Here is a 107,137-nt window from a genome sequence, read left to right as displayed (position 1 = left end):
GTAAATAATTTTCTTAAAAACAATTATTTTTTTATACTAATTGATTATCGAAAACTAAATATTTGACGAGATATTTAACTTTTTATATCAAAATATGTGTCAGATTAAAATATAAAATAACTCAAAAAGTACTTCATAAAAATATAATATATATAATTTATTATAATGTTTTGGAAAACTCTCGAGGTAAGCTACACGAATAAGTAATGAAAAATATGGGGTTTCACTTAAAAAATTCAAAGTGATTTTTATATGACCTTGACGGTGCTCTCTCTCTCTCTCTCTATTCAAAGTTACTAATATTATTATATAATGTACCGCTTAGAGCTTTACAACTTTTGCGTGAAACATTTTTCACGAAAATGCGTTGTTTCCTCAAAAAACTGCTGACACGGGTGCTCTATTACACCCTGTATAATTATAGATACATAGTTGTTCGATTGTATATGCATATACAGTTATTTTGTTGTATATATTTAATGCACACACATATATATATATATATATAAGTGCAAATTTATTAGGCTACTTTTAAGCAATAAAAAAAATTTATCAAAAAATGACTAAAACACATTTTCAAGATTCAGATTATTTATTTATTAATACTTGAATTTTAATTTCGTTAATATGATAAAATTAAAAAAAATTAACGTGTATACATACATGTGTGATATAAACTTTCAATAAATAGAAGAATGTAATAGAATTTATAATTCATCTCTGATAAATGTTCTAAAGTCTGGTACTCGCACGGTTCCAACAAATATTATCTCTCCGTGTATTTCAATTGTATAATGAAATGGACGATCTACGACCAATTCTTGCAGTGGACTTACCAATCTTCTTACTTCGCTTCTGTCAACTGCAATAAAAATTTTTTTATTGTAATGCTTACACATAGTATTCGCTTAAAGTTTTCTATTATTCAAATGATACATATATAGGTTACCATTCGGAACTTCCGAACTTTCTTCGTTAATTGTTACGGAGATAGTTTGTACGATATTGTTCACTTTTAGAGGAATTTTTGAGAGATGTGTAAAATCCGCATTATCTTCGAACATTGTAGTTATGCCCATCTACAAGCAGTTATCACTTTTAATTTCTAGAAATTATCAAAAATTTCTCTCGTATATCAGTTATACATAAATTTTGCCGATTACACAATACTTACCTGATGAAAATATAATGACATATTTTGACGACATTGACTCGTAAACTTAGGTATATATAATTCCATATCTTGCTCAAATTTGTTTGTGTATGCATTTCTAATTGACTTAAATTCTGCAAAGTTAAGCTTTTTATCCAGGTACTCCAAATTCCCAGGTTCCATATTTTTATTTGGCAAAAATATAATCATTGTAATGTTGTTATTCTGTAAAATTATATTTTGATTCAATACTCAATTGATATTCTTCAATTGAGCTTGATATTCTGTAAGATTATTTTATGTTTCATTATCTTATTTTCGAAAATTCTCTTATAAATAATAATTATTTACCAAAAATGGAATTTCTATGAACTTGGCATTCCAATGTGGTATTTCACCCTGAATAAATGTCGATTTATCAAATTTCATTGTTGGAACAAAATACTTTTTTGATGGAGAAACATGAAATATGCGTTCCTCTGTTTCTTTTTTATAAGTTAAATCTAGCCATCTACTATTTAGGTAAACAATATTTACCAATATAATTTTTGTACCTTCGTTGATATTAACTATTCATATAAAGTATTCAATTGTTAAAAATGTGCTTTGTAAAAACTATAATTTATTTATATTTAATTATTAGTCAAACATTTATATAATATACCTGAAGAAATTACATCATATAATATCTTGTAACTTGTTGTTTTTCGCACCCATGAATTTATAGTTTCTGCAACATTTATATTATTTCTGAAATCTACTTTTGAAATCGAACAATTAAATTTATTTACGCATATTGATAAAAAATCTGCCGTTAGCTCAACTGAATTTTGAACATATACTGCGGTTTTGAGATGCAATTCGATGTTTTCGATATCCTAAAAATACATATAAACATATCATTGTTCAGAAAAATTTTTTATTATAATATATTTTTTCATTCTTTATCTTACATTTAAATTAGTAAGCATAGCTAGGAATCCATGTAAATGTGTATTATCAGTAATTTTCAAAAAAGACATCAATTCATTCTTTGTCGATCCTTCTTTAGCGCCGTTTAAAAGTAAGGACGCTATCATAATTATATTGATAGGACTAAATGCTGTGTTTTCTCTGTTTAACAATTGTTTCTGTGGCAAAACATAAATTAAAAATTGAGCGACTCAGAACTTATATAAGATACAAATACCATACATCAATTACATACTATATACGATGGTTCTTTTAGATTAGATATATCCTTTAATTCTACATATGTTATAATCGCTGTAGATAGATTAGCAAATATAGTTTTAGTTTTGCCGCTAAATAACATTGATGCATCGTTGGCACACACAATGTTAGCGATGATGATCGCAAATAACGCTATGAGGGAAAATAATTTGTTATAAAATCAGGAAGAAGCGGCTATTTCTGAGTATATTAATAATTTATGGTTCAGGTACTGAAATTTATATATTATTATATATATAGAACCAGGGTTGGGAAGTAACGCGTTACTTGTAACGCCGTTACCGTTACAGTTACTTTTTTTCGGTAACTATAACGGTAATGGCGTTACAAATTTTATTTGTAACGGAAAAAGTAACTTCGTTACATTTTTCGGTAACGAGTAACGAATTTAACAGTTACTTTTATCATTACTTTTTTCAAATTTTTTGATTTATTTAAAATATTATTCTTGCTATTGTGCGTGATAAAATTTTTATCTTAACCGTAAAGCCGTAAGCAAATCGACCAATTAGCATTCTTATTATGTTGTAGAAATGCTTGAATGTGATTGATCAACTTATGGCTCTTGCAGACCAGTGCGATGACGCGACGCGCGATATCCAATGAGAGCTTTATCCTTTCGGAAAAGCAGAGCTCTCATTTACTACCAGTTCTAAGTAGCTTGCAACGAAAATTAGAAAATCTCAATAAATCTGACCTTATAGATTGTCATTCATTAGTTGAAGCTATTCAGCAAGGTTTAAATAAAAGGTAACTTATTAATTTGATTAATACATATGTTATTTAATTTTAAATAAGGATTTAATTGAAAAATATTATTTTATTTTAAACTATTGATTCAAAAGTATTAATTTCAATTAAACAAACAATGTCGCTTAATTTACTATATTTGATTTTAGATTTCTTACAATATTTGAAACAAAAGAATTAATAATAGCAGCATGTTTACATCCAAAATTTAAGTTAAACTGATTAACCGGAGAAAAAAGAAAACGTGCTGAAAATTACTTGGAGGATTTATTGGGAATCCGATCGACTGAAAATTCTTCAAAAGCTGGAAAATCTGACGATCACGATGATTTTTTCATTTTTGAGCAAAAAACGGTGCAAAATGAATCTGAACAAGAAGAATTGCAACGGTTTTTAAAATCAAATAATTGTAATATAGAAATGTTAAACGACTATTCAAAACTTAAAAAACTTTTTATTAAATATAATACAGCTTTACCAAGCAGTGCATCTGTAGAAAGAATGTTTAGCATCGGTGGCTCTGTATTAACACCACAAAGAGGGCATTTAAATGATGATACTTTGGAGCAACAAATTTTATTAAAAATTAATAAAGAATTTCGATAATATTTAATCATTTATTTTGTAATAAACCTTGAATGAAATCTTGCTTACAATTTTTTAAAAGTTTTTCTTATACAAAATAATTTATTAGTTTGTATTGTAAAAAAGTAACGGAAATTGTAACGACTCGTTACTTTTTAGTAACTGTAACGGTAACGAGTTACTTTTTAAAATTGGTAACGAGTAACGGTAACGAGTTACTTTTTAGAAAAAATAACGGTAACGGTAACGAATTACTTTTATAAAGTAACTTTCCCAACCCTGTATAGAACTATAAATATGTATATTATTATTATTATGAGAAACATTTTTTAATAGCGATGTATTATTACCTGTACGCATTGTAACACAAGATTCCAATTCTATGATATATGTATATATGTATAAAAAATATATACATATATCGAGTAAATTGAAGGATAAATTATTAAATTTAATATACGTGTTTCATTTATGTATATAACTTCTTCTGTCCTTTTCTTAATTTTTTTGATGTGCTAAGGCTCAACCGTTATTTTAAATGACTAACTAAGATTCTTCAATAAAGCTTCCAAATTCAGAAATTTGGAACAGACAAATCATTCGGTTCAATTTTAATCGAAAATTCTCTTTTTTTAACATTGGTTGGATACTAGCTGCGTTATATTTGCGCCAACTGTTAAAAAAACGATCAAGAATAACTGCAGAGAAAGAACACATTATTTCGCAATAAAATCCAAATTAGTCTCACGTGATTTTATAGATGGTCCCAATTTACTTCAACAACGTCGATTTCCAATTTTAGGAAAAAATTTCGTACGAGATCTTCATGGCACTTCTGTTGCAATAATTAAGAATAATTGATACCACCGATGATGGTTCACGACTGCTTGATACGGATCTAACTAAGTCTCTGTAACGGTCGTTACAGCAGTATTGTCGTTTGCGGTGTCATGTAGAGGTGATTGAAATTGAAAAGAGAGAAATAGATTTGATAATCTTTCTTTTTGTTATTCTTTTCGTAACTCACGCTTTACCAGATGCGTATATCTTATTATATAATAGCCCTCTCAATTTAAATTTTATTTTTAACTTTTTAATTTAATTTAAATTTTATTTTTAGAAGAGTCTTATCAGTTCTTTACTTGAATGATAAAAGTTTATAAAAGTTTTTGTAATCTACAAATTACACATATAAATGCTGTAAAATATTTTTTTGGTTGCTGCATATTTATATTTTTTTAAGATAAGAAAACTTTTTTTCATATAAAATTATAAATTATTATATTTGTTTACAATGCTAGAAAATAACTAAAGAGGGTTTGTAATAAACAATTTCATATGAAATATATGATTGTAATATCACGATATAGTTTATTATATATTTATAGTCATAACGTATTTAAAATGTAAAAGATAAAAAAAGTTAAAGAGAAAAATACTGCGTATTCGTCTGATTGATGCCATACGTCTTTGACATTGGATTAAAAATAAAATTTATAAATATTATTAATTATAGCGCAATAATAAATTTCGAAGCGCGTATTTCGCGTAATTTATTCATTTAATCAAGTAAGAAATGTAGTAAGAAATCTAAAATATAATAGATTATCGTTTTGTTGTTATATCTTTTTATGAGTAATAATTATTTCTTTAACATTTTATTCATTTAAAGTTAACATATTATTCATTTAAAGTTAACATATTATTCATTTAAAGTTAAATATATTTTGTCTGGTGCTTTATCGTTGAACTTTTTGGCAACAGTCGTACATCCAAATTTTGAGTAAAAGATCAGAAAAGAAAAGAAAAAATTTTAGGAAATTTAAAAAAATGTATATTTTGTTTAAACATTCAAGTAAAAAAATTAAAAATGTAAAAAAATAAAAATAATAAGAATATAAAACAGAGTGCTAATATAATATGGAATAAACATTATTTCTAAAACTACTATAGCAATCTACCAATAATTATATTAATCAGAACCATTAAGTTTCGTTTCGGTTACTAAAGTGCTAGCGTCAACATCACGTGGTTTACGGTTGTAAGAAAGTAAAAACAAACATTGTGATCTGTCAAAATCATCAAAATTTCTTGCAAAGTAAAATTGAAAAATGTCTTTCTTATCTTTATTAACGAATCCAATATTAAGATTAAATTTGAAAACAGCAGAATTTTAATTATTATAGTTAAAATTATTTTTCTTACGTTTCATATTTTTCTTACAGGTTTCTTATTGGATTATTTGGAAAATGACGTCAGTAATTAATTTTATTTTATCGACTAGATAATATCCAATGGACTCAGTAAAGTATCTTCTACATTATTTTTTAGAGCTATAATATTTTCGAGACAAAGTTTGAAGTTCGGTCTATCATTCGCTGGACACCAGCAATGCGTACAAAGTCGGTGAACAATTGAAAGGCATCGGCAACCTGCCTCCAGCGCGTACATAATCTATCACTTCCTGATTAATCTTGCCAGTATAAGAATGCTCATCCAACGATGTAATTTCCCACATTAGAACCCTGAATGATCAAACGTCGCTCTGGGAAGTAAATATTCCCAGCACCAAAGATTCCGGTGCCATCCAGCAAACAGGAAGAAGACCATGTCAAGTTTCTAAACCAAGTGATTTTAACGAAGTTAATCGTCTGGTTTATGTTATCCATTTTAGGGGCATTTGTATTAGAACAAAAAACGTTTATTTATCTTTTACTTTATATAAATAGAAATAATCTATCTTCTTTAAGTTCTATTCAAAGTAAAAATGTACTATATTATTACAATAAAAAAAGAACAGACAAACATTTCTAAAAAATTTCATCTTTTCACAATAATTATATTTACCGTGCGATAATAATCATCCTTATAAACATCTCTAGCTAGTTCAAAATCGTCAATTTTAATGACACGGTTCTCGCGATCTCTCGCGGATACTAAGTAATTTCGACATGCGAGTACAAGTAACAGACGCAGATTACAGTAACTATAACGACAAGGCTTAAAGTGATTGATAGGTAATATTGTATAATCAATATCTCAGAATTCCTCGAAATATCACCTTTATTACACAAAAATATATTCTTAATTTTTTCATTTTATTTAAAAACTTATTTCTACTTTTAACTTTATTATTAAAAATTACTAAGTTCTTAAATTTTGTAAGTATTTTTATATCCAAAATAAGCATATAATATTATAATATCTTCATTTGCTTACTTGTTAATGTTGAAAAAGTAAATCTTCCATCAGATGGCCATGTAAAGTTTTTCTCGTATTTGCGGTATCTCAGTATCAAACGAAACTCGTATAGAGTTTCTGGTAATAAGTTTTTTATATAGTATTGTATATTATTTTTCCCTCATTATTCAGCTCAAAAATATTTGCAACTTGCCACTCCTACATCTCAACATTTTTGTATTCCAATTCGTAATGAATTGTCAAATTAACGCTAGGAATCCATGAGACATTTATACCATTTATGCTAACAACGTTCAAAGTTATATTGTTTGGTTCCGAATACATGTACAAAATTTTGCTCAAACTGTCAGTATAAAGATCGATGTAGTTGCCTGGATAAATGCGTACATATACTCTATATTTCTGTGTATGGTAGGTATCAACGGTTCAATTGTGAAAAATTTGCTATCTATCTTATGCTCGATTTTATTGATAAGTAAGAACTCGCGTACTGTTGGTAATTAACGTCCAATATATTTTATAGATCACGGGCGCACAGTTTAATTTCTTGAGTGGCATCCAATAAACTGCCGCTATAGTAGGCGTCAGAGCCTGAACTGTCACATTTTTCGGTGCATCAAGCTTCCTCGGTTTAGTTGTTAGCATCATTTCTGAGCCGACGGGTTCATTGCTAACTGATCGGAGTAAAAATTGCTTATTCGTAGTTGTAATTTGTATTCTGTAAGCGGTGTTAAATTCTGAATCTCATAATACCGCTCATATGTCTGTATGGTGAAATTATCGAACTTGTTAAGCTCATTGTTCAAACAATAGCTGATATTAATGGTATATACCTAAAGTGGTAGGTAAATTGTACTTTTTGGATCCATTCTTAGGAACCGGCTCTGGAAGATTCACGATGATGCTGTTTGTCGTTACCGTGTATGTCGATTCTTTGTTGTAAACTTTTTTGTCAGGTGTCAGACATTTCATCGGAGGATACGATTGCAAAGATTTACCGAATGAATTTTATCAATCCAGGAAAACGATTTTATCTTTTGGCTGTATTTGAATGCGTCTACACTGTCAAGAAGTGCATACTTTTTTTTCAAAACATATATATTATGATGATCGTCTGTAATAATATAAATATTTATCTTGTTAACTGTTAAATAGTTGAAGCATTCTGTACAGCCATTGCTTCAGTTTGTAAAATCGAATTGCACTCAGAAACGTTAACGTTTGTCACAATCAAGAGATTATACGATAGCCAATAAATTTGCGTATTCTTAGAATTCATGTCGTCAATTTTCATGTCAACAAAATCTGACATATCGAATGAGCTAATAAATAAATTATACTGAATGGTTTGAGCGTTATTTCCATCAAGATCTGATTGTATTATCTGAGGTTTAAGATCCTTAGTATTATTTGGCGAATATAATCTTCTAAAAAATATATATACATTATTTTACTTATTATAGAACATTATTATAACAACAGCAAAAAAAACATTTATATATAATGAATATTTAAAATTCTTATAATTAAAGTTGTGTTAATTTATTATGTTTTTATAACTTTTGATCTTAATTACAAAGCTATATGAAATTATTGAAAAATTACAAATCAGTACAAATATCCCAGACAGCACACAACATCCTCAGGATCATCCTGAATATGTTCAGGACGGTTCAGGACATTTGTAGGATGTTTTAAGATATTATTATTATAAATATATTTATAAAAATTTAATATGCATACATAATTATTTTTAGTTGTGTCGGCTATTTAATATAATTTAGAAATCTTAAGTATATTATAATAAGTATTAATGTCCTATAAATGTCCACTGGATAACCCCTGGATGTCTGTAGGATATATCTGCCCTGTCTATTATATTGGATGTCTTTTGGATTTCCAAAGGACATATACATGTGCAATTAATTGTTAACATTAATTTCGTTTAATATTAATAATTGAATTTGATGCGCACATTTTCATATATCCAAAATTATTATTTATTTAATATTTCATGAGAAATGTTACTGTTCGCAACATTCCAAAAACTTTACAAACAATAGTATTCAACCGCTAGTTCGTTTGTTTACCGCTATGCGACACGCGAACTCGTATTTGAGATTTGATCATGAGAATTATATAAAGCTTGCAAAGATCAACTGACAGGAAATTACAAATGTAATTATTTTCTATCAGTTCAATTTCTGATGCAATCCCAATATAGGGAATTCAGATATTGGATTGTTTAGAAAATATTACACAACTCAAACCCGGGAGCCAAACCTAAAATATTCATGTACAGCACGAAAGCCTCAAATATTAAAGAACGGTGAACTATTTTTAATATTAGATTTTTAATATTGGCAGTAAATAACAAAACATAATTTTAATTCATATTTAAATTTTTAAATTTGCTCCTTGAAACATACGAAAAATATCCCTAACATATCCTATAAAAAACCTTAGGATGTTCCACAGGATCTCCCTGGATTCTCCAGAGGTTAATATACGGCTATCATTTACTCTTCCTCAAGACATCCAGAGGAGATCTGAGGATTACAATGGGATATCCTGAGGATATCCTACATGTATGTCCTGGATGCCCTTTGGACATCCTAAGGACATCCTTGTGCTGTCTGGGGCATAACATATCTCTTATCTAAATATATGTAAAACATTTTTTTAAAGCATTTACTTTTTTCTTATACTTTCTTCCCTATTTTTTTTTCTCTTCTCTATTAATAAATTCGTATATTTTGCTACTTTTGGTAAAAAATATTGAGAAAAAGTTTAATTTCTCTCATAAAATTTTAAGATTTAAAAGACATTTTATTCCTCTCTTCTTGCGTGTCCCTTGCATCAATTCGACAAACTGGAGTATACAAATAAAAAAAAATGAAAAACACGCATTACTCATATATATTTTAAAAGTCTTGTTAATATTTTAATATGCGCATGGTGACTATTCGTAAATATTACTTATGTAACATATTGTGTTTCATGAATAATATTAATAAAAGAGTAATAGAAACAATAAATTTTAATAAATAACTATTACACAATATACGATAGTATTGCATTTGCATGCTAATAATATTTATACAGCACGATCAACTTTAAACATTTCGATATAAAATGCAGAGAAGGAAAATTGTTAAAAATAATATGCAATTACAACAAAAAATTATTTTTTCAACGATCTTATAGAGCGTTTTACACACACTTAGAAATCTCATGCGTAGCTCAATTTTGTAATTTTCGAAAGTGGGATACTTGTCTTTCTTGGCACAGAGTAAGATCTGTTCGGCGTCTATTTCCGATATGTAAGTCGTGTATGTTTCTGGCAAACATTCGCGCTTAAAGACGCGAGAAAGGAAGATGTGAACAAGGAAATTTGTCAAGAGGTTTTTTTGTGTCATATAAAGATACGTTTTTATCCTATATTGCGACAAGCAATAGTATTCTTTATAAATATTCATATACTCAGATATTTATCGTAAAATCGATGAATCCTATCATTTTAACTAAGATGGCATTTTTGTCATCTTAGGTGACACTAGATGCCTAATAAAATTATTTTATTTCATTCTAATCGATTTTTCTAATTTATTACATCATAAACGCGGATCATGCTTTATCGATATCGTTGATTATAGAAAATTGCGCACCGCATAAGATAGGAATATATTTTATAAATTGCTGTTATATTTTATTAATTGCTGTTTTTTTTAATTAAACTTTTGATACCAATCACTATCGTATATTTAAAAGAATTCGAAAAATTAAGCTAGACAAATTAGGGAACAGGGGTTCTCTATGAATGAAAAACATATTTTAGCTTTGCATAATAAAGGGTAAATTTTTACATTGAATTATAGTACTATATATAAATAATTGCGCGATAATTATACGACGATAATACGATAATCTTATACGTGTAGTAAAAAATGTTTTCTACATTACAATACATTAATTTCTGAGGTACTTAATCATACTATTTACAATGTATTTAATTCAAGGACACTTGTTTCGCTTATCACTATACGATTCATTCTCTCTCTTTCTCTCTCTTCTCGCTCATATATATATATATATATATATACTTTACACCTCTTCGTCAAATAACTATTCGAAATAAAAAGAAAGAAAATTTAGAAATTACACCCATGCATGAAGCGCGATGATCGATGCGTTCGGACGCGATTGGCCTGCCAATTACTATTTTTAATCAAAAATATTGTAATCTACACAAAGTGTCAAATAAACATTCAAAACTTTTTACAAGTCACAAAGTTGACTCGAGATTAACGCTCGAGTTTTTGTAGGATAATTCAAGTTGATCGGCGGAATAGTAATATAAATTATATTCTCATTTTGAAAAATTACAATTGTGTAAAGACAACGCAAAATTTTATGCCAAATATTTTGTATGGAAATTAATATATGTAAAAATTCTATTTTTCACGATTCATATTACTATTCCGTTTTTTATATATATAATAGCTTATAATAATAATATTAATATTATAAATAGATGATTTCGGATAATATGCAATGTGAATGGCATCTGCAAAAGCACTTTTTGTTGTTTAGGATACGTTACAAGAGAGTGTAAAGTACCATGTCACTGGTTTGAAATAAAAAGTAGCAGTCAGCGCAGTCAAATCTTAATAATGTTTAACACAAGTCGTTTAGGAGACATTAGGAGACATTATAAAGTATCATCAAAGACCTCGATAAATCAAGAGAAAAACATGTGACTAATTTATCTCTTTTAAATCATGCATATATATGCAAAATACATTTTATCATGTAATACAAATTTTATTCGTACTTTAACATACTCAAGGCACTAACCATATTTATCATGACATGAAAACATAATCGGTTGAAGAAAGTTGTATTGGTGTTTGTATAATATGGACTCTTACAAGAGCAGTATCACCGAAATCATTTCACATTTTCTCTACAATCTTTTACACTTTTCTTTAATCAATCAATACATACAATGGTCCAAAAATATATCAAGATATTATATTGATATTATATTGTACGATTTTCTTTATCATATTTATAATAAGGCTTATGAAATATTAACGGCCACTCATATAAAGTTATAAAATATTACATTCCTTCAGTGACTTATCAAATTAATTTAGAAAAACTGTCATCATTTTAATGGGATAAATGGGAGATAAAATATATTGATTGAGTAAAAGTAATGTCAGACTGCAGAAAAATAGAAATCATTTTATGTCTATAAGATTTTCCACTAACAATATAAGTGCACTTATAATAGTCAGTTATTCTACAGCTAAACTAAATATTTATATCTTTCTTTCTGCTAATGGCTCAAAAATAAACTTTAGTTGGTCTTCGAATAACGGACTATCAAAAAAATGCTAATGTATAAAATATGCAAGAAACATAAGAATATATAACCAAGGCAAAATAAAGGCGTTTAAGAATATTCGATATTACAATACGATAACGAATATGTATACGGGAATTCGTAAAACAATCGATCTTATGCATACATTATTTGTATTAAAGTTTATGAACAAAATATATATAATAGCAAAAGATAGCAGTATTAGACAATGCAAGTTCTGCGATGGTAATAATTAATGTTGCATAAAATCGATTCCTAACGAAATAATATCAAAAGAACAATTCAGAAATGAAATATTAGTTTATAGTGCTGTGAAAGTTTTAAGGATTACAGTATATAATGTATGTCTGTAATCGTTGAATTAATTTTTATCATATAATGAATTTGTATTAAAAAGGAACTTATCAATCGTGATAATTTTGGCTATGATATATCTATTACACATATCATAATCATCCTTCATATGAATAATAATTTTATCCGCAATATATTTCTTAATTACTTGATTAGCTGAATTAATTGATAATCAATAACATTTTTAAAACTGGCATGTGCAATTAGATGAATTTCACAAGCCAAGCATCAGAATGAATTAAATCTATAAAGAAAGTATGTTATCGGCAGTATAACATCAATCTTATGTGTGTATAAATTACATAAGAACTTATGCAAAATTTTGATAAATAGAAGAATAGAATAGAAAGTTTTTATCAAAAACGGTTGAATTATAATTAAAGTAAATGATTATTTAGAATACACAGCGAACTAAAGCACATAAACATATTTTGTATATTATTTAAAAATTATTAGTTATGTAATTAATTTATATTATCCTTTTTGCATTATGTTGTTTATATCATGTTATTATGTAATTAATTATCCAAAAAGATGTATTCCTTTTGTTTTTAAAAATCCTTAATTTCAATAATATTTTTAATATTAGCAATTATTTATTTCCTCAATATAAAACGTGAATGATGTAGCATCATATAAAAATATAAAACTATATAAATATTTAAGAGATAATATGAATTTCACGAATCTATTCTCGTTTTCATGTTATTAAATTATCGAATTTTAAGTTTTGCTGTGCTCTTGAGATTTTATATAAACTTTATAAATTCCAAAAATTCAAATCGCACAAGTCATATTGAATACAATATTATCTGAGCAAGCTTATTAATTCATAACAGTTGACGATATACACTTTTATTATTAAATATATATGACTATATTGGCACATAATGGAGTTTGTTATTGGACTATTAAGAGTAATGTTTTCATTACCAAACTTTTGAATATTTTATATATATACACCAAACTTGCATTTTAAATTTTGTTTGAAAAATCTAGATAAGATTGAGATGTTTCATAAAAAAAGTCTACATTATCGTTGTATTCGCGTTGATAAACAATCGATGTAAAATGAAGTCGCGCATTAAATTTTTATAGCTCAATCATCAGATCTTCTCTGTATGACTCCCGTTGAACAAATTCTAATGAATAGAAAAACAGAAATAAAAGAAGTGAGTGAAAACTGCACAAGATTTTTTCATGCCCAAAACACATAAAAGAGAAGCAAAAATTATTTTTCTTATTAGTTAGATGCCAAAATTTTATTTCATGCTGTGATTAGATGTTAGTATATTTGTCTAATCCATTATTAAACAAACGAATACTTTCAAATATTTTACATTAAAACTGCGCAGTACAACGGGATATATCAATTAATGACGCGATTATATAATGCTCTTTTTTTATGAATTATTGTTATTTTTATTATGAAGTTGTTGCATATCTATTGTTTGCAGTCCAATGATTAGTTTGGCTCTATTTGTCATTAGAATAATGAAATTCGTTAGAAAACTCGAAAATTATTTTAAACAAATATCCCCGAATCAGTGTAATTTGATGATATATCTCTTAGAAAATTAAACTGGCTCGGCGAAAAGTGAACTACATTTGTATAAAAAAGTGATAGTCCGTTATCTTATCGGCAAGTGAGTGCGGAAGAAAAGAGGCATATACAATAATTACAAAATACATAAAATAAATAAAGATATTAATTATAGTAATATAACAATAATAATTAGGCATTATTGGCACTAATAACAGTAATATCATTTTTGCATTAATGATGTATTCGGGGATAAAGCATTATTCATGAAATCGTACTAAACTTTGCTGCTGTAGAAAGGAAATAATTATTTTGTAAACGAAACACTGCGTAGAACATACAAATGTTACGGTATTACGGTTCTTAGGCTTTTTTTGTTAGCTATAAATGTCTTAATATCAATACAGATGATCTATATTAGTTTAACATACCACAGTGGTTTGTTAAAAATGCATGTCTCTTTGTTCAGTATATTAAAAGTATACTGTAGCAAAAGAAAGTACGACTTCTTGTGCATACTAATTACAACCTTCGCAACGAAGCCATACTGAGAGCTTTTCGAGTCGGTTGATCCGACATTGGCGCTACTAGAACATCATCTTTATTTGGAGAGCTTGAACCACCATTATCCAACTCCTGAAAATATATAAAACTTAAAATTTAATTTTTTCATTCATCCAGTCTTCCATTTCCTTTAAACTGAAATGGAATTGTTATAGATAAAAAGAAAAAAAAAAAAAAAAAAAAAAATAGAAAAAGTAAAAATCGGCCCCATAATAGAATATAACTGCAATATATTTATTATTACATATGTTTCTTAGTTTCATATTTTCCATAAAAGTAAACATATAATTTTATTTTAATTTACAAGTTTCTTCCTCCAAGTCTTATCATCTTGCAGGATTAAATAAATATTTTAAGTTTGATAATAACTTTTTAATAAGTAGATAAAAAAAATTAATGATCAAAAATTATTAAACAAAATAATTTTTAATTACCTATTGAGAAATAAATATATAAAACTGATTTCGTTTTTTATCCAATATATTAATTTTACAATGTACTTACATGATTCCTATTATAGTTCATCCATCTGATTTTGGGTTAGAGCATGAAAGTTTATTATAATTATTAATATACTTTTTCTTTTCCATGAAAATAATGTAGTAATAAAAATAAATATATTGCATATATAAGTATTGGAAATAGAAAATAGCAGTGTAAGATACAAAATACAAAATTTCAATACAGCTTACAAATGATATATAAAATATTACCCCGATAGAATAAATGAAAAATAAATTAATATGTAGAGAACATTGTATCAATATATAATATTCGCATACAGCTATAGAAATATTATGCAAATGGCATAAAAATTTAAAGTATTTAATGTAAATATAATTTTTTATAAACGAAATTAGTCTTCCTAAATTTTAACAGAGAAGTTAGTTTAATGATAGAAAGCAAATATAGAAGAAAAAATCTTGTAAAATAAATTACATATATAAGCTAAATTTAACTTTTTTTCACAGCCTGTTTAATATGTGAAATACGTTAGTATAAAAAAATAATTAGTAGAAAAAATAACAACTTTCCGCCATAAAACGAAGGTAAGCAAGCAGGAAAAAAGAAAAAGAAATAAGCGCAAGAAAAAAAAATACATGCCAAAAAATTATCAACTAACGCTGATATTGTTGCAGCTACCTAGCCGCATCTGAGCTATTTGTTGATTTGTCGGAGGAAGACTCTGTGTTGATCCAAATGGCGACATAATTGTAGACATCGCTCTATTTAATTTGCTTGGCGTTTTATTAAAACTAAACGCTCGGCCGACTCGCGCTCTTGTACGAGATGCAAACCTGGAGGAAAATACGCTTTGAAATTTTTTAAATGTATCTATATAATATCTAAATGCAACATTAAAAAATTTTCCTTCCCCCTTTCCAATTAATAATTTTTTATATGATCTTTTTTTTTGTATATGCATAAAATTGCATTTTTTAATTATACTATATTTATTATAATATATGTAATCAGAATTATTTTTTATTAGGAAGAAAAAAAATTTTATAAATGAACAGAGAGGAACGTTAACAATATCACAATATCACAAAAACGTTATAATATCCAAAAAACCAGCTCGAGCAGTTAGAATATCTTCTACTGTGTGTATAGAGAATGTGAAATAAACATGCAAAATTTTATAACAATATAATGAAACACATCTAATCACACATACAGTAGTTAGAAATAACAAAAACTACACCATGGCTGCACATTAAAAGAAATAACATATTGATTAATAAAAGAGATTATTTATATATATATATATCAGAAAAGCTCTATTTTCCCTCTCCTCTCCTTTATAATAAAATAGAATCTTTTTGTACATGCTATGTTATAGACAGAAAATAAAATCAATCAATCAATCAACTTATAAAAATTAAGTCAATGCAGAATGGTGTTTATCTATGTCAATTATGAGAAATTAGAATAATATAAGTTAAAGAGAATTGCATATGTATAATACAACAAATTTTATATATATATATATATATGTGTGTGTGTGTGTGTGTGTGTATATGTATGCATATATGTATAAATATGAATATTATTATACATATTTTTTTCCAACTTAGTTCTCATTTAGTTACTAAAAAAAGAGATATAATAAAAAGCTTTATATTATATTATGCTTGAACTGATCGAAGCTAGCTGGAATTATTACTGAATAATTATATCTATTTACAACAATTTTAAAAACAAAGGTTTTCAAGGGCGTAACTAGAAATCTTTTATATAAAATGATAGAAAAACCAGTCTTTTCCATTTACAAAATCAGAAATAAAAAAATGTATACACTTTTTAAATTTCTTTAAAACTTTACTTTTTAAATTCTCTTTAAATTTGTTAATATTGCGGGCTCTTAAAAGCGCTTAATCCCTCATTGCACCTGTATTGACATATGATATCAAAAGCGAAATATTTATGTATAATTTTTTTTCTTGCATTATATATCGGAATAAATTATTTTTTCGTTTCATTCGCATTCGATAACATATATAAGATATAAATCTTCTGATATCACATGTGATTTAATACAGCTGTAGGAGACCAGGAGCCTTAATTATCGTTTGTTCGCCCTTAATAATAATTACGCCACTGAGTAATGGTAAGTGTAAAAGGATAAAAAGCAAGTAAAATAATATAATCAGCCTGGTGCGAAAACTGACGGTAGTGGGACATGTAACGTGGTTTCACACATGCTATTGAGTAGGAACACATACGGGTCCATATACTCCAGGTAAAAATTATGAAATAGACTCCTGCAACCAAACGGGTTAACCCTATTATTTTTTTATATCATGCAATGTAGTAGAATATGTACAATAGTAAATCTTTCGACTATGGCTCAGTAGAAATATATATGCCAGTGCCATTTACAAGTCGTTCAAATATAAAAAAGACACTTATAAATTTTACGCTTAACAAATTGCGACTGCAATGTTAGCTTAAATTGTTTAAATATAGTATATTTGCAGTTGCAGATTAAATCTGTTTCAATCAAAAACACTGTAATTTTCATTGAGCAACACTTGGATCCTGTTATAAAATGTATTAACTCAACAAGAGTGACAAAAAAATGTGTCAATAATGCTACTTGTTGCTTACTTAGGTTTGTTATTGATTTTAATTGCCATTAAAAATTCTAATTTGCCACTATATTAAGTAAAAATAAATATAATAACCTATCATAATAATCTTTTCATCCAAAGTATTCCTTGAGCGGAAGATTTAAAAGTTTATGTTTGAAAAGTAATATTTTATAGATGTCTATAGACACAAACTCTTCTCTATCTATGTAGTCTAATAAATCATCTAATTATAAATTGTAGAGGAGAAAGATATCAATCTTCACACCTTTTATGATATTTGACAAATATTTTTCATAAAAAACAAAATACTATGTAATACAGAATAAATCTTTGCTAATTCGATATTTACAGATGTAGATTTTAGCACACACGAGCGAATTTTTTTCCCACGCAATTGTTTGACCACATTGATTTTGTTTTAAGTAAATGTCTTCTTGTTTAATTATATATTTTCCTTTATTCCACGTTTTAAATAAATGTTTTCCTAGATAATCTTTGCAGGTAACTTCTGATACTTTTCTTCAAACTAAACATAATTCCAAGAACAAGTACTGTTAAACTGTCATGCAGATATATATATATAATAAAATATAATTTTGTAATATGTTCCAACTTTGACAAGAAAACAAATTATTTACTACACATATTTATCATTACATTTTATTATATTTATTTAGAATAAACAATTAAATATTATTATATTTCAAATAAAATATATTCTTAGCAGAATTAAAATATTGAGATTAATAATTTAAAAAAAAAATTAAGTGTCATGGAAGCAAGATAAACTGTTATGCACCATTATAGTATACATGCTATAAAGTAGCATGCAATATATTTCATAAGTTTTTTCTTAAGTTTATTCTTTTTATAGTGATTATTTTTCATATTATATAAATCATTCTTTAACTATTTTTTAAACAAAAAGTGATCAATTGTTTAACATAATATTTTAATTCTCTATTTTAAGTGTTATTTATTTATATGTTTATATATACATTTGATTTCTGATCAATTTTTAGTAGTACAATTCTTCTCAATTCCTATAGCTCTGAAACGCGCGCGCAGTTTACCGCTCGTGTGCGCCTTACGTATGCTTGATATGCTTGCGCAGCTATCGCGCCGTTGAGAAAATAGATTATATATTTTTTTTTAATGTTATAATATAATCGTTTCTATATATATTTTCATATAAATCCATATGCTTTGTCGATTTGATAACTTTTATGTCATTACAACAAAATAACCGCGCGCTGCCGAATCATTTGTGCATATTAGGCATAAGAAATATTACTTACAAATAATATTATACAATATCAAAATACAGATATACTTACTTAATTGTTTTTTTTAAAGTTCCTGATGCTACATCACCAGTACCGACTTCAAGTTGATGCGAATCATATCTGATAAGTAACGTATCCTGAAAAATAAAAAACTCTTTGAAAAATAAAGAACAAAACGACAAATAGAATAAACAAACAGAGATTATATACTATATAATATTTTCTCTTATATTATTTATATTAAATTTTAATTATTCTAGTGATTAAATTTGATATACGTACAGCATCAGCTACACGAACGGCAAGAGCCATCTGTCTACACAAAGTCTGTAAATAATTTGTTTTATTTATTTCTTCGTCAGTAATTATAAATGAAAAGAACTTTTCCTTTAATTCCTGAGTACCACGTACTACAAGTGCAAATAGTTTGTGATATCCTGGAAAAGTCACAAATAGTTACAACTTTTCATAATAGTTATAATCTTTTATATGCATATATATAATATTTATTACCTTCAGTTTCTCGTATATCCACAACTTTTCGTATAGCACTGAGTGATAACATTTTGATATGTTTATATGGCTTTCCTTGATTTAATTTATTTGATTGCAAACCATTTATAGTATTAGGACTCTTTAACGAATTAAAAGCTTTTGATCTTTTCTTACATATTTCGAGAGTATCAGTAAATAGAAACAGTACCAAATGATCACCCCGTCCACTAAGACCTTCTGTAACTTCCATTACGTCACATTTACTAATAAATGATCTATGTGAAGAAACTAAATGTGGTGGACAATTATCAATTTCATTAAAAATATCAAACATTGCTAACTGGCGTTCTGTTTTTCTTTTATCTTCGTTTATGTATGTCATAACTTTCTTAATACAGCTAATGGAAGCTTCCAGAGCACTATAGTCCGGATTACTCTTGTCGGTACGCTTAAGAATATCTGTAAAAAATATCATTTTGAGATCTGAGGAATTTTGTTTAAATTATAAGAAAAATAAAAAATCAACATTATTTAAAAATAATTTTACCGCTTAATAATAAATTAATACTGGGTAATCTTTGTATTGGTTTAATTAACAGCTCTTTTAAGCTTTGTCTACCACATTCTGGTATTGTCTGACAATTTTTCAAAAAGGCATGAAATCGTGGTTTGTTTTGATCACATTCTTCCAACATTTGTTTTGTGTTTTCAAAGAAGTTTACATATGGAGGATATGCTTTAACCAAATCTGGTTCATATTTTAGAAATATTTTTCCAATACTAATATCTTCTGTCCAATTAGCAGCGCTGCAACGTAGTGCTTCCAATAATTGCTTATGAACGTCGTAGATGGGTGGAAAATTACCAAATATGATCTTTACTTCTGTGCTATTTAACAATTCTTTTCCACTTTTCCCTATAAGACTTTCCAATGGTAATTTGAATAGCTGTAAAGTACATAAATATAGATCGTTAAAAATTTTTCATTGAAAAAGTTTTTCAAGTAGACGAATCAACTTGTTTGTCTATAATTTGATACATAACAAGTATTTACCATCATAATTGTGTTGAGAATACCAACATAATTGGCTTCAGTCTCCACTAACTCAAGAAATACTTGATGGCGCTTTGACAAGTTTTCTCTAACTTTTTGTAAATTTTCTGTATCAACAGTTTCTACCTCTGGAATACCTAACAATTAATAATGAATAATAATCTATATAATTCTCCCTCTTATATATTTCGCTTTATGAGTTTAATAATTATATCAAGTATATATTTTTTTATGCTAAATAATAATTTTAACAATCTGACATTTAAATTTTTGATTATGAAATTTTTTGATTATGTTATGGTAAAAGATATTTAATCAAAAAGTTAATATATATTAAACTATTAAAATATACATCTAGATACATACCATCCAACTGTTTATCTGGACTTGCTGTGCAGTCGAGAAAACTTCCACTAACACTAGCTGGTGAGTCTGCTCCGTTTTGTAATATATTAGATAATGGACCACCCAACCAATAAGGATGCTTCGGTAGTGTTACATTTGATGCCACAATCTGTTGACTGTTTCGTCTACTAGATGTGGCAGGAGACAAAACTGTTTCTAGGTACTAAACAATAATAAGATTAGAATAAAAATTATTATTATTATTATTACCAACTTACATGTTCAAATAAATATTCTTTCTCATCTGCTGCTGCCTCATTTTGTACAGATGTCCAAAACCATCCAGTTTTAACTATGAAAGCTGATACTGAGACCAGATTTGGTAATACATTTACATTAGATTCATCTACGACCTGTAATAAAAAGCAACTTTAATTATTTTATTATTATTATTTTATTATATCGTATTTATTAAATTATTATTACAATATTCATTACAGAAATAAACAATAGACAGAGTTAATCATTACATTGGCTTAATTTATAATAATATACAATAACAAATTTTTAAGAGAACATCAGCTGAACATCACATTATTTTCCACAAATATCTAATACTCTGATATATTCGCAAATATTAACATACACAAGTAATTTCTAGATAACAAAACAGAATATTCTACAAACTAAAACTGAACAAAAACAAGAATCATTTATATATATTACCAAAATTAAAAATTTTTTCTAATTTTGACAAGATCAATTTTTCAACTTATGTTAAATATTTTTTACCCATTTTTTTAATGAAAACTACATGTTAAGCCCTGAAATTTTTTTTCAATATTCTATATAACCTTTTTATTATATAACATATTGTTACATTTTATTTAAACAAAATAAAAAATAAATTGGACTACTACACTTTATAATACTTCAACAAACAAAAGACAAAAAAAAAAGCTGAAATCAAAATACCACGAATGCTTTATCCTTCTGAGTCTTCAAATCTGTGCATTTGGTTTTTATGTCGTGTAATGCAGACTGTACACCGCAACTTTTTCCATTAAAGTTAAAAATGTTTCTTGAGTTATGTTTAGTGTTTGAAATCTTTGTAGGTATTGGAAAAGACTTGGATAAGGATGTATATTTCTTTTTAAAGAGGTTTTTTTCAGGAGGAGAATAATATGAATTGGCAAAAGTGTCTTGCTCATTATCAAAAAATGTTGGGCAGAAATTAAAATGACTAATTTTTGAGAAAATTGATGTATGTGATTTAGACAAATGCTCATTTTTTTCATCTAATGTATTATATAAAAACATATCATTATACTGCTCTTGACTATGTTTCGATATGTTTGGATAGGAGTGTGTTTTCATAAATTTATATTTTTCATATGTCGCCATTTTATGAACAGATGTGCAAGATTTAGTTTTTTTCCATTTTATATATCGTTTAGGAGTTATTTTATTTTGGGAGTTAGCTCTTGAAGTATTATTCCGTATGTAATGAATATTCTTATGATATTTCAAAGATAATGCATTATTACTTATTGGTGATGTACAAACTATGTGTTCATTATTCTTTTCATAAGGTGTAGATAATTTTAAATCATTTGGTTTTGCTGGAAGATTTGACACGTTTTCATATAGAAAATGTTCATCGTTAAGTAAAGAATCTTCAGAAATATTGAATTTAACATTTTTATTGCTCATCATTGTTGATGTTGCTGGAATGGAACATTTAGTCGATATAGAAAATGTAGCAGATAAATTAGATGATTTTGTTACGTCTACACCAGAATCATTTAGCTCAAAGGGATGAAATATATTGCCAGATTTAATATTTGAGTTTTGTAAATCAGAACAATGATCACTTATACTAATAGCAGAACCTCGACTGACATTATCAGAAATGAGAGCATTCCATATATTATGTTCTGCATCATGTGCATCAGATGAAATATTTTTTGATGAAGAACAGTTATCCTGAGTTTTTACAAAATTTGTATTGTCAATATTGATTGATATATTACTGTAATTATAATTATTAGTTTCTATTGTATTACAAACCGCGTTTAAATTAGGATTATAAAGAGAAGAGGAAATTGGTTTAAAGTATTTTAAGGAGGGTGGATTATGATTGGATGAATTTTTAAGATATAACTTTGCATTGGTAGATTTCTGATAGAAAGAGCCAGGTACATCGACGACCTAGAGTATGTATCATTTGCATAATGAATAAATATTTATTAATGTAGTCAATTAATCATATATATAAGAATTTGAAATAATATTAAAATTATCAACTCACGACATGAGTACATTTCGGATCATTAATCTCGGTAGGTTCGCCACCCTGCTGCTCCAGAACTTCACACATATGTTTCTTTTCTTCTTCAGGAAAACCAGAGAAACATACTTTTGCCCCATAAAATGGTTTTAGCTTATAAGTTGCAATCTGTATTCAAAAACAAATGCATTTTTAATAAAAAAAAATCTTGAATCATAAATTATTCCAACAAAGCTCTCTATTTCAAACATGAATCAATAATTATAAATATTACTGCAGATTAATATTATAAAAGTGTGATATTTTTTATTCAATGTAATGAAATTTTTCTACGCAGTATTGAATATATAAAGCCATATTTTGTGATATTACTTGCTAACATTTAAAAAATGCACTCACTAATTCCTCATTGTCCGCATAACTGGAGACATCATCTTTGGCATTCCACAATGCTATTATCCATTCTACTGACATAATAGGCAATCCAAATGTGTCAGCGTATCTATACTTTTCTCCGCTGCAATGATTTGCAATAAGATGCGTTACTTTAATGCCCATCTCTTTTCGAATGCTACCTCCCATAATTAGGACCATATTAGCTAATTTGCGCTGTTAAAAAATATTACGTTATAAAAATATGAAATACACATATTGTCAATCAAGATTAATAATGTCATAAAATTTATTGAGTATGAATAGTGCACTGACCAGTTCATCTTCTCTGGCTCGAAAGCCGCTAAACACCACTACTGTACCTATCATAGCTTGTGTGAACATTGGTCTTTTAATACTAGGCAGAGATTCTTTTTTCTCTGCTAATTGCAACAAAGCTGTCGATCCCAACATTCTAAAAAAAAAAAAAAAAAAAAAATGAAACAGATAACCTCAAATTTTTCTATTATAAATTATAAATATATTATGTTTGAAATATCTTATCATAAGAATATAATATATTATTATATTTACTAACCTATGAGGAGTTTTGCATAAAATATGATATTCAGACCCTTCGAATTGTTTGAATACGAAGTAAGTATAGTAGGTTGTATCTTCGACATATTCTGTTCCAGTTTCAGACTTAAGTACAGAGACTTTAAACTGCTGAGCAGCAGCATTAAGCGCAGGATCATTGCAAGCTGCACCAACTAAACATATTCTCTTCTTACGTGGTATTACATAGTCTGGTAAACATAAATTTCCTTATCATTAATCTCTTTTTCATATCATTATATTACAATAATAAATTCAATTATTGTAACATTAATATTTAATTATAGAGCACTTATGATAGAACAAAAGATTTAGATTTTTCTATAATTTTATTTTTTAAGTATATAGGATATATAAAAAAACATAAAAGTATCATAAAAATAGTTTATTAGGCACATATTATGTAAGCAAGATTGGCAAACAATGATAACAAATTTTCAAGAAGCACTTAAATCAGTCTTTGTCAGATTTTTATCATAAAACTCTAGTAACATAGATTTCTATTTGGCTTCAATTGAAATCCTTTCTTGTTTTTATTGAGAGACAAACTATTTTAAATAAGTAAACTATCAAAAAAATAAGCCTTCTTTATTTTCTTCATCTTATCTTCATCTTGATCCAATATTTATTTCAATATAAATTAAACTTATGCGTATAAATATTAGTTTTTTAAAATATTGATTATAGAAAGTGTGCCGGGTATAATTATATTATTATTTCGGGAAAAATAAAAGAGAAAAAAAATAATTAACATTTTCTAATAAAACGCAAATTCACTCCTTAACATGTACATAATTAATATTACATGTAATATAAAAAATTTCGATAAATGTTATATATTGATATATTATAATAGATATAATAATAATAATAATTGTATAATAATTATGAGATGAAGAAAGTAAATTTTCTCTTCTTAATAGAAAGATTTGTCAATAATATGTGCTATTTTTAACCATTTCAACGTTGCTATGTAAAATTTAAACGTTGATACACAAAGTAGGCTCTATCTCTCATCGACTCTATCATAGACAACGGGAAGTCGCGTGTATGTATATGTACACATCTGGTATACGCGATTCACGTGCTCGGCGTAAGATAATTAATTTGCGAAAAGCATGAAAAGGAAAGAGAGGAAACATAGAAAGGAGAAAGAGGAAAGGAAAGCAAACAGAGTCATAAACGAACATTGCAAGCGATTATGAGTGAATTACTGCGAAAACATTGTCATTTTTAAGAAATTTTCTACGAGTATTTGCCGCGAAGAGACGGTTTGTTTTTCACGCCGTTTGGAGAAAATCAAGGCCGAGTTTACAAGTCGACAACCGAGACGAAGATACATTTTTCTTTTCTTTTTTTTTTCGCTTTTTGGCTAATCGTTTCCGATGCCTGATAAAAAAAAAGAAAAAAAAAATAGATCGAATCGTCACGTTGAATAGGTAGTGTAGCGAGTGAAGTTTCGAAAAGATCGAGGAGAAACCTTGAAACCTTGAGAATTAAGACGATTTCTTTGTATAGAAAAGAATTGAAGAGAAATTGACAAGGGTCTTTAACCCCCTCAGTAGATATGTACCTACAAGTATTTTCGCCGTAAATATGCAACGGTCCTTAGTATAAATTCAAAACAATATAAGGGCAAGCGCAGGCGAGTCCTCATCGTCGCGTAGCGACCTAACGAGAGATCGCGTAGCGACGTCATTCTATGTCCGAAGGATGAAATGGAGAATAATTTAATATTGACAGATTCGCACTTACTTTTGGTTGTCTCCGCACTATTTATATCGCCGATACTGCCGTGAATGCTTGGCTCTTCCATTTTGGCACGTACGTTACAACATTGGTCCGTCCCCCTTCCACCCCTTTCTACTCTTCCCGAGCGTGTTCCGTCTTCGACGCGTAACGACGCTCCCGTCTGTGTCCGATGTCTGTCTCGTCGTCGCGGAGGCACAGTATAGTATATACAGTAGCCCGACTCTTTTGATTTTATGTTGGCCAAAATGGAGCTGCGCATGCGCGAGAAATAGATAAGTTACTCAGTAACGCCATCTAAGCTTTCCTCTCACTTCCTTTCTCTTTCTTCGTTCTTTTTCAGTAACATTTAAATGGCTACCTATATTTGGTGGCAATCGGCTTTTGCATATAAATTGTGCTGAAGAAGAATGAGAAAAGGGAGAAAAGTGAAAAAAAGTTCTGGGTATCGATTCTGTAATTCAAGTAAGGATGAAAATTATAAAAATGAACGAATTTACTAGAAAATACCCAAACAGCACAAGGATGTCCTTAGGACGTCCAAAGGGCATCCAGGACATACATGTAGGATATCCTCAGGATATCCCATTGTAATCCTCAGATCTCCTCTGGATGTCCTGAGGAAGAGTAAATGATAGCCGTATATTAACCTCTGGAGAATCCAGGGAGATCCTGTGGAACATCCTAAGGATTTTTATAGGATATGTTAGGGATATTTTTCGTATGTTTCAAGGAGTAAATTATAAAATTTCGATATAAATTAAAATTATGTTTTGTTATTTACTGCCAATATTAAAAATCTAATATTAAAAATAGTTGACCGTTCTTTAATATTTGAGGCTTTCGTGCTGTACATGAATATTTTAAGTTTGGCTCCCGGGTTTGAGTTGTGTAATATTTTCTAAACAATCCAATATCTGAATTCCCTATATTGGGATTGCATCAGAAATTGAACTGATAGAAAATAATTACATTTGTAATTTCCTGTCAGTTGCTCTTTGCAAGCTTTATATAATTCTCATGACCAAATCTCAAATACGAGTTCGCGTGTCGCATAGCGGTAAACAAACGAACTAGCGATTGAATACTATTGTTTGTAAAGTTTTTGGAATGTTGCGAACGGTAACATTTCTCATAAAATATTAAATAAATAATAATTTTGGATATATGAAAATGTGCGCATCAAATTCAATTATTAATATTAAACGAAATTAATGTTAACAATTAATTGCACATGTATATATGTCCTCTGGAAATCCAAAAGACATCCAATATAATAGACAGGGCAGATATATCCTACAGACATTCAGGGGTTATCCAGTGGACATTTATAGGACATTAATACTTATTATAATACTTAAGATTTCTAAATTATATTAAATAGCCGACACAACTAAAAATAATTATGTATGCATATTAAATTTTTATAAATATATTTATAATAATATATCTTAAAACATCCTACAAATGTCCTGAACCGTCCTGGACATATTCAGGATGATCCTGAGGATGTTTTGTGCTGTCTGGGTATATAATTTTATTGGTCCAAACCTAATAAATTCGCTCATTTTTGTAATTCTCACTCTCACTTGAATTACAAAAAATTAATATTCTATGAACATTATTGTCCTTATGAATATATGAATGGGACCATTCAGTAGAGAAACCGCTCAGTAGCAATCGAAGGTGATTGGCTCATATACTTTTAGAACCAACAAATCAACGTCGAGTGTTGATAAGACGATAACTGAGCGCTTTCTCTGCCGAACGCGACCAATGATAATCACATCTTCATACTTTAGCAAACTAGGGACTTTTAAACTTTACGTGTGCATGCCTCCATACCTAAAGCAACCATATATTTTCAATGCGTAACTATTGGCTGACAAAATTCAAAACTATTTTCTTCTATCTACGTTATTATGAACTATTTTACATTTGTTGTAAAAATGAAATTTACACTGAATCCTGAATCTCTCAGAGACTTACATCGTGAGTACGGGCTTAGCAATTCCAAGATATCCGACCTATTAACTATTAATAATTTAATAAACAGCCTTCAAGAAATTTATGAAATTAATAAAAAAGGAGCACATATATAGCCATATCAAGGAGAATTTACAAAAATGTGCTTAATAATGTATATATGAAGATGGAAGAGCAAACTATTCAGATAACATCTAAAAATCTTGTATAAAAATATCTAAAGGAAGTGTAATTCATCAAGTGTAAATAATAAGTATATATATACTAATTAAAGTTTCCTTGAACATTTAAAATCAAAGATGTATTAAAAGGAGTATAAATAGGTGAAAAGATGGAAATGAGAACAATTTCAGGCACATTGTAATTTCAAAAATTCCAACTTTATTTATTAGATATATTTGCTTTCAACTATACATGATGAGTAAGACTGTATGTGACTTTTAATACACACAAAATTATTATTAAATATACTTTCAAAACTACAAAATTAATTTTGTACATACGAGAAGCTATCTATTTCATAATTTATGTATCTAAAAAGTATAAGAATGTATATATGATTATAAAATGTATATTATATACCATATTCTTTTTTTTAAATAAGAAAAAAAAAATATTTATTTTATTCAAAAAATATTTTGGAGATTAGAAATGAGATCGCACATCAATAAATATTAAATGCAAGCTACATATATCAAACTACGGCAGCATTGGTATATTATGAAAAATTATTGTAGGCATGAATTTGTTTCATATATATAAGTGTAGCATTCATTTATTTTAGCTCATTAATCTAATCTTATTTTGCTAATATATGTTAACGTTAGAACTGTACTTCCTCTAAAGGCAGAGTATATTTTATAGTGATATAATTAATAATTTCAATTTTGATTTGCTTGATTTTTAATCACAAAATATTATATCTTATTCTTTGATTAATTACGTTTACAATGCAATCAAGGATTTTTTTAAATACTTATATAAAAAACAAAATAATAATATATAATTACAGAAAATAGAATGATTTGTTCCATAAATTTTTATTAAATGTCTAATATATTAAAACAAATTCTTTCTCTTTATAAGTATCTGACTCTAAATGTTTGTGTTTATTTCTTATTCACAATATGGAATATGACAAAATTTTGTAATCTAGAAGTTTGAAAGTATTCATATCTCTCTCTTGTTATTTATAAACATTATATATCAATTTGTGCTATTTAAAATAAAGATTAATTCAAAATATATTATAACTGTTTTCTTAAAACAAAATTAGAATTTACATGCATAAATATGAAAAAGATTATTTGTGCAATTAATTAAGACTATTTTATAAAAGTTTTTGAACACAAAGAATTTATTATGAAATAAACTATAGCACCTTAATTAATAATCAATATTTTATGATATAAATACAGTTATATTATCAATATTTACTCTTAAAAATATGGATATACAATGATCTTTGATTATAAGCACATTATTGGGATCACCACAAGATTGTATCTTGGAGCACACAGATTTATGTATCTTATTTATCCAACAAACTGTTCTTACAGATATAGATCTTTTGAAAAATTTATTGAAAACAAAGCTTAAATATTCTGAAATATTAACTTTAGATATTAAATAAAATTTTAAATCAATTTGCTCGACTAGGAGAATGACTTGTGTGCTTACAATAAGATCAAAAATTATGCTTATAACTATACTAGGAGTCATTGTATGTCACAATCAAGGTTTATAATCATAATAAAGTATAAAGTATAAAATTAAAGGTATAAATAACAATTGCATTTGCATTAAAGAATATAGGAACTGAGTGCAAAAGTGTCTCTGAAATAACAATAAAAAAACATTGAATATTACATTATTTTAAACAGTCTACATGTATCATCTAAGCCATCATGTATATATTATGATGTAAATAATAAAATTTGCAAGATCACATTAAACTTTCACATCACAATAGGCAATACGTTTAATACATAATATCAGTTCATATTATACAAAATTCATCAAGCATAGCATTACACTCTGTATCAGCAATTCATGCAATTGTATGAAAATACATCTAAATTTTCAAGGTAATAAATAAAAATTGCACGATAGTTTGGTCAAAAAGAATATATGCTTTTTTAATGATTATCATTTAGAGTGTAAATTTTCCTCTTCATCATCGCTGTAATCATCGCTTAAATAATGATTGTTTTGATGTGAAAACTCATAGCGTCCTGTCTTGTTTGGTGGTGGACTATATAATATAAGATGTATAAAATAGTTTAGTATCATAGAGATATATATGAGTTTTCTAATATATATATTCAAAAATGTACCTTGTCTGATCTTCATCATTGTGACTGCTGGTACTGCTATTTGGACTGCCATCCCTTTTTGGGCTTGCTGGTGGAGACAATGCTTGCATCAAACGGCCTTTACTTTCGTTCCAAATTGTTGACTACAAATGAAAACTTTTAATATATCTATACAATATACATATTTGTATATTATGTGTACAGATATATCTATATGTATATATACCAATCTGCCTTCTCTTCCAAATAGCAAAAGAAACGTATCGATAAACTCCCGAGATTTCTCTTCCCATTTACTTATCATATCCATTCGTTTCTCACCAATATTTTCCATTACTCTTTTTCCTTTATCTTTCAGGTCATCAAATTTATTTTGTAGGCGAAACTTTTTCTCCTGTAATGTTTTTTTTATTAGAACTATATTTGATTTGTTATAATAACTCTTTCGTGATTATATTTTTCTTTTTCAATTTATATGATTGCGATATCTCTTTGCATCTAACAATTTGACATATAGATATCATTATGCAACAATTAAGAAACTTACATTGAGGAAAGAAACATTAAGTTCCTTTGCACTATAACCTCGTGCAAGATTTCTTCTAACATATATATCATAATCTTTGACTATTCTTGCAACTATATCCGAAGTGGAAACGCCTTCCGTTCTCTGTGTAGCTACGAACATGCCTTTAGCTTTTAGATTAGCATAAACATCTGATACATCGTCTGTCATGTATGGTATATCATCATGAGCAACAAAATCAATCTGTAATATAATATTCATTCAACATTAAATTTTTTTATAATATAATTGTGTAAAATGTGTAGCATTTTACTAAATAGATTTTGAAATATAAAAACATGAATTATTCTTTAATGACTGTACCTTGTGCTTTTTAAGAAACTCATCATCGAGTTCCCAGGGTGCATCTCGGACAACTTCATCTACATATCTACAATGTCTAACAGCATCATATCTTTCCAGATCTGTCATTACAGTTCTCCCTTTTTTGCTATGTGTCAATTCATCATTACACACTATAATAAATAATTATGTTTGATATACTATAAATATTTGTAGAATTATCATAATTTAGAAATATAAGTAAAGTAATAAATTATAATATAATTACAATAAATGATTTATAACATGTAAATAGTGGAAAAATCAATTTTTTTAAGTAGTTTTGCATAATTACCTCCAACAATGAGATAAACATTTGGAAAAATATTCTTTGCTTGTAAAAGTTGCCGTGCATGTCCTTGATGGAAAAGATCATAAATACCGTCGGCATAAACTCTAATTTTTCTAGGAACTGAAAAAGAAGTTAAACAATATATAGAAATAAAAAAAAATAGTCCATGATATTTAATATTATTAAGGACATCTTTGAAATATACCTTTACCACTCCTTGCTTGTTTTAAGGTAATTCTTGTGTTGTAATCACATGCATTCCTCTCTATAATAGCCTCTAACTCATCGTTGAAAGGTGCTTCTTTACAAATAGACTAGAATAAATGAGAAATTAAATTGTTGATGTTTTGCACATAAATATAAAGTTAAGGGGAAAAAATTCTCTCTTGAGTTTGTGTATTTAATTATAGATTGTGTTTAACATTATTTCATTTCAATTTACTAAATTGTATAATGATATATCATATATTCTTATTTTAATATATTATATAAAAAAGGGATAAAGAAAGTAAAACTTACTTGAAATTTTTCATAATATATGGAAACTTGATTACAATTTTTTATAAACAATAAATTTGCACTGTTATTTTCAGTATAATTCTGTTTAGATCCCCAAGTCATTGCTTTTATTAACGATTTTTTACAATTTGACGATTTGATTAATTGATATTTATAATAAAAATAAAACTTATATCTTACATTAGCTCTCAATGTTAAATATTATAATTAATTTTTATATTAAAAACACATAAAATACTTGATGTTTAATTAAAAACAGTAATTATACAATTGCATTTAGCTTTTTAGATAAAATTGTAGAAGGTAAGTTTTTAAATAAATGTTAAATTGTATTCAATATGTCACCATGACTTCACTTTTAGATACCGAACAAAATTGTCGGAGCGCTAAAGTATTTCCAAGCTTTTATCATATTAGATATGCCAATCTGGCATCACGCCAGGTTATTATCATTTAAAGAGCAATATTATGTTATCTTTAAAGTAGACGATTTTAGACAATTGTATCTCTTATGAATAACATTGATGATATCAGTAGATTTAATATGAACAATTTATAAATATGAATATAAAATATAATTCATTTTGTAATTTTACAATGGTATGTTTTTAGATCAAATGTAACAATACTTGTTCATTTGCTTTGTGCTAATGATATAAATTAATACTTACAGCATGAACAGGAGACTCTTCCCTCGAGCAGGACGCACTTTCTCCATTAATATTGTTCTGATGGGATACAGTAGTCAGCATAATTTCTTCTCTGGGACGCTTCCTGGACATTTTCTTACTTTTGCAATGCTGTTGCCATACAGCTTTCGTTTAACTGTAAATGTATGGATGTCACCATCAAATTATGCAGTATAATTCTGACAATGAGATGAAAGAAGGATCTATGTCTTGTGAATATCAATATGTTACAAGTAAATGACAAGTATATTATGATTGAATAATATGATTGAATAATCGCTACTAGTATTCTGAGTTAGTGGTGTCACATATTTGCGTTTACAGAAACAAAATTATACTGATAAGTATATATTAACATCCATATATTTGGGGAGAAAAACGAATTGTAACCGTAATTACACTATCGCGGATAGAGAGGAAACGTATAATCCACGACGGCATAATCCTTTTGCCTTGGGAGATAAGCTTTAAAGATCGAAATTCCTCGTCTACCGGTCGACGTCACACGACGCCGCGTCCGCGAGTCGCGTGCCACGCACGTCCGGTGACGTGCCGTGTGCCGTCAGTGTTTCGTCCAAGGAGATTTCACACCGTAAAAATCGTGTGACAAACGAAATTCGCCGCTCGTCGATACGCGAGAATCGTTGTTGATGGAATTTTTTTAGCACTTACGGTTACGGGCGATCGAATCTGTTGATCGCGATCCGCGACCTTCCTCCTCGTGCGAGAAAAGCGACGAGAAACAGCTGGGCCGAAACCGGGTACGATTTTTCGAAGCGTTGAATTTTTCCTCAGTCCCTAATACTGAATACAGCGCACGGTCGTTTCGTAGAGTTAGACGAACAAGGATCAAAATCGTAACGGATCTTGTAACGTGACTTCGAAAAAAAACTGGGCGTTAAATGCAACGTGACGCAACATGCGAGGGAGTTTTACTTCGACAGCATCTATGGCCAGATGGCCACACATACCACGCTATGCGAACAGCTGACCTAGCAGACGCCCGCCACGATAGGTCAATTCTTTGTTAACTGCACCTTCCGTATTACAATAATTCATTTATCCTTTTTTCTCTCTCTCTCTCTAACCTTTACTTAATTATAGATCTATTTTAATTTGAGTGCAGGGAGTGTAATCCTTACAGTGCACAACAAAGAATAGATTTAAAACCTGTTCGAATGTTAAGTTTAACGTACGAGAAGCTGACCAATCACGTTTTTAATACGAAAAATGTCACGTTGTTACATTTTATATATTAAATGCGTGATTGGTCGATTTCTCTTTGTCTAAATTTGAAATGTTTATTTACACGTGTATATTTAGACCAAACATATGTATACATATATATATCCCAGTCAGCCAGGTCTGTTCTAACAGATATTGCCAAGTGCTTGCTACAAATTATTGTCAGCAAAAAGGCTACAAATTTGGTACAAGAGTTGTTATTACCGATTAAGCTGGCAGATTGCCGGCAAGAATCAAGCAAAGCTTGCTAACATAACTACACAGCAAATTGGCGGCAGAAACCGAGCAAAGCTTGCTGACATGACTGACATCAGATTGTCGGCAAAAACTGAGCAGGATCTGGAGTGCGCAATCTGATGGCAAATTGGCAGCAAAAACCGAACAAAATCTGCAGCTTATTACAAAGTATTATAAAATAGTTCAGTCGCTTATCGCTATGCGGCGCGTTATTCATTATCTATACCCGTATTCAAATTCTTGTCATGAGTGTATATAAAGCCTACAAAATGCTAATAATATTATAATATATATATTTCTATCAGTTCAATTTTTGACACAATTCTTATACAGGAAATTCAGATATTGAATTGATTTTTTGCAAATCGGACAGATAATTGTTTGATTTTCACTTATTCAAACAATTTTTGTCCAAAAAGATCTTTAATTTTATAAATTAAGTTATTTGAATTTACCTATATGTTTTAACATATTAATATATGATTTTATATAATGTCTAATTATCTAATGGTCATTTTATGACCAAAACTTATCATCATTTTGTTACTTAGGGTTAAGGCTTTAAATCTATTTAAATATATACTTTTATATGAATGGCCAAAAGCTGCAGAATTTGTTCGGTTTTTGCTGACAATCTGCTATCAGATTGTCTTGCGCAGATCTTGCTCGATTTTTGCCATCAATTTGACGTCAAATCATGTCAAGCTTTGCTCGGTTTTTGCCGTCAATTTGCTGTCAGGTTATGTCAACAAGCTTTGTCAACAAAACACAAGCTTAATGCGGACACAGATGGCACTGGATTTGTTACCAAGTTTTGAGCGAATTTGATGCCAATTTGGCAACAATTTGTTATCAAATTGCTTACTGGATATATATATATATATATATCTTGGCAAAAGTGAAAGAGAAATATACATACATAAAAGAGAGTGAATCTCTCTGTTAGAAAGATATTAGGCTATCTCTGTCACGGAAAAACTTTTTTTCTCTCGTTAGGTCAAATTCTCGATATTTTAAGAATTTTGAAAATTCGAGAAAAAAAAAGAAATTTTTTTGCAATATAAAAAATTTAGCCCATCTTTTGCATGGAATTCGTGTAACGAGATTACTCTCCCTGTAAAAAATGAAATCTCTCGAAACATATGTTTTTCAAAAATTTGTGAAATTTCTCCGAGAAAATGGTGCAACGCTCGATTTTATGCGTCACATGACTTTTACGATCGCTCGACCATGTAAGATCAACGTACTGGCGTTCTTCCTTCCGCTTTTTTCTCCGTTTTCTCATTCACAATGCATTTATATATACCGTTACGAATGTATGGTACGTCAAGGTTCGATCGCTGCTGACGATGACGATTCGAATATATAATGTTTCGTTTTAATTAACATCGAGTCATTGGGACTACTTCCCGGACAAAAAGTTAATTTCGGCGAATCTTCGCGAAACGCGATAATTCGTGTTCCATATGTGATGTCTATACCTATACAGCACCGAAAGATTGCAAAAACGTTGCATATAGATCTTACATTGAAACATTGTAATATTGCATAGAAGTTGCGAAATGTTTCTGCAATGTTACTGCAAGCCTGCGGCAACGTTGAAATGTCCGCCCTCGGAAATATTTCAATGTAAGACTACAGTAATGTTACGGTGCAATGTATTTGTAATATTTAAATACATTGCTACAAATATGCAAAACGCTTCAAATTTAATACATAAACTTTGAGAACATATAAAAACATCCAAGAGAGATAAGAAAAAAGATTGTGAATTTACGCAATTACAACGAGATTTTTTCTCGTCTCTCGTGGATGTCTTTATATATTCTCCAAGTTTATCTATTAAATTTGAAGCATTTTGCATATTAAAAAATTATTATCAAATTTTTGCTTTTATATAAAAATGGGAACTATTAAACAATTTTCTGTTATCTAATTAACATCGCTATTTTATAAATTATTTACAAGTTTAAGAAATTGATAATGATTAAATAATTTAATTCATAAAAATTAAAATTTTATTTATATAAATTTTAAACTTCATATCTTAAGTAGACAATAATCGGATAATTTTAACTTTTTTCCGATAATTATTTGTCCGATTTCTGAACACTCAATTCAATATCTGAATTTCCTGTGTTGGGATTGTATCGGACAAATTAATCTGATAAAAATAGTTATTATACCTTTAATATTACTAACTGCTTTTTGCAAGCTTTATATAACCATCGTGATTAAAACTTAAATATACGGGATAGATAACGCAACGCGCGCCGCATAGTGGTAAACGAACGAAGTAGCGCTTATCAAAAACTGTCTTTTCTAATGTTTTTGAAATGTTGCTGTAACATTCTCATAAAATATTACAATTCCATATTCCAATAATGTCTCAACAATATTTCATTGCAACTTGCAAGATTGTAACATTGCTGCAATATAATTGCAATGTTCTATGCTGTATGGGTATGTGCTAAAATATTATACTAACAAGTGATAATATATATATACGTACTGTATAAATTCACAAATTCTTTCCACGATAATAGGTTCTCTATATTCGATATTTGAGTCAAACTGTCAAATGGAATTCGGAGTAAAACGTAACTGTGAATTCTTACCGTATCGACAGCCACGCACGCGTGCATACGCAAACACAGGTCACTCTTCGAAATTTGCCGGGCGTCGCAACGTGTTTTAGCGGCGGAGTGCGTCGATATAATTTCAAGACTCGCGAAAGGATTGAAAATAACACGTGCTGATAACACGGTATTCCCGACTCTCGCGTTGGATCAATAAATCCCAATGCATCGATCGAATCAAATGCACAATTTTTCGATATACAGCTACGTTTGACGTTCGTGTCCACGCGACACAATGTACTGACATACGCGTCCTTAATGCGCGGTCGCGAGCGCTTCATCGCGACAGGGTGACGATGACGTAATATCGGATGATCGCCGGCGTCATATGTGCCGGCTGCGTTCCGCATACGGGACGTATATCTGTTCATATGTGTACATACATGTATATAGAGACGCGTATGTATAGGGTAGCCTGCAAAAAAAGATGACAATACAAAGAAATATTTGCGAAGGAATTCTTTCCATTGTTTTTCACACTCGATTACTTGTCGCTAATTTGCGATTTCTGACCTAGCACAGTCCGATATAATCATGGATGTTTATGTGATAATAAAACATAAACACGATAATTTTATGCAAATTGCGCACATATGTCGACATCTCACATTGCAGTTGGAAATGCTTTTTTTTTATATTCGAATGTTAAAGATCGTTCTATTTGTGATATATCTGTTAATAATAATCCACATTTCTTTTTACTTTAAACTGCGCGCTATAATAAAATTAAAAATTTATAAAAATAAGTTATAGCGAGAGGTATAGACGATGTAAGAATAGTATTTTGCTTTATATATATGCAAAATCTATAATATCGTTAGGTAAACGACGCTCTTCAATTAGGTTTGCTCCATTACTTTGTAGCATGTTTTCATTTTACAACAGGTTGCCGTTGAATATATCACAATTACATCACAATATATTAGGCATATATATATATATATATATATATATATATATATATATATATATATATATATAAAACGATTTTATACTTTTTAAAAGACATATTTATACCCATACAGCACCGAAAGATTGCAAAAACGTTGCATAGACCTTGCATTGAAACATTGTAATATTGCATGGAAATTGCGAAATGTTTCTGCAATGTTACTGCAAGTCTGCGGCAACCTTGAGATGTCCGCCCTTAGAAATATTACAGTAATGTTACGGTGCAATGTATTTGTAATATTGAAATGCGTTGCTACAAATATGCAGAACGCTTTAAATTTGATAGATAAACTTTGAAAATATATAAAGACATGCAAGAGAAATAAGAAAAAAAGATTGTGAATTTACGCAATTACGAGTTTTTTCTCTCTTGGATGTCTTTATATATTCTCGAAGTTTATTTATTAAAATCTGAAATATCGTGCATATTAAAAAATTATTATTAAATTTTTGGTTTTATATAGGAATGGAAACTACTTAACAATTTCCTGTTATCTAGTTAACATCGCTATTTTATAAATAATTTACAAGTTTAAGAAAATAGTAATGATTAAATAATTTCATTCATAAAAGTTAAAAGTTTACTTATATAGATATTAAACTCTATTTTACATCTTAAGTAGACAATTAACGAATAATTTTAACTTATTTGGATATTTATGTATCCGATTACTGAACAATCAGTTCAATATCTGAATTCCCTGTGTTGGGATTGTGTCGGATAAATTAAACTGATAAAAATAGTTATATCTTTAATCTTACTAGCTGTTCTTTGCAAGCTTTATGTAATCATCGTGACTGAAACTTAAATGCGGGATAGATAACGCGCGCCGCGTAGCGGTAAACAAACAAACTAGCGATTACCGAAAACTGTTTTTTGTAATGTTTTTGAAATGTTGCTGTAACATTCACATAAAATATTACAATATGTTCCAATAATGTCTCAACAATATTACATTGCAACTTGCAAGATTGTAATATTACTGCAATGTAATTGCAATGTTCTGTGCTGTATGGGTTGTAGAAGTCAAAATCATGACAAGGAAATTAACTTATGACTATTTATGACTTAATAACTTTTGCGAAAATTTGGTTGAATATACATTTTAGAAATATATGATTATTGTAATATACAGTAGGGGGATTATATATAATTTATTAAAATTGTATTAATATGTAGGTGCGAAGAGCAAAACAATGAATTACAAAGCTGAAATTTATTTTAATTAATAATAATTTTAAAATAATCTCTATATAATTGTAAGGTTTATAATTTTTTCTTTCATACTGATTTTTATACTTCTCTCTCACAGATACGTATCGCGTAAATAGTCCAATATTGATTTTATATTTGCTATCATATGCAATAAGTATGTGTGCATCTTACAAGATTGTGGTGTTGATTTTTCGTGAAATAATTGTCGAGGCAGTGTCTGCCATATATCAAGGATACTTACAATCGAGTAATTCAATTTTTTATACTTGTTCAATATTTATATACTTTGATATTGTATGTACAAATAAATGTTTATTCTTCATTTTTACTCCTCTAAACACCATAGTAAAAAAAAGTCTATTTGGAGCTTTTATATTGAAAGTAGCCACAAAAAGCTTCACTATAATTAATTTTTCCATCAGTGAAATTTTAATATAATTGCAAGTGTATCAGAGTACACATAAATAAATAGCAATAACGGGTTGTTTAAACAAATCATTTCACTCAGTTCTTTTCATTTAACATTAATATTCTTGATTCTCATTGTAATATATCAATTGAAGGAAACGTAATGTATAGAAACGGTCGATTTTATATGAATTTGATCAACTATGCATAATGTTTCATTATTTTTTTTTATTCTCAAATAACATTAGATACATGACAAACATATTGTAAAATTACAGCTAAATATAACTCAATAAAAATTAGCTGTAAAATTACAAGAAAAATAATTTACAGCGTTTAAATATATACATTTTTTATGTAACTCTATAAAAGAGATGTATCTATTATATGTCATAAATTTATAATGAATCTAAAAGTATATCTAAAATTTCTAAAAGTTTCATTACGTTTCATTCAAAAGGCATTCATATACATAGACCTCAACATTGCAATATTAGCGATATTATTAAATAACAGTTACTGCATCTAAATTTAATAATAAAAATATCTAAATCCCAATGTCACGCATTTGCTTCATGGCTACAATGAGGTTCCATTTTAAGTTCTATTTTATAGCTTTGCCAAAACAAAAGATAAATTGAGACTGTAGATATAATGTGAAAGATCACAGTGACAAAATTATAATTTTTTAACGTTATGCTCACATAACAAAGCTATGTGTACACTGCACTATGCAATTTTTTACAAAGCCATTTTTTCCGTTTTTTAATTTAACATCATTCGGCTCTCAATGGCGGAGAACATTATCGCTTGAAAGTTCAGCTAAGTCGACGTCATCATTCATAAATTTTTTAATAATGTACTTTCAATAATGAAAAAAAAAAAAAAGGAAAAAGAAAAAGGTTAAATGTATATACATTATGTAAACAAATATTAAGTTTAAAACCTTTTAGGAATATATAAACTACATTTCTCCAAATTCTGTCAATGTGAATTCATTCAGAGTTAATAAAATTTCTTTTGACTTATTTTCATTTACAATAGCACCATAAATGAAACAATATTAAACACAAATTTTACTTTAAATGTTTTGCAACAATCCTTGACAATAGAAAACTCATAATATTGAATCTGATAATAAATTCAAAATTATATGTTCAACAAGTTACATATGGATAATAATATATGAAATACTTAAATATATTTGCATGTATGTATAGCTAGGCTGGAGCGAATGGTTTATAGGTATAATCTAATTACCTAAAATCTCTGATTTTTTCCCCGGGAGATTAATTAACGCGGGCATTTAATATTATTTTTTTACTTTGTTACGATGTTAAAAATTCAACTTAATGTGCTAAGTGCCTCGTGAAGTGCTTGTTGCTGATCTGTTGTTAATTGCATTATGGTCGCCTGGAATATCGTCTCGTTGTTCTAGAAGAAAATAAAATAATTTCATTTTTGAAGACTATAACAATAAATATAAACATAAGAAATATTTCGTATGTGCTCACCTGTATTTCTCTAACAATGCTAAGAATTCTTGACATAACAGGATGATCAGTAGGCACAGCTTCTCTGAACAATGCTTCAGCAAAGAAACTTATAAGTCGAGGCAAATGCGCATTATTTGTTCCTAAAACTACTGTATGATTTGCTTCGATCAAATCACACAAGTATCCATAAACATGAGGTGCTTCATCTTCATCTTCAACAACTGGCAGCCAAGTTAGCCTACCATAGAAAGAAGCGTTTAGTAAAGTTTAATTGCATTTATTAAATACAACGAATTGTGCTTTAAATATGAAAACTCACCAATGTGGAAGAATTTCATCAACGTTGATTGCTTTATTATTATATTTAAGAATTTTAGTTACTGCCGAAATAGCATTTTCAGTAGGATTTACATTCTCCGGCGATCTAGATTCAGGATCGCTGATAACTTCCATTAGTTTTGGTAAAGCTTCTGCACATGCTTGTGCAAATCCTTCTCCACCAAATTGACCTAAAACTCCACAACCGTAAGCTGCTGCTTGCCTAACTTCTGCAGATTTATCAGAAATGTATTGAATCATAGGTCGCAAAAAGATATCTTGATATTTTGCACACTCGGGTCCTCCGAATTCTATTACATCGTCAAAGACACACAAGGCCCATTGATGATCCGACCATGATCTTTCAGGGCTCAATAATTTTACAAAATGTCCGCATATTTGATCAAAGTATGGGAAAAATGAAGACTTATAAGTTGTAAATAAGGCATGTAAAATATCAGCGATTTTGCTGAGGGTATATATGTCCTCATTATCTTCATCAGCAAGTTGTTCTTCAACGACCTAATATAAACAGAATATTAATATATAGAAACATTCCTAAAATGTTCTATATATATTTGAGTTTTGTTAATACCTCGTCATAATCTTCGTCTTTTCGTTTTTCTAATCTAGCAACTGCTCTTTCAAAGTGTTCATTAAGTAATTTATCTATAAGCCGTAAAAGTTCAGTCATATGCGGTGCGCTTAAACAACCTGCGCCCAGTGTTTCGATACATTTTGCTAAGGAGGACAATAGTTCCAACAATACTTCAGATTCCGGTTCTGTATCGATAGATTTCAACAAATCTGGACAGATATATGCCCACATGCCTTCTAAATATTGTGGACCTGTGTAAAAACGTTAACATATATATTATTATTATTTTATATATATATATATATATAATTAATGTAAATAACTATTTTTTTAGTAGAAATATTATCTAACCTTTTATTTTAGCACAATCAAGGAGATACGGCAAACTTGCCGCAGCTGCAGTTCTGACACCATCATGGAAATAAAATTTCAACATCGGTACCATTAATCGTACTACTTCCTCGGCATAATCCGCGAAACCTTCTTTCAATTCTCGCGCATAACAAACCAACATTTCGCATGCTGAAGCCTTATCTTCCAAACCAGCTGTTTTAATACCAAAATTTTGTTGCTCTCCTAATTGAACAAATTGCCAATCAAGATCGCTCTCAATGCCTTCCATGTCTTCATTGTCCAACAATGCAACCTCAGGTTTCATAGCGGCTGTTCGTAATACAGGTCCCATTACCAATGGTAGGTACTGTTCGAATTGTTTTCCTGAAAAAATATAAGCGGTTTTAAGAAATTGTAATTATATCGTAATTAGTAATTGTAAAAATCAATTACCAAAAGTTCTTGTAGTATATAAACAGAACTTGTTATATATTTAGAATTATATGTATATCTTACCAAGAATTTTACAAATTCTGGCCCAAGCAGATATAAGATAACTGGTTTGCGGATCATCGTCTGGAAGATCACCTTCTGAATGCGTTTTTAGTAACATATCCATAACTTCACTAGCGTCCGCAATAAACTGTTGAGATTCGATAATATAATTGACGAGCTTTTTTTTTTATAAAATTAAACAAAAAATTAAAACAATTACCTTTTCCGGACCAACAGCTAGACCTATAAGGCTAACACATTCAATGGTCTTGCCCCGTAACATTTTATGTTCCTGTTGATTGGCATTTTGGATGATATATTTCAAACAAGGCATTAGCCTGTCATAATATGTTACAAACTGTTCTTCGCAAGTATCAGCAACAGAAGCAATTGTTGTGACGACCTATACATGAAAAAATGGCAAAAATTTATAGATTTGCAAAAAAATTCTACTTTATAAAATTATTATAAATATTATTTATATTATATTTTATGATTTATCCAACTTACTTGTTCGAGCACAAGTTTAGTTCCCTTTTCAACTAATTCCTGAAACTTAGCAGTCAATATTGATTCGAGTTTAGCCATTATAGCATCCAGATAGGGTGTTAGAATATTTTTTGGACAATCTTCACTGAAGTTTACTAAAGCTGCACCAGCATGAGCTTGAACTCTGGGGTTTGCATTATCATCTAATACCATCAATAATCCAGGAATGACTTTATCATGAAATTTCTTTTCAAATATAGGCGAAAAATCTGTGGACATTTGACCTACTGCGTTGCAGGCAGCATATCTTACACGAGGATGCTAGAAAGTAATATTGCTCTGTATTTCCAAAGATTCTTGCATTTATATAAAAAAATTTTGAATAGAAATTGTGTATGTTCCAAAACTATGACTGCTTAATAGTAAACAATCAACTCTCAGGAACTACAAAAGATCCATCTTGGGATCTATATTACCAAAACGATAATACAGCAAGAATTTGTCTCCTTTGTTTAATTTGCCACAAATGTAACGCCATCATATTCAAACAAAGAATATGACTGCTGACTCGATTTATGGCTTATTCTAATGAATTATATAAATGGGATATAATGCAAAAACAGATAATTTCAAATTAGCAGTTTGTGAATATTATCAGGTAGAATTGTGAAATACATTTGTTATACTTACTGGATCCTGCAGATATTGTATAACACCTTCCATTATTTGTGGTAAAAGACATTCCATTTGTTTATGGCACCCTTCACCAATAGCTGAAATAGCCATAAGTGCTGCATGCCTAAATAATAAAAAAAAATACAAATTTTCTTATTTTCTTTAAATTTTATGATTTATATATGTGCAATAAAACTCAAAAAATAAAATTTGATTTAACAAATATTAAAAGAATTGTATGTTTCAAAACTATAGCAATCATAGACATACACACATATAACTGCCAACTCTTTTTTTTTGAACATCTACGAGTATCTCAAATACTAACTACCAAAACGGCAGTTAGAAAAAAGAACCATCTCGTTGATTATTCTATCACAGATGTAACGCAATTACTTATATAAATATATGCAATTGCTGACTTTTCTGTGACATTTTATATATTTATTTACATATTCCATACACAATATTAGATGTTGGATATAATATAATTATAGTAATTAAATGAAATAATAAAGATTTTCTATAATATTCACCTGTACTTCCAATCACTATTATTTAACATGGTAGGGATGTTTTGCACAATTTGTGGTAGCATCGTTTTTCCTCCCAAACCACATGCCAATCTATCTAATGCACTTTCAGCAACTACATTATTACTATCGTTATCTTCTTCGATGATTTCATCGGAAAAACTCCACTTTTCATCTTCATCTAAATCAGTCATCATCTCCAATACCAATGGTACTAAAGATGCGATATATTTTCCACCAACTTTCCGTACCATAGCTGGTGCAGTTTCTGCCAAAGTTACCAAAACTTCTAGTGCCAATTGCCTCCAATTGTCAGGCATGTCTTCATTGGAGAAAACATTCATACACATTTGCATAATATTATCCAATTGCCCCCTGAGGAATTTTGGCGTGGTTTCAGCAAGATCTATCAATACTTTTAAAAGAGCATCATCATCTTGCTTTTCTATAGATTGAGCGGTTACTTGTACTAATGCTGGAACTAGTTCTGAGAAATGTTTGTGTATATTATTTTCTTTGTCATGTAATGTTATAAATGCTCCAATTGCTCTTACTGCTTGAAATCTGACCTGTGGATAAAATCACCAAAAAAAATTGCAACTATTATAATTACTTTTCTTAATTATAAAAAAACTATCTGATAATTTTAAGATCTTTTTTATTTTTCTTTAGATCAATATATATATATATATATATATAAATTTCTATTTCATAAGAAGTGTATGCCCCGTATCTGTCTATAAATTAATACTTCACAAATTACAGTCATCAGAAAGCATTTTTCACCATGTTTTTTTTTTTTGGAAGGATTAAGTGACGAGTAATCTTATCTTGTAAAAACTCGTGTATCTATTCTTCCGATAGAACAAATAAAACATATGTAAATTGCATGTTACCTCATAATTTGTCGCATCTAGAATAGACTGCTGTAGCATTTGTTTTATAAGATCAAGATAATTTGCTTGTTGGTTTCCAAATACACCTGGGACGGATCTATATATACAATATAATTTTTATTTTTACTTTCTTAATAAATATACCATTTATTTTGTAAAATGGATTTAAAGGAAACTTACGTAAACATGCGAAGTGCACTTTCTTTTAACGCTGGCAATGGACTGTTTGCGCATTGAAATAGGAACTGAAGAAATTCTGGCCATTGATTATTGCCATCTTCATCTATTAAACTCCTGGCAATTTCGGCCGCAACTTCACAGACTTTACGCCGTATAGCGTCTGTCTGTTCATTTTGAACTGATAATAAAATTTGTTCCTTCAACTGAACTTGCGCCTCTGGTGGAATCTGAAATAATTATATATCAATTAATAATTCAAAATTTAAAAAATGTATCTTAACAAAAGAATATTTTAATAACTAAACATTAGAAAGAGATAAAGTAATAATATCTACCTTAGGATAGAAATCCATGAATTCTGAGGCAAATAGTCGACGCAACAATACTGCAGCCATAGACCGCATTTCTTCAGCAAGTGTGCCATTGCAAATAGTAGTTAAAAGAAATGTCACCTTGCTTTCCACTGGAAGATTACCGTACGCCTCCTAAATAATAATTTTTCATTTAAAAATATTGATAACTCTGAAACTCTCTTGTATAAGCGAAGGATCAGAACGTGTAGTAATAAATGGTTTTTTATTCAAACAATATCTTTTTCTTTAAAAATTGTTTCGAAAAACATATAGTATTTATTTCTTGATGAATTAAAAACATTACAAAATTTTTATACATTTTGTTTTTTCAAATTTTAATTTTGAATCAAATTTTACAGAAGTATATCATAAGAAATTTTAAAATAGTATCGCACTTATAACAATATCAAAAACAGGTGTCTCTGTCCTGTTATTTCATATATATTACATTTTACATATACATATCAAAATAAAGATCATATATGTAATGTATGATGTGTGCGAATATATTTGTAGACACTAAAATGAAAGCTCGCACCAAAATTAAATTTACCAAGCTGAATCTGACTCATTTTACGCCAAGTGCATACTATATCAGTGCGCATATATGAATATTCGGTGAATGCTTGACACGTGATCGAGCCGTGAGTCAAGGTAAAACGTATATAGAAGATATCTCGCGAGTAACGATCAATCAGAATCAAGCGAATCAAAGCTACGACTCCTCGATCGTCCGTGTCAGATGGATCGCAACGAATAAGTGCTAGGACTTGGGCTACCTCGCGGAAACGATCGCCGGAAATCGCGGGAATCCCGCGTAGGCGGGAAAGCGAGATGAAACACGCGTAATCGCGTGCGACTCGCTAGTGAATCGCGCGAGATGCGCGCACGTGTAAGGCAATATTTTTAACGTACGAATTGTCACGAAGATGCTCCGCGTAATCGAACTCGCTGAACATATCCGCGACATCCATTGTCAACACGCTTGCCGGGGAACACGCGCGACCGATGACGGATAGCACGCGCGCGCGCGCGCGCGCGTGCTACTCGCATACCAGACACCATTTTGGATTTCTCGGCCGATCGCGCGCGGATATACTTGTTAGCGCGTCGAAATCCTTCAGGTTGTTTCGCGATGAATTTTCCTCGGATCGACGCGACGCAGTTGACAGACGAATCGATCGAAGGGTCGCGTATCACGCTACCCGTCCCGTTACAGCACCCACATGCGAGTTCTGACAACACGTCGGCAACGTGCTCGCCACTGAATGTGCCGCAACCGCATGCTGCGAGTATACTCGCGTTCCTGGCGACGCGATCGATATCTGTTGTTCACGGCCACGAGACACGCCAATGTTTTACATACCTCCGCCTGCGTCCGGGCATCGTTATCTGTGCTGAGGAGTGTATTTAAAAGCTGTTGAAACTGATCGAGGTCTGCCGCCATTGTCGCCGAACGAATGAAGTCAAGCGCACACTTGTCCGAGTCGAGATCGTCATTTGGTGTTGCCAACATTGACGCGAGACGCGGAAATGTTTCTATTGATCGCAATGTTGCCAACATTGCTGACTCTTTATCGTTTGGAAATTAGACTTTATGGAAAATTCACTAGATGCGCAGTATCAAGATTGAGTTCGACAATTGATTCGTCGGTAGAGTAGCGTTTGATCAAATCAGGACAAAGAAATTTTTTCGTCCTTTCACGTCGAGATCGTCGCTCTCAGATTTCTCTTCAGTAAGTTTGTATAGAGTTTGTATATCAAAATGTGCGGTTAGATACATTTCGGGATTGATATAATTTCAAGTTTCACTTAACTTTCTCATTAACTTTAATTAATGTAAGATATATAATTTTTTTTACTTTTCATTCGATAGACTTTATTTTTGATTTAAATATATATCTCTATATATATTATTTTTAAATCTATATTTTTAATTTATATTTGAATTTATAAAATGACATTTATGTATACAATATAAATCAATTTAATAAAATGTATAGGTATACAGGGTGATTCAAAACAACCTTCTGTCCTTACAATGTCATATACTTGACACTATTCTAAGACAATTTTTCCTTTGCCAAAATTTTTTCCCAAGTTTAGTTTTTAAATTATAACCCAGACAGCACAAAACATCCTCAGGATTATCCTGAATATGTCCAGGACGGTTCAGGACATTTGTAGGATGTTTTAAGATATTATTATAAATATATTTATAAAAATTTAATATGCATACATAATTATTTTTAGTTGTGTCGGCTATTTAATATAATTTAGAAATCTTAAGTATTATAGTAAGTATTAATGTCCTATAAATGTCCACTAGATAATCCCTGGATGTCTGTAGGATATATCTGCCCTGTCTATTATATTGGATGTCTTTTGGATTTCCAAAGGACATATATATGTGCAATTAATTGTTAACATTAATTTCGTTTAATATTAATAATTGAATTTGATGTGCACATTTTCATATATCCAAAATTATTATTTATTTAATATTTCATGAGAAATGTTACTGTTCGCAACATTCCAAAAATTTTACAAACAATAGTATTCAACCGCTAGTTCGTTGGTTTACCGCTATGCGACGCGCGAACTCGTATTTGAGATTTGGTCATGAGAATTATATAAAGCTTGCAAAGAGCAACTGACAGGAAATTACAAATGTAATTATTTCTATCAGTTCAATTTTTGATGCAATCCCAACATAGAAAATTCAGATATTGGATTGTTTAGAAAATATTACACTACTCAAACCCGGGAGCCAAACTTAAAATATTCATGTACAGCACGAAAGCCTCAAATATTAAAGAGCGGTGAACTATTTTTAATATTAGATTTTTAATATTGGCAGTAAATAACAAAACATAATTTTAATTTATATTTAAATTTTTTAATTTGCTCCTTGAAACATACGAAAAATATCCCTAACATATCCTATAAAAATCCTTAGGATGTTCCACAGGATCTCCCTGGATTCTCCAGAGGTTAATATACGGCTATCATTTACTCTTCCTCAGGACATCCAGAGGAGATCTGAGGATTACAATGGGATATCCTGAGGATATTCTACATGTATGTCCTGGATGCCCTTTGGACATCCTTGTGCTGTCTGGGAAGCCAAAATAGTTAAAGAATTACGGACCGCGTACGCGAGGCAGGCAGGGGTGGCGCAACTCACCGTCCGATGCTGGTGATTACGTGAGGCGCTCGCTGCGATCAACTGTTTGCTCTCTTTCTCTCTCCTCTGTCTTTCTCTTTTACATCCATCGCGTATAGCAAACAGCTGATCGCACACACGCACTCTCTTTCTCTATCTCTCTGTCTTTCTCTTTTACACCTATCGCGTATAGCAAACAGTTGATCGCACACATGCACTCTCTCTCTCTCTCTCTCTCTTTTATGTAGTAATTCGTTGTCCTCATACGACTCAATAAGTAATACTTCCGTATGATAGAACGAGTAACTAGCAAACTTTTTTCACTTATAAATTGTACCACTTATCGAACTTTTACGAATTAATCTACGCACTTTATCGATAAATTGAATTTATTAACGATTATAACGGTTAATCACAATCTACCGATTACTACCGATTAATTATTAAAATATCTCGAAGAAAGAAACGCGTTATTCGATGCGGAAACTGCGCGACGACAACAAGCAAGTTATATCGGTACTAGCGTTGCCGGCTGCCGGCTGCCGAACAACTGAATGTATCACATTACGCGTGATCGACGCGGACGCTATCATGTGTCCCGTGATCGGCTAAAGCCTCCGACATTGTAAATTCGATAGTTTCGAAAACATAAAACTATAAAATATGAAAATATAATGACGTATAATAACATCGTTTTTTTTTTAATAAATTCAGTTTATCGATAAAGTGCGTGGATTAATACGTAAAAGTTCGATAAGTGGTACAATTGTGAGTGAAAAAAAAAAGTTTGCTAGTTACTCGTTGTATCACATGGAAATATATTACTTATTGAGTCGTATGAGGGCAACGAATCTCTACATACAAGGTAAGAGTCAGTGAGTGAGAGAGAGAAAGAGAGAATGTGTATTTTTGTGTATACGTTCTCTCTCACACATACATCCCATCGCATGTAGCAAACAGTTAATCGCAGCGAGCGCATCACGTAATCATCAGTATGGGACGGTGAGTTGCCCCGCTCTTGCCTGCCTTGTGTACGCGGCCCGTAATTCGTTAACTATTTTGGTTTATAATTTAAAAACTAAGCCTCGGAAAAAATTTTGGCAAAGGAAAAATCGTCTTAGAATATGACGTGTCAAGTATATGACATTGTAAGGACAGAAGGTTGTTTTGAATCACCCTGTATATTAATAAACTAGTAAAAGCAAAATATAAGTTTTGCACTTCGAGTCTATGTCAAACTCCATATTAAGTTTTTCACTTGCCGTCTGACAGACCTCAAGTACATATATTTTATTACTAAAAATATTTTCAAGTTTCTATTATTTTTTATATTATTTAGTCTGATATAAAGGTAGGTGTGAAATATTTTCATATTTGTAAAATTTCAATTTTATATATTATAATTATAACTATAACAAATATACTTTATGTTTTCGATATGTCAAAGATAATTCAACATTTTATGTATATTATATCACCGCATTGAATTTAATAATAATTTCGCTCATAAATTACAATCAAAATTATGCGTTCGATGTAAATTATGTCTAATGTACGAATTGGATATCGTAAGATTGATATTTAAATCTGTACTTATAGTCTTTTATTATAAATATTACATAATTGATGTATATTTTTTTGCAAAATTATTCTCTCTCTCTTTATTTCTTTCCTTAATTTACTAGCTGTTTTCGTTGACATCGGGGATGATATTAGGGTGGAAAAAAAACGCGCGAGTTTACGCTAGCGCGTTTCGTGATTACAGTGATTTTCCACAATTAAAGTCTGTTTAATCGTGGACCAACACGTGGACCGCGTTTGCGAAATGCAATCTGACTATGTAACTCGACGCATTGCGCTTTATTTGCAACGATCTGCTCATTGTGTGTCTACGTATTACGAAGTATGATTATAATGAAAATAATTTTAGAGACACGCCAATTGAGGAGCATTAGAAGAGCGAAACTCACATTCTCTGAGATTTATGTGGTAAATTCTGAGAAAAACTTCTTTTTTCTTACGTAAAGATTTTGATGAAATATCTAGATATTTTTTTTTTATTTCAAAATTGAATTATAGATATTAAAAAGTGTCTATTTCATAAACTACTTTTATCACAGAAAACTGTACATTGATGAAGAATAAGATGTCATTTTTTTTATTTAATATTAAAAAAAAATTAATATCATGCAGTTCTGATTTTTTATCAGGCTAGATACTTTATTGGGTACTTGAATTCAAAAGCTACTTTATAAGTAGGTTAAGATAAAAACAAAAGATAGATAAATATGATAAGATATAAAATTATATAATGTAATTAAAAATTGGAAACGTACATTATTACGTTTCAAAATAAAAAAAATAAACGAAATTATTTTCTATTTGTGTTTCGCGATATCTTTGATATCAAATTGTATTTGCAAGCTATAGTATGATCTAGTGAGTATTAATTTATCATTGTATTATTTGCATGAAGAAACGATTTTTTTTTAAATTGTAAAGTTATATTGATGCGCTAATAATGGACGTCTAGCATGAAATAAGCATTTGAATTAAAATTTTTGTATACATATTTGGCAATTAGTTGGATTAATTTCGCGTTAATAGAGTGGGGAAGACATCTCTTCATTTAAGATCACTTATATGATGATAATTGTATGCATATATAATATACATAATATCTTTCCGACTATATCTAATCTGCGATAACGTGGAATTGCGAGCAGACAAATTTACATCGATGTGTATCTCGCGTGCAGAGTCACAAAACAAAGAAGCGCTCGTTGTAACATCTGTTGTTACGACAATTCAATAGTTTTACGCATGTGCGACATCCACTGTTACTGATTTATCACGAAAGATATTATAAAATATACTTCTGAACACATTTCCATATTGAGTACGAGTGCATTTTTATCTCGTGCGTATCGTAAAAATAAAAGATAACACGTGGGAACTATAAAACTATCACGATTGTGCATACACGATTATCATATCTTTCTTTATGTAATAATTTCGAGGGTATTGATCAATTTAAATTAGATAATATTCGGTTTTATTTTGCAACAGTCAGTTTTTTATTTTATATATTATTTCTTAAACAAAACTGCTATCTTTTAAAAAATATATTTATTATTACATATGTATGGTGGCAGGCGCAATCATCTCGATCTTTTCTAATTAGTGATGTTTTGCATGAATATAAATGTGTTGGAAACTCGTTGCTGAGTAATAGAGTAAGGTTATTATTAGACAAAAGAAGAATTAGTAGAAGGAGCAAAAAATTGTAGAGAAATGACGAAATACGAACAAGGAACAGGTTATTGTAATTGAGTAAGTGAAATTCAATCTATTCAAGTAATATAATTTGATGAAAATTTAACAGCCGAATATATAAGCGCAGTATACTGAAATTTATTATTTTATTTATTATTTTATTATTTTATTATTTTATTATTTTATTATTTATTATTTTATTATTTTATTTATTAATTTATTATTTTATTTCTACTATTGAAGCAAATATGCGACGTGAAATTTTTATTGGATACGAAAGAAAGAATTTAACGAAAGAATCCACAAAAAGCAATGATATGATATTTTACGTACGAGAGCAACTTTGAGTAACCACAATAGACACCAGGGATGCTTCAAAGGATGCCATAGAATATTCAACTCCTGTGATGAAATTTCAGTATTTGAGTTTGAATAAAAACTATATGCATACACATAGCTTGCGCGACAAATATAACGGTGTTTATAAACAAACTCGTTAAAAAGAATATGAACAAATATAATTATTGCGAAATAAGTTTAAATATTGTGATAAAATTAAGTGATCTATTGATTTTTGTGGCGATATTTCGAAAATTGATTACGATACGTTAATTATTATTTATTTCTCTTGGCGTTTAAGGTCGATGTGTTTCGTCAACTTAGTAAAAAGCGAAGCGTTGTTTTTCTTCTTGAATATTTAATTGTAATCTAATTATAGGACTTTTCTCTCTCTCTCTCTCTCGCTCTCATAGAGATCAAAATTGGAAGTTAAAGGCCGAGAGGTATAAAAAGGATAGATATGGTTGCAGGAATGTTGGAGGACTATCCGCAATTATTTGCAACATGCTACATTGCACTCTGGCAGTCTAGGGGAAAGATAGATGAGCAGAGTAACTATGCCGCAGAGCGAGCTTCAGCTTTTTGCTGAAATAATCTCAGATGAGAATTTTCAACGTGATGCCGTAGTCATAGAGTATGCGATAATGGCTCGACGTGCGCACGTGATTAAAATGCATTATTACGCGCTTCACCGACACCGCACTTCGTCCTTATCGTCGTCATGCCGCTGTTGTCATTGTCCTGTTTGGCTTTAACTACTCGTCGCCCTAAAAGCGCTGAAGATTAAGTAGCTGCGCGCTTTCAGGAGGTTTTGTCAGTCGCTCTTAAAATAATTCTTTGGTGCTTGCTAAGAGAATACGAGTTATCTATATGAATTTTAGAAGAACTGTCGTTTACGACAATTTACGTAAAACCTTTACCATCAAGTAAAGGAGTAAATAAAGTATACAAAGGTATTCAAAGCATGACAAGTTATCAGAGCGTTAATAAAACTGTACTTGCACATCCTTTAATCTAACACGTTACAATGTATATTTGTATATTTTTATTCTGAGGTACAAGTAAATTCACGATCAAACTTGTTTTTTTTTTTTATTAATTATCATAATTTTATGATGTAAATTAGATAATAATGCGGATAAAATTCAATAAATTATATGTGCAAAATTCAGTAGACATTATCATGTATCTATCAATTTAAGGATTTAACTTTATTTTTGTCCTTCTATATGTCGTAGATTTTCTTCGACGGATTGTAATCCAGGATTCTTGGAGAAAGCACAGTCGAATCGATTGATTGTACGTGAATTTCTTTTCGGATAGTTATATTTCTTTAGATCATCATTTAATGTGCTTTCAAAATTATTTCTTGAGCTCTTCTCCGATGCTATCAACACTGCGGTGTGCTCATTTATTTCTCTCAATGTATCTCGCAGACGACCTTCTAATCCTACATTTGTCTCCTTTAACTTTTCGTTAACATTTAGTAAGCCGTTCACTTTGAGTCTAAGATCGAAGTTCGACTTTCTTGAAGCAGCGAGCTCATCTTTTAAAGCCATCTTCTCGGATTTTAATGCGTTTAATTCTTTCTTAAACATCTCGAGCCGTGACCTCAACGCTGCTTTCTCATCCCTTAGATTCATCAGCTCGAGTTTCAAAGCCTGGATCTCCTCCGTAGCTCTACTAAAGTCAGTCTTCGTTTTCTCGCCGTTCATCAGGCTGAAGTTGAGACTATCATGTAGAATATCTACTTTCATCTTCAGCGCTCTATTCTCGATTTCGAGCTGATCGATAGTAGACCTTTCTTCATCGTCGAACATCTTTGGATCGTCGAAATAACGGAAATAATTGCTTATCTTTTTTCTATACCAGATATTTATGATGTCAAATTTCCTCAAAATAGAATCGATAATTTCTTCATCGTTAGATCCTTTCGGCCACGCTAGCGGACTCTCATATTCGTCTTTTGTACGAGCCAGTTCCATCGTAATCTCGGAGTTTTCGGATCTCAAATTTGTCCGCTCCAATTTCAAAGCCTTATTCTCGGTTCTCAGTCTCTTTAGTTCATCATTAGGCTTGTCTTTGATCGTTACTTTGTCATCATGGCCCGTGTATGTATCAGATTTTACTTTGAGTTCTGTTTCGCTGTGCCTCCGTTCGCCAATTTCGATCTTTATGCTTGTACTATGCGTTGCATCCGAGGGATCCTGTCTGTATTTAATCTTGTTATGAGCGTCCACGAATCCCCGTTCGTAGTTCATTGCAAACGGATGTAGTATATCGATCTCATTTAAGTGACCCTTGCGATCGTTATTTTCGTGATATAACGCAGCTGCGGCAAATCGCAGTGCCTCGTACTTTGTTTGCTGGATTTTCAATTGATTACCGAGTATTCTGTACTCGTTATCAATTTTATTAAGCCTCTCCCTCGCGTCATTCCTTTCTATCGTCAGTTCGTCGTTATCCTTCTCCCTCTCGTCGCAGGTTACTTGCAGAAGAACATTTCTCGCTTTCGTTTTATCATTTTCGATTCTTGATTTATTCAATTCCACGGAAAAATATTCATTCTCCGCTTTCGCTTTATTCAAGCGTTCTCGCAGGGCGACATTCTCATCATCGAGCTCGTTAATACGCGTCGCCAGCTCGTTCTTTTCTGTCAACAGCACTCGTACGCGGTCCTCGGTCTCGATAGTTCGGACAGACAGTGCATCCAAATCGCCGACGATCCTCGAATTCTCCGATCGCAGTTGCGCAGTTTTAACAGCCGTGTCTTCAAGATTCTCTCGTGCCTTTTTCAACTCGAACTTTAAATTCTCCACGGCAGTTTCGTGCTCGCTTATCTTCTCCCGCAGGCCGTTACGCTCAGACTTAAATTTGTTAACTTGATCCTGCAACGCGGCGCACTTGTTATTGGCATCGGCCATCAATTTATCTAGTAATCCTTTTTCAAATCTTAACTTCGACAACTTTGCCTCAAGTTGTTCTTTCTCGTTCTGAAGCTGTTTGACTTTACTCCCTAACGCTTTGTTCTCCGCTATCGCTTTATCGAATTCTCCCAATGTTTCCTTGTCGACGCTTGTCCGGACGTTCAATCGATACGTCAACGATTGCTCATTAGACTTTAAATCAGAAATTTCATCCTCCAGTTTGGCTTTGTCGTCGACTGCTTTATCCAGCGAGCATTTCAGATAGCCGATTCGCTCGTTCGCCCCGTTCAGGCTTATTTCAGTCTCGTTTGACTCGGCTTTCAAGCGCTCTAATTCATCCCTGAGGTTTTGCGCACGCTCTCGCGAATATTCGCTATTGTCTTGGTTCTCGCCGTCGCTCTCCTCTACTACGGAACTTCTCAATTTGTCCAGTCGTTCGCGTTCCTCCCGTTTCCCAAGTCCCTCAATTATACTTCTCAATTTTACATTTTCGTCGGAAGCGATCCCAAGTTTCATCTTCAGGTCTTCCACCTCGGCCCCGAGGACCCCTTTCAACGCATTCCGTTGAATAATAATATCCTCAATTTCCTTGTCTCTTTCTCGGAGAATATTACGCATCTCTTCTGTTTCCCCTAATAGCGCCTCTTTGTCATCGCGAAGGTCTTGCAATTTTTTTCTTACCTCGTCAATTTCAATCTTCATCAGCTGCATTTCCGCGACGCGCTGCTCGGAATGTTCGCGTTTACGTGAAAATTCTAATATTTCTTGTTTCTTAATCTTTATATCTTCTCGAAGACTTTTGTTTTCGTCGCGTATGTCATTGATGATCCTCTCGTATTTCTTACAATTTCTCTCTAATGATAATTTAACGCTTACATATTCATCGTTCAGCGCATTTATACGCTCGCTTCTCTCCACCAGTTCCAATTTCAAATCCGTGATTAAAGTTTCAAGATGTACGATTCTTTCGCATAAACTCGCGCGATCATCGAGAACTTCGAGATCTTTTATTTTGCAGCACAGTCGATCAATCAAGTCTTTCAGTTCCTCCATTATTTTTCCATTAGTGTTTACAATTTCTAACGGGCTCTGTTTTATAATCGCGGTTAACGCAGTCGATCTTTTAACAAAATTTTCAAGTTCTACGACTTTTGTCATATATTGCGAGCCGCTAATGCCACCGATTCTGCAATGTTTATCCATCGGATTTATTGTTAATTTTCTAATCTCGATATCTATTTCTTCTAAGAAATCATTTAATGATGAAGCTGTTTCTAAATACTTCTTATACCGAACATTTTCGCACGATCGTTTATGTATCGGCACATTCGATCGTCTAAGTTCTACGGACAACACTTTCAGGTTTACTTTTAGATTAACCACTTTTTTCATGTATTTCAAACAATCTGGATCGCCAGCGGCGATGATCGCCTCGCGATCGCTCCTCAGATTGTTCCTCAAGTCGTTCATCAAACGTTCCACGTGTCTAACAACGCCTAGAATATCCGTGGCGTCCGAACTTTCGCCGCAGTTCGCGTTCTCGCGAATAACTTTCAATCGGCCAATTTCTCCCATCAATTGTTCCGCAAGATTATTCAATTCGCCGATTCTCTTGCAATATTCCGCATTGCCACCGCATCTCAATCTTAGCATAGCTTTCAATTTGTCCAGCTTGATATGCAAGTTTCTATTTTTTATCTTAAAACGATACAGATTCCCGCTGACGTTCACGAGCTCCTCCGAGAGACCGACGACCGTCTCGACGATCTTGCTAATCGCGTTCGCGAACACCGCTTCTATCGTTCGATCGCCTCTCTCGAACTCGTTCAGCTTCTCCCTGAGTCGCTTTAGCACGACGCTCGTTTCGCCATTTTCGGCTTCCTTTAGTTGCTTCCTCAGGCGCAGAATTTCGTCGTTCAGACATTCCTTTTCGTTCGAGAACGCGTCTTCGATCCTAGCGATCTTATCGCTTATCTCGCAGACGGCGACACGCGCGATATCCTCTTCAGCTTTCATCAGGGCGTCTTTCAGACTCGTTACCTCGTTCTCTAGAGTGTCGTTCGCTTGCTCCAACCGGATAATCTCTGCCCTCTGATGTACGATCAAAGGATCGATCTGCTGATTATCGTTCTCATTCTTGTTATCCTCGCGCAAAGCCATTTTCATTCGCCAGATGTTACTCTTCAATTTTGCGCTATCGTCTCGCCAATCCTTCATCTGCCGCATCATGTTGTGGAGTTTATGCAAAGTTGCAACAGCCATCTTGGCGATTCTTGTCTTCTCTTCGATGGCGATGTCAATCGCGATCACTGGCAAGTAATCGTCGAAATATGCGTCACTCATTGTCGCTTCTTAAATTTTTCCGGGATTATGTAACATGTAACATAATAAGCGTATAATTTTGCTGAACATTAATGCCGGATGAAAAAGTTTTCAAAACTTAAAATTTTTGAAATATATGTTTACTAAATTTAGGCAATTACCTTTATATATTAGTTTTTATTGGAATAATATTAATTAATTTTGTTGAGGTTAACATTATTAGTATCGTCTATAAATTTAATATAAGCATCGTGATTGTCGTTGGTATAAATATAGATAAATATTTTTCATTATAACGTGTGTTTGCAAACTTTATTACAGAAACTTTAAAATCTTATATAAACGTTTTGTCAATATTTGAAATACTAATACTTGAAAATTTTTGTATGTAAGTATATTGAAATACCGTGAGAGAAGGAACGAATCAGAGCGAATGCATCCGAAGGTAAGAAATCGATTTTTACATAGGTATGATGACAGAAAAATACAAATAGAGATATCTTCAATCTGTTTCGAAATTTATCAGAATGTGCCAATATGTCACGTGGCAGCATGTCATTTGTACAATATATTTATATTCATAATACATCTTGTAACAGCTCCGATTCGTTGTTTCGTTACGCCAATTCGATTAATGAAATGATAATTTTGCACGAGCAACGGTAAGCAAAAAGGGGCGCAAAGTTTCGTAAAGTTCGAAACCCCGTACACTGCCGTGTTTTCCCCTTTTCTTTGCAATTACCGCGCAGATTTAATTGATAACGGGATCTCTCGATAAGTTCTTGAACAGAACCGAACCGTGGTTCAAGCGCTCTCGAAACTCTCGAAACTTAAGAAGCGTTCAGTATCGCTGCGTCGGTACCCCTCTCAATATCGGAACACCTAATAAGACTGTTCTAACGAGGACTCGCCGGGCATACTGTGCGCGTAATTTAATTATAGCGACCGCTTAATTATGTGGGTCGTGCATAACCGGTACTTCCGGTTTCTCGGTGTGAAAACTTTGCGAGAGGAAACTTGGTGAATAATGCGCCTGTCCTAATGTCTCCATCCGAAAGCTGCCCATAAGCCACAACGATGGAATTTCACGCGTGATTTTCGACATATGAATCGAAATTCTTGATGTATTCTTAGACATTGCGACATGGAACGTGGAAAAAATAAATTATTTGACGTGATTTAGCGTCATGTTAATTTAGCGTGTCAAATTAAGTGTTATTTTATATTATTATTAAATCGCTCCAAGTTCAATTCGCGATATTATTAAGTCGAGTTATATCGACCTCGTCAATGTTGAACTCGCCGAGAATAAAATTTCGACCTATTCCAAAAATATGACCGACGTCTCAGGAATTTTCTTAACCGTCGTAACTTTTAAGCATAAAGAATCAACAAAGTTGTTTTGGAAACAATGTTAGATCACTCGACAACCGTGAATCAATCCGAGCTAAATAAATTCATTTTCTGATAATATTGGAAGAAGTATAATACAAAATTGGAATTGGATGCTAACAATAGGTAACCTTTAAATTTTTTTTGTACGATACGTTTTACGAACATCGTAATGATTGCAGGGACACAGACATTTTAAGAATAAATCCACGTTTTGTTACGTTACGCGCTGAGAGGTTAAACGTGGTCTTTAAAATTACAACAGAGGTCATGGAGGATCGATATGCACCGCCGTTTTGTTCATGTGGATGTCATGCACCGCGGCCGCTGAAATCGATCGAACCACCGCACGAGCCGTGCTGTTGCTGCGATTACAATCCTTTCAGCGACAATTCAAAAGAATCAGAGATCTATGATTTGCCGTTTGCCTTGCGAAAGCTGACGGTAATGAAGTGCCAGATGAAGAAATGGCGCATGGAGCGGTTGCAACTGGAGAGCGAAAATAGGTCTCTGAAACAAGCCCTACAATCATTCGGTATCGATGTTCCATTCCATGTATATACACGGAAAAAAAATTAGCTGCCATAGCTAAAAACTACGTGTGGTAACTAGATTTCAGTCGTAATATATGGACAGCGAACATCTTAGCTGTGATACTTATTTATTAGGTGCAACAGCAAATCGTTTTGCTGCAGTTTAGAAATTTATTTTGCAAACCATGATTAGCTATGATAGCGACAATTTTTTTTTCCATGTAGCCAAACTTTTCTCTCTTTTGCTTTTAATATGTTATTACGTTCCTCATATACCATTTGAATCACAAGAATATTAAATCGGTCATATTTCGCTTATGAAATAGTTCTATTGTAATATAACAACTTTTGTAATAAAAGACTTGTTCTATATCAGTCAGTTTTGTATACCTTGGTCAAGATAAAATAATTTTTCAATTTAAATATATAATTTGATGTGTATGTGTGTTCCACTATTATATGCTATAAATCCCATTCTTGTTCTTCGCTTTTAATTCTGCGGAATCGGTATGTATAGCGTACCGCGAGAGAGAATCTGCTCCTTTAACCCGCATAAAAGAGGATTACGAGCGGTCAAATAATTTTCATGTAGGTGCGAAGCTCGACGGAATACTTGGTCCCGATCCCTTGCTCGTGCATTATCGCGAGGAAAACGAAAGGCTGCAGAATGCAAATGAGCAACTGGCAGAAAAAGTTCGCAACCTCGAGGAAAGCCTCGCCGAACGAGATTGCTGCGACGATCCCTGCGAGAAAGTTAAATATATGAGGGAGAAAATAGCAGCCCTGAGAGATCGTTTCACTGCCGAAAAGAAACAGTACTACTGCTAATTGAATATGAGATTTCGCCAAGGCAGCAATGCGTCTCTCTTTTCGCATATCTCTTCTTTTAATAGGCAAAAGAGTGTTTACCCAATAAGTAGAAAAAAGACCGCACTCCATAAATTTATTATTAACTTCATAGTTTAGAAATTAATGGTTAAAAAGCTCTTTTTATTTCATATTTTGCAAAGTTATATAGCTTTGAAAGAAGATTAATCACAGTTTACTTGCTCGCTTCATATTTTCTTAAAAACTATCAATCTTCATTAAACGTAGGACTAATATAATTAGATTAATATAATTACGTGTAAACTGTTAATGTTTCAACAGAATGCGAGATACGATATCACATTTTAAGCTGAAACTGGCGGAAGCCGAGGAGGATACTTCCTGCGCGGCACTAAACCGTTTGAGGGCAAAGCTTCGCGAGTTAATGAAAGATGGTCAAAAAGCTGATCAACAGGTGTCCGTGGTTGTCGAGAGATCAATGCAGACGGTGGATCTCTCAGAGAGCTACGAAAATCTACGAATAGAGAATGAGCGTCTGCAAGCCGAGTTAATGCAAGTTCGTCGTTCAATCAAGGACGTTGCTGTACCGATTTTAAAAGACAGTGTCGCTCCTCCGTCTGTAGATGAGGAAGAGATAGATACGTCGATGTTACGGAGCCGTCTTCAGAATTGCGAAGTGCTTCTGGCTGAATTGAAAACGCATTTAGACGAGAAAACGGCTTATGCGGAGTCTCTAAAGAGCGAACTTGAAGAGCAGAAAGCTTCTGCCGCATTGGCGTTAGATATGGATCAAGTGACCGTTAGCCGTAAAGACACGGAGGACGAGATGGTTGAGATAAAAAAAGAGCTTTTTGATGAATTAAAGAAAACATTAAAAATTAAAGAGAACATTGTGTCAGAGAAAAATGATCAAATAATTAAACTGAACAACGAAAGCAAATCCTTGAGAAAGCATATTGAAACAATGAAATCCGTGTGTGATGAATTAAGTACTAAAAATGCGTCATTACATAAAGAAGTACGAGAAACACAAGAGGAACTGGAGAGAATGAAAGATGAAAATAACGAATTGAGAAACGAGATTGATAAGTTGAATGTTAATCTGCGTCTCCAAGAAGAAAAATTTCAAGTGGCGCAAGAGGAGCTGGGGGGTGTGAGAGACAATTTGCATAGTCTCGGGACTGAGAATGAATTCTTGAAGAAGGCATTGGAAAATGCTCAATTGGAGACTAATGAACTTAAAGAAGAAAATGTTGTCTTGAAAAACAATCTTGATAATATGATTAAGGAATTGGAATCTGCGAAAGACGAAAATAATAATATTAAAGCGAAGGTTGATCAATTATTATCTGAAAATAAGTATCTACGGAACGAATTAGAGAAGCGAGTGGTGGAGACGGATCAGTTAAAATCCGAAAGATCTGCATTAAAGGACGGTCTCGATAAATTACTGAAAGAAATGGATAGATTAAAGATTGAGAACGACAAACTAAAGGATGAAAATGTTATTGTTAAAGCCGAAAGAGATAATTTAAAATCTGAAAATATTCTTCTTAAAGATGATTTGTTTAAGACAGATTCAACATTAGATGACACAGAGAAACAATTGGACGAGTTCAAAATCAAGAATGGAGTTCTTACGGAAGAATTGGAAAAGGCTAATGTAAATAATAATAAGTTATTCTCAGATTTTAATGCCGTGCAAAGCGAAATAGCAAAGTTAAAGTTGGAAAACAGAAAATTATTACAAGAGGTGGATGATGGGAAGGAAGAATTAACAAAATTATTATCCAAAATAGAAAATCTGAGGAAGGAGATAGATGATTCAGGTAAGGAATTAAGAAGAGTAAATAACGAAGTTGTAGATTTGCGGAAGGAAACAGTTGGGTTAAATAATGAATTAAAGGAGGCGAAAGATATAAATGAACAATTAAGAACAGACGTTCACCGAATGGCAGTAGACAACAAAGCTATTAAAACGGAATCGAATAACTACAAAGATGAAAATGATAAGCTAAAGACAAAGGTAAGCGAAATGAAGGAACAAGTAAATTTATCGACGGATGAAGTAAATAAATTAAGAAAACAACTTGAGAACGCTGAGAATCGGGTTAAGTTGCTCGAGCCTCAGATCGCTAGTTTACAGACTGATAAGGACGAGGTACAAAATGATATCAACGTTTTGCAAAACGAGATCAGCAAACTAAAATTAGATCTTAGTGCAGAAACTGCTGCTAAACGAGACATTCAGGAAGAGTTAATAGCATTGAAGAATGAAATGAAAAATTTGATCTTAAAAATCGATGAATTGAAAGTGCAAAATCATGTCCTAAAAGAAGAGAGAGATGCCCTCAAGAAAGAATTGTTGAGTATGGGCGAGAAATTGTCGAATTTAAAAGTTACAAATGCTGAGATGACGAGCGAGGTTAATAATTTAAGATCGACTATATCTAAACTTCAATCGCAGATATCTAAGTCGGAAGAAGATATGGAATATTGGAAAATAGAAAATTGCAAGCTCAAGATAGATGTAGATAAGTTATCCATCGAGAATGAAAAGACAAAGGAAGATTTAAACGTCTGTAAGGTAGAGATAATTAATTCGTATTCCTCGCGTTTGATTTCTTATTTTTGATAATAATTATCTTGAAATTCATAGGTTGAGCGACAATCATTAGAGAAGGAGATAATTAGTCTTAGGAATGAAAAGATTAAGCTTGAAGGAGAAATTACAGAGCTTAAAAATCAACTGGAAAGACTAAACCTAACTTCATTTGCCGAAAAATCTACTAAAGAGAAGGCTGTAGGAGAATTGGCGAAAGTCAGCGACGAGATCATTGCACTGAGAGAAGAACTTGAAGCATTGAAAGCTGAATTGACTAAATTAAGGACGGAGAATGATAAGATGAGAGGCAGAGAAGATAATCTGTCGCGTCAAGTATCAATGTTAAAAATAGAACTTGAAAATACAAAAAATGAGATATTAGCTTTGAGAGCTGATAATGACGCATTAAAGTCGAGAACAAATACATTAATAATTGAGAACAACGAATTCAGAAATGAATCAACGAAACTAATATCCGAAGTTGATAATTTGAAATTAAAGAATATAAGTTTGAGAAAAGAGCGACAAAAATTTGAAGAGGAGTATAGTAAACAAAAAAGCGAGGATGATAAACAGAAAGCTGAAATTAGAACTTTGACATCAAATCTGATAGCTGAGCAAGTGTTATCGAAACAAATTAGGTCAGATTTATCTATTAGTCAATCGGAAAACGATAGATTGAGAGCGGATTTAGAAAAGCTGCAGAAAAATATGGATGCATCTAAACTAACATATGAAAAGTTGAACGATGAAATAAAAAATTTAAGGGAAGCATCGATCGATGCGCAAGACAAGCTGAACAAGTTACAATATCATGTGGATGCATTACTAGAAGAGAAAAAAGCGCTTCTGAGCGAACTGGACGGTTTACGAATGGAAGTGAATAGATTAGGTAAAGAAGTTATATCGAATAAAACTGCTAAGGAAGCTGCTGAAAAGGAGATGATCGTTCTAGGCGGCGAATTATCAGCGCTGAAGGCAGAATTGGCGAAAAGGCGCGCGGAAAACGAGAGCTTAAAGAAGGAGTTGAATGATATAAATAAACGATATGCTGGATTGGAGGCCGAAAATGTCATTCTGAGAACCGAAAATACTAAAATAGCGACAGAACTCGATTCCTTTAAGTACAATTTAACAATAGCGAAGAACGATCTCGATAAATCTGAGAATCAGAATGGCATGTTAAAGAAAGAGATCAATGAGTTGAATAAAATACTCGGCGATGCCGAAACAAAGATTAAATTTCTAGAAGGACAACTTATTGACTTATCGAATGAAAAGGAGAAAGAGAGAAAGAGGCTCGAAAAGGAGGCGAACGACGCGAAAGCTCAGACTGCGATTTTAAAGGCTCATGCTGATGATGCGCGAGCACAAATCGAAGTCTTAGTTAAGGATCTGAATGCAGAGAAAACAGGCAGAAGCACTGCCTTGAAGGAATTGGATACGTTAAAAGACACTTTGGCTCATTTGCGGGATGATTTAAATATATGCCGAGAGGACAACGAGCGACTAACGATCAGATCAGCCACTTTGGAAGATCAAGTATTGGTGTTACGGACGGATTTGAGAAAATTTGAGATTGAAAACGACAAATTGATGAAGGAATGTAACAGATTACAGGATGAAAACAAGAACACGAGTGCCGAGTTGAATAACGCTCGGATCGAGTTGGATAAAGTGAAAGATGACCTAGAAAGATCATTGATAAAACATGATAAAGTGCAGCAAGATTTAACAAAATTTACGATAGAAAAAGAGGAATTGCAAGATGATCTGATAAGAGCGCACAGCGATAAATTAAGAGAAGATATGGAGAAATCGAGAGACGACTTTGCAAAAGATATGGACGATATCGATAGGCTAAGAGACGAATTAGAGAAATTGACAATTGAAAACGGTATCCTAAAAACCAAAAATACGAACCTGAAATCCGAATTGGATCGTTGTCAAGCAGAGAATAAGCATTTGAACAAACAGCTTGATAATTTGCAGAATGAAAACATTAGATTACTAAAATCTTCTATTTCTCCTATCGAAGGTTTGTAAGATTTTTTTTCAATATACTAATCTAAAATATTATATTTATATAGCATGTTTATAGATACTTAAATATTCATCATTTTTATCGCGTAGCTATTTATTAAATCAATGGGCATAATTTAGTCGTGTAATGCGTTTTATTCATTTGCGGTTTTCGACGAGCCTTTTTCTCGCCATTGAATTCGTTGGCCGTACTCGCATTTAAAAAGAAGACATCTTTATAATTTCAGAGGCTGGCGTGATTAAACCGGATGAATGCGGCGACTTCGTTAAGGCGAATGAATTACTAAAGAAGCAGATTGAAAAGCAATATGACGGTGAAACTTGCATAAAAACTTTCCAACTGTTTTGCCATCTCGACAGTTTTTATCGCATTGCATATTTGCTTATTCATAACTTTTAATTAGAGAGTCGGACTAATATCTTAATAAACTTAATATTTCCATAAACTTGTAATGTTTGAAAGTAACATTTTGCAATATTAAATCATTATATCTCTTTTATTAATTATACGATGTTAATTTTACATTGTATAGTTATCCAACGGCACATTCAAATACATTTTGTATGAGATGAGAAGCGTGAAACGATGACGAAATCTTGTTACACAATTTCTACCAGATGATTCGTATTTCTTTTAATAGCCGTACAACGTGTACGTGATTACATGCGTTATGTAGACGGCAAAATTCCTATGAAACCCGCAATGGCGACGACGCTGGACGATGACTTCGAGGTCCTGCGTTGGACGGTGCCATCCATCGTAGAAGTGTTAAAAGAATCTCAGAAACTGTCCGAGAATATTTATCTGGCGGAAATTGAAGTGCAAAACATTGATAAACTATTGGAATTGCTTAACCAATGCGAGAGAGATAATGAGAATTATATGAAACAACTATCGGTGAGAATAATAAAAGCATCAGTTTAATACGCGGTTCTATTTGACGAGTTATCAAGAGGGTAATTCGAAATTTCCGACTTGCGCGTATTAACGCGGGAAATGAATCGTTTCTAGGAGCTTGGTATAGAAGTTACCAAGGTTGCAGATGTGGATAATGGCGATGAGCTTGCAGCTTTTGACCCTGAATCTTGGTTGAAGGTACGTGCGTATAGTGATAAGAGTTCATTTTGCTAATCTCGCAGCATTCCCTTCTTTATACATCTATTAAATTTCATGATTCTTTTCTCTATGTATACAAACATTGTATATACAACAATCTTAACAGATATATGAGAAGATTCTTAGGATATAATTTTCTGAAACGCGAACGATTTGTTTCGCATCTTTCAGTCTTTGACGCTGACGCAATTGGCTGAGCTGCACGACAAGATTTGTTTATTGACTTCAAACATGGTGCAACAAGACAGCGGTCCCGCGGCCTACGATCGATCGGCGATTAATTGGGACTACGGTGGCGATCCGCTGCAAGCGGATTACGACGCTTTAAACCGGCGGATCGCTGCCTTGCAGAAGCAAATAGCCGAGAAGCAGATCGAAGCGGGATGGAAGCTGCAGGAATTAAGACGAGCTCTCCGTCTCGAGCAGGCTAACCTGATTCAAATCTCCGATCGGATGAATCTCGAAAGAAGACGCAATTTGGCTCTCCATCTTACCATGAATGATTGGACGTGAAGCTCTCTAGACTCGATTATATACAATTACGCTTGCATCGAGCAAATTATCATGCAACAACGAGGCGAAATATATATCATATTTATTTTTGCTGCATCGATTCCTGTGTATGTAATGAAAGACAATACAAGATTCGATTTTAAAAATATTCAAAGGACTGTATGTGATTCAGAATAATTCAGTAATTTTTAAAATGTTCGATCTCTTTGACACGTTGTAATTTCGTAATTAAAGCAATGCGTGCCGGGAAAAACGAACCCATACAGCATCGAAAGATTGCAAAAACGTTGCATAGATCTTACATTGAAACATTGTAATATTGCATAGAAGTTGCGAAATGTTTCTGCAATGTTACTGCAAGCCTGCGGCAACGTTGAAATGTCCGCCCTCAGAAATATTTCAATGTAAGACTACAGTAATGTTACGTTGCAATGTATTTGTAATATTTAAATACATTGCTACAAATGTGCAAAACGCTTCAAATTTAATACATAAATTTTGAGAACATATAAAACATCAAAGAGAGATAAGAAAAAAGATTGTGAATTTACGCAATTACAACGAGTTTTTTCTCGTCTCTCTTGGATGTCCTTATATATTCTCCAAGTTTATCTATTAAATTTGAAGCATTTTGCATATTAAAAAATTATTATCAAATTTTTGCTTTTATATAAAAATGGGAACTATTAAACAATTTTCTGTTATCTAATTAACATCGCTATTTTATAAATTATTTACAAGTTTAAGAAATTGATAATGATTAAATAATTTAATTCATAAAATTTAAAATTTTATATAAATATTAAACTCCACATCTTAAGTAGACAATAAACGAATAATTTTAACTTTTTTCGGATAATTATTTGTCCGATTTCTGAACACTCAATTCAATATCTGAATTTCCTGTGTTGGGATTGTATCAGACAAATTAATCTGATAAAAATAGTTATTATACCTTTAATATTACTAACCGCTTTTTGTAAGCTTGATATAACCATCGTGATTAAAACTTAAATATACGGGATAGATAACGCAACGCGCGCCGCATAGTGGTAAACGAACGAAGTAGCGATTATCAAAAACTGTCATTTGTTATGTTTTTGAAATGTTGCTGTAACATTCTCATAAAATATTACAATTCCATATTCCAAAATAATGTCTCAACAATATTTCATTGCAACTTGAAAGATTGTAACATTGCTGCAATGTAATTGCAATGTTCTGTGCTGTATGGGAAAGGGGTCAGATAAAATGACGCTTTCAACTAACCTCATTTGTTCCCGTGCTCTCCTATTGCACGATCCGAATGATTACGATGATTTTGTAGGCAATATAATTGCGATAACGCCCCATATTCAGCAACAACGGTTTTGTTGCTAATCACGATCGAACAATAACAACTAATGAGAGCCGCTTGTTTCGCGGCACACGCTTGTGCGCACTGCCACGTGCGATAACGTGATTTCCTGTTTCATTTCGGAGGTCGCGTTGTTCGATCGAGATTAATTCAATTGTATTGCGTACCGCATCCGTTCCCACGACTTTACCAGGTTCGTCGAATGTGCGCGCGGGGTTCAATAGGAAGGCGAATGCTGTCGACAAAGAGTAAACATATAATTGAAATGCGCGGCTAGATCAAACGGTAAATGAATTTTCGAAATCCATTTAATATGTGTATCTACCGCACAGAATTGAAATAAACTCGTAAAATGCCGATAGAGAGATACGTCGCGGAAGAGAAAGAAGAAAGAGAGAGGGAGAAAAAACGGGCGAACATTTTTTATTAACGCAGCATGGACGCATCGACGATCTCGCAGAAGACATTGTAATATATATTTTTTTTCCAAAATGAATAAATAAATTATTCACATTCGATTTATGAATTATGCGTATATATATGTTTCGTTATTTCAAAATTTTCCATCTTGACCTATGTTTTGCGTTTTATAGAGTGTTATACTATAATATTGTTGATACAGTCACGGAATTGATTGATCGCGGTAAGATATTGCATAATCTTTTCACGTTATATAATAAAGAAATATGATTTTATAAAGCAATATTTTTATTTCAGTCGCTGACATTCGCGTAAGGATAAGCGATAATTGGAAAATTATAAAAAGACAAACTTTTATTTTGCGATTAGTAGAATATTGTAATAAATAGACGGATAATATTTAATTAATTACAATTAAAAAATATTGCTGTTTTTCATAAAGCGCTGTGTCAAGATATATATTCACAGTACATTTATTTTGAAATAACTTTTATTTATGGAAATTATTTAATAACAAAGCATTAAAAATAAAATAAAATCAAGTAAAATGTAATGAAATTCCATAAAAATATAGCTCAGATTTATTATTAAAAATAATTATTTTTAATTTGCTTTCTTCTTTATGCTAGAACGTACTAATCATAATAATTGTATCTTAAAAAATTAAAAAGGGGAAATGTCTCTCTCTCTCTCTCTCTCTCTCTCTCTCTGCCTATCTTTACTTATCTCTCCTTCTTCTTCTCTAACATGAAGTTGGATTGGCGTATAAGTTTCCGGACAGGCGTTGATCACACGGAAACTTTGAGAAGAAACTTTCTAACGTAATTCTCGTTTTCTGATACACTAATGCATAATTTATAGGGCGAAGCCCTGTCCATTGCACCTCTTCAAGATTGACTCTGTTAGATGGCGACCATTAAGAACGCGGTTCTCGCCCATCTTCACGTCCGGGAAGTTGAAGGACATGTTTCACTTGTTGCTGAACTGTTCCGAGCACTTCGGGAGGTATCCGAACGAGATAGTGCTCAAAGACGGGATCGTCGAGTATCGAGATCTGGCGTTTAAATTTACCATCAACGTGATCTAATTGTGCGCTTCCGCCACATTGAGATGAAAAGAGGAGAACAATTTTATAAATTAGATCGTAAGCTCTTCCATTTTGATTTGAAAACTATGATTAGAAACATAATCGGAGAGATACCGCGGTTCTTCATGCATTTCGGACATTTGATAATGATCATGATATTATATTCATGATCTAATTTAAAAAAAAAAAAAACGGTATTAAGTTAATGAATCTGATGCACTATCTGCTATTCGGAGATAGCTTAAGAAATTGCATTAATAAATATATCGCAAAATTCTCTGTTTCGTCTCAAGATATTTTTCGTTCGAAACAATTATGCATTTCATTTTTATATACATATATAAGTTAGAGGAGACTCTCTTTCGAGACTTTCAAGAAATTTAATATTTGTATATCGCAAGTATAAAGAGAGTATGAATATATGAAAGCTATACAAATATAACATCATAACGTTTAAATAGTAGCGTTGTCATAACGCTCAGTATTCAAAGAATAAAATGGTTTTAAATGTTTGTTTTGAAACATACAAGGCTAAGATTGGATATCGTGTGAATATTAAAAAATTAGAAAATAGAGATATGCAAGAAAATTGATTATAAACACGCGAACCGGATCATTTCTAGATGATATGCCCCGCTCTATAACAGCACATATCTGGAATTTACAAAAATCAGTCAAGATTGATCAATAATACAGAAATATATCTATTAGATAACATTTTATAAATTTAATTTATAATACTAATTTTGAACCGCTTTTAATCGTGCATATTTTATCGAAAGTTATATACGTGTATGAGATAAATGTCAATTTTTTATTGTAATATTAAGATGACATTCTGGTATTTCTCATTCGAGTAAGTGTAATATCTCTTCGAATATCATCTCTCTACAATGTGATCCTCTAGAAACTTGTTGCGGAAGCATTAAACTTTCGTCTAATGTAACTTATTGCGCACCTGCGCTTTTAGTAAATACATCATAATTGTAATAAATACGATGCTAGCGCGTTTATTCGATAGGTATCTCGTATAAGTAATGTACGAGATTGATTATATAAATAATAATGTGCCGAGTTGCAAAATTACATAGGATTATTATCGGAAAAGATACATCTTGAGAAATTTCACTGCAAAGCCTTTCTTAAAAGTTTCTTTCTTAAAAGTTGAAACATTTTAGAATTGTCTTCCATGTAATATCTATTTTGTGAAATTTTTAAATAAAGCTGAAAGAGAGACAGCTGACGGGAAGTTAACATTTTATATTTTTCCAGTTATATTCTCGAATTTGAAATGTCCATGTCGATGGAATGCGTTTCTAGCGTGTATACATGTGTGATTTTTTTTTTTTTTTGGTTACCCAACGTACACGTAAATCACTTTCACTGCCCGTGGGGTGCGCGAATTAAATCCGGCTTGTTCTGTAATTCAATTTTTAGCTTTTAATAATCGCGCCTTTATGCATTGGCAGTTGTCATTTTTCTTGAATTGTTGTATTTCGTTGCAACACAAAGCGCATGTAAAAAGCTATGCGTGGTATGTCGGGATGCGTGGATATGAAGGATTAATTGTTAGGAAAATTGAAAAACAAGAATGTATATATATATATATATAAAATATGTATGTTTTATGTTATATCATATATACTTTGATTTTTTAATTAATTAATTGCCATAGGAATTTGTGAGTATAGCAAATGTAGAATTGTATGGGTAAACGCATTTCTTTTTAGTATTTTCTTTTAATATTTTTTTCTTTGAAATTTGTGTCGTATAGTTTTAGTTGATCGAAGAAGAAAGAGAAAAAGAGAAAGGGAGACAGAAAGAAAAAGCAAGGAGAGACGTGACGGAAATAGAGACGATGAGCCGCAAAGTAGTTATGGATATGTTTGATCAGACATAAGAGAACTGCGTCATTTTGATGGTACTAACAATTCATGCTATTTCATATGAAACACAAGAAACTTCACAAAATGCTTTTAAAATGGCTTTTGCATTTCATACAATATATATAAATATCTACATGTGTCTCGCAAGAACTTTTCCTTTAACGTGAAGTAGCAAAAAAAAAAAAAAAAAAAATTGTTCACATACTCTCCTTGCAGTCAGAAATTAATCATATATCACATTTTAGAGACGACATTGATTTACAACTCTGGATATTGATAGAAAAAAGAAGAAAGAAACACATCCAAGTTATATCAAGAAAAATTAATATTACTGTCTTTTTTTTACATAATCATATATTATATAGATCTTCATTTACTGATCGCGCTAGCAGACGAGAAGTCGGGAATAATTTTTTCTTTTTCTCACGTGGTCGAGCTACGCAAGCTAAAACGCCTCGCGTTTCTTTGTTCTGTATTGTTCGCGGTCTCAGCGTTTTCAGCGACAGAACGGTCGTTTTCTAACGTTCGCCGATTCCGCTGAGCGCCGGGGGTGCGGGCGATGTAGTAGTATAGAGTAGGACATAGCCGGGCGCGGGAATGACGGGGACGAAAAGTGATCGGCGGGCGCTTTAAGCGGCCGCCGCGCCGGAGGGTGACGGACTCGCACGAGTCGCGCCGAGGCAAGCCGAAAGCACGATCGGCCCCGTCAGTAGGCCTGCCGCAACGCAGCAGTGAACGCGCTTTCCACCTCTGGCAGGGGTTCGCGTATCTTGAAAGATCGGTTGGACATCATTACCGAGAGCCATCACTCTGATCGGATCCGATCGTTGGTCCCCTAACGATCCCCGGACGATCGACTACATCGGGATCTGCAAGTGACAAGTGTATTCGTGTGAGTGAGTCTCTCGACAGCGACGAGACGTACCATCCCCATGCTATACGCATTCCGAAAGAAACTTGGCACGAGTTTCACACTGTCGGCTACTGATCAAAGTGTGATCTGGTAACGCGGAATGACGCGGCAAAAAGAAGCACTTTCTCAAAGAAACAAGATATATTTTCGTGACTGACGGCGATAAATGATTCCGTCTCTGGGACGATCGATAATCTTCATTTGTACCTGAAATCTCGGATTAATAAATCTACCCGATCGGGACGAATAATTAGAGAGGCGAACGCTTTGACGTTTTCTATGAAAATTTTTTTATTATCAGAATACCCTCGCGCGTCCTTATAATATTTAAAAACTGTGTGAATTTTCCGGGGGATGAAAGATGCATGACAGAAAAAATTAAGCGATAACACCTAACGGCATCTTTTAACACTCGATGTTATCGCGCGATAGAGTAAACGAAGTCTATCTAACACTTATCGATTTTTCCGTCCCACGTTTCTCGAAAACATCATTACGTCATCATTGTGGGACGATGACGAAGGAGGAGAACGGGTCGTTCGCGCGTGTGAGACTTAACGATGTACGAAGTGAACGCCAATAGACTGTGTACGTATGCGGAGTATGTACAATTATTCGATCGAGTAACCCCATTAGAGACGACGTTGAAGTCTTCGTACATAAATAACGCGCGTAATCGCGCGGAGCCTTTAAGGAGTTTTACGCGACTTACTTATATAATCCTCAGTTTTACGTCGAGAGTCTAACCTCAACGTAGATAGGTAGATACTTTGCGTGCTCCGTGAACTGCACTTAAGCCTTCTCTCAAAGCACAGTCAGGTCGTATTCTCATCTTCATCGCTACTTATCGTTAAAAGTGTATATCGGACGTTTTATCGGAGATCGTTTCTCGTGAAAATCGACCGCTCGGAGAACTAGATCAGATCGATGATGGCGGATCCATGTCTTCCACGTCTCAGAACGAAATGCGTCTGTTAAAATCGACATTCTGTGCGACCTGACGAATCTCTCCAAGGATTCGTCTTATTGAAACTTATCAAGCCGCGTTGGGGCACTTAAGAACGGGATTCAAGGAGGACGATATCTGCACGAAGGGGCTGCAAGAGCAAGGATTCATTTCGCTTACAATGAAGAGGATGCTTCTGCTGATGAGCTTGCTGGCCCGATTCGTCGTAGCGGAAGTTCTGCTCGGCGACGTCGACGAGCCACGTAAGTGAATGAAAAACTTGGAGGTTTCCTTGTAGAAAGGAATAAAGAATAATATGTAATTGCGAAAGGAGAGAAAGAGGAGGGAGCGGAGAAAAGGGCGGAGAAGTTTACTTCGACGGTTCGTTTGCGTCCACTAATGGGGAAACAAATAATTGGTTCGGATCGGGGAAAAGATACTTTTATTCTTGTGCTACAAGGTTTCTTCTTTTAGTTTATGTTTCTCCAAAGTTCCCTTATCGGTACGTTTAAGGCTAAGTATCTACGTTGCTCTTCGGAGGCAACAGAGAGAAAAATGTCTGCGCTTGCAATATTTTCCTTGCTTTCAACATAGTGAAAATATTTATGCGCTCGCATTAGGATCGTTTATATCGATGCTTGCATCGATTTTTAACGCATTACGCAACGTAGAGTAATGAACCAGTAGATATGCCAGGTGATATAATGGTGCAGTTCCACGAATGACGATTCATCTCTTCCACCGCGAAATATTAACGTCGGCTTTTATTTGTAACAGCTGACTTTGATTTTGGACAAACTGTTTTTGAAAAGTTTTACAATCAAACGTTTCTTAAAGAAATAGCGTTGAGTTTTTAATTTGAATATTTCAAATTGTTTAAATATTTAGTGACAGAGAGTAAAATTTATTAATTAATTCTATTAATTCAAGAAAATTGTCGATGAATAAGATCACTTGATGGCAAATTGGACCCTTATTGAGAAAATTTAAAAGATTTTTGATATTATAAGTACTTAAAAAAAAAATATATATATATACATATATAATATATGTAAACTTTATTAATTATGGTTTGATTAAATGTTCCATGTAACGCCGAAATTAAAGCTATCGAAGATAGCACGAGAATATATTGAAATAAATGCTGTTATAGGACGCACACAATTGCAAGGCAGATAAAACACTTTCTCTTTATCACTGTCAATTATATCCAGTAGCCAGAGCACACGGAACATTGACAGTACTACAAGCGCTCGAACAAACGGCAATAATTAAATTAATTAACAAAGTTAGTTGCAGCGATTGTTTCGTGACTGCGTATCTATTTAAAAAAGTATTGCAATAATATTTCGTATTAAAATTTTAAATAATGTTTTAAATGAAAAATAGACAAGAAATAGCAATTAATTACTCATTGTCGGTTAACTGAAGATGAAAAAAATAAATTACTGTTTCTAATTTATTTACTTCTGGATGCAATGTTTTTAAGTTATATAAAATTTTAATTATTGAACTTTTTCGCTCAAGAAAAATATTATCTTTATATTTGACATAGAGAAAAATATTGCTTCATTATTTTTCTATAGATTTCTCGGAATATATATGGACTATGTATGCATTCACCGCGCGTACATGTCAATAAAATAGGCGTACAATAATTGTACAATTTGCGACGGTTTGCCAATGTCGTCTGGAATTATTGCATCGACGGAACATGTCGCCGGGTCGTGCCGCAATTATCATGCAACAGCGGCTTGAACAAATAGCGCATTAAACGCGAAACTAAATCGAGCAAGACGGGAATTTATTCGCTGTAATTCGTGTATTTCGGCGTTATACGGATCGATGCGCGAAATGGCCGACAGATCACGCATTCTGATTTATAGCGCGCGCATAAAAGGATACGCAGAGAAATTTCAGGCGCGACGCGGGTTACATCCCTAATTAATCGCAAAGGGCAAGAGTCGGCGCGCGACCGTCACACCGTGTATGTGACATTGGCGACAATCGCATAATCGTTACAGTGCGTATCGTGCGGAGAAGCGCGGTCGGAAAAAAGAAGGGCGAGAGTGTGAGTGAGAAAAGGGGCGGGGGAGGGCGCGGGCGTGCATTAATTTTGACGTACGCGCGGCACGTGAACGGCGCGGAGAATTCGCCGACCTGTCAATAGTTGTTTTGCGGACGGAGGCGCGGACGCGACCCACCGCCACACCATCGTGCTCTACGACATCGGACAGGACCGCGCGCAACCCGTTTATTTAATCGATGCATTATGCAAATTGACATAACGGCTCCACTTCGGATGCAGTAATCGACCGTCGTCTCTCGACAGATTCACAATGGGCCAACGTGTAGTGTACGCCGAATAATTGGCAGTAGCGTAGTATCGTGGGCTGAAAATCAAAGCCGCTGTATATGCACCCTTCCCTATCGCCCTTCTCCTCCCTCTTCCCTCTCTCTCCCTCCCCCCCCCACCCCTGTCGCTGCACACGAATTTCCGTGTATATCAGGAACTAGCGCGATGGACATTTCCTACCCTCCCCCTTCGCGTGTAACGCGCGCACACAGATGTGTAATGCCGTGTATGTTGAAAATTTGGGCGCTATGCTCGGAAATTTGTTGTTCCGTCCGGAATTGAATGCAAGGGGAGACGAAGAGGAAGGCAGACAACGCGACTCTACGTAGGAAAAGACACATGGTATACAGTGAGAAATGAAATTATTTTATATATGCGTATCGCAACAATATCTCGCGTCGAAGAATTTGTGTGAGAGCGCACGCTCTGTGAAACAAAAAGCTCAGAAATACAAAAAAAAAAAAAAAAATAATCTACAATTCATAAAACATTGAAACGCGTATCTCGTGCAGAGTTATAAAATTCATGACTTTGATTGTTTTATACAGTTCTATGTACCGAGATTCTCGTCAATTCATTTCTACCGTAGTGCGCCAGCTTTTGCATTTATATTTCTCAAATTTTTTAAAATCTTTTCATCCGCATCATGCAGTAAGACAACATCTTATTATCATATATCTTTAAAAATGTCACTCATATATATTTCAAAGTTTCATTTAAATCGGTCATTTACCAAGCTACCTGTTGGATAAATAAATAAACAGACAGAAATGAAAGATGATACAACCGAATGAATTCTTAATGATGACTTAGCTTCCTCTGTTCGATCCCGATACGTTTGTCATATGGTCGTCGCATATATCGTAACGTCCTTGTCATGGTTTAAACGTCGATTATATCATAAAGTAGGACAATTGTAAAATTAACATAATTGCTATAGAACATTCGTAAAGTAACGTTATCTCATCTACTTACAATTGTCATGGTACGTAAAGCATTAAATTTTTATTCGATCGTTAAACGGGATAGATTACGATCGGAGGCATCAAACACACGCCATTCATGTATATATTGTACAATCGTTTGCCGTATCATAGCAGGTGACTTTACACTTTATATTGCCGACAGTAATATAAATTATGAAAGTACGCGAACTCTAAATTACACGTGTAACTATCACGTGTATACACGTACGTATTGCGTTGCTTAATGAGTAGCAAAAGATTGGATTAATATAATTGAAAGTGTCTCAATGTAAGTATTAAAACAGATATATCTAAAACAAGTTTTTTTTACACATCAAAGGAATCTGAAAATTCTCGAAAATAACGTCGCCAACGCAATTATCTTTGATAATTTTGATCATTCTAGATAAAATATCTCATAAATGGAATGATATATTAAAATATATAGATAAAAGGTAAATCTTGGCTCGTTATCTTAGAAAAATATGTATAATGAGTAAGTGCTTTATAGCACAAATATTCATCTGTACCTAAAGGCTCGTATCATCGAGTTCGATTAAATCGTTAAGTTATTAATTTTTCGTTTGTTTCATACGTTATGGTTATAAAAGCGAATCGGTATTCGTAAAGATGTGAAAACTATATCATGTATCATGTCGACACGCAAGTAGATTCGCTACCATGCATGCGCGCATCGAATGAAGCGAAATGAATCTTCCGTAAGATCCCTTTATGAGAAGTTTTTTTTTTTCATGAATTACTGGAATCGCCGGGCAATAACTTAACCGACGTTGATAAATTTTGATGGCAGGCGATTGTTAAAAAATACGACGTCCACACGATTTTCACTTCGACTCGTCTCTTCATTTCTAAATATGTTCCCCGATAAATTTGCAATTTATCTTTCATATGTTATTGAGAAACACATATGTATGATTTTTCGAGATAATCGTTTAAAATAAGAGTATACGGTATGTTCGAAAATTCGTAGCGAACAGTGGTTCTTAAGCGCCATCGATACCCATACAGCACCGAAAGATTGCAGAAACGTTGCATAGACCTTGCATTGAAACATTGTAATATTGCATGGAAATTGCGAAATGTTTCTGCAATGTTACTGCAAGTCTGCGGCAACTTTGAGATGTCCGCCCTTAGAAATATTACAATGTAATATTACAGTAATGTTACGGTGCAATGTATTTGTAATATTGAAATGCGTTGCTACAAATATGCAGAACGCTTTAAATTTGATAGATAAACTTTGAAAATATATAAAGACATGCAAGAGAAATAAGAAAAAAAGATTGTGAATTTACGCAATTACGAGTTTTTTCTCTCTTGGATGTTTTTATATATTCTCGAAGTTTATTTATTAAAATCTGAAATATCGTGCATATTAAAAAATTATTATCAAATTTTTGGTTTTATATAGGAAACTATTTAACAATTTCCTGTTATCTAGTTAACATCGCTATTTTATAAATAATTTACAAGTTTAAGAAAATAGTAATGATTAAATATATAATTTCATTCATAAAAGTTAAAAGTTTACTTATATAGATATTAAACTCTATTTTACATCTTAAGTAGACAATTAACGAATAATTTTAACTTTTTTGGATATTTATGTATCCGATTACTGAACAATCAGTTCAATATCTGAATTCCCTGTGTTGGGATTGTGTCGGATAAATTAAACTGATAAAAATAGTTATATCTTTAATCTTATTAGCCGCTCTTTGCAAGCTTTATGTTTTATGTAATCATCGTGACTGAAACTTAAATGCGGGATAGATAACGCGCGCCGCGTAGCGGTAAAGAAACAAACTAGCGATTACCGAAAACTGTTTTTTGTAATGTTTTTGAAATATTGCTGTAACATTCACATAAAATATTACAATTATATGTTCCAATAATGTTTCAACAATATTACATTGCAACTTGCAAGATTGTAATATTACTGCAATGTAATTGCAATGTTCTGTGCTGTATGGGTATTTACAATCGCGATTCGACGCGTCGAATCCGCTTATAAATCTCTTCCCGCGGTAAACCGCGTGCTCGTAATGGAACGTAATATGCGTGCAGAGTAACGGTCCATTACGGGCGAAGATATTGAAATTCTGCGAAAGTGCAACTTGGATGGATGGAAACTTAAAATTCTTTTGCCGAGGTTTGCGCCGCAACCCAATCACCGGCTCGAGCTTCATATCGGGCTATAAGAAGAGAGGGAGGGAAAAGGGCGGTGGGGGTGGGGGCAGGCGAGAGGGGAGGGAGGGAGGAAGGAAAGTTTATAAAGCACGGATAAAAAGCGGTAGTATTCCGCGGATGTTGCGCGCGGACTCGAAATAAAAGGAAACTGCAATTACTGCCGGCGGCGATTGCGTAAAGAGAACGAGAGCGCCATGGGAATCGAGAAAGCGCAGTCGGTCGTCTCTCTGTCGGGATGTCATCCACGTCCGTGTCGCCGCGGGTTACGGGGAAGAGAGATGGGAAGAGATACAAAGAGAGAGAGAGAGAGAGAGAGAGAGAGAGAGAGAGAGAGAGAGGGAGAGGGAGAGAGAGAGGGAGAGAGAGGGAAGAAAGACGAAAAAAAAATGGGCTTCAACGTCCGCTGCGAAATGCATGGTAACGATCGGTGACTCCAGATAACCGGAAGCTTCGCATGGGTAGTGCATCCGGGCGCAACGACGACGCCTTGCCCGGGTTTGCATGTATACACCCGGCGGCGCACACGTTCGCCCTATTCGGGGAAGCCGCGGCGCGATTGCAGTTAGAACGTGACGCCGATCGAGAGAGGCGTATTTTTACTATGCCGTATTGTTCTGCCCCTCTCTTCTCTGTTTTTTTTTTTTTTTCATTTCTTGTTTGGAGCGCGATTTTAGTGCCTGTGATTTTACGAATTGCATGGCACAGAGTAAAGTATACATATATATACGGCGTTACATAATAATTGTGCGCTTTATATTGATACAAGTTAAGAAGGATATCAGAGTTATTTAAAGCGTCATCGCCGATTCTTTTGTCACGCTTATACAAAAGTCGTTCTGCGATGTAACCGATAAAATTCAATTAAAAATTCTTTGCAAAATTTAGAGTCAATTTTCTCTGAGAGAAAATATGTGTTGAAATGTTGGAGGTAGTTTTTGAATTAAATGTGATTAAAAGCGAGCTACATTTTTGCGAATAAAAATTGTCTTGTAAGATTTATTCTATAATCGAATTACTTGAATATTAAAGAATCGAGATATCATAATAAATTATGCGCTCTTTAAATAAATAAAAATATTATTAAAATAAAGATTAGAAGGAACAATTGATTGTTTCAAATTTAATATTTACAGTACGTAAGCGTCTTGACATTTAAACTTTAAATTAGCTTTTTTTATTAATCTCTTTCAATGTAGGAATCATGACGCAAGATAAAATTATTTCTCTACTGCAATAAATATTTTTATTATTAGGTGTATAACTTTGCTTCCGCCGTTTTTTTTCCGAAATTCGAGGTTTTATTGTAAAAAACTAGTTATTGCTTGTTGAGTCACTCCCAATGATCGTGCCAATTCTTTTTGACTTTGACTCGAGTCTTCATTAAGTAATGCCTCCAATTCTTCGAAAACCTTCTTTCTTCCACCTCTATGCCGATCTTCGACGTGAAAATCACCGTTCTTGAAGCGTTGAAACCACTCACGACACGTTCTTTCACTAATAGCGGCTTCACCATAAGTACAATATTTGAGAGCATTCGATGAGCCTCAGCCGCAGATTTCTTCATATTGAAGCAGAAAATTAAAATCTTCCGCAAATGACGAGAATTTGGCTCGTAAACTGACATTTTCAATCGAGAATAACTTTATGATGCAGACACAAATCGACTAATGTTTCTATGGGGTTATGTTGACAGATGCCCAAGTTTATTGCGTGACATCTATGATCTATTTATTTCGACCACTACTTACCGCCATCTATAGGAAAACGGCGAAAGTAAAGTTGTACACCTAATATAATCGGAGAAAGAAAAGCACGAGTATATAAAGCTCGTAAAAGAAATCCAATAATTTAGGCTTGCGAAAATAGAAGGCTTATGAGAGATTATTTCGATATCGATATTATATAGAGACGTTGCAAAATGTACGGTGGCAATTTTTAATAAAAGTTCTGGCCATCGAAAGTTCTATCGTTGAACGAGTTTTGCCGCATCGAAGGTCCGCGCGTCGCGTGTTGCAGCTTCTCGTTTCCGTGCCATTGCGCTTATGTCTCTTGCGCACCAATGTCGGAACGGCTTCTATTTGTAATGCAGGATCATGTCATCTTCCTTGATATCACGATTTTCTCGCATCCGGCTCGTAAAAGCCAGACGACGTCATTTTCCGCCTCGCATATTACTGCTTGCATTTTGTAACGACATTTAACAAAAAGCGTATGCATGATATTAACCCCTCTCATTGTTTCTATTTTCTTCTACGATGTCATCCGGATATGTCAATAACGATAATTAAATCGTATTTTGCGCTTGATGAGTAATTTTCTATCAGAGAAGGTCCTTCCGCTCTTTGCATTTTAGTCTCACAAATTTTGTATATCTGATAAAATGATATTCTCTTAAAAGATTTCTCTTTTTTTTTTAGATCGACGATATATTATATTAATTATTAAAATTATTAGATATCATAACGATAATATAGTTCTATATATATACAGATTGATATCACTTTATGCCAATTGTTAATGTCAATAATTTAAAATGCGCAGTGGTATTCTTGGCTGCAAATACATGTGTTTCGAAATTTTAGGAGGGATGAAGAAACACAAGGTTCGACATGTAAAATAATTGACGAACTATTAACTATATATCGTCGAAATCGCGACATTTAATTTCGCAATCGCGGGATTATAAAAGCCTCGTTAAAGCGCCTATTTCACCGTCAGCGTTATTAATTTTCAAGCTGTACGGCGTCCCGAAGGCAGTTCGCGGGTACTCGCGAGAGAGAGAGATGAGGGAAATACTTCGTAAATCACTCGACGGGATTTATTATCGAGGATGTTCACGTAAACGGCGGCTCCGCAGCGGCTTGTGTCGGTAGCGCCGGAAAAGAAAGGGAAAGCTAGCGGCGATGGGAAAACGAGAAAGAGGGAACGAGCACGAGGCTGCTGGATGACCTAACCCGGTCGTAAGAGAAAGATATCCGGCCTTGAAAAGCGAAAGGCGAAAGTCGTATGGTTGGGGAAGGATGTTGTACGGGGAGGAAAAAGAGAATAAAAAAAAAAAAGGAATAAAAACGAGAAAGGAGAGGAGAAAGACCGCGGAAACTATTTCCACAGTGATGCGGTGTACAATGTTCGGTTGGTACGCGAAATAAGTCGGCGCGGCCGAGCGATATGTGTAGCGCGAGAAAAACAGGAAACCGCGGTATTTCAAAGTCCTGGCGGGCTAACGAACGACCGTAGCCGGTTGGTTGGTTGGTTCGTTGGTCGGCTAGCTAGCTAGATCGGTCAAAACTTCCTGTTAGCGGCGGGGAACCTGTCGACGAAAATTTTTCGCGAACCTCAACGAGCAGTGACTAATGCGCTACTTTGCCGCTTTGGCCCTTTCCTGGCGATAGAGTTACTCGTTGAAGAAAATCAATACGAAATGTAAGGAACTTAATTTTTAGAGATATATTTACCCTCTACTGGTTTTTCTAATTAGAAAATTATGAAGCTTTTTTTGTAATTTAATGATTATTAAATATAATTAATGTTATCGATTTTTACGTCAAAATAAGATCTTATGTCAAGTCCGTATTTACGATATTCACATTGGGGAGCGATATCATATAGGCGCATTTTAATGCGTTCATCCAAGAGTATCTTACAATTAGTAATTTAACTAAGCAGACAAATTTGCATTTAGATACGTAACAATATTGCTTTTTGTTACATATATACGCGCTGTGTCGGTGTCTGTCACTCACCGGCTTGATTTCAATAATAAATCAAACGGCGAATGTTCGATGCAAACAGAATGCTCTGACATTGTTACAGATGCAACCTTTCGAGGTTTTTCCCCCGATGCGTTGATTATTTATTCCTCCGATGAGATTTCGTTGCCGATATTTCCGTTGAAACGCGAGACACATAAAAACCGTGCAATATAAGCAATATAGCGCCCATTGACTTTCCCATCGCGTGACATTTCCTCTTCGACTATTGATTATCCAACATATCGTACGCCGGATTTATTTTTTTATTTATCATTTATTTGCCCATCTATAATATCGCTCAACGATGAACGGAGCGCGGAGATTTGCATGCACAACAAGCGATTTGTCGCGCTCAATCTTCATTGTTTTAAGCGGGATCTCTCCGGTAATAATAACGAGCGCGAAAGCTTGTAGGTCCCAAAGAGAGGGAGCGAGGAATAATAATCGTTTCATTTATTTACGCGCTCTCTCGATGTGCGCGAGAGACTTTACCTCCTTTCGCACTGGGTATACGAGCGATGATTTTGACATTATTGGTATTAAATATTACATGCAACGTATTTGTCGATTACGTTAATCGTCGAAAATAATCGCGCCGGTCGTGCGGGCGCGTCCCGTAGTATCTGCATAAAACGCCTCGCTCTTCGCGTTTTCAATTATTTACGCTACGTTATGAACGTACCGAGTATACATTCTATAGCTAATTAGAATAATGCAGAAAACGATGGCGATGTTACAATGCCGCGTCGCAGTCGGTGAAATTTATTCAATACTAACAGCGCTAATTTTACATAGGAATCTTGATGAATTATTAAAGTCTCGCTCCTTCTCCTTCCTCCATGTTCTGGACGAGGTTTAGGGTCGAGGGTTACGTCGAGGCTTTCATGCCTTTTCTATTTGGCTGTACGCCAAATAGCAGCCTCTTTGATTAAGTGAATCGATCCTTGTAAATGTTTAGCCGTATTGTAGCTTCTACTTACGAAACTTACAACCTTTTTCCTGAACACCATAATCATAATTTCAGTCTGGCTTAACGATAGAATACGATATGGATTTAAAAAAATAGATTTCGCGAATACATCGGATGCGATAAAGTATCTATACGCATACTCTGTCAACTAATTAAAAGTTAAATCGCACACTGCGTACAAACACAATTTTGACTCATGCAGGCGTATAATATATACAGAGAGCTAATAGAGAAAAGAAAGTCCCTAACAAAAACATATACATATACCGTGCGAGATTTCGCGTGAAGGAGACAGAGAGACGTAATAGAGGAGCATATGCAATAAGCGGGCGTGGCGCGCTTCGACGTTGTTTCCGACAAAAAGCAAAGCAGTAGCGACGAAAGATAGGTTAGGTTCTGCTCTCGATCTTATGAGTCCACCTTGTGCACATGACGTCATTATTGCTTTGCATTTATCGACGGGTTAGCCTCGTAAGCGAGGCGATATCGTTGGCGCGAATTCGTCGGGGGAGCAGCTGCGAGATCTTAAGTCCTGCGAATGTTGGCGGCAAATTACATTTCCGCGATTCCCGTCCCTTCTACGTCCCAACCTCGAAGAACCGTTACTTACTTACAAAGCGCGCTAAGTCGTAATTCCCGTAAAACTCCTCTCCCACCGAGCCCGAAAGTTCTTTAAACGATCTCGCGCAGGGGAGAACCTCTTTGATCATAATCTCGCCCCGAGTTATTTGGGAGCTCCTGAATTCCAACGCGCGGCCGCTCGAGCGATAAAGTCGCTCTAGTCGAGAAGAAATCTTTCTTTCTATCTTTTTTCCGGGTAAAAGCGATAGAGATGGGAGGAAGGGAAACGTGGATAGATCCGCATGTAAGAGCGCGGATTCGGACTGATTACCAGATACCGGACTGGTATCTCTGCGGATCTTCGAGAAAAAAGCGTGCGGAAGATCGCAACCTGGTTGATTTTCCTAAACTAATGATTGTAAATCGACGTGTGTTTTTTCTCCGCTCGTACTCGTCTCGACGATGATACGAATAATCGTTGATCACCACATTGAACGCACGTTCATCTAATTACGCCGTCTAGATCGGCGAACAGGTGTTTGAATAAAATCGTTGGCGAAGGTTAATAGGCGATCAGTGCGCTGTACGAGAGAAGATACCATTTCCATTGCTGGCGATCCGTTTCATCGGAGATATAGAGCAATTTCATTTGAATCGCGTATAATCCATAGATTACAGATCGTGTTCCCTACGTTTTCTCGTCCGTGACAAAGGTCGCGACGCGGCTAATGGGTTTCTCACGAGCGGAATATCGTCCTACGTAGATCGCCACCCAATAAACAAACAATCGCATGATCGCAATGAAAAATATTTCATAAAGGAACGTTAAGACTCTCGTGCTGCCGACTTCGATAATTCTTTGTCGGACTAATGGCGCTCGTTTCTCTGCTAATCCGATCATCGTCACGCGAAATTACGGTTGAAAAACTTCTCAGCGACGATCGTGTCCTTCGTATGTCGTTACTCGCACTCCCACGCGATCTCGGTTGTCTATTATTAATTCTCCCATCTCATTCCCCATCTTCCGCTTCTTCGTGATCCGTTCCTTTCCGCAAAACACCAAACGTAACTCGGAAAAAGCCGCTTTCCGGTCCGTCCGAAAGAATCCCGTTGGGATTTCTTTATTTTGTTCTTCGTCTATCTCGCCTTCTTTTCACATATCCGAGGGTGCGACTGACGGGAAGGAGAAAGTCCCAGAACTCAATGCGGAACTGATTGGTTCGCGCGATTGTCCGCGGTCCGCCGATTGTCTTGGAAAAGAAATCTAGACGGAGAGAGTAACGAAAAGGAGAAAAGAAAAGAAAGAGGAAGAAGAAGCGAGCATAGCAAACAAGATAAAGAGGGGAAGACAAGAGAAAGGGAGGGATAGATGGTAAAGGAAAGTGACGGTGCGATTTCGCGAACGCGCGACCGCGAGAGATGGCAAGGGAAGCGAGACGCACAAATCTCCTTGCTTTCTTCCATTTTATCCCGCGAATCTGGATTCATTCGAACGGACGGTCAACCATCCGGATCGCCTTCTAATGCCCGTATCTTTATACGCTTCTTGGTCACCAACATAGTGTTTCGGACGAAAGGGGAACACTGCGTCGCCGGCATCGATCCTACGAAAGTAGCACGATTCCTTTCCGGCCGGCCCGAATCGCTAAGATCCGAGGGATATGTTCGAAACAATTGTACACCCGCTACATTCCCTCGCGACAAACTTCTTTGTTCGCGAGAGGAAGAAGGAGCTCGCTTCTATCTGATTCTCTCCCCATTATGCAACGAAGTGGCGTCTTTGTTTTGCTGGGTTTTCTTTGCCTCGTTCTTTAACCTCGATGATAGATGTAATTTATATTATTCCGTACAAAATCTTACATGAAATAGCCTAATTTCGAGACTATATGAGTAGAACTATTTCAAGCAAGATACTATTCTATATGTCACTTCGTTAGCCGGCTTCATCGGTTAACTTTAATTTTAATTTAATTACAGACGGAAGGAAGGAGGGAAGGAAGACGATTAAACTACGATTAACATTAACATCGCTGAAAATGGTGATTAGTAGTTGGAAAGTTGAATGTATATTTGCGTAAACGAGATATTCATTTTTCCTTTACACGATAACCGTGCGAATTTTCGTTGCGGTTACCAACACATTCTTTCCAATTTATTTTCAACGATGCGACCGATGCTCAGTGGGGATTCCTTTTTTGTCTCTTTGCTTCCGTAAAGAGATACCAATGTGCTCGAATGAAACTCGAATACCTGATAAACGGAAAGGTTATTGCTTATCTGAAGGCAAGTACCCATACAGCACCGCAAGATTGCAACAACATTGCAGCAACATTTTTCTGCAAGATTGCAACATTGCAGAAACATTACAAAATGTTGCTGCAATGTTGTTATGATATTGCAGCAACAGTAAAATGTCCGCCTACAGAAATATTGCAATATAATATTGCAGCAACATTGCAATATAATATATATGCAATAATGCTTTATGTATATTTATCGACACAATATTTTTAACATATGAAAAAAGTAATAAGAAATTAGGCATATAAGAATCAGGATTTAGTGTGTATATAGATTTTCTATATTATAATAATAACGAAATTATAAATTGCAAATTTTTCGGTACACATTCGACTTCCTTCAGTGACAAAGAATATCTAAGAGAAATAAGAAAAAATTCAATTTGCAATTTTGTAAATTCACAATCTCTTTGTATCCGAAATATTCAGATATGCAAAAAGATTGTGGTGGATTTACGCATACAAGTTTTTTCACATCTCTCTTGTCTTCATATAATCTCAAAATTTATTTATTAAAATCTGAAGTATCTTTTGCATGTTAAAAAATTATTATCAAATTTTTGATTTTATATAAGAATGGAAACTATTAAAAGAATTCTTAGTCCAATGTCTGAGTCCCCTGTGTTGGGGTTATATCATACAATTTAAGCTAATAAAAATAGTTATTATATCTTTAATCTTGTTAGTCGCTCTTTGTAAACTTTATATAATCATCGTGACTAAAAATTAAATGCGGAATAGATAGCGCAATATGCACCGCATAGCGGTAAACGAATGAACTAGCGATTATCGAATACTTTCTTTGGAATATTTTTGGAATGTTGCTGTAACATTACTAAAGTTATATTGTAAAATAATGTCTTTGTAATATTTTTGCAACATTAAGCTACAATATTGCAATATTGCAGCAATGTTGTTGCAAGCTTTAGTGCTGTATGGGTAAATACAGCGCAGCGCCGGTGAAGATGCGACCGGTTTTGTCGCACCTGCTTCGAGGAGTTATTTCTTCCTTCTTTCTCCCGTCTCTCATACATACGCTACCTTCCATAATAATCTGCTCTGCTCGTTTTTCGATGCTTCTCTCTCGTGTCGCTTTCAACATTTCGGCCTTGCTCATTGCATATTTCCACTTGTATCCTTCGCGATATGCTGTCTTACCAATTTATTCTTGTTTCCATTTCTTCTGCTTTTATTCGTTTTTTTTTCGATTCGTCGATTATACACGTGTTGATGCATCAAGCGTAATATGTTGGAATGTAAACGCATGCAAACATACGATGGGCAAATATCGTTTTTTTTGCAACTATCACTATAAAGAGGAATCGCGTTACAACGTTATTATTGTAAATGCAAATATATTTTACGTTCAATATTTCATAGAAAATAGTAAATGTTTACATATATTTGAATTTATACATACATGCAGTACACGGGTCATATTTTTATCAATAAAAAATTAGAAATTTTATTTTTGTATTCGTTATACGCACAACGAGTTTTCGTTCTTAAACAAAAATTGCAATTTTTTCATCACGAGATAAATGAAAAGGTGATACGTATCCAAGTGTGTATAAAACATATACACTTTGTTTCAACGGTTCCGTGGTTATCACATTGGACAAACATAGCTTCAGTGTATGCAACAGCTGTGTATAATGTCGAATGTAAAGGCAACATGTATGACTGGAATTGACAATTCGAGTCCGGTATATCGTGCTAGCCTTCCACGTGCAATACGATGGATTATTTTTAACGAAGATAACGTCGCTACCGTTTCGTGGCATGTAATTTCAGGGATTACGTCGGCGCACCAAATTTTCAGAAGCGAGCAAAATGTAATTGCCTCCGCGGTGGAAGCATCACGTTAACGATACACGCGCATGTCAGTGACGTGTGTTAGTTACTGCACTATAATTTGATTTGTAAAAACGTCAAAATGTATCGTCGCGTCTTGTGTCGCAACAAGTGCGCACAAGTAATTTCGCACGTTCATCATACACAATAATTTATCGTAATTACTCGATGATCCACTTTATCGTACTTGATTTGACGATTGTCATTGCTATATTCTGTTCTGTTTACATCGGTAACTGCCTCTGTCAGTCATTTCTTATCACCTTTATCACGTTTATCCGCTGTCTCTTTTTTGTTACACTATTAACTATTTCCTTATATTATATATAAGGAAAAATGCAATATCTCGAGCATATACTTGATCGTAAATCCAGAGAACATAATATTTGGATATTGGTTCATGAGACAAGTCCTGGACATCCAGGACATACAATATCATTCAGCTGTTATATTATATTGACATACGTGCATTTTTACAACGTTCTTTTTTAGTATTGTCGGCTAAAAATGTCGACGAAGGTATCGTTGTCTCAATGTTTAAATGTCATTTTCAGGGAAGATATTATGGTCGAATTAATTATTTAAAATTGATAGAGATTCTACGAGATATATTTGCATCTCAAAGATTTATTTAAATTTAGTAATATGATATAGTGAAAGAAAATCTTGATACGATATACTTATTTAATATTTAATTAATTATCACAGTCGATTCGACTATTTGTGTTATCGCCCAAGAATATTGTCGAAGGTATCGCTATCTCAAACTTTAAATATCGTTCTCAGGGAATATATATTATGTGGCCGAATTAATTATTTAGAATCACGATAGAGATTTTACGAGATATATTTGCGTCGCAAAGATTCATTTAAATTTAGTATTATGATGGATATATATTGTATATAGTGGAAGAAAATCTTGATATGACAATGGTTATTTAATATTTAATTAATTATCACAGTCATTTGACTATTTGCGAGCAAAACAATGTGTGTGCTTCGATCAAGTGGGCGTAAAGGAAGAGTGACTTTCATGTAAAAAATTATGATGTAGTTACAAACTTTTTTCTCTTCCTTAGCAAAACATATTCTTTGGAGGGTAATAAAATGCACCTTATTCTTTTCACAAGTAGCATGAATCTCTATAACACGATGTTTTTTGTTACTTTGGCGACAGAATTGCGGTGCTCACAATACGAAACATTACTAGCCGTATATTAAAGTGTAATATATAAAGAGATATATATGTCCTTTGGACTAAAGTTGGAAACGTGATGCACATCGTTACAGTACACGTTATGTATGGCCTGGTGAGGCGGAGGAAAAGAAGTTGCGCACTTGATTCACCGTAAAATTCAATATTGCGTCATAACGGAGCAACTTTGAGCACAAACGGCGTGCGGAGATTAAACATTTTAGGTTAGGGTCGTGGCGGATGAGAATAATGGAATACATTATACCATCTCGTTATATTTTGACAAACGTGAATTATTTTTCGTCACACGTTTGAATTAAAGAAAATCATCTGATTCAATGAAGGAAAATGTACAAAATACAAATTTTCATTTCCTTTTCAGATCGTATTCTCGAAACTTACCAAACGGTAGCATAACGAAGGCACGATATTCCGGAACAACTTGCGTTCGGATTTTCCGTTCGCCGGATGCAATTTGATTTTATTAGCCGACAAACGTGGGCTCATGGCGGGACTTTATTGAAGTGTTGCACGAAGTCACAAAACGCTAGGAATTCTGATAGGGGAAAATTACGTCAACGTGTGCCCCAGTTCCAAGAATTTCTCGCTCTTTCAAACACGATCGAGCTATCAAAATGCAGTATCACGAATCGCTCTTCATCCCTTCGATTAAATCGATCGATTCTAACGTGCGTTCTCCAGCTTTCTTTGTCATTTTCACACATATATCCGACAACGTATCAATTATATAGCAAATTTTGTCGCACGCACATTTACACCACACATGTTGCCTTTTCTCGTTACCATCGTCGTTATTGTAACAAGCACATGATAAATATCGAGGCTAGTGGCTAAAGGTACACAAACCGCCATTGGTTTCCGTGTTCGCCATATCCGCGCGCACCGGACTTGTCAAATAATTTACCACAAATTGATTATCTCGCGTTACTGATACGCGCCTATTCGTTCTATTTCCACATGTCCTCTATCTTTCTATCGTTTCATCTACCTCCGTCTAATTTTCTCCCACCAGGTCTGACTCTGGTTTACCTACTCTGGTTTACCTACTCTGTTTTCCCTGTATGTACATCCGCCTATGTCTCTCTCTCTCTCTCTCTCTCTCTCTCTCTCTCTCTCTCTTATCTTGGCTCCTCGGTTTGCCTTCTTCGTCATACCGGCGCGTGTTTGTTCAGTTGGCGGTTTCGGGAGCGGCGTGACGCCGTTTTCCGGAATGCGGCGGTAAAGGAGCCGGTACTACGTTTGCACATCGCCGGTGTTTACACGCGCAACTCCAGACGAGTTACTGACGTTACGAAGTTAAACAGGCTGGCAGGGATAATAATTGCTATGAATAAGTAAAATTTATATTCTTCTTAACGAGAGATCAATCACATCGTTTGTTAGAACACCTACAAACGACGATGAATTCGTTTTCCTGACAAAGTTGTGAATGGAGAAATGTACAGGAAATTATTTATACCCTCAGGAGACACTTAATTGCTACGACAAATGAGATCATTATTACGGAAGTCTATAATTTGTGACAGTCCAAACTCTGAAAGTTTGGCAATTTGTTCTTCCGAGAAAATCGATTAAATCGCGAAAATCAGACAAACTTAACCGGCTTAACTCGTTTGATTTTTTTTATACAATCGGAATTCACGTTTTATCGTTCGTAAGTAAGCTGAACGTTTTCACATTTTCTCTTCGTATTAAAGTTTGTACATTGTACTCGCATTTTGTACTATAGAAACTAGGTCAAGTTAATGGCATACTCGAGAAAACGGAAGATGGGTAACCGATGATTCTGCCTATCGAGAAATGGAATATTCGTTCAATGTCCCGTTTCCGATCTTTTCTTCTTCTTGTGACGGTTGAGAAAATAGGTAAAGAGCATTTTGTCAAAGTTTTCCCAGTGCATTATTTATCTCGGCGGAAAAGTTCCGCTTTGTGTTTGCACGATGGTGCGATATTCGTGCGCGAAAATACCGATCACATGTTCTTTATGTATTCGCATGAGTATGCAAGGATACGCGATTGCTAGTGGATGATTAATAATCTTAGCTTTTTGGCGATCCTCGATTCTTATCCGAATGTAAGACGTTCGTCCCTTTATTTTTCTCGGCGCCAATATTGCTCGAAATTTTACGTATTGTACGTAGAAAATTCTATTCTATCTGGTTGCTCTGTTCTCCCATATTCAGCGCGAATGTATGAAAATATGCGAAATACAATTTCCGGAACTTCTCGCCGGTACATCCTCGAATCGCTATCCACTTACTTTCTTGTTGTCGCTTCCCGATGTATGCTGGATTCTACCTTCTGTATGTTTGCGAAGTCGTCGGTTTGCCAGCGACGCCTGAATCTACAGGGAAGAAGTCGCTTCTACATTTGCGCATCCGCAATGTTTACAGGCGGTGCTTTGATCAAATTACAAGGCTCGTACTATCAAATTGGTGAGTGGTCGCGGTGCGCAAATTGAATTTGCGTGCTAGAAAATAGTTGGCAAAACACATTGTATTATCATAATACGTTCGAGTTTATAGAAAAAGAAAATCAAAATAATTTGATATTTCTTGAAAAATACCTCATCTCTTTTACCTCTCTTATATTTCGTTTTGCACACGAGAGATTTAATCATTTTTTACTGAGACAATTTTACGCTAGACGACAACGCGCGAGGTTGCAATGTCAACGTCGTCAATCATGTAAATTATTAATTATTAAATCGGCGTTATCGGGGAGCGACGTCAACAATGTTGATTCGTTCGCCAATCCGCGCATCCGCTACTTCGCATCCGCTCCTCACAGCATGTTTAAATCCGTATGCACCGATCTTGTGTATATACGGCGCGAGTAATACGATGTATTACCGATCTACGACGGTGCTCGTGTTTGCTTTGAATAATTATTCTGGGATCCGCGGATACGTATGTGTTTCGCGTTACCCGAGAAACGGATATTTGCCACGTTCTCTCGAGTAAACGTGATACGCGCGTGCGAGAGTACGATCACATCGTACGACGTACACGTATAGATATACGCATACGGAATGCATAAGCGTCGTTCGCGTGTATGTACACGCCGAGTCTATCGATGCGGCTCATTGTCTAAATCATCAATTTGCGGAGTTCATGAAAGGATTTAACGATATAATAGGACTCGCCGGTGCGATTAACGTTTTATAATTACGTATTAATTCGGCCCTTTCTTTCGTAACGCTTAATTGGCGCGTTTGCGACTACCCAGACAGCACAAAACATCCTCAGGATCATCCTGAATATGTCCAGGACGGTTCAGGACATTTGTAGGATGTTTTAAGATATTATTATAAATATATTTATAAAAGTTTAATATGCATACATAATTATTTTTAGTTGTGTCGGCTATTTTATATAATTTAGAAATCTTAAGTATTATAATAAGTATTAATGTCCTATAAATGTCCACTGGATAACCCTTGGATGTCTGTAGGATATATCTGCCCTGTCTATTATATTGAATGTCTTTTGGATTTCCAGAGGACATATACATGTGCAATTAATTGTTAACGTTAATTTCGTTTAATATTAATAATTGAGTTTGGTGCGCACATTTTCATATATCCAAAATTATTATTTATTTAATATTTCATGAGAAATGTTACCGTTCGCAACATTCCAAAAACTTTACAAACAATAGTATTCAACCGTTAGTTTGTTTGTTTACCGCTATGCGACACGCGAACTCGTATTTGAGATTTGGTCATGAGAATTATATAAAGCTTGCAAAGAACAACTGACAGGAAATTACAAATGTAATTATTTTTTATCAGTTCAATATCTGATGCAATGCCAACATAGGGAATTCAGATATTGGATTGTTTAGAAAATATTACACAACTCAAACCCGGGAGCCAAACTTAAAATATTCATGTACAGCACGAAAGCCTCAAATATTAAAGAACGGTCAACTATTTTTAATATTAGATTTTTAATATTGGCAGTAAATAACAAAACATAATTTTAAATTATATTGAAATTTTAAAATTTGCTCCTTGAAACATACAAAAAATATCCCTAACATATCCTATAAAAATCCTTAGCATGTTCCACAGGATCTCCCTGGATTCTCCAGAGGTTAATATACGGCTATCATTTACTCTTCCTCAGAACATCCAGAGGAGATCTGAGGATTACAATGGGATATCCTGAGGATATCCTACATGTATGTCCTGGATGCCCTTTAGACATCCTAAGGACATCCTTGTGCTGTCTGGGTAATTATGTCCGCGCAGTCATTAACGTCGCGCAAAATACACGGTTTTTGAATATTGAAACCGCCGCTTTGCTGACGCAATAATTTTTGCAAATCCGGGCTCGGCGTGTCCGCTTGGTTCCTGGAAAATTATAATATCCCGCGCATACCGAGTTATGCCGTAAAACTTATCCTAGTTTATATTTTCGGCACAAATGTTTACCCGCACGAAACATATTTTATTTTACTCATGATAACGCAGTAATTGTTTCGTACACTTTGCACTCGTCGTATAACTTTAGCACGATGATATGCGAGCGCGTGCACACGTCATGCGAATATTCAGAGTCACGTATTAGGAGGAGGGCAAAGGTGCGAAAGCGGAGCCACGTGCACGTTGTCGTTGTTAACGAGTTGCTCCATGCGTACGGCCATTCATCACCTGGCATTAATTACATCGTATCATTAACACTGTCATTGTCCGTGATGAATCTCAGAGCTTGAGCCATCTAGCGCATCCGGAATTTGGATGGACTCGGGATTTGGGTCACCATTACGCGAGAGAATAATCGATTACGTTCTATTACTATCAAAAATTCGATTTTATTCGAGGCAGTAATAAGAACGCTCTCAGAGAATATCTGCCCCGATCTGGTACATTCTTGCATATCGAGAAATAATTCCCAATGACACTTGAATAATAACTGTATTGATTAATAATTAATAAAATATTCGTATGATAAAATTCTTTTATAAAGCCGTTTTATACGCGATCATTGGACCAGATTTAACTCTCTCGATAAACTTCGAATTATGCGCCAGCTAAGCCAAGCCACGTGTTTCTTTGCTCTTCGCGCCCGGTGTTGACTCTCACAGTGGAAAAAGCCGATACATGTCGGACGATGCCTGTTTCGCAGGCACTCGTTACGTCTAAGGTCAAAGAGAGGAAGGATAACGAGATCGCCGTGGATGTTTTAGGCGCCGGCACGATTGATGACACTGATGACTATATGAAAGCCAATAAAATCGCGCCCGACGATTGACGGTGTTAACCACATTGAGGGCTCCTATAAATCGACAAGTAGACCGATTAATTGGGTTTACCCGGTTGTGTGCGGTCCGTCTGCGTACCGTGCAACAACTTTTGTCCCTATACGCTCTATGTGACCCCGCGTGCACGCGGTCCTTGTTCGTACGCTCTGTCCGGGTTCGGTTAGTCCGAACGTTCGACCAATTTGCAGTAACTCGATCGGCGCCAACGGTGACTACTAAAACTTCAAATTTGCGGTCTCGTGGAGAAAACGTACGGTCGTGTTGTTACCAGACTGGGGTCTGGTTAGCGTAGCCGCAGAGACGCGACGGGACAATACCGTTTGCTTAAAAATACGCTCATTCCGTTGGAGGATTGTCATGTAATTTGTTACGATTGCCTAACCACTATTGGGAATTAATATCATTGTACAGCGTTCTCAAAAATAATAATTTGTTAGTAGCGTGATAAAAAAAAGGTTTTTCTTTATCCGAATTAGAGAATCGATTATTTTAATTATCATATAGAGTGCGAAAAATCTGTGGAAAATTTAGCGGCGAAATGTAGAGCAAAACAAATCTCAATACCATTTAAAGAAGATTGTATCCTTTCGTAAGGATAACTCTGTCGCTTTCCCGTACTTTTCAGTGCCGATATTAGACGTTAACGCGGTGGCCGGTTACAAAGTTCAGATACCCTGCGACATCGATCCGCCGATTAAAGACGAGATGGTCATCATGGTATTTTGGTACAAAGATGAAAGGGACGGCGGACCAATATACAGGATGGACGCTCGGGGGAAACAGATAGCTCAACCAAAACTTTGGTCGGATCCGTATGTATTTGGTGAAAGGGCGATTATGAAGACGGACGTTAAACCCGCTAAGCTGCAGATAGATCCATTGGAGTCCACAGATGGTGGTGTGTATAGATGCAGAGTGGATTTCAAGAATAGTCCAACGAAGAATCAGAAGATTAATCTTACAGTTATAGGTGAGTTTGAGCGAGAACTGGGAATCTATTTTTACACTTGTTAATCCTAGGCTGAATATTTTTGGAAATCATTTTATAGGTAATTATTTACTATAACGGACCCAGCTCCAATCACGTTGACCTTGATATATATGTTGTCAAGGACTTAATCCTGAATAACTTTTTCTTATAACTTAATCGGCGGTCTCTTATAATTTTTGAGATATTTAAAGTTTAAGTTGGACTCGAAACGAAAATTTGGTTTAAGTTATACTACGTAATCCACACCAAATTTTTGTTTTAAATAAGAAATAGGTTTGGGTTAGGTTATATCTTCCGGAAGTGAAGCCCCCCCCCGTAGGGGGGGGGGGCGGAACCCACTGTATCCATGCATATACTTTACAATGCAAAACGAGGGTCAGCCCAGAATTGTTGTGTGAATGGGAAAGTGTACGCGTGGATGTAGTGGGTTTCGTCCCCCCTGCGGGGGGACTCCACTTCCGGAAGATATAACCTAACCCAAACCTATATTTCTGATTTAAAACTAGACCCTCATACAGAAGTTCACACACAAAACGTAGAACGCATATGGCGTGATATTCGAAGTGGAATACCAAAATATGGAACTCGTGATTATCATTACATAAATTATTTGGCTGAGTTTATATTCAAACGTAAATATCAATATTGTGAACGAATACGTAAATTTTTTGAAATAATGGCAACATTGTATCCCTTAGATGAAAACAGTACATTCGCAATTGTAGAATAAATAAAATTTTTGATTCCTATGTGCACTGATTTTTTCTAATATTATATTAATTATGTAAAGACCTTGTTTCACATTTAAATCAGGGTTCTGATGCAGATGGACCTCGTTTCTTGCGTGGAAATTACAAACTTATGTAAAAATTAATATTTTATTTTTCAAACTTTATTTGTTAATAACTTTTTAATAAACAATGACCGCCGATTAAATTATAAGGAAAAGTTACTCAGGATTATGTCCTTGACAACACATATCAAGGTCAACGTGATTGGAGCTGGATCCGTTATAGTAAATAATTACCATTAATTATTCATTACTTATCCAATTATCTGTTATTGTGATTGAATGCCGTATTTTACGATGCAAAATTGGTATTATATCTTTTTGGTATTATTTATATTTCTTTATACAGGGTGTCCCCAATTTAAATGGCAAAATTTCAAGAGCGTGTAGGAGACCGAAAAACTAAGACAAGAAGTCCTTTAGAGGTTTGCTCGTTTTTGCTCCATTTTAGAGAAAATTGCAAAAATTAAATCTCTCATTGTCAGTTGCTCTCTTGAGTTGATTGGCACCGAATAAACTTTCTGTTTCAAGGTTCCTTACATATGTAAACACTTGATGTTATCGTTTACGGTGCCAATTAATTCAAGAGACCAATTAAGAGACCGAATCGTAGATGCAGTGCGCCAAATATCACTAGAACAATGTCTAGCTGCAATTAATGACGTCAGTGTTAGATGTAATGCAAGAGGGCAACATTTTGAACAATATCTACATTAAATAGATGATAACATAAATAAAATATAAATGAAAAAGTAAAAAGAACGAAAACTTGTTTTGTTTCTTTTTTTGTGATTTTCTTCAAAATGGAGCAAAAACGAGCAAACCTTTAAAGGACTTTCTGTCTTAGTTTTTCGATCCCCTACACGCTCCTGAAGTTTTGCCATTTAAATTGGGGACACCCTGTATATATACGGGAGTGCATAATTGCGGTAACGGTAATAGATCCAGAAGATAGTTTGATTTGTCAACCTCAAGCTTCTGTGTAGCGGCTACGAGAAAGTCACGTGAAAGAAGCTATGAAACGAAACAAAGTTACAAAGTTGAAAGACGCGGTTGGATCGGTTCCAGCAAATTGCACCAACAAATAATATCGAGTCCATTATGCGTTTGGTCATAAGAACGATGTAGCTTCACAGTCGGCGTTAGCTAATACGATTTGGAATCGATTAATTGAACGTCATATTGATTCAACAGGTGTTAATCTCATCTACAGTTATCGGCGTGCTGATGGAAAAAAAGGAAATCAAAGAACCGGCCATTATGTGTTAATTTTCATTTTATTGAAGGTCGCTATCCGCTGCAACGATTTCGCGATACTAAAGCTTTAATAACGTTGCTCGGATACACAGAGAGAGAAATTCAGATATAGTTTTGAATAAGGGTATACACGTTTGTATAATTATTGTATTATTTTACCAGAATACAGATTTATAATGAATGTAATCGATCTCGTGATAAAGTGACAAGGAGATCGCGCGTATAACGCGATATGGCGGTATCGTGCGCGTCGATGTCACAGAAACGAAATACTATCATTGAAATTCAATTTGCTGACACAGTGCCGCCGAAAAAACCGATGATATTGACCGGCGCCAACAGGAATCTAGCTAAAATACCGCAACCGTTCAACGAAGGAAGCGAGATGTCTTTATTGTGCGAGGTGATCGGAGGTTCGCCTCCGCCAAAGGTCACGTGGCATTTTGAAGGCAAGATTTTAGACGATTCGTACACGAAGGAGCATGAAGATATAACGATAAATCGATTGGATATACAAAAGGTCACTAGGGATTTCCTGAGGGCGAGACTAATTTGCAAGGCGAGCAATACTCGGCTTATATTGCCTGTGACTTCTGAAATTATTTTGGACGTGAACCGTGAGTAATTATGTTAATTAAACAAATAATTACGAGAGAACTATAATAAAGTAATTTTTCTAATAGCTATTTATATATTTTTTTATATTATATTATAGAGAGAGAAAAATGGAAAAACTTACCGATTGCTATTATCATTAATCATTAACGTATTATTATTTTATCTCATTAACATTTTTTATTATAAATGATTCGATAATATGTATGCGTATAACTTGAGTGGATTAAGAAAATAGAATATTGTGATAAATATTTTATATCAAATTTTGTGCACACTGTAAAATGATTCTTCTTCGCAGTGAAACCGCTGATAGTCAACATTACGAATAAGCGATTGCATTTGTCGGCGTTAAGAACCTATGAGATCGAATGTATTAGTTGGGGTTCTAGACCGGAAGCGGTGATCACCTGGTGGAAAGGAGCTCATCAAGTCAAACACATGGCTAGAAATGTGAGTATATCTTTCGCAAACGGACGGCTATCATGTTTGACGTATGGGAAGCGATGACATTTGCGTCGCGACGGCGTAGATTCTGAGTTCTTTGTAGTTCGCAGATAATCCGAACGTCACGAGAAGTGTGCTGAGTTACGTGCCGACCATCGAAGACGATGGAAAGTTTCTGACATGCAGGGCGGAAAATCCCGTGGTACCTAACAGTGCCTTGGAGGATAAATGGCTTTTGATGGTGTATTGTAAGTAATAATCTATCAAATACGTCTCTCTCTTTCTCTCTCTCTCTTTCTTTGCTGTTATCGTAAATTATAATTTGAAAGACCTTTTATTAGAATTTAAAAGCTTGATTTAATTAAGATTTTCAATTTTGTTATCTTTTATCTTTGATTTGTATTCAATAATTTTATATTAACTATCGTGTATGAAATTGAAAGAAATGAGGGATGGGAGATGCTTCTCGCTATTTTCGATGCTTTCAGACGTGCCCGTAGTGAGCATTAAGTTGGGTCCCAGTTTAAAGGCAAACGACATAAACGAGGGTGACGATGTCTACTTTGAATGCGACGTACGAGCCAATCCGAAGGCTTATAAGCTACTTTGGTTTAAAGATAACAAGGAGTTACATCAGAACGCCACTGCGGGGATTATTCTTCCCGGTGGACAGTCGCTGGTACTGCAGAAAGTGACGAAAGCCTCCGCCGGGGAATATTCTTGCATGGCAGTCAACGTTGAAGGAAAATCTACCAGCAGATCGGTGATCCTCGAGGTGATGTGTAAGTACATTCTGTTTACATTTGAATCAATATCGCGATCCGTGCGACTCTGAAGTAAGCTCGGCCCGTAAAAAGACTTATTTTTAATTCATCTCTCGAATCCTCCCCGTTATTCCGATTTTATTAATACATTCACTTTCATATCGCGCGAGATTGTCGATATTCTTCGGCGCGGATAAATGATGTTTTTACACGAAGCGCGTCAATAATCGGTGTTCGGCGTGTAAGGAATAAAAATCGCGAGCTGCCGCCGTGACGACCACCGCCCTTATTTTTCTCACCGAGACGTTCGCGTGCCCTACGGTAATTTGAATCCACCAGCCGGCGCCTTCGTAATTTTCAGACGCACCGATCTGCAAGGACGGCTCTTCCACCCAAGTGGTTGGCGCCCTGAAGCACGAAACGATCTCGCTGGTCTGCGGCGTACAGTCGAAACCGCCGCCCACAACCTTCCACTGGACGTTCAACAACTCTGGGGAGCTGATGAGCGTACCAGCCACCAGATTGGTCCAGGTCAAACCGCTCAGTCGGATCACGCACAACTGGCACGGCTCCAGACTGAGTTACACACTGCAAAACGACATGGACTACGGCACGATCGCCTGCTGGGCGAGAAATAAGATAGGGGAACAGAGAACGCCCTGTCTCTTTCAGATCATCGTTGCCGGGAAGCCTTACCCCTTGCAGAACTGCACGGCTCTACAGTCGACCGGACCCTACGCGCATCGAATGGGTAAGTGAGCCGGGAGGGTCCCGGGAGAACCCTCACAACGACCTGCTAACTGCGCCATTACATCCGGCCATCATCATGGATGACGCCTTATACCCTTGTTGCGTTCAACAGCTTGTTTCCTTGTCTCCCCTCGAAAGACGCAATCGGCGTGAAAACGCTCGTGAAATTAGTCTCTCGGTATCGATTATCGCTGTTTATACGAGCAAGATCTTTCTTTCCAAATTGTTTTGAATAATATAATAGTTCAAATAATAAACGTGGTATTTTATAAAGAAATTATGATTGTTAAGAAGAAATTAGAATTTTTAAAAACGGTAATTTTTCTTTAAATTAATAAAAAATATATTTTATTCATTTCTCGAGAGTTTGATCAATTTGATTTTTAACGAACAAAATACGCGACTCGAATAAAACTCGTCGTTTTAAAAGTCGTCTCTGAGATTCGTTTAGACTTACGATTGCATTAGCAAATTGAGGAATATATAACTGAGGATTATTATAGCTAGTTTGTAAAATACTCTTGATCGAAATTGTTAATTACCGTTTCTCGATATGCACTATATATTTGGTTTGACGCAAGTCTGAGATTATTATCCAATGCGGCAATGCTAGCGTTGGAAAGTAATTAGGTAATCTAGTGATTCCGTGTGTTATTCTTCCTCTGGGAAGCGGAGCTTAATCTCGAAATGTGTGCGTCCATGTGAAACAGGTCACGAAGACTTTAAAGCCACCGACTCGAGGGACGCGGACTGGCTGATCGTCAGGTGCTCCGAGGGATTCGATGGCGGTTTGCCCTTGACTAATTACGAGCTGGAGGTCTACAGCGAGGAGAACGTTTATCATACCGATACCATCTATCTGAACCACACCGACAGATCCGGCTCATCCGGTCCAGTTTTCAAAGTTCCCGGCTTAGAACCAGGACAGAATTACAGGCTTCATCTTTATGCCGTCAATGCCAAGGGTCGGAGCGATCCCGTCGTCTTGGAGCCAGTTATGCTCAAAGGAGTAGCGATGTATACCACCGGTGAGTTTTATCGCCTTTTAAAATCCCGTTTAAGATTTTGATGATATTGTACAATTGTAACCGGAGTATAATTCGCGATCTCGTACATCGATACATCATATGTTACGTGTATCTTTGCCAATTATTTAAAACGATTCAGTCAATTAAGTGAATGTTCTCCGCGAGCGGGATGCAGACGAATAAGATTTTATCGACAAATTTTACTCTCCGAATGAAGTCTTTAGAGATTATGAAATGTCTCTCTCGAGTTTATTCTGGGAATATCTTCTGAAGGTATCTTTCTACCGGATAATTTCAAGTTATTATTATTAGTCTTAATATATGTAGATTGCATTACGTTGATAGAGAGTGTTTGCCCGTCGTGATTAACCTTCGTACCTTCATTACATAATCTTAACATCAAAAGCGAAATAATAACGAGGTGGGTTAATAAGCGTTAACGATTCGACATCGTCGGAAGATTTTCGAAACGTTCGACTGTATCCTTAATTGAACTGAATAGCAAGATGAAGTTAATTATGCATATCATATAAGCACTCCTGTTTATTTCTATCGTAATTACACGCATATTTGAATTAATTTCGATATGTTTGCGTAGAAAAAAATTTCCTCCTTACTTTAATGTACCTTTTTCGTATTTCTTATTCACAGAGGCTTTGTTTTAAATTCTTGCTGCTTTATTTTAAACCTTTTGCTCGCCGCCTATTCCTTTAATTTTTATTTTTAAAAAGTTGTCGCGTGAGAATGGCACACCAAAATTTGCTGACTATTTTATTACAGCTTTATAAATTTAATCTTCTTATTCTGTACATTTATCTTTTTCGTATTGTAGCATATTAACGTATAATAGTATAATTTATTTCACTTTCGCGATTAGAACACCATTAAAATATTTGATAAACGCGTTTCGCTATTTCGGTTATCTCCGATTTCGACGATAGACTTTCAGATTTTGTCGAGTAAGTCCATTTCGAATCATCGGAATTGAGATTTGCCGCGACATTTCTGTCGTCGAGAGTATGCGTGATACAGCATCAGATCCCTTCCATTCTCCTGCCTTCTCTCCATGTATCTCGTTTTTATCCGCGGACCTTGAATTAAAATCCCATAAAGCCCAAGTCCCTTTCCTCGACGGTGTCTCATTCCAGCTGCATTTATCGTCTTTAATTTTCATCCTCATGGTTTATTCATGCCGGTTCGCGCACGCTGTGTTCCGCCGTGTGGAAATGTGTATGTATAACTGCGTGTGTGTATATCGCTGTGTATACGTATGCACGTACGCGTATACACGAATGTTATCCTGATCTTGGCGAGAGCTCATCCTGAATCCTGACTGTGTACGCGCCACTACCACCGTCGCGTATCGGTAATCGCTCGAACGCGAAGCCCGTCAAACGCTCTGGAAACCCTCGGCGCCAATTTCCTCCGAGCGACTGTTCCCATAGGGGGTGGTAAACATTCTCTCTTAATGGTGATGGCGAAACGCTCGCGTGGGGAAGGAAAGGAGCTTTCTCCAGCGTCCCTGGATGATGGACACAACTGCGTTCGTGTCTCTGTTCTCGACTGTATACATTCGTGTACGTGTCTTACGATGTATTTATATGTGAGAACGTGTACACACACACACACACACACACACACACACACGTCACACAGAGAAATGCACGCGATCGTGAGAGACCTTTCGTTGGCTAACGAACCGAGGCGTTTTCTGAATTCCAAAGAGCTTGGCCATCTCCGTTCGCGAACCCGATCCTCCGCTTGCCTCTTAATCTTTGCTTCCGGAAGTTGCCTGCGTTTCCTCCGTGATCCAATAAGTACACGGAAAAAGCGAATCTCGTTTACCGGACACGTCGGGACGAATACCGCCACCGGACGCTTGATGTCGTCATCAGTTGGAATGTCCATCCTGATGAGGACGAATGTTCTTTGCTGGCTAAGAATACACGAATACATCCTACGAAATCACACGTTCTGCGCGCAACGGCCAGCCATTAATCTTGTGACGAGTATACTATGTACAATCAGCGGAAAATTAAGTTCTTCTTCTTTAGCGATATTTTTTGTTTAGAAAAACCTTTTTAGAGCAGGAATATCGTGATGGGTATATAATTTTAACAAGTTTAGATTTTAAGATTACAGATATTAATAGTAAAAACGGAAGTGTAATCTATGCAAAGTACATTTTTCCAATTCCACAAATTTTTCAATTTATCCTGCCATCTTTCTGGAATTTTAAAAATTAAGCTTATCAGCATCACATCGATTTAGTCTCCTGCACTGTGCACCACTACTACTTTGCATAGTATGGATTTTCGCTGCATGTAATGTTAAAGAATCGAAATGCACTGCGCGGAGATAAAATACGTCTCTCTCTTGCAATACGAATTGCCGAGACGAAATTTGCCGTTTAATGGAAATCGATTTGGCGGAATATAAAAAGAAAACTTTGCTTTCCATCGTTACACACTAATCTGAGGTGGCTGATTGTCGCTTAATTATCGAATTGTGACGTGCGCACGTCGATGGTGCAAAACTAACTTGATATTCGCATGATCAATAATACTCGCTCCGTGTTCATCTCGCAAGTATGATCATTGGATAAATTAATGAAGTTGCGCGGACTATAAATAGCTACATTAAATAATGGAATCGATAAAATATTTTTTTGTGTTACTAAATTAATGTTCACGTTTGCTAATTATGAAGCGCGTGTAAAGTATAATGTTAAATTATTTGATACAATACTATAATTTTATTTGTTGAAAATAATTTTATTGAGAATTTACTGTAATATATACAATATGTATTAGGTGTACAACTTTGCTTCCGCCATTTTTTCCCCGAAATTCGAGGCTTTATTGTAAAAAACTGGTTAGGCGTTTTGAAATTGCTTGTTGAGTCCCAATGATCGTGCCAATTCTTTTTGACTTTGACTCGAGTCTTCATTAAGTAATGCCTCCAATTCTGCATCTTCGAAAACCTTCTCTCTTCCACCGCTATGCCGGTCTTCGACGTGAAAATCACCGTTCTTGAAGCGTTGAAACCACTCACGACACGTTCTTTCACTAATAGCGGTTTCACCATAAGTACAATATTTGAGAGCATTCGATGAACCTCAGCCGCAGATTTCTTCATATTGAAGCAGAAAATTAAAACCTCCCGCAAATGACGAGAATTTGGCTCGTAAACTGACATTTTCAATCGAGAATAACTTTATGACGCAGACACAAATCGACTAATGTTTCTATGAGGTTATGTTGACAGATGCCCAAGTTTATCGCATGACGCGTATGATCTATTTATTTCGACCACTACTTACCGCTAAAGCCATCTATAGGAAAACGGCGGAAGCAAAGTTGTACACCTAATATATAAATTATTTCGCTACAATTATAAATTGATTCTTATTTTGGCCGCAATAATAAAGTGCACTCACTGGGAATAGACCATTTTGGTTTAGTAGCAAATTTAATTTGTTTGAGCAGCAAATTCATGTTTCTATTAACAAATTTGCTTAAGTAAAAAAAAAAAAATTTTTTTTCTATTTTATCAACGAAGCAAACTTTATCGCAACGTTGAATAATTGGTTAGCGAAATTGATTACTTTCGCATCGTATATGTAACAAACGGTTTTGTTGTGTTAAGAAAATTATTTTCCTCCGTACGAATATCGAGTAATATCGAAAGGAATAAACATAGCGGTCTCTCACGGTTTACACCAATTCCTTCTCACATTTAAAATATGTGAAATCTCCTCTCCTCTCTATCTTTGTAAATCTATCTATTCTATTATCATCTTAGAAGTAGCACTATAAATACATCCAGTAGCGCTCGAAAATCGAAAACATCCGTTTTAGGAAATACATTTGGAGTTTCGCTCCCATGCGAATCACATTTTACGCTTGTTTTCCCCAGGTCGCGGCATTTCGGACGACATGACCGATTACAGCCTCCTGGTAGCGTGCTTCGCCGGTGGTGTAACCGCTATTTGTATTCTGATCGTCGGGATAACGTTGACCTTGTATCGTCGCAACCATCCGTCGCAGGCGGCGAAGGCTCAAGCGGCAACGGTGGACAGGGCACAATATGATGGTAAGGAGAACCGGCCGACAGCACCGCCGGCGACAAACGAGGCTCACCGGGATGAGCTGAAGGAGCGAATAAACGTGGCAGGGGAATCCTTGCCGGACGACGATCCGGACGTGATACCGAGCAAGGCTGTCGAGAGACGGCCGGATATCTTCGAGCCGAACTACACGTCCGGTAAATTAAAGCCCGAGCGAGCAAAGGATACCTTCAGGTGTCTCGAGGATCTCGATTATTCGTCGCTCGCGTCGGTGCCGCACGCCAAGGACTCGTGGATCTATCCGAACGGTTACGCGGAAAAGAACGAAAGCGGTAGCCCGATACGACCAAACACACTGCCGGTGCATCGCGCCCATGATATCTACACGAGGAGTTTACGTGTTCAGGAGAGTTGTATATAAGAACAAAGAGGAAGGCGTCGTTATATCTCATACCCGCATTGGTCCGGGGCCTTCGATGCTCGCCAAATCGTCGTAAACGCGGTTAACGTCGTAAAGCTCTTGTAAATAGACAATAAATATCGTTAAGGACCTTTCTCTTCCACTCTCATCGACATTCCTATTCTTGTTTTTCACCTAAGGCTAAGATATGTAGATGTTAGTTTCGTTCTAAGGGAAACGTGATATATACTTGGACCGTTGTCGATCGAACGCAATCACGTGTACAAAGACAATAATTAAAAACCGTTGAAAAATTTCTCATCACATTCCTGTCTCTTATCGAAAGCCTTCCTCATAAGAAAAGTAAAAGACGAAGAAAAAAAAAGAAGAAATTATTCGCGCGAATGTCTGGAAGAGCGAACATGTCTACGGATGTTTTGTCGTGCTTCGTGGTTAATTAAATGGTCAAATGGATATGTGTGTGTAAACGTTTGTATATACGGATAATAAATCTTGTTGTTTAATATGTATCTCGTCGCTGTCGCGTCATTTATTAATCCGCATTCGTTCAGCGATTAGACCGACGACGAAACAACTTCTGCGTCGTCAAAGTTAAGGTAAGTCTTAAAAAGGAATTAATTTATTCTTTCGGATGAGTTTGACATTTTATTTCTCATTTATCTCGAACTTATTTCAGTTAATGAATCTCCTCGATATAGCTAAAAATAGTTTATCATTGCCCGACGTTGAACCGTATGACACTTGGGCATTTTCGCGTTGCTCGCGTGCTCACCATACTGACAGTTTGACAGGTTGGTGAATTAGTTTGTCGGGCGATGGTTAAATTGGCACTCGCTAATAACATCGTACAGTCTCAGTATTCGCACGCGTTATAAATGACGAAAAATCATATCTAATAAAGAAAATCAAGTCAATCCTATTTAAATAACTTCGTCGCTTATGTGTGGACGGCGTTAAAAATATCATATCGCTGAATAATATCACATGGGATGGTATTCCGAGACAATTCCTATTCCTGAATTGTGACTCACAT

General features: G+C 33.9%; 6 protein-coding genes and 1 pseudogene across 16 annotated transcripts; 2 read left to right on the top strand and 5 right to left on the bottom strand.

Annotated features, from left to right (window-relative positions):
- Nucleotides 1-7,352: 7,352 nt before the first annotated feature.
- Nucleotides 7,353-8,234, bottom strand: LOC138943041 (proto-oncogene tyrosine-protein kinase ROS-like; annotated as a pseudogene).
- A 1,766-nt stretch (nt 8,235-10,000) lies between these two features.
- Nucleotides 10,001-26,260, bottom strand: Pbl (epithelial cell transforming 2 pebble). 7 transcript variants are annotated; one of them, XM_070313683.1, is made up of 16 exons: nt 26,086-26,260; nt 24,311-24,521; nt 24,049-24,187; nt 23,740-23,949; nt 23,362-23,508; nt 21,329-21,463; nt 21,072-21,273; nt 20,706-20,842; nt 20,199-20,598; nt 19,670-20,110; nt 19,439-19,593; nt 19,208-19,293; nt 17,502-17,540; nt 15,899-16,073; nt 14,741-14,847; nt 10,001-13,810 (listed from the first exon to the last, which is right to left on the bottom strand). In XM_070313683.1, the coding sequence occupies exons 1-16, from the start codon at nt 26,144-26,146 to the stop codon at nt 13,768-13,770; spliced, it is 2,688 nt and encodes an 895-aa protein (XP_070169784.1). In that variant the 5' UTR covers nt 26,147-26,260; the 3' UTR covers nt 10,001-13,767. The 7 variants fall into 7 exon arrangements, with proteins under 7 accessions (XP_070169784.1, XP_070169783.1, XP_070169787.1 ...); XM_070313682.1 differs by having other exon boundaries at nt 17,448-17,540; nt 20,706-20,833; XM_070313681.1 differs by having other exon boundaries at nt 10,002-13,810; nt 17,448-17,540.
- A 3,034-nt stretch (nt 26,261-29,294) lies between these two features.
- On the bottom strand, nt 29,295-37,227 carry LOC138943188 (choline-phosphate cytidylyltransferase A). 4 transcript variants are annotated; one of them, XM_070313776.1, is made up of 9 exons: nt 33,759-33,953; nt 32,770-32,923; nt 31,785-31,893; nt 31,583-31,699; nt 31,270-31,421; nt 30,928-31,149; nt 30,607-30,774; nt 30,402-30,523; nt 29,295-30,319 (listed from the first exon to the last, which is right to left on the bottom strand). In XM_070313776.1, the coding sequence occupies exons 2-9, from the start codon at nt 32,878-32,880 to the stop codon at nt 30,214-30,216; spliced, it is 1,107 nt and encodes a 368-aa protein (XP_070169877.1). In that variant the 5' UTR covers nt 32,881-32,923; nt 33,759-33,953; the 3' UTR covers nt 29,295-30,213. The 4 variants fall into 4 exon arrangements, with proteins under 4 accessions (XP_070169877.1, XP_070169876.1, XP_070169873.1 ...); XM_070313775.1 differs by lacking the exon at nt 33,759-33,953 and adding an exon at nt 33,187-33,453; XM_070313772.1 differs by lacking the exon at nt 33,759-33,953 and adding an exon at nt 36,888-37,227 and having other exon boundaries at nt 29,296-30,319.
- A 1,771-nt stretch (nt 37,228-38,998) lies between these two features.
- Nucleotides 38,999-47,447, bottom strand: Karybeta3 (karyopherin beta 3). The gene is made up of 14 exons (XM_070313705.1): nt 47,216-47,447; nt 45,832-45,981; nt 45,497-45,723; nt 45,317-45,413; nt 44,424-44,989; nt 43,903-44,011; nt 43,234-43,533; nt 42,944-43,126; nt 42,745-42,871; nt 42,247-42,612; nt 41,893-42,146; nt 41,299-41,819; nt 40,998-41,217; nt 38,999-40,917 (listed from the first exon to the last, which is right to left on the bottom strand). Exons 1-14 carry the CDS (start codon nt 47,411-47,413, stop codon nt 40,828-40,830), a joined length of 3,408 nt encoding a protein of 1,135 aa, XP_070169806.1. The 5' UTR covers nt 47,414-47,447; the 3' UTR covers nt 38,999-40,827.
- Nucleotides 47,448-53,841: 6,394 nt separating this feature from the next.
- On the bottom strand, nt 53,842-57,900 carry LOC138943170 (putative leucine-rich repeat-containing protein DDB_G0290503). Its single transcript, XM_070313749.1, has one exon. It carries the CDS (start codon nt 57,898-57,900, stop codon nt 53,842-53,844), a length of 4,059 nt encoding a protein of 1,352 aa, XP_070169850.1.
- A 1,641-nt stretch (nt 57,901-59,541) lies between these two features.
- On the top strand, nt 59,542-66,910 carry LOC138943040 (putative leucine-rich repeat-containing protein DDB_G0290503). The gene is made up of 9 exons (XM_070313560.1): nt 59,542-59,806; nt 60,397-60,619; nt 60,954-63,219; nt 63,292-63,435; nt 63,979-65,275; nt 65,508-65,594; nt 65,922-66,178; nt 66,293-66,376; nt 66,569-66,910. Exons 1-9 carry the CDS (start codon nt 59,542-59,544, stop codon nt 66,908-66,910), a joined length of 4,965 nt encoding a protein of 1,654 aa, XP_070169661.1.
- A 5,481-nt stretch (nt 66,911-72,391) lies between these two features.
- On the top strand, nt 72,392-106,593 carry LOC138943155 (neural cell adhesion molecule 2). 2 transcript variants are annotated; one of them, XM_070313715.1, is made up of 9 exons: nt 72,392-73,782; nt 95,598-95,942; nt 98,313-98,627; nt 98,927-99,078; nt 99,176-99,320; nt 99,561-99,854; nt 100,198-100,587; nt 101,297-101,614; nt 105,533-106,593. In XM_070313715.1, exons 1-9 carry the CDS (start codon nt 73,701-73,703, stop codon nt 106,102-106,104), a joined length of 2,613 nt encoding a protein of 870 aa, XP_070169816.1. In that variant the 5' UTR covers nt 72,392-73,700; the 3' UTR covers nt 106,105-106,593. The 2 variants fall into 2 exon arrangements, with proteins under 2 accessions (XP_070169816.1, XP_070169817.1); XM_070313716.1 differs by lacking the exon at nt 72,392-73,782 and adding an exon at nt 75,656-76,217.
- The last annotated feature ends 544 nt before the right edge of the window (nt 106,594-107,137 follow it).

The sequence above is a fragment of the Polyergus mexicanus genome, unplaced genomic scaffold (genome assembly GCF_030449975.1).
Source record: "Polyergus mexicanus isolate NDT 795.1 unplaced genomic scaffold, iyPolMexi1.0 SCAF_25, whole genome shotgun sequence".
Lineage (NCBI taxonomy): Eukaryota > Metazoa > Arthropoda > Insecta > Hymenoptera > Formicidae > Polyergus > Polyergus mexicanus.
Note: the sequence above shows the minus strand (reverse complement) of the source record. Positions and strands in the feature narration are given on the sequence as shown.

Coding starts and splice junctions, on each gene's coding strand:
- LOC138943188 (XM_070313772.1), bottom strand. CDS start 32,880: ATGTCCAGGAAGCGTCCCAGAGAAGAAATTATGCTGACTACTGTATCC. Junction 30,775..30,927: donor TTAATGTTTCTTTCCTCAAT/GTAAGTTTCTTA, acceptor AAAACATTACAG/GAGAAAAAGTTTCGCCTACA. Junction 30,320..30,401: donor AATGATGAAGATCAGACAAG/GTACATTTTTGA, acceptor TATATTATATAG/TCCACCACCAAACAAGACAG.
- LOC138943155 (XM_070313715.1), top strand. CDS start 73,701: ATGAAGAGGATGCTTCTGCTGATGAGCTTGCTGGCCCGATTCGTCGTA. Junction 99,855..100,197: donor GGTGATCCTCGAGGTGATGT/GTAAGTACATTC, acceptor CGTAATTTTCAG/ACGCACCGATCTGCAAGGAC. Junction 101,615..105,532: donor AGTAGCGATGTATACCACCG/GTGAGTTTTATC, acceptor TGTTTTCCCCAG/GTCGCGGCATTTCGGACGAC.
- Karybeta3 (XM_070313705.1), bottom strand. CDS start 47,413: ATGTTGGCAACATTGCGATCAATAGAAACATTTCCGCGTCTCGCGTCA. Junction 44,012..44,423: donor AATAGTGATTGGAAGTACAG/GTGAATATTATA, acceptor TTTATTATTTAG/GCATGCAGCACTTATGGCTA. Junction 41,218..41,298: donor GATGAAATTCTTCCACATTG/GTGAGTTTTCAT, acceptor TTTCTATGGTAG/GCTAACTTGGCTGCCAGTTG.
- LOC138943170 (XM_070313749.1), bottom strand. CDS start 57,900: ATGAGTGACGCATATTTCGACGATTACTTGCCAGTGATCGCGATTGAC.
- LOC138943040 (XM_070313560.1), top strand. CDS start 59,542: ATGGAGGATCGATATGCACCGCCGTTTTGTTCATGTGGATGTCATGCA. Junction 63,220..63,291: donor AAGATTTAAACGTCTGTAAG/GTAGAGATAATT, acceptor TGAAATTCATAG/GTTGAGCGACAATCATTAGA. Junction 63,436..63,978: donor AATCTACTAAAGAGAAGGCT/GTAGGAGAATTG, acceptor ACATATGAAAAG/TTGAACGATGAAATAAAAAA.
- Pbl (XM_070313681.1), bottom strand. CDS start 26,146: ATGGAAGAGCCAAGCATTCACGGCAGTATCGGCGATATAAATAGTGCG. Junction 23,509..23,739: donor ATGCGGACAATGAGGAATTA/GTGAGTGCATTT, acceptor TTTTGAATACAG/ATTGCAACTTATAAGCTAAA. Junction 21,464..23,361: donor ATCCGAAATGTACTCATGTC/GTGAGTTGATAA, acceptor TTTTTATTACAG/GTCGTAGATGAATCTAATGT.